The following is a 144179-nucleotide window of genomic DNA, read 5'->3' on the forward strand; positions in this document are numbered from 1 at the left end:
AAATCTCCTCTTAAAGGGTTGAATCCTTGAATTCAATGCAACACATAGCCTTGAAGGGATATTTGAGAATGCTCAATGCTGGGAAAGAATGCTTGAATACTTGAATACTCTTGAATGCTTGATCATTTTTACATACTCTGATCTTGTCCAACTTCCATCTATTGAACTTATGCAAATGAGAGAGTGAATGCCCCCTTAAATACATATTGGTGGTTTTAAATTTTGTCACAGGCTGACATCAAGGAAGTTTCCCACTCGAGGCACAACCAATAATGTAACCCTAGGAAGGGTCCTACCCCAAAATAGGGCAGGGACAGGGGCACCATGCCCCTGTCTTGCCCCTTTCTCCAGGGTAGAGTGCAGACGGGGTGATGTAGAGGCCAAGGAAGAAGTTGTTTCTGCAATCCGATCAATCTCCAGTCTTTGATTAGGCTAGAGGATTCAATCTCGCATGCGTGAGGACCCTAATGTAGTAGAAAATTTCTAGGGTCACAATTTTATGACACTACATTTAGCCCCACTTTAGCAAGAGTATAAGCATATGACAATACTATTGGTAAAGTTCAAGGAAACAAGATTGAAATACTTTTACCACATCAAGGAGACAAGATGCACCAAGCCCCTAGTTGACTTAGGATCTTACGATTTTGAGTGACAAAGTAAAAGGGAAGATTGAGAAGGGAAGAACCATGACTGCAATTAGAAAAGTTCCCTTCACTATGAGTCATGAAAGAAAGGATACTAAAGATTACAAAGCCAAACATAGTTCACTAAGTAATTATAAGTATCACAAGAAGGAAAGTATGAGCAGAGTGTATGCACCCACGTTAAAGTGATCATGCGTGCCTTATCAGGGGCACTGGATTTAAGGTAGGATACACCCAAGAGAGAGAGAAGAGAGGGAGAACGTTATCACAAGGATTTATTCCCTAATCAAGGTATAAACCCAAGGAAAATGAACACAAAACATGAGGTAGTGTCGCTTTCCTTGAGTTCAGTATGATGTATAATAACTCATGTATATCATGTATGTATATGCATAAAATAATCTTCATTCCCCAAAGAAGGATAGTACCTCAGAAGAAAGGGAAGAGAGGATGTCTTTTGAATCAACATGAAAGAGACCAAGAAAAGATCTCAATGTTTTGCATTGTCCCAAAGTAGACATTAAGGGAACAATAGAAGAATAGGGATACACATAGAAGAATGGTCACAAAAAAGAAAGAAAGAAGAGAGAGAAGATCTACAGTGCTAATATTACTAATCTAGCATGACATCCACCTCTTGATCTTGTTGATCACCATTTCAGGAAGGCGAGCAACATGCCAAAGGAGCGATATCAAGCACAACAAATGGAGCTATCAGAAGATCCAAACAAGGACTATGCTCATGTTGTAACTCACTTTGTTTGATTATAGGAGCTAAAGTTAGGGTTTGTGAAAACTCATCCGACAAATACTTGTCCTCATCAACATACTCATACTCACTATCAGAAGCATTAGGAGTTGTATTACCATTATGAATAACATTTTCACCCATTTCTTCATCAAAGTTTAAAGAAAGAGGAGCAAGCACATGAATAGAATTAAAACCATCATGTTTTATGCAACTTATGATCTGGAGATGTTGGTTGAACATCTTGCTTAGGAGAAAAGGGAATCATGTCAATTGTTGGAGTTTGAGGACATTAAGTATTTTGAGGGATAACTTCACGAGCTCAAACATGATGTCTTCATCAGTGTTCTCTCACACAATGACTCTGTCAAGTCTTAGTGGAAAGCTGAGAAGGATGAGGAACACTTGAAAAAGTAGAAATATTTCTCTCCTTGATAGTGGAAGGTTTAGGTTGAGGTCTTTTTCATTGAAAAATAGGAGAAGCAGGCCTCTTCTCTCAATAAGAGGAAGGAGGTGGAACTGCACCATAGAAAGGAGGAATATTAGGTGTAGGAAGGAGACTAGGTCCATCATGAGGAGGAGGTATAGGTCTAACCTTAGGAAGAATATTGGTGTTCTCCTTAAGAGAAAGTAAAGTCACATCCATGGGAGTAGGTGGACAATTTTCCTTAGGAGGGAGATTAGTTCTATCCGAGAGGGGAAGAACCTCATCTTGAAGAATAATAAGAATGTCAAGTGTTGGCGATCTAGGTTGACTTAAGGATAAGATCATATCATTCTTCCATTTTTTATAAGATTTAAAAAGAGCATCGCTCCTTGATGGAAGAAATTGAGATTGTTTTGGCCAAAAGAGATCAATAGGAACACCGGAGCTTCTTTCGAATGGACGAAATAAGCTATGGTTCATGGTTATGATTTATCCATTGTGGGGAAATTTAAGGCACTTGTGGATTGGATAAGAAATAGTCTTCATGGAAGATAGCCAAGGATAGCCCAACTTCACATGGAATTGCTTAGAAGAAGGTATGATAACAAAGTCAACATCCATCGATTTAGCATGAACCTCAACAGGAAGGGTGATAGAACCAATGCTAGGAAAAGAGCAGCCATCAAATAACTTCACAACCACATGAGAAGAATCATATAGTGGTTTATGTAATCGTAAATTGAAAAGATACTCTTCAGTTATGACATTAACCATGCAAGAGGGATCAATCATGGCACCACGGTAAGGGATATCCTTAACCTTCACAACTATTTATAAAGGGCCAACAAGTGCTCTAATGGTCTCGCTAGGATCAAATGTAATACAAGTATCTTTAGGCTTATCTTGTGTTTCTACCCTATTAACCAAGTTTGGAGCCTTAGAGTTGAATTCTTCAAAAGTGAGAGAATTAGGCACAATCTCAATAACGTTAAAGGTGTGAAATGGCAAGGGATCAGTGAAAATCTTAAGATTTTGATTAGGAGGAGAAACTAATTTATTCCCTTTATCATTCACACCTACCACATATATACTATTATTATCAATCAAGTCCTGAATCTTATTTTTCAATGCAAAACATTTCTCACTATCATGACCAGGTTGATGATGAAATTGGCAAAAGGAATTGTTATCAAAATAAGGAGATGCAAGTTTGGAAGGATCAATTTATTTTTTAGGAGGAAGTTTGATAACATTTATGTGCAACAACTAAGACATAATACTATGTAAATATTCATTCAAAGGAGTAAATTATCTTTCTCTTTGGAAAATTTTAGAAATAGAAGGCACACCTGTTGTAGCATTCACATGGTTGTTGTTGATTGGATCATTGAACTTGATGAAGCTTTTTGTTGGTTTAAACTTTGCAAATGGTTGTTGAACACTCTCCTCCTTATCACTTGGAACCATAGGAGTGGATTGCTCCATTTGACTCATAGCCAATTGATAATTGTGGAGTGTTGCGCACAACTATGGAAAGGAAGTAAACTCAAAAAAAGAAGTTTTTCCCTGATATCTTTTTGTAAATTAGAAATGAAGCCTTTGAATATCATTATCAGGCAAATGAAAAGAAATTTGAGCACACAAATGCTTATATCTACAAATGAAATTAGTCACTTTTTCTTTAACACCTTGTTTACAATGCATTAAATCAGTCAAAGTGATTTTAGGACCAATCTTGTTTTGAAATTGTTGGATGAAATCATTTGCCAATTGTTGAAAGGAAGTGATAGAATAAGAAGGCAGAGATCAATACCATTGTAAGGCCTTATCTATTAGTGTTCTTGTAAACAATTTTGCAAGCAATAGTTGATCATAAGCAAAATCAGTACACAAGGTTTGAAATGTTTTTACATGTGTAAGAGGATCACCTTTTTAATTATAGAGTTCCAATTGAGGGATCTCCACATGTTTAGGTGGCACGACTTTAACAATATCAAGAGAAAGTGGGCTCGTAACATCAAAGGTGGGCACACTAAAGTTGGATTGACTCATGGAAGCAATTTCTTGTTGTAAGGAAGACACAGTTTGAGCAAGATTGTTGATTGTGATTTCGGTGGAAGAATTGATGTTAGAAATAGGTGATTGAGAAGGTGGTGATATGTTGTTGAAAGAAGGCATGGACTAAGAATAAGGTGGTGGGACATTATGATAAGTAGACATTGGTGATGATTGGGTAGGAAAAGGGACACTTAAAGGAGGAATGAAGTTGTTGAAGGAATTGCCCCCTTGTGTTACACTGATTGGTTGAGGGATAATAGGAACACTCATGGAAGACATAGTTAAAGATGGAGGATTAAATGAAGAAGAGGGATTTCCCCCATGACCTATGGTTGTAGGAATGATATTTTATGTTGAAGTAGCCATGATGTTAGATGTGAAAGTAGGAATACTAGTCATAGGATTAGTTAAAGGGATAGAGGAATTGACTTGTGTTGAAGGTTGTGAATAACCTAGGGTTTCGGCACAACTCTTGATAGGCATGACATTAGAATCAATAATATGTGCAATTCCGCACAATATATCAATTCCATTATTATCACTTTGAAGCATGTGTTTAAGACATTGAATTAATGGAAGAGCGTCACTATTAGGGTATTCTTAGGACATCCATTGTTCAAAGCTATCAAATTGATTGTCTAATGTGGAAAGTTGATCTAAAGAAACTCTAGTTAAAGCTTCTTCTTCATCATGGGATCCATGAATGGGGTGAATAGGCACATGATTAGGATGGAAAGAATTAGCATGATCCTCATTAAAGAAGTTTCCCAAATTAGGCTCCATCTCCTCGATAATTAAACCTTGGGATGCCTTAATTCTAATGCTTTGTTAAATGGGGATAGGATAGGTAGGACTAATAGTTGTAAAACTCATGTACTAGAGGGAAATTTTGAATTTTGAATTGTGAAATAAAGCTTCCAAAATTGAGTAATGCAAAATGTAAGGAAATAATGATTACACAATTTGAACTTTGTTGGGGGAAGAGGATGACACAATTTCCAAAAATGAAAGGAAATTGGAATTTTAAAATTAGGGCCAAGGGAATACCACATAATTTTAAAATCAAAATTTTTTAAAATCAGGGCAGATTATAATTAACCTCTTAATTTTTAAAAAAATCTTGAAAGTTGAAATGTTGAATTTTAAAGGTATTTCCGATTCTAGAGAGATCAAAAATTGATAAAATCAGCCAATCTTCTAGATTTAGGCTATTAAATACAGTCATAACAGTCTCCCGAAATTTTGGGAAAAAAGTCGAGGATCGTGGTGGGAATGCACATGGTCCGACCAAATTTTTTTGAAATTTCCAGGGATGGATATTATGATGATTTTAAATCTAACCTCAAAAAATGGGCAAATTTAACGATCTCTATATGGGCAAAATGAAGGCGCAAATGTGAAAATAGGACCCTATTAGGGTTTTGAAGAAAAAGAGGAATTGAATTGCAATTTTGAAAAGGGTCAAACCTAATGGATAGGGACACCTTGGAAAATGATTAGGAATCTGAATGTAAATGAAATTGATTTAAAATTCACACAAAATCCAATTAATTTTTAAAATTAGGGTTTGATGACCTAACCACTTAATGTTGAAATATGAATTTTGGGAAGAAGAGGGGAAATTGAAAATTTGAATTATAGGATTGAAGACAAATCTGAGAACAATCTGAAATTTGAAAATTAAATGGAAATCCAATTTTTGCACAAGTTCAAGATGATTTGTGAAAATTAGGGTTTTAACAAGTAACCTCTTAATTTTGTAAATTTTAATTGCAAATTGAACAAGACAATGAGGAAATTTAATTTGAAAATCAAAACAATTCTCAGATCTAAGATTACCACAAGCAATTTTTTATAAATTACAAGTTCAATGTTAAATTTAAAAACTAGCGTTTTTAATGATTTAACCACTAAATTTGCAGAAAATTGAAACTTGTAAATGAAAAATATGCAATTTTTTTCAAAGGAAAGCATGCAAGACATTGGGTTCACCAAAATTTAATGGTGGGAAAATGGTGAATGATAAAACAAGAATAAAACTACCCTTTCCCTCAAAGAGAGATGAGAGTTTCTCTAGCGATTACCATTCAAGCACTTTCCCCTATTACATTAGAAAGAGGAGAGGATAATTCACTAGATTGAATCTCTCCACACAAAGATGGTACATTGAATTCTGAATGAATTGGGAATGCTAAGTTGATCCCCTCTTTCTTGTTTGAAATAGAAAGGAATTTGATTGAATTATGTAGTACAAAAGTGACAAAGAATTGATTATAACTTGAGATCAGAATATGGGATGAAGTTGTGCACCTAGATCTAGTAGTAAAATGTCAAGATGAAGTCACCCTGTGAATATGAGGAGAAGTTTCTCAGATTGTGGCGGGAATGTGCATGATCCTCTAAAAAATTTGCAAAATGAAAAGGGTTTTTTCGCCTCTACAAATGAAGCTCAAATTTGAAAGTACAGTTGCACACCTGCAACCTACACATAGAAAAGAGAGGAAAATGGGTTGGGATGGGGGTTTGCCTTTAGGTCAAACCCCAGTTTTGGAATTAACCAAGTAATGAAAGAGAGTACTCGCAAGTATATGTAAATGAAATACTGAATTGTAAATCACCTTAAGGGAGGTTGTAGTAGCAATATTGGTAGAAATGCTTATGTGGAATTAAATGTTGAAATCAATCTCCTCTTCAATGGTTGAATCTTTGACTTGAATGCAATACCTAGCCTTGAAGGGAGACTTGAGAATGCTCAATGCTAGAAAAGAATGCTTGAATGCTTGATCTCTTGTACATACTTCGATCTTGTCCAACTTCCACCTATTGAACTTATGAAAATGAGAGAGTGAATGCCCCCTTAAATACATGTTGGTGGTTTTTTATTTTGTCATGGGCTAACATTGGGGGAGTTTCCCGCCTGAGGCACAACCAATAATGCAACCCTAGGAAGGGTCCTGCCCCAAAATAGGGCAAGGAGAGGGGCACCATGCCCCTATCGTACCCCTTTCTCCAAGGAAAAGTGCGGATGGGGTGATGCCGAGGCCAAGGAAGAAGTTGTTTCTGCAAGCGAGCAATCTCCGATCTCCGATCAGGCTAGAGGATTTGAGCTCGCATGCATGAGGACCCTAATGCAGTCAAAAATTGCTAGGGTTATAATTTTATGACACTACAGAGAGATATAATGGCTTCCCAAAATTTATTACTCCTTAGTAAAATGCCTATTTTTTTAATTATTAATTAAGAATTTAATGTTTCAAATATTTTGAGATGACTTACAAAAAATCATGAAAGAGGGAGTTCAAATGTAAAAGTTGTGAGCGTTTGATGTTTTTAATATGAAAGATGAATTTAAATTAATAATTATTATTATTTTATTTATAACATATAAATACTACCTATTCCATTGTGTATATCTCTTAATCACCTTTCTAGTGCCTATAAAAAATTAAAATTTTGATAAGAAACGTAAACGTTATGCTCATTTTACTAAAATATGTTTTTCTAGGCTTTTCAAAATGGATATCCATTTTGAAAACATAAACTTAAAAAAACAAAAAAACCAACAACAACAACTTGAGGAAACAAATATCCATTTTTTACATTTAAAAATGGATATTTGTTACTAATAGATGCCCATTTTTTTTTACATAATTTATCTCCCTTAGGATTGATTTGGTATTTGGCTTGGATGTACCAAGCCTATAAAGTCAACACAAAAACGTGTTTAGAAGTTTTCCTTGGTTTTCCATATTTTGCCCATGTGGTTGAAGATTGTTTTTTAATCTGAATTCAATGAAATGAAAAAGGGTTTATTAGAGAATTCATCAGCTTTCTGCCAATATAAATTATTCCTTATTTTAAATTTAATAAATAATTATTATTGATTTTCTATATTCATTATGGTTGAAGTCCAAATTAATAGGTGTGAATGAAAAATTCACAAGTATATGTTTATGCCTTGAATACTTTTCCCTTTGTTTTGTTGAATTTTGGATTTTTTGGTTGTGTTACACAATGTGGCATTGTTGCGGGATTGTTTGGTGGACCCACATCTCTCTCTTGATGCAGCTCGGTCATGCCTCCACATGTTTGGCTCTCACTCCATGAAGAAGGCGTCTCAAGCTCTCGATGGTGCACTCTCTACATGGCATCCCCATGGAACTTATAAGGTTTTTGGTGATCGGGGGGTCCCTTTTCTCCACCATGTTGCCACATGCCTGAGGGATGACAACATAAATTTGTTATTTGGTTCGTAGTGCATATCAAGGATGAGATCATCGTCAACGTCAGATGATAAGGGGGAATTAATGTTGTTAACATTTCTACAAGAGAATAAGAGCATTGAGATCTACCAACGCACTTATCAAAAGATATGAATTAGGATTAGATTGAAAAAGAAGGTGGTTACAACTACCATCTTAATGATCATCTACCACCTTAGGGTGGCAAGGGTTAGGGTTTTCTTGATTTCTTAAGGTTGGGATCTCATAGTATAAGGGATATTTTCCAGATAGTTGAGGGACTTTTGCTTTTTACAATTTAGAGAAAAATACTTATAGACTATTTCATTTTGGCCTCTCTGGTTTTGCATCTTCGAATTTCTTTTAAAGTATTATGTCAAGACTATTGTTTAATGTTTCATGGCTCGTATGAATTTTGTTTGTCAAATGCAAGTGACTAAATCATGTTTTATTAAACTCTTTGATGACTTGTGAATGATATTATGTTATCATATCATGTCAATGTGATCTTGAATCATTATCTTAAGTAGTTTAAAAAAGGCACGCATGTTTTCATGAGCCTTGATGAATATCTCTGTTGAAGAGTTTGAGGATTTGGTTTTTATGTTTGTAAAATTTAAACCTCTTGTTCTCCTTCAAAAAAGTGATTCCATTTTGTGTTTATTCTGAAGATATCATGCATGTGAATTAATCGTCAAAGTTCTCAACATTACAATTTTGGCATATCACCTTAGTATTAGTTTTCTTTTCCGTTCTTCCTCCCTTTTTCACCCATTTACAATTATGAAGAGCTGACTTATAAAATCCATGAGGTTGTTTCACATAGAGAATTAATTCCCACCTCCGTGGAACTTCCCAACTGCCCAGCTTCAAGTCTTTGGACCCGATTGGGGATCAACAGTATTTTCTAGCATGCCTGGTGGGACCTAAACAATCACCTGATTAGAAGTCAAAAAAAGTTGTATGAGCCAAGGACCAGCAACTAGGTCAAGAACTACACAAAATCCTAGCCTAATACTCCACCCTTGGTGAATATTAGTAAGTCTTGGCAAACTATAGTCTAAACTTCCCAAATCAATACTCAAATTCAAATGGCCATCCCTGTACCACCCCAAAACTTTGTTAATTAAGATAGTGGAAGTCCTTTGGCCCCTCCCACTTCACCTGAGCAATGTGACCCTATTCCTTCTTTCGTATTAAAAGCCTTACCTAAGTTTAGTAAAGAAGAAGGTAAAATCTTGATTGAACACCTATAGGATGTTGCAGATGTATGTAAAGTCCATTTTGTCACCTAGCAAAATGTTGCCTTGAGATTGTTCACAACATCATTTAAGGGAAAAGCTTTAGATTGGTATAATTATTTAGCCCAAAACTCTATCTGAAATTGGGATGACCTTGGGAATGTCTTCTTTACGTTTTTTAGCGATAAAGGATATTGTTCTTCCTTGTTGCACCTATTGATCAATATCAAGAAAGCACCCTAGGAAGCTATCATTGACTTTAATATGAGGTTCCAGAAGAGATGGTAGTGAATTCCATTTGTAGACACCTAAAAATGTCTCATTGATCATGTACTAATTATTCCTCTTATTGATTAAATAATTATTTAATTATTTAATTAAATTCATTAATCTTATTCTTCTAATTTAATTATATTTCTTCATCTACATTATCAATTATTCTATTTTCATTCCTAATCAATTAATCATTCAAACCTTTTCAAATATTAATTAAATATTTATTATTTAATTAATTATGATTTAATTCCTTTCATTGAATAATCTTTATTATTTAATTAAATTCCATTTCTAAATAATTAAATAGCTTCTTTAAATTATTTAATTAACTAATTCATTCTTCAATTTCAATTCCAATTCCCCAAATCCTAATTTCGTTAAATTTTAATTAATTCTTCTAATTCAAATTCAAATTCATATTCTTCCAATTTCATCTAATTCATTACATGTGCATTTCAATTTCATGATTTCAAAGATTAAATTGAATTCCTAAATCAAGTTTGCATGAATTCAAAGATCAAGTTGAAACTAAATAAAATCAAATTCAATTAACATTCAAAAATCAAATTGAATTCCTAAGTTAAGTTCTAAATATATTCAAAGATAAAATTCAATTATGAGAATTCATTATCATGCAAAGATTAAATTGAAAATCTAAATCAAGTTCAAATGCATGCAAACAAGAAATTGAATTTGAATAAAAACCCAACATCACATCCTAAATTAATCAATTCAATCAATTGATTAATTAAATCAATTATCTCTCCAATCATTTATTTCTATTTTCTAATTTTCTTTTTTCCAAAAACAATTCAATCAGTCATCAATCGGTTAACAATTCAATTTATCAATTCAATTAATTTATTAATTACACCATTTCTTTTATTCTCCTCCAATCATTTTTTTTCTATCTTCCAATCATCTTTTTCTCAATTAGTTAACTAATTTATCATTTCAATCTATTTTGTTCTAGCTCCAAATTAGTAGCTTAACTATCAATTAGCATGTGAGCTCACTTGAGTTCCACCTCTTAATCAATCCTCTCCAAAAATCTATAAATTTAGCTTCAATTCTCCATTTTCAACAATTGCGAACTTTGAAATCTTGTGTCACTTGCAGGTTAGTAGCGCAATATTTGAGAGCCATCATACCACAAGAAGCAAAAGAATAATGGAAGCTACATGTGATCATGGAATAGGGAGTTTTGATTGAATATTATAAAACCCTATTGTCTTGTTTGCATTATTTCATTGATATTTGTTAGGATTCTTTAATAAGATAGGGATTCATGATTTCCCTTTAATTCTAGTTAAGCAATGATTAATTTAACTGAGTTACATCTGGTGAACTTGATGTGAACAATAGCTAATTTACCCTCTATGTTTCTTTTATGTTTTTGCAGGATCGTATGGTTTTTGGAAAATTTTGCAGATTTTGTACGAATTTCATAGGTGCTTCAAACAATTGTGCATTCGTTTAAACATCTCATCACATTCATATTGATATTTTCATGCATTCGTATCAATAGAATTGTATAATCATTCAGACATGATTGTGCATTCATTTAGATAGATTATCACATTCGTAGTTACACTACGTCGCATTCGTCTAGAATAATCCTACATTTAGTTTATTTTATTTTATCACATTTTTATCCTCTGTGTTGTCTAGGTTATCATTCAATTATGCAAATCTGAAAAATATTATCTTTGTATGCTACATATAATACATGACATTTCATGGCAGGCAAGGTAAAATTTAAGATTTTAGGTACTAGGTGGAAATCAAAGCAAAAGAAGTAGGAAAATTACTATCAGAGGTTATTGAGAGCAGAGAAATGAATCCAGGAAATAGAAGAACAAGTTGCCCTTTCTCAATACTACACACGAGTGCATAACTACACTTTGAAATACAACATGATGAATGGAGATGAGCTGATGGTGAATATGATTATGGGTTACCCATGTGTTTTGTAAATTTTTCTTTTTCTATCTTTTCATCTTTTTGTTTTAATTTTCATATCTGTCTGGCTTCTGTTGTGCAATCATCATGTCTAAATTGCACATTCCTTCTAATAGAATTGAGCAATCGTTATGTTACTATTGCACATTCGTTCAGACAAGGTTGCACATTAGTGGGTTTAGTGTGTCACATTTATTTTTTAGATAATTGGATTTATATTCTTGTAAAGCGGAAAAATCGAACCCTAGTCGTTCTCCCCTCCCCAACTCCGAGGAGAGAGAAGGGAGAGTCACTAGGGTTGATGGTTTTCACTTAGGAGGGACTTTACATTCAAAAGAGGGGTTGAAACCCACAAGATCCAATCCCACGCAATGCAAGATTGGATTCTATATGAGTTTCAAGGGTTGTGATAGCAAGGATACCCTCTTTTGTAAAGAATGTAGATAGAATGATTAAGCTAGGAATACATAGAAAGTGAGAAAGATTTGCTTATAAACTGAGATAGGGATATAGGATGAAGCTATGGACCTAGAATTAGCAGTAAAATGTCAAGACGGTGCTGTCCTGCAAATTTGAGCAAAAGTTGACGGGACGATGGTGCCCGGCGTGCACACGGTCCTCCGAAAAATCCGCGAAACGAAGGGGGATCTATTCGTCTCTGCACAAGGATTCCAGATCTTCAATTTCAGCCGCGTACCTGCAACCTACACATAGAAAAGCGAAGATGATTGGGGGGTTAGGGATTAGGGGTTTGCCCTTAGGTCAAACCCCAGTTTTGGAATTAACCAAGAAATGAGAAATGTTGTAAATGTAATGTAAAACAAGTACTAATACCTTGTTGTAAGGATGTTTGTATCCTTATATGCGAAGGTATAGATGTTGTTGTTTGTTGTATGTTGTATGTTGTATGTTGTAATATGTGATCTCCTCTTCAATGGTTGAATCCTTGTCTTGAATGCAACACCTAGTCTTGAATGGAGACTTAGAATGATCAATTGCTTGAAGGAATGCTTGAATGCTTGAATGCTTGAATGCTTGAATGTTTGAATATCGTTTCCATGCCTTTTTCCATCCTCCCAAATGAGAGAGGAAAATTTAGTTTATATACTTGCCAATTAGGGTTGATAGATTGATTTTCCCGACCTTAGGCCGACCAGGAAATGTTATTTTCCAAATTGCAAACAAAAAGACCCGAAGTCCCATAGGATACCGGGCCCAAAATAGGGCCAGGGACCAGGGCACTGGGCGCCATGGTTCTGGGGGACCAGGGCACCGGGTGCCCTAGTCCTGAAGGACCAGGGCGCTGGGCGCTCTGGTCCCACCTCCCGGGACAGTAGGGTGCAAGGAGGATCAGACCAGGGTGCTGGAAAAATGTAGTTTTTGATGTCATGAGAAAGTTTCGGGGTCTCCATTCAGGTTCAGTGTTGCGTCGCCATCGTGAAGACCCAAATGCAGTTGAAATTGCAAGTGTTGCAATTTTAGGACGCTACATTTAGCCCCCACTTTAGCGGGAGTATAAGCGTACGCTCATACTTCCGGTAAAGTACAAGGAAACAACATTGAAAAACTTTCACCACGTCAAGGAGGCAAGATACACCAAGCCCCCAGTGGACAAAGGATCTTACGACTTCAATTGACAAAGCAAAAGGGAAGATCATGAGGGAGAACCATGACTGTTAGTAGTAAGGTTCCCTCACTATGAGTCATGCAAGAAAGATATCAAAAATTTTCAAGGCAAAGCTAAATTTGTCAAGAAATTTTCAAGTATCTTGAAAAGATATGAACGGGATGTATGCCCCCCTACGTTAAAGTGATGGCACACGCCTCACCAGGGGTGATTGCTTTAAGGTAGTGATACATATAAGAATGAGAAAGGAGCACGTTATCACAAGGATTTAGCCCCCAAGTGTAAGGTAAGCCCAAGGATAATAGACACAAAACACAAAGCACAAGGTGACTTCGCTTTCCTCGGGGTCAGTATGCTGTATGATAATTCATGTATATCATATGTATGTATGCATAATCGTTCTTCATTCCCCAATCAAGGAAGGTCACCTAGAAGAAGGGAACACATGTGTCTTTTGAGTCAACATGAGAGAGACCAAGAGATCTCAATGTTTTGCATCGTCCTCAAGTAGAAAACACTAAGGACAACAAATAGAAGAATGAGAATAACATATAGAAGAAGTAACAAAAGAAATAGAGGAGGAGAGAATCTGCTATGCTAATGAAACTAGTCTAGCATGTCATCTACCCCCCGATCTTGCTGATCAATGTTTCGGGAAGGTAGGAAACATGTTAGAGGAGGAACATCCAACATAGCAGATGGAGCTATCACAAGATCCAAACAAGGGCTATGTTCATGTTCCGAGCCACATTGTTCTTGTCTAGGAGCTAGGATAAGTGCTTTAGAAAATTCATTAGATAAATGGTTATCAATATCAACAAGTTCATATTCACTATCAGAATGAACAAGAGTAACATTTGCATCATGAATAACATTTTCATCTATATCATCATCAAGATTTATAAAAATAGGATCTTTAACTCGCACAGGATCAAGACCATCATGCATCTTATGTTTAGGAGATTTCGGCTCAATCGTCGGCTGAGGAGAAAATGGAATAATGCTTGTTGAAGGTGTTTTTGGGGATTGCAAAGTTTGACCTCTAAGACGACGCTTTCACCGGCGTTCACGTGTAGAACGATTTCATCTAGTCTTAGTAGGAAGTTGAGAAGATTGAGGAGGAGGAATGTTCTCATCCTTATCACTTGGGTGTTTAGGTTGTGGTCTTTTAGGTTGAATAATGGGAGAAGAGGAAAGTCTCTTCTCTCCATAAGAGGAAGGAGGAGGAACTGCTCCATACAAAGGAGGAATACTTGGTTTAGGAAGGAGACCAAGTCCATCATGACGAGGAGGTATAGGTCTACTTTTAGGAAGTTTATTAGATATAGACATAGTCACATCCATAGGGATGGGTTGGGAATATTCTTGAGGAAAGACATTAGTTTTATCTTTCAAAGGAATAACTTCCTTCTCAAGAATGATAGGAATGTCAAGTTTGGGTGTTCTAGGTTCACTTAGAGATAGGATCATATCTTTTTTCCACTTTTGATAAGATTTGAAAAGATGATCACTTCGCGGAGGAAGAGATTGGAATTGTTTAGGCCAAAAATAATCAAGAGGAATGCTAGAAGTTCTTTCAGCTGGTTTAAAGAGACTATGATTGACAGTAACAACTTCACCATTATGGGGAAATTTCAGACACTTGTGAATAGGAGAAGCAATAGCTTTCATGGAAAATAGCCAAGGATAGCCTAGCTTCACACGAAATTGTTCAGATGATGGAATAATAGCAAAGTCCACATCAAGGGATTTGTTATGGACCTCAATAGGTAATGTAATAGAACCAATTGCAGGAGAAGAAAATGCATCAAATAGTTTCACAACCACATTTGTTTCATCATAGATCACTTGATTCAATTGCAAAGTAAAAAGAAATTCTTTAGTAATGACATTAACCATACAAGAAGGATCAATAAGCACTCCACAGCAAGCTGTGTTCTTGACTTTTGCAACTATATATAAAGGACCATCAGGTGCCCTGATAGTTTCCTTGGAATCAAATTTGATGGAAGGTTCTTTAGGGATTTCCTGCTGCTCCACAAAGTTAATCACATTAGGAGTCATAGACACAAGATCATCAGGTGAGACAGAGGAATCAGTAGTATCAATCGCATTAGAGGTATGAGAAGGCAATGGATCAGTAAAAATCTAAAGATTTTGGTTAGGAGGAGCTACAGATGTGTTGCCTTTATCATTCACACCAGAAACAGAGATAGTATTATTATCAATCAAATCTTGAATTTTCCCCTTTAAAGCAAAACATTTTTCAGTATCATGCCCAGGTTGACGATGAAATTGACAAAAAGATTTGTTATCAAAATAGGGTGAATTAATCTTTGCAGGATCAATTTGCCTTATAGGAGGAAGAGTAAGCACATTTTGTTCCAATAACTTATTCATAATACTATGCAATGATTCATTCAAAGGAGTAAACTTTCTTTCTTTCTTGAAAAACTTAGAAATAGGAGACACACCTGATGTTGCATTCACATTGTTGTTGATGATGTTTTCATTGAATTTAATGGACTCTCTGTTCGGTTTAAACTTCCCAAATGGTTGTTGACTACTATCACCCTTATCACTCGGAGCCATAGGATGTGATTATTCCATTTGACTCACAGTCAGTTGATAATTGTGAAGAGTTGCGCACAACTGTTGGAAAGAAGTAAACTCAGAAAACAGGAGTTTTTCTCTAATGTCTTTTGTAAATTAGAAATAAAGATTCTTTGAATATCATTGTCAGGCACTGGAAAAGAAATTTGAGCATACAAATGCTTATATCTACCAATGAAATCAGTCACTTTTTCTTTAACACCTTGTTTGCAATGCATTAAATGAATCAAAGTAACTTTAGGACTTATATTGTTTTGAAATAGTTGAATGAAAGCATTTTCAAGTTGTTCGAAAGAAGTAATAGAATAGGAAGGCAACGAGCAATACCATTGTAGGGCTTTATCTCTTAATGTTCTAGTAAACAGTTTTGCAAGCAACCTTTGGTCATAAGCAAAATCAGTACAAATTGTTTGAAAGGTCTTAACATGTGTTAGAGGATCACCCTTACCATTATAAAGCTCCAAATGTGGAATTTCAACATGTTTAGGGGGAATAGCTTGGACAATATCAAGAGAAAGTGGGCTCGCAACATCAAATGTGGGCACACTAAACTTAGATTGATTCATAGAGGCAATTTGTTGCTGTAAAGAAGAGACAATTTGTGCAAGATTGTTAATGGTCGCTTCAGTCGAAGAATTCATATTAGACGTGTTAGATTGTGATGGAGGTGTTATGTTATTGAAAGAAGGTAGAGAGTAAGGTGGTGGGACACTATGATAGTTAGTCATAGGAGATGATTGGACAGGAGGAACACTACAAGGAGGAATGGAAGGGTTAAATGAATTGCCCCCTTGTGTCATGTTCATTTGTGGAGATATAAGAGGAACACTCACTGAAGGAATGAATGAAGAAGTTGGATTGAATGAAGGAAGAGGGTTGATTGAAGAAGAGGGATTGCCCCCATGACTGGTGATCATAGGAGGAATGTCTTGTTGTGAAGTAGTCATTATGTTTGATGTAAAAATAGGTATACTAGCAATAGGAGTCGTCAAAGGAATAGAATGATTGTCTTGAGTAGGAGGTTGTGTATAACCTAAGGTTTCGGCACAACTTTTCATAGGCATCACATTTGAATCCACAATGTGTGCAATACCACGCAAAATATCAATTCCATTCTTATCACTTTGAAGCATACGTTTTAGACCCTCAATTAAAGGAAGAGCTTGACTATCAGGGTATTCTTGAGACATCCATTGTCGAAAATCGTCAAATTGGTTATCCAATTTTGAAAGTTGTTCTACAGAAACCTCATGGAGAGCTTCTTCATCATTAAGAGGATTAGAGGAATTACCCATGTCCTCGTTAAAAAGACCATTCAAATTAGGTTCCATCTCCTCAGTAATTAAACCTTGGAAAGACTTAATTCTAAGGCTTCGTCTAACGGGAATAGTGTATGTAGGGCTTATTGTTGTAAAACTCATGCACTAAAGAAAGAGAGAAGATTTTGAATTTTAGAGGTAGCAAATTTCAGTAAAATCAGCCAATCTTCTAGATTTAAGCTGTTAAATACAATCAGGACAATCTCCCGAAATTTCAGAAAAAATGTCCGGGACCGTGGTGCTCGGGGTGCACACGGTCCTCGCAACTTTTTTCGAAATTTGCAGGGATGAAAGTTATGATGATTTTACAGCTAACTTGAAAAAATTGAGTGATTTTACGATCTGTAGATAGGCCAAATTAAAGTTGCAATCTCAAAATTGAACCCTACCAAGATTGTCGAAAAATGCAAAATTTGAATTTTGAAAAAGAGAGGGAAACTGAAATTTTGAATTTTATGATTTTAGAGGGAATACCAAAAGCAATGCAAGTTCTAAAATTTGAAGGTTGACTCATTTTCACGCAAAATTCAATTTTGAAAGCGGAAATCAAAGTTGTTGTAATTAAGCACTTAATTTCAAAAGTCACAAATTGCAAAAATTTGAATAAATCACTGAAATTTTGAATGAATGATAACACACTTTTCAGATTTAGGACTGTAAGAAACACAATTTTGATACAGATTTCGATTTCAACAATTTTTGAATGATTAGAAGCCTCAATCCAAGCAATCGCTAGACCAACTTTGATTGTAATTTTGAAGGTGTTAAAATTGATAAAATCAGCCAAAATTCTGGATTTTAGCAGAAAAATACAGTAAGATCTAGCTCCCGAAATTTCGGAAAAAATGTCAGGGACGATGGCACTCGGGGTGCACACGGTCCTCGCAACTTTTTTCCAAATTTTCAGGGATGAAAGATATTGTGATTTTATTGCAGAATCCAAAGTTACAGCTGATTTGGAGATGTTTTGATTAGTGAAATTATCAGTCAAAGGTTGAATCAAGAAGGTTTTAAAAATTAGGGTTTTGACACTTAACCACTTAATTTTCAAAATTAAAGCACAAATATGAATTGATAATTTGTAATAGAAGGGCAGATCTGAAACAAGCATTAACAATTAAACATTTCACAAGTTTAATTACTTAAAAAGAAAATTTCGGGTTTTTATGCAATTAACCTCTAAAATTTTGCAAAAGATCAAACATGGAAATGTAATCAAGGAATCCAATTTTCAGATCTAATTATGAATAATCAGAAAGGATGTTCACGTCAGGTTCACCAAAATGTAAAGCAGAAAAATCGAACCCTAGTTGTTCTCCCCTCCCCAACTCCGAGGAGAGAGAAGGGAGAGTCACTAGGGTTGATGGTTTTCACTTAGGAGGGACTTTACATTCAAAAGAGGGGTTGAAACCCACAAGATCCAATCCCACGCAATGCAAGATTGGATTCTATATGAGTTTCAAGGGTTGTGATAGCAAGGATACCCTCTTTTGTAAAGAATGTAGATAGAATGATTAAGCTAGGAATACATAGAAAGTGAGAAAGATTTGCTTATAAACTAAGATAGGGATATAGGATGAAGCTGCGGACCTGGAATTAGCAGTAAAATGTCGAGACAGTGCTGTCCTGCAAATTTGAGCAAAAGTTGATGGGACGATGGCGCCCGGCGTGCACACGGTCCTCCGAAAAATCCGCGAAACGAAGGGGGATCTGTTCGTCTCTGCACAAGGATTCCAGATCTTCAATTTCAGCCGCGTACCTGCAACCTACACACAGAAAAGTGAAGACGATTGGGGGGTTAGGGATTAGGGGTTTGCCCTTAGGTCAAACCCCAGTTTTGGAATTAACCAAGAAATGAGAAATGCTATAAATGTAATGTAAAACAAGTACTAATACCTTGTTGTAAGGATGTTTGTATGCTTATATATGAAGGTATAGATGTTGTTTTTTGTTGTATGTTGTATGTTGTATGTTGTAATATGTGATCTCCTCTTCAATGGTTGAATCCTTGTCTTGAATGCAACACCTAGCCTTGAATGGAGACTTAGAATGATCAATTGCTTGAAGGAATGCTTGAATGCTTGAATGTTTGAATATCGTTTCCGTGCCTTTTTCCATCCTCCCAAATGAGAGAGGAAAATGTAGTTTATATACTTGCCAATTAGGGTTGATAGACTGATTTTCCCGACCTTAGGCCGACCAGGAAATGTTATTTTCCAAATTGCAAACAAAAAGACCCGAAGTCCCATAGGAGATCGGGCCCAAAATAGGGCCAGGGACCAGGGCACTGGGCGCCATGGTCCTGGGGGACCAGGGTGCTGGGCGCCCTAGTCCTGAAGGACCAGGGCGCTGGGCGCTCTGGTCCCACCTCCCGGGATAGCAGGGTGCAAGGAGGATCAGACTAGGGTGCTGGAAAAATGCAGTTTTTGATGTCATGAGCAAGTTTCGAGGTCTCCATTCAGGTTCAGTGTTGCGTCACCATCGTGAAGACCCAAATGCAGTCGAAATTGCAAGTGTCGCAATTTTAGGACGCTACAATTCTTTTGTTTTTTGTGTGGTTTTCTAGTTACTAATTCCCTGTTTGCAGCATGTGGTGAAATTACAGAGAAGGCTTGATCATTCCTGGTTATTTTAAGACTACTGATACTTTGATTGTAGGATCCTTTAGAGTTAACTCACTTTTGGATTTTGGGATTAAAATTGACATGCATGATATCACACTTCATATTCGTGCTAAAAATGAATATGGGATGCAATTAAAATTGACATGCATGATCTCACACTTCATTTTGGTGTTTAAAATGGACATGCACATGCATATTTCACACCTCATTTTGGGCTTTAAAATTGACGTGAATCTGGCTTATCAATAGATTAAATCATACATTGTTATATCTTAAGGGAAAAAACTTGAACACTTGCTCTCTATTTGGAGTCGTCCTACTATTAACACACACTATCCTCTCCTCTTGCTTTTGTGGAGCTGGATGCAAGAGAAAAGCGTTAACGACACTCATTTTTTTATTTTTTTTAGAAATAGGGCCCACCTTTTGGAACCCCCCCGGTTCTAGAAGGGAACAACCCAATGGATACTTTCTTTCGGTTCGCTATATAAATATTTGTGATTTTGGTAAAAACCATAAATCAACTGGTGCGTTGTGGTATATTGATGGTTTCTCTCAATATCAACATGCAAATACCTTTGTGGTCTTGATGAAAGTCAAAATCCCTTGGTGCTTGTTTGCTAGATGCATAAAAACCTATGTTCTACAAGATGGGATATCTCTTAAATGAGCTAGCTACCGCATGTATATCCACCTGGCTTACCCTGAAAGCTCCCCCACTATGAACCAAAATTAGTAACCCAAATCCAACATTTGATTATTCAAGGAGTGCAGATCGTACCTCATAGATACCCTTCATGCACCTTGCATTATGAGATAGAAATCCCTCGGTGATAAGATCTTTGGATCTTCGAGTCAAGAGAAACTGGCATGGCCGAGAAGTGTGTGCCATGGAGTGGAGCTAGTGCTGCCAGATTATCTATCTATCTATTTTTTTTTGGTATTTCGCAAGGGCCTCATCGGATGGTTTCCAATATCCAGCCTAAGAAGTGTATGCTATGTTTTTAGATGTATCATTGTGCTAGACTAGTATTGAGTTAGTCTTGATTATTGGGCTATTTTAGGCCCTTGTTTGCATGACTCTGGATTCTTAGAGTGTGTTGGTTAAAATTTCAATCAACCATACTTGTTTTCAAATAGTTAGAAAAACTAGTCACAAACAAAATTATCGAGACAAAGCTCATCTTGAAACATTAGCAATTCAACAAGGTTCGAAATTTCCATAGTAGAGACATCTTACATACTTGTGACCATAGGTTTTCCTGGAGTCCTTAAGTTTTTCATCGGTCCTCATTATAGTCCTCATCATCGTCCTCATTATAGTCCTCATTTATGTCATTTATTTGCATTAGTCCTTGCATAGTCCTCATTATCATCCTCATTATAGTCCTCATTTATGTCCTTACTTTGCATAAATCATTGCATAGTCCTCATTATTGTCCTTATTATAGTCTTCATTTATGTCCTTACTTTGCATAAGTCCTTGCATAGTCCTAATTATCATCCTCATTTATGTCTTCATTTACATCCTTACTTTGCATAAGTCCCTGCATAGTCTTCATTATCATCCTCATTATAGTCCTCATTTGCATTCTTTCTTTGCATAAGTCTTTGCATAGTCCTCATTATCATCCTCATTATAGTCCTCATTTGTGTCCTTACTTTGCATATGTTCTTGCATAGTCCTCATTATCGTCCTCATTATAGTCCTTATTTAAGTCCTTACTTTGCATAATTCCTTGCATAGTCCTCATTACCGTACTCATTATAGTCCTCATTTAAGTCCTTACTTTGCATAAATCCTTGCTTAGTCCTCATTATCGTCCTCATTATAGTCCTCATATACATCCTTAATTTTCATAAGTCCTTGCATAGTCCTTATTATCATCCTCATTTTACATTTAGCTTAATTTCCAAGGTTTATCAAGGTTAAACATCAAGTAGTGTCCTCATATCAGTTCTTGCATAGTCTATTATGTAGACCTCATATAGAATTCTTAAATGTCTGTCACAAGGTCACATAAAGCAAAAGAATAAGATGGATCCAAACAGTGACCCGTTGTATAATCCCACATGGAACATGGACATCTCAAATAGCCAAACCCAAAATCATAACCAAACTATGTCTATCCCTCAAAATAATTCACATTTTCCTCCAAAGAATGATCGCATAATAGATATTCTCACAAAGGCTTTCCAAAACATGCTTTCCAAGAAAATTAAAATCATATATTGGTGTCTAGCAATGGCTTATCCACTCATAAAATTGACTCTCAAGTAATCCTCATATCTCCCACCATTTTTTCCTCCCATGATCACTCCTTACCATCTTTCTCAAACAATGCATCCAATGATGAAACCTTTCAAGGGCTATCCAAAATAGAAATCCAAGCCAATCCATTCCATAATGCAAATCCCTTACACAATTTAGAAATCCTAGATCCAATGCTATCATATTCCCCATTTCCAATCAAACCTACTCCAAAGAGTCCCATTCAAAATCCATTCTTACCATGCCAAAATGTCAAATACTTCCAAGAATCCCCCATGCATATCCAAAAACATACCCCATGTCAAGAGGATAATCTAAAGTTAGAAGAAATGAGTCCTAGCATAAATCAAGATCAAGATACAATGAATCTTCAATATAATCCAATTTTTTATCAAGATCCCACCTGTCAAGAGTCTTATGATGATCCCCTAATCTTTTTGTATTCCATCCAAGAAGATCACCTTCCATCTCTAGAGAAAAGTGTCTTTCCTAGTCCTATTCAACATCCACCTCCTAGTAAATATCATGATATCCCTTCCATCTCCTCAAATGATCCAATTCAAAATCTAGAGGAAAACACAAACCCCTCTACTTCACAATATCATGATGTGATTGAAAACATTGGTAAAATAAAACTGTAGCGTCCTAAAATTGTGACACTTGCAATTTCGACTGCATTTGGGTCTTCATGATGGCGATGCAACGTTGAACCTGAATGGAGACCCCGAAACCTGTTTACGACATCAAAAACTGCATCTTTTTGTACCTTGGCCTGATCCTTCCTTGCACCCTGCTGTCCCGGGAGGTGGGACCATGGCACCTAGCGCTCTGGTCCTTCAGGACCATGACGCCTACCGCCCTGGTCCCCCAGGACCATGGTGCCCAGCACCCTGGTCCCTGGCCCTATTTTGGGCTCGGTCTCTTGTGGGCATCAGGTCTTTAAGTTTGCAATTCGGAAAATAATGTTCCTAGGTCGGCCTAAGGTCAGAAAAATCAGTCTCCTAACCCTAATTGACAAGTATATAAACTACTTTTCCTCTCCTAGAAAGGGAGGAAGGAAGTAAGCAAGAGCAAGACGTGGAAGCGATATTCAAACATTCAAACATTCAAGCATTCAAGCATTCCTTTGAGCAATTGAGTATTCTAAATCTCCATTCAAGGCTAGGTGTTGCATTCAAAGACAAGGATTCAACCATTGAAGAGGAGATCATTTACAACATACAACATACAACATCATTACACCTTCACATGTAAGAATACAAACATTCTTACAACAAGGTATCAGTACTTGTTTACATTACAAACATTTACATTTACAGCATTCTCATTTCTTGGTTAATTCCAAAACTGGGGTTTGACCTAAAGGCAAACCCCTAATCCCTAACCCCCCAATCATCCTCTCTTTTCTATGTGTAGGTTGCAGGTATGCAACTATAATTGAAGATCTGGAATCCTTGTGTAGAGACGAACAGATCCCCCTTCGTTTCACGGATTTTTCGGAGGACCGTGTGCACTCCGGGCGCCATCGTCCTGTCAACTTTTGCTCAAATTTGGCGGACAGCATCATCTTGACATTTTACTGCTAATTTCAGGTCTGCAGCTTCATCCCGTGTCCCTATCTCCATTTACAAGCGAATCTTTCTTACTTTACATGCATTCCTAGTTCAATCATTCTATCTATTCTTTACAAAAGAGGGTATCCTTGATGTCTTAACCCTTGAAACTCATTTAGAATCTAGTCTTGCATTGTGTGAGATTGGATCTTGTGGGTTTCAACCCCTCTTTTGAATGTAAAGTCTCTCCTAAGTGAAAACCGTCAACCCTAGTGACCCTCCTTTCTCTCTCCTTGGAGTGGGGGGGGGGAACACCTAGGGTTCGATTTTCTGCTACACATTTTGGTGAACCTGACATGAATCTTATTATTGCTTTCTCTTGCATTACATTTGTTAGATCTAAATCTAGATTTAGCATGTTTCATTTAAGTTTCATAAAAAAAAAGAAAAAAAAAAGAAGGAAAAGAAAGAGTGTGTTTTGTTTCTTTGCATTGTGTGTTTAAGTTTTATGCAATTTTTTTATTTTAAAATGTCAGATTTTTATTTGCAAGATGTTCATATTTGTGATGATGTATGCAATTATGTTGATTATGAGTTATATGAAGCTTTAGATGAGTTTTTGAACCCTAAAAATACCAAACCTTCATTTTACCAAAAACTCATAAACATTGTTACTATGCCATTTCGTTGTGATGAAAAAGATAAGTTGAATGATTCCTCTCAAGGGTACATTCCTATCAACTCTTCCACTAAATCTAGTAACATGGTTGTTTTCAATGATCCCCTCTATGAAGAGATATCTCCTTTTGAATCAAATGATAAACCTTTTAATAGATATGATCATGCTTTGTTGGATGATGCCCTTGATGACCTTGTGGCTCCTAAAAAACACTCCCTTCATGAGGATCCTTTTGTGAAAGAAGATGACATTATCCCTACATTTCCTAGTGATGGAATTTCCTTTTCCAACAAAATTCCCACTAGAGATGATGAATTAATGATAAATGCTTACCCTTCTCCTAAAGTTTGTCTTACCCATAAGCATCCCTTAGAGAAAGAAGATGAAATAATAAGTAATTTCCTTAATTCTCTCTCCCCTAAAGATCATATTGAACATATTTTGAGGAAAGAGGATGAGTTTAACACATCTATTGATACTCTCCCTCCTAAGGATGAGGAATTAATAAACAATGTTATCTCCTCTCCCGAAATTGACAATACTTCAAACACTCCTTTCAACAACCTCACTATTTGGGATGAACCATTAGAAGAAGGTGTAGATTATTCTCTTCCCCATGAATCTCAATCATTCTCCCTCTAAAAATAAAGCATCTCCCTCTCCTCAACTTGGTTCTACTCATAAGGAAACCCTAGTTCAAAACAAGATGGTTAACATCTCTTTCAAAGATCTCCATCTCAAAAGTGAGACTTTAGAGAGTAATGTTGATCCTTCTCCTAGAGAGTTTATTCCCCATGTAGATCCTTTGATGATAGAGGATGATATGACCTTTCCTAGTATTACTCTTCCTACTGGAACATCAATGCCTACCCCTTGTCTCTCTCCTAAAATTGATTTAATCCGTGATAAGATTTTAGTGCAAGAGAAGACTATCAATAATTCTTCCAACACTTTTGTTCATTCCTCTAAACCATCCTCAATTAATTTGATACGTGTGAATGAAACACCTAACAAACCTCTCTTCACTGTCCAAGGTGCCTGTCCTTCTCAAAATTCTCAACCTTTAAATAAGCCTATCTTAGTGGTCCAAGGTGGTTATGCTAATGATTCTTTTTGCACTCCTAAGAAACCTATTATTACTATGTAGAGAGGTTATTCTACTAAGAGCCCTTATGAGTATGCTAAGCAACTAACCAGAGAGAGTTATAATGCGGTTGCTCATACCTATAACACAAGAAATAATAGGCAACCTAATCCTCCTCCAGTTATCCCAACTTCACTTCCTCCTTCCCAACCTATTCTTCATCAAGCTCCTCATATTTCACAAATGCTTAGTAAGGACTATGATCTCATAGAACAACTTAAAGCTACCCCTGCTAAGATATCCCTTTGGGATTTGATCCAAACTTCTTCGGCTCATCATGGAATGTTACACGATGCCTTGAAAGATTTGAATGTTCCTCCACCTAATACATATGGTAATATAGTGTCTTTGGTTAACTCTGTGATGAATCCTAAAGCTCAAATTGTGTTTACTCAAGATGAGTTGCCTACTAGCGAAATTCAACATCAATATGATCCCTTGATGATTGTGGTTATCATAAATGACACTGCTATAAGATGAACACTGGTAGATAATGGTTCTGGCCTTAATGTGTGTAGCATTAATCTATTGCATAAGATGAATGTGGATACATCCCTTATTGAGCCTGACTCTCGTCCCATTCAAGGCTTTGATAATGTGGCTAAGTCTTCATTAGGTATTATCACCTTACCCATCACAGTGGGACCTGTTACTTTGCCTACTCCTATCCATGTTATGTCAGGAAATCTAACATACAACTTGTTATTAGGGAGACCTTGGATTCATAGTATGCAAGTTGTCCCCTCTACATTGCATAGACAAGTTAAATTCATTTATAATAATAAGACATATACCTTGATAGGTGATACTAATTTTCAAGCTTGTTTGCAAACATCTACTTCCAAAGGGAGTTCTTCTAAGCTTTCCTCTTCTAGTGATGACTCATTAAACAAGATACCTATGGATGAATCATCACCCTCTGATAATCAAAATTCTTTGGGTGAGTCTGAAGTTCCTGAAGAAGATTCTTCTCAACTTGAATCTACACATGAAAAGGCTTTTGATCCTGAGAATGTTCTCGCAGAAGATGATTGGGGATCTCTTGATTTCAATCCCACCTTTGTAGGTGAGTATAGGGTTCCTCCTAGAGAGCTTAAAGTTAAAAAGAAGGAAGAAACTAGAGATCAATTAGTCTTACCTGAACCTATGAGCAATAATTTTGTGGCTGCTTCTCAAACTTCTTCTCCTCACACCTCTAATTCTGAAGAATTTGATTCTTTGTCTTATGAAAAACCACCTTTTCTTTCTGAAATGGCTAATCGTTATGGTCGTGGTTTTCATATTTTGGCTAAGAGTGGCTATAGTGGAAATGGTTGTGGTGCAAATGAACAAGGAATTAAAGTTCCTTTAGAACATAACATGCATGAATATTCATTTGGACTTGGATATAATTTTTCTAAGCCCACCAAAGCATCTAAAAAACCATCTCTCAATGTGAATGCTATATTTAGTAGTGATGATGATCTCACTTCAACTAAATCATCTTCTACTTCTATCAACTCTCATTCCCCTCATAAGGAAATCTTGGCAATGAACAAATCTCTTTATGACTCCCCTCAAATTTCTAAATCCACTTATGAATCTTTATCTCCTATTCATCATAAAGTCCTTTCCTCCAGGGATAAGGCTCTAATAAATTACACTCATCCCTCTTCTAAGATTTCTTGTGACTTTTCTTCTTCAATTTTTGTCACTTTATACATGTTTTTGATCTCACTTATAGTTGAGCATTTACCATGTCATATTCAAATACCTCATTTAGTCTATCATGTCTTTAAATAACATTAATGGCTATTATGTTGCTTATCATTATGTGACATTGGTAGCTCATTTACTGGGGGCTCATTTTCATTCATGATGGTACAATTTCAAGTGCAATCATATTTTTGAAGCAACATAATAGCCTAATTTTTCTATGTTATCTCTTGTTCCTATGGGGTAATAATTCTTTAGAATCCTCTTTTCCTAGATATGTGAGAAGATGTATATTCTCTTTCTTACCTTACCCACTTCTTGTGAGGAGCATTTTACATACACTAATGTCTTTCTTGCATGAACTCATGTGAGTATGTAGTACATTTTGCTTATGTCTAAATCTCTCCCTAGAAGATTGTGTAAGTCCTTCTCATTGTCCTTATCCTCGGGAGGCAATGATCTTTCCTTATTTTTATCTAAGGATCCACTTTTTCCTATTTCGTGGATGGTGTGAACTTTATTACTTGATGTTATTCCTTGTATGCATTTGTTGTTGTTTGTTCAAGGATTCTCTCTTACAAGAGGTGTAAGTCCTTGACTACAACCTCTTTTGCACTTGGTAAAATACATCCATAATGAATTCACTCTCCCAATTGGAATCACTTTCACCTCGCAAAAGAAGGAAGTATTGCATTCTTATTCTCTTCTTTGTCTTATTCTAGAAGATGTTATATTTGTCTAAGATAATTCCTCTTGGGGATAGGTGTCTTTTGTACAAATATTTCTTCTCCTCTAAGGATCTCCTTTACACATACTACAAGATATCCCTTTTCAACTATCTTATCTTTTCTTCTTTTTGCATTTTGTTTCCATTTACATCCTTCATCTTGTGTTAGAGAACTCTCAAATCCTCACACTCTTTGTTGTGTTGGAATTGAGATTTAGTCCTCTTTCTTACCAAATGATTCTCCATTAGTTTTTGATCTCATATCGAATCTTCTTGTGAGCATTTGTCATCAATATTCTTTAACAATTCGAAGTGGTAAACATGATACCCTGTTTCAACTCACTAAAATTAGCAAGCCGAAATAGGGGGGGGCATATAGCTACCCTCAAATTTTCATCACCTTCCTTAGTAAGCATTAGGTGATTTTGTGATCTAATGTGTGTTTTGTAGGGTGTGGTTCCTAACTGTGTACTGCAGATACTGCTAGGGGCTTCATTCGACAGACTTATGGATATATCATTTTTCAAATAATGTTTACTTTTCTGTACTTTAGCTTGCATATGCACGTAGTGTTCATATGATGGCTAAAGTGGGGGCTAAATGTAGCATCATAAATTGTACGCACTTGCTAGGGTGGTACAATTTCACACCTAGTTTAGCACCCGCCTTGGCGCATTTTGCATTTTGCATTGCATTTCCCCTTTAGCACTTAATTAATCAAATTAATTGGGTCTAAGGTTCTATTTTATCATCTTCCACATCATAAAGTTGGGCCCTTTCATTAAAGTGTGCCCCTTTCATTTTATTCCTCCAATACATCATTTAATCAAAAACCCTAATTAGGTCCTATTTTGAACTTGGGGGCTTGATTTTGGGGGTCAAAACATCTTGAAATCACCTGTAACTTTGGGATTCTCTCTAAAATCATCATATCCAACGGCCCTAAAAATTTGGTGAAAAGTTGTCGGGACCATGGCGCCCGGAGTGCACACGGTCTCGGACATTTTTCTTAAAATTTTAGGAGCGCAATCCAATCATAAAATAAAGCTTAACCCCAAGAAATTGGCAAGAGATTCAATCTCTAGGTCGGCCAAAAGTTGAAATTAAGACCTAGGGTTTCATATATAAGAACTCTCTTTCTTCATTTGAAAGGATCCAATTTTTGGGTTTCAAGGACCTTCTATGCAGCGAAAGAGCAGATCTTTGAAGACTTCAACAACATTCAAACATCCATCCATTAAGCATTTATCAATTTCATTCATCCATTTAGGGCTTTGAAGGCATTGAAGAACAATAAGGGATCACCGACTGAAGATTGGCTTGTACCCCTCCCTTGGGGTTGGGTATGATTTCATGTTGTTTTCATGTCTTTGCATAAGCTTCATTATATCATTTGTATTCATGCTTTAGATCACTTTGCATCTTGATTTGGAGCATTTACATTATCATGTACAAGCAATTAGGGTTTACTTTCTAGGTTGCTCTAGTTTGCTTACTTGCATTTTAGGATCTTGCACACACACAAGGTCTACACACACTACTTTTACAATACAACTTGGCTATTCATGGAGGTGGAAATCACCAAAGAGGGGGTTTGACTAAGGCAAAACCCTATATAGCCGCCCACCATGCCTTTTCAGATATAAGTGCAGGTTTCAAGATTCGGACGACGCCACAAGTTGTAGATCCGACGGAAGCGGACCGAGACAGAACAACACACCAAATTTCAGGACAAAAGACCAGGACAGGGGCGCTGGGCGCCTTGGTCCCTGGGACAGGGGCGCTTGGCACCCTGGTCCTTCTGTCAAACAACAAGTTTCAGACAACTTTTCAGGTTACCAAACAGCAGTCTCAAGAGCAGTTTCAGGAGCAGAATCAGGATAGTGGCGCCTGTGCCCCCGTCCCAAACATTTCCACTCAGATTTTAACCCCAGGTACACATCTGCATCCTCCTTTTATCTTTGTGTTTACAACTTTTCATCACTTAATCTCAATCTTGCAATCTTGTTACTAGTTCATACTTGCACTCTAGGGCTAGTAGTTGAACTTGCATCATTTTATCTATCATTTGCAACAAAGGAATAGAAATCCTAATAGGTAGCCCATGGCTCTCTCTTCTACAAAAAGAAGTAGCCAATTGTGTGATACCTCTAGGCTCTTTCGTATTCCACAAGTGTGTGATTGAAAGTGAGATTAGGGCATGTTTGCTTAGTGTCACTTTTTCCCCTACACAAAAACTAGATGATCTTCCTATTGAGCAAGAAGAGCCATCACATCTGGATTGGTTTGAAATCAATGAAGCTATAGCAAAATTCCTAGGTATCAGAGAGGGATTTCCATATGATGATTATAAAGTAGGTTTTACAATAGACCTTGACAGGACAACATACTTAGGAGAGGCAAGCTCAACTACCTCACAAGATCATGATGAGATTGAAAACATTAGTAAAGGCAAACTAGATGATCTTCCTATTGAGAGAGAAAGTTCTGCATTGCTTGTGGAAAAGACAAAAGTTAACATAGGAGAAGTTGAATTTGTACATAACCTACACTTGGTGAAATCATTGAATCTCAAAGAGAAAACAACTTCATCCCATTCTTCAAACAATGACCATATGTTGCTATGCCAAAACTGGATCCAAAATTAGTGCTCCATCATCTACCATTATTGCCAGGGATCAAGCCATACATGAAAAATTGCTATAAGATGTATCCAAATATCACTTCAAAAGTTGATTTACAGAAGCTGTGGGATGTGGGATTCATAAGACCCATTTATTATGGTAAGATTAGATTTAATTTGTATTTTATTTTCTTAAAAGCACTACATTGGATATAGTTTCTTTTCAAGCACATCATATTCACAATTTTCATAGCATATAGTTTATGCATTCACATATAGTTGCATCAATAAAACAAGGAAATTATCTTAATTAATCACTTCTATGCACATGAAAGAAGCAATGGTTATCTCATTTCTTAGATACTCGGACATGAAGTTTTCAAAACCTAAGGTCAAACATTTTCAACATCATGTTGTGGTTAGGATATGTCTATGGTTGAAATTTCATTGTTGTGCCTTATCTCCCAAGTCTATCAATTTCTATATCTAACACATTAAACGGTTGCTCTAAACCATTGTAGAAACCTGGATGATCATATGACTAGTGAAAAATCCAAAATTTTGCTTCAGCACTACTGTAATTGTCACACCCATGTAGGTTTCATTACTTACAAGCCAATGCAAGAGAATAAAAGAGAAAATATAGCTATGTTTACATATCTATCAAAAGAAAAAGAAAAAAAGATATATAACTGATATCATGCATAAAAAATGCAATAAAAGCTTGGCTAGGGGAACATGCAGGTAACTCCATTAGGGCTATAGACACCTGCATGCAATGGAGCAATATTTGAGAGATTATAGTGAATAACCTCATCGGGGCTATAAATGTTTGACTGGCAGCAAGGCTCTATCCAAGATGCTTTTGAAGTCATAATAAACTATGTAGCTAGTCACATAAGATGCTAAGGGTCTTTGTGTTAGTTAAATGAGAGGGGGGGGTGAATCAGATAAACTCACAATTCAATGTTCTAATCAGATTCAACCTCGGTAGAACTTACTTGTGTAGACACCTAAAAATGGTCAACGCTTGCGGAGTCATACTTTAACATTTGCGCATTGCCTGATTTTAGGTTTTTGCATCGCATTACCATTTCTCCTATGTCACGCACTTGGTTTTTATCATTTGCGAGCATCGAGTCCTTCTTCTTCATCTGTCTCGCTTTTGAATTTGGTCTTGTCGACAACAATCTTCAGTCATGATTTTGGTCGATCTTTGTCCTTGTCAATCTTGTCATATTGCGATCGATTCGGCATCGATCCTTGTCCTTTTCAATCATGTCAATTTGGATCAATTAGTCATTGTTCCTCGTCAATTGGTGCATTTATCAATCAAATCACTTATCAGTATGAATCATTTATCAATCCAAAATCATGATCGAATTGATATCAATTATCCTTTGTCAAGACCTAATTGTCATTCTCGCATTGCTAATTCGTCTTCTAGGGTTTCATGATTTCATCATTTAACCTGGTTTGTCATTTCCTCCTTTAGGATTAATAAATTATTTATTTATCCTAAGTTTTCTTGTCACAATTAAATGTTCATTTAATTGGCTAATTATTCCTCTTTGTGAATTAATTAATAAATGACAAATTATTAATTAATTTACCTAATTTCTAATTTCCATCAATTTCCTAATTTCCTATTTTCCCAATTTTCTAATTTCCTAATTTCAATTTCCTCCTATTTCTCTCCTAAATTCATGGAAATGACATAGAAATTTGTCATAATTTGTCATAATTGACAATCAATCAATCCTTGCATAGAAATATGTCATAAATTGTCATAAATTCTTGACATAGAATTTGTCATAAATTGTCATAAATCCTCGCATAGCAATTTGTCATAGACATGTCATAATTTTGCTATTCTTGATTTGAATTTCCATTCGAATCACTATCATGCTAATCTTGTCATCTATCCAATTCTTCTATAAATTGGATGAATTTCTTCAATCTTGGCTAATAATAATGAGAATAATCCTTAATCAGACTATCGAATCTAAGCTTCTAGTACTCTTGATCAAAAATCCTGTCTACTTGCTTTCAATTGTGTGTGCACTTGCAGGTGAGATCCACAACTATTTGGAGAGGAAAGAAGAACAATGGAGCCGCATGAAGGAGCATTCAAATCGTGTCTTTGGTTTGCTTAATTTCTTTGCTTTTGAATGCTTTTGTTTCATGTCTCTATTGAGTGTGTCTTAGGATAGATTCATTGCAATAGATGCATTTGTGATTGAGCTAGTATGTTTATCTTGTCTTGTGATGATTTTCCTATTTCCTAACGTACATTAATTGGTGAACCCGACGTGAACACTAACCTTCTAATCCCTTTATTGTGTTTTTGAGTGCTTTTGAGTTGATTTGCAGGCCAAAAACCCCAAAACAGGGTCGTGCAGGGTTTTCTGGAGACTTCTGCGCCTGTGTAAGACAACTTGCGCCTGTGTTATGCATTCTGCGCCTGTGTAAATGCATTTTGCGCTTGTGTAAAAAAAAAAAAAAAATTTTTTTTTTTTTTTTTTTTGTGGTTTTCATTTTGTTTTTTTTGCATTCTGGTTTTTGGTACTGATTCTCTATGCAGCACCATGGCATATGCATGATAAAGACAACAAATCAAACTACTAACATGTTGTATGCAAAATCGATAGTCAAAGACAACAAATCAAACTTGTAACTTGGGTTTTTGCAGGTTGCCTTGGAGAAACAACTAAACTTGGTGTTTGTCTTTAATGTTTTAGGCACCTAGTGATTTTTAAATAGGTTGGAATGAACATGTTTTTTCTTTGATTGTTGAGTGTGACATTGGAGTAGGAGAGTATGCTCTCATCCTTCTTAGGGTGATCAGAAATCCAGGTCTTCGATACCATGCTCGTGTCTTTGATTGTGTGTCTCCTTTAGAGGGCCTGCCTTCCCGACCACTTTTCTTTTCAAGCAAGTGATAATCGTGAGAAGGGAACGACCCAAAGTGAGTACGGCTAGAATTCCTTGGCATTCTAACTCACTATAAAAAAATACCTGATGAGCGAAAGCTTTGAAGGAAGTGTTACGTGGGAATTGCAGTTACTTGGGAAGTGATGACCCTTGGACTCTTTCTCATATCAACATCTAAGTAGGGCCTCTTGGTCTAAATCATGCTTGCGCAACTACATTTGTTTGGTATCTTGATGGGCTTAATGTCTTAATCACGCTTGCGTGACATCAAGGAGTAACGCTTAACAGAAATCCTTACTAAACACCTTGTTTTTAGAGGCCAAAAACCCTTCTAGTTGCTTGAGAAGGACAAATTTGGATACTTGGAAGAGATACTAAGCTCGCCATGGGGAGATTTCCATGGGGACTGATGCTTGGCTACCCTGAGAAGTGAGTTCCGTGGAGGGGAGCCCGTGGGGTCAAGCATCTATATATTCTCCTTGAATCCCATAATGAGTCTACCTCTCAAGTACCTAATGTCTTTGCCTACCATAAGAAATGTGGAAATGAGCATGATTGTCTTGAGTCTATGTTAAAACATCTTGTCTTCTTTGCTTGTCAAAAGTTGAATTGTATCTCATTTCAAGAGCAAAACAAATTGATCCAACATAAGATTAAACACAAAAGATATTCATCCAACAAAAAGTTCAACAAGGTTCAAAACTCATCTTCCAATATGATGATCAAACATTGTTTCAAATCTTGTCTTAACATTCATGTTACTTACATTTAGGTTCATCCTAGGTTGCATTTTGCAAAAGTCATTGTCAAGTACCAAGGTTAGGTTTTCACCTAAGTCATACTCCTTTCGCATATCAATAAGGGTCATCCATTTGCATATGTCCTCTTGCATTAAAGTCATACAATTGTCATACATTCATATTTGCATACCCTAAGTCTCTTCATTAAGCTTAGGTCATTACCATATCATATTAGGGTCACTTGCATGGTAATTGTCCCTTTGCATATAGTATCAAAACTAGGTTTTGTCACACTTGAGTAATCCAAATCTTTGATAAACCCTAAGTCATCGTTAGGAGGTCTAGACCTTATCAAGCCTTTTCTCTTTATGTCATTATTGTCATTTGGTCAAACCTAGCTTAGTATCCAAGCATATAGGGGAGACTTTGTCATTTGTCCTTTTGTCACTTGGTCCTTTTGTCCTTTGAGGTCTAGACATCATTTCAATTTCTTAAGGGTCTCATTTCTTAGATTTGCATTCCAAAAAGTTTGTCAAAATATTGAAAAACAACCAAAAACATAGATTGCATTTTCATCTATTTAGTTTGCATTAGTTGCATATCATACATTATCCTTGAAAAATTCCAAAAATATTGCATTGCATAGTGACATGTCTATTGAAACAAGGTTCCAAGCACCAATGATGCAACAAAGTTTGACATATCAACCGACAATGCAATCACAATTATATCCAACCCAACAACAAAGCAACATTGATCAAACTTTTTATGATGAAACAAGTCTCCAAATACAAAAACTAGAGGAGAAACTAGCTCAAGAAGAAGAGATATTGGAACAAAGAGTGAAAAACATTGAGAAAAATAGATCACAAATGTCCAAAGTGTTTCGAAAATTTCCAGGTCGAAATCCAAAGGTTGACCCAATTGATGTAAGATATCTTATTGAACAATCAGACATACCAGCTCTCCTCTCACAAATAGAGATGATGAAACAATTTCAAGAAAAGAGACAACAACATTATGTGCCTCCACAACAAGAACAAGAAGGTGTTTACTATCAATCAGATTTTCAACCATCACAACCAATTGTCCAACATATGCAACCAACACAATCAATGGTCCAATTTCAACAATATGTGCAACCAACTATACAATGTCAACAAGTGGTTCAACCAATAGTGGAATATCAATGTCAACAACAACAACCAAACATTCAAAATCAAAAGTTGCAGCACACACCAAGCCAAATTTTGAACATGTCAAATCAATTTGATCAACATCTAGTTCAAAATCAAAACATGACATCAAACCAAATTCTTTCCAAACAAGTTCAAATTCCAGATACAACTATGTCAAAACCTCGAAAGAAAGGTGGCTTTATTGCAATGCTCTTAAGGAAATTACCAAGTGAGTTCTTTGAGGAAGATCAAGATAATACAACCATGTCTAGCAATGCCTCATCCCCTCGCAAACAAATGGACTCTCCAATGGCATCTATCCCTACACCTCTAGAAGTTTCACAAGAACCTTCCATATTGTCCTCATCAAACAATACACCCAAGGATGCAATTACCCAGGGGCTATCCATAATTGATCGCCATGATAATCCAATTCATGATGCACATCCTTGTTATGTTTCAAAAATACAAGACCCAATGCCACCATGCACTTTATTGCCATTACCTGTTTTAGAGGACCCCATTCGAAGTCCTTCTTCCTCATGTTCAAGCATTGATTCCTTGCTAGAATCCATCATAAATGTTCAAAGTGCATCTCCTTCATGCCAAAACATTGATACCTCACCAAAATCCCCCATGCATATCCAAAGTCCAACCCCATGTCAAGAGGATAATTTAGAGCACGAAGAAATGAGTCCTCAAGAAAATCAAGATCAAGATCCTGAAACCTTATCATCCCATCCAATTGTTGACCAGGACCCCATCTTCCCAGACACTCATGACAATTCCCCTATTCTTGTCCATCCTATCCAAAGTCCTATTGACACTCCATTCCTTGAGCAAGATCAAGATATCCCAGTCCATCCAATCCCAAACGATCCCCTTCCATTTCATGAAAAAAATGTCCTTTCAAATCCCATTGACATTCCACTTCCTGAGAAAGATCAAGATATCCTTTCCATCCTTTCCGATGATCCCATTGAAAGTCAAGAGAAAAACACCTTTAAAGAGGATTCCAATGATCTTCCTCCTTGTCAAGATCAAATTATTCCTTCAGATCCTCCACAAGATCCTTTTTTTCCTCCATCTCCTTGTCTTAATACTCCATATACACTCCAAGATCATATTTCTTTTGATGATCCCATTATTTCTCCCATTCCATCTCTTGAAGAGCCTATCATTGAACTATGTCCACTACATGATCCTAATCGCCCTCATGATCCTAATCCCCTTCATGATTCTAACGTGTCAGTGCAAGATGTTCATGAACCCTCGACATGCACAATGGGTTCTTCCACTTTGGTCCAATCCGATCCACTTCAAGATCTCATTATTTCTGTCATATCATATCCACCTCATAATGGACTCACGTCTTCTTCCCAAAGAGAAGAGTATCCTACAAGTCAAGATATTCATAAAGGCAAAGGAGTAGACCTTCATGAGAAAGAACCCCTCAATATGAAAGAAGATCTTACGGGTCATGGCTATAGAGCTCACACTCAAGGCGTTGGTATCCCTTCAAAGTCAAAATCCAAATGTCCACCTTCCCCATCATCACTTCCATCCATTCTAGGTCCTTATATCCCTTTGTCCTCTATGCAAGGTCAGCAAAGGCACACATCCTTGATTAAATTTCATCCATCCAAAAGAAATCCATTTCATTCATCTCCATCCATGCATTCCTTTTCCCCTCCTAGCAATTTGGATGCCAAGTATAAGCATCATAAGTCTAGCAATCCATATGTATTCAAGGATCAACATGTCCAATATAATCGACATGTCAAAGCAAAGAACAATATGATCTATAAAGAAAAAGAATTATCCAAAAGGCCACAAAGGCCCACTGAGAAAAATAAAGCAAAGTCAAAATATATATGGGTTCCTAAATCCCTTGTGCAAGCAATGCACTCCAAGGAACCACAAAAGAATGAAAAATCAAAAACCATGTGGATCCCTAAGCGGCTCCTTGAAGCACAAAAGCCTAAAGAAACATCCAACTTGGCATCCAAAATTGCTCTTCCTCCATCCAAACCTCTCAAATCTATTCCTCCATCACCTTCTTCATCCATTTTGGGCCCTTATATCCCAAAATCCATAGCCTTTCCTTCCTCAAAATCTCAATATCCAAAATACGTCTTTCCTCCATCAGTCCATCACCCGTCAAGGTGTGTGCCGATGTCGATCTTGCCTTCATTTCCATCCACTGAAGCCCAATTCTTCCAATACCCTATCTATTATCCAATGCATATTTTCCATCCTTCGATCCCTTTGATTCAATCCTTTGCATAAATCCTCGCCTTAGTTTCATCTTATTTTCCATGTCCTTATCCTACCAGCATCTTTGAGCATACTTTTAAAGGTCATGGTCCATTTTTTTTTTTCAAGGTTATTATCCAAACAAAAATATGCTTGAGTCCTTCTTCCATCCCCTATCATGTGTCCATCTTCTATCAAAAAAGTCAAAATACAAAAAAAAAAAAAAAGTGAGAAAAAAAAAATTGAAAAAAAAAGTAAAGAAAAATAATTCATCCACTGGTGAAAACCTGGCAAACAGGCGCCTTGGGCAAGTACCGTGATGAAAACCTGGCAAATAGGCATCATGCGTAATCCATGAACTTCTTGCACACCACACTTGGGGGCAGGTTTCCTCCTTCATATCCTTTTGTCCTTCATTGTTCCACTATCCTATCGAACCCCTGTCATTACCCTTCATATCCTATTGTCCCTCATGTCCAGTTCCCCTTTTCCACCTTTGATCTTGACAAGGCTGACGGTCGTCATGAGCATCATGCATCTTATTTGCAGCTTTTAGTCCATCATAGCTTTTGGTCTTTATCCATTTGCTTATTACAACCTTTCATTCATATTCCCTAGCTTATTGCAACTTTCTACCACTATCCTGTATCCTATCCCAACCTTCAGTCCATGTCCCTTATCCATTCTTGGTCTTGCTTATCCTATCCATATCTTATCACTATCCATACACTATTTTTCATCCCTTGATCTTGATCTGACATAAGGACGCGAAATGAAAAGCATAGTTTCAAAATCCTCTTGACATGTCCCTCATGCCATGTCATTGCTTTACATTGTGATATCCAGTCTTTTGTCCCATCACGCCATAGCCCTTGGAAATTGCATCCGCATTGTCTCCATGATAAAAGGCCTTTGTCTTCCCTCTATCCACCATCATTTTAGCACGCCTATTTATTCACCTGTCATATTCCTTGCCTTGCTAGACACTGGGGGCAAAATCATACAGTTTAAAAATGTCTTGAAAAAATTTCTTAAAAAAATTGAAAAATGTCCTAAAAAAATCTCAAAAACATTTAAAAATGTCCTGAAAAAATCTCAAAAAAATCGAATAATGTCCTGAAAAAAGTATCTAAAAATTGAAAAATGTCTTGAAAAAATCCCTAAAAATCATAAAAAGTCCTAAAAAAATGAACACAAAAACATTGCAAAAACATTAAAATCCAAAAACAAGCATTTTTTTGTCAATAAATGATCCCTCTATGCATAGACAGATCACTGAATATGCATCCAACAACAACACTGTGCTTTAATGGAAAATATGCTTAAACAGATGAACTTTTTCATTCAAACCAGACATTCAAACTGATCAACATTGTCATATCAATCAACCTCAAAATCATTTGTCCTTGTCACTAATATCATGGGTCTTATACAGGGTGTGGTATACTCGAAACTAGACTGTGTCCTGTCTTAGACGAGGTACCACATTCCCTGAAACCAGACAGCATGATCGTCCTATCAGCACGTTCAACTTTTGACAATGAAGATCAAGATGTTTGTTTGATTTGTTGGAATTTGTACATCTTATCTTTTTACTGATTTATCTTTGGCTTCGATCATGTTCCTATGTTGCTCGATGATGTCACTGAGTGATTTAGAGTGACCGGGATGGTTCATGGTCCTTTTTTTTTTTTTGTGATTGTTTTTTGTCTGTGATGTGTCTGTCTTTTGCAAAAAGGGTTGCATTTCAGCTTTGGCCTTCAATGCCATGATGCTATGCATCCATTTTGCTACATTAAATAAAGGTTCTCACCTACTTATGTGCATTTGTGAAAGCAAGTTTTTCTTCGTCTCTAACAATCCTCTGTCTAATTTCTTCTTACTAACATTTCTTCCATCAGTCTTGGTAGTTCGTTTGATCTGTTCGAACCTGTCATCTTCTATCATTCTTATCGATCAATTGGCCTCTTTTCTAGATCTTTCCGGCCAATTCCTCAAGGGGGCATGCATATGTCATTGTCATTGTCTGGGGCATTTTCATTATTGTTCTTTGAAACAATGCTTAAAATCGCATTGTCTCAAAGAGGGGCAAAATGTAGACACCTAAAAATGGTCAACGCTTGTGGAGTCATACTTTAACATTTGCGCATTGCCTCATTTTAGGTTTTTGCGTCGCATTACCATTTCTCCTATGTCATGCACTTGGTTTTTATCATTTGCGAGCATCGAGTCCTTCTTCTTCATCTGTCTCGCTTTTGAATTTGGTCTTGTCGACAACAATCTTCAGTCATGATTTTGGTCGATCTTTGTCCTTGTCAATCTTGTCATATTGCGATCGATTCAGCATCGATCCTTGTCCTTTTCAATCATGTCAATTTGGATCAATTAGTCATTGTTCCTCATCAATTGGCACATTTATCAATCAAATCACTTATCAATATGAATCATTTATCAATCCAAAATCATGATCGAATTGATATCAATTATCCTTTGTTAAGACCTAATTGTCATTCTCACATTGCTAATTCGTCTTCTAGGGTTTCATGATTTCATCATTTAACCTGGTTTGTCATTTCCTCCTTTAGGATTAATAAATTATTTATTTATCCTAAGTTTTCTTGTCACAATTAAATGTTCATTTAATTGGCTAATTATTCCTCTTTGTGAATTAATTAATAAATGACAAATTATTAATTAATTTACCTAATTTCTAATTTCCATCAATTTCCTAATTTCCTATTTTCCCAATTTTCTAATTTCCTAATTTCAATTTCCTCCTATTTCTCTCCTAAATTCATGGAAATGACATAAAAATTTGTCATAATTTGTCATAATTGACAATCAATCAATCCTTGCATAGAAATATGTCATAAATTGTCCTAAATTCTTGACATAGAATTTGTCATAAATTATCATAAATCCTTGCATAGCAATTTGTCATAGACATGTCATAATTTTGCTATTCTTGATTTGAATTTCCATTTGAATCACTATCATGCTAATCTTGTCATCTCTCCAATTCTTCTATAAATTGGATGAATTTCTTCAATCTTGGCTAATAATAATGAGAATAATCCTTAATCAGACTATCGAATCTAAGCTTCTAGTACTCTTGATCAAAAATCCCGTCTACTTGCTTTCAATTGTGTGTGCACTTGCAGGTGAGATCCACAACTATTTGGAGAGGAAAGAAGAACAATGGAGCCGCATGAAGGAGCATTCAAATCATGTCTTTGGTTTGCTTAATTTCTTTGCTTTTGAATGCTTTTGTTTCATGTCTCTATTGAGTGTGTCTTAGGATAGATTCATTGCAATAGATGCATTTGTGATTGAGCTAGTATGTTTATCTTGTCTTGTGATGATTTTCCTATTTCCTAACGTACAACTTGATATGCAACTATGACTATAAATCATTCAAACTCATAAACTGATAAACTTGAAACATCAAAACACATTTAACACCATATTTAATGTGGAAACCCTAATAGGGAAAAACCACTATGGGATTTCAGACCCACAAAGAAAATATACTCTTCTAGAGTATTCTCGGTTAAAATCCAATCCTATTAAAGATTACATAAACACATTACTAGATGTGACCTGATCAAGGTATTTCTGATGGTATAGGGTTTGGGATAGACTAGCCTAGTCTATGCTCTTGGAACCCTTCCTTGGATCACCAGGTGTTCTAACCACACCCTAGGCTCTCTAGGACTTCCTCTGCTTATGGAATCCCCTAACCTTGCCCAATCCACCCACCAAAAATTTGAATTCTCACTCCTAAGGTCTCACCTACTCATGAGACTCAAAGAATCCTTACTTAGGCTAATAAGGGTTTTGCTTGTTCCACACCTTCCTAGGTCTTAGCAAGGATAGGTCAGGTCTAATACATGGTTTTTCCACCCATTCATGTGCCCCCAAGAGGTTTCATGCTTCCTACCCCTTACCGATTTCACAATTTTATCTTTTGCCTACAAAATAGGGCTACAAGGATTGTGACCAATTAGGCCTCCTACCCGGTCCTTTAGGGATCCCTCTTGAAAATGATGCATTTTCTTGTGAAACCTCCCAAAAGACCTGCTATTCATTTGGAAAGGACTCAATGATTTTTCAGGTTTTAGGCCTCTAAGTGTCCGTACACTACCCTAAGTGGATTTTAAGGTTTTTAAGGGTTTTTAAGAGGGTTTCTAGGCCTACCAAGGTCACATTGTAGGTTTGGTGCTCTTTCCACATTGTTTGGATTGGCAGAAGCTCCTCCTTCACACCAATAGTGCTTCACTCACCCCTCTACAAATCCTCCAAAGGGTACCTCCTCCTCTGACCTTCCTTACTCTCCAAGACCTTTGCAACTTAACCCTTCCTAGCCGAGCATTGTCCAATCTCGCCTAGGAGTGGGTCTTTAAGTGGCCTCCTTGCATTTTCAAGGGCCCTTATTGCTTTGGATTATAGTATAGGGTCTATACTCTCATTCCCCATGGTTTCATGGTGATTCCACAATGGGGAATGGAGTTATGAGCCCATTGACACAAACCAATCCAAAATTGGACAGAGAGAAGGCAATTTACAAAATATTTACAAACACACACAACCTGCAAAACAAAACCTAATCTAATTTCTCACAATGGAAGTAAATACACCATATAGGACAATCCACATATTTTTACTCAAAAATCAATCCATTAACAATCTTCCTTTACTCCATTTGTGCCGACTGGCAACAAAATTGCAGTCATAGTCAAGTCACTTTGCTTGGGCCGTACAACATCTGACATCTAACCCATTATCTTAGGGTTTGTAACTACTTATACTACCCTCTCCTTGGTCTATGTTCCCATATTAGGGTTTTCCATGCTAACCTAAAGATTTTGACCTCTAGGTGGAAAAGTTGCTTGACACCTTTTTAAAGTTGTCATGCAACTTTTGCAACTTTTGAGCAACTTTCTCAATGTTGCTTTTCTTGACTCCTAGGCCCACATTGGGATAACTTAAGGACACCATCATTCTATGAAGGACCCCTAAAAACCTCAAAGACACACATACCCTCTATTTTCAAGAAAATCTCAATCTTGACTCATGACCCTAAGACCTCAACTAAGACCAAGAAGCAAGAACACAATCAAAAGAAAATGGTGGGAGCCCTTTGAAGGGTGCTCCTACACCATACTCCTCCCTCTGCAACAAACTAAGAAATTAGGGGAGTGAGAAGAGTCGGATCAATGCCAAGCTTCTTGAACTTGCTCTCCTCCACCCAATTAGCTTAAGACACAGGTTGACCTACCCATTTCACCAAGTGCTCCATGTAGACTTGGTGTCTAGTAGACTTCTTACCCTTGACTCCAAAATTTCCTCTGCTATAGGCTGCTTCACTTGAGGTAAGGCATTCACATCCAAGTCTTGTAGCACCTTGGCTTGGTTCTCAGTCTGCCCTTCTATCTCACCCTTGTACATGATCAGATCAGCAACATTGAAGACTGGTGAAATGGCTAATTCTAAAGGAAGTTCAACCTTATAGGCATTCTCACCATATTTTTCTAGAATTCTACAAGGTCCTACCCTCTTCATTTGTAGTTTAGTAGGCTTGCCACTTTGCATTCTAGCTTTGCTCAAATGGACCATCACATAGTCACCCACCTTGAACTAAACCTCTCTCCTTTTCTCATCCATTTTGGCCTTCAGTGTTTGAGTGGATTCAAGGATGGCTTCCTTAACCTACTCTTGGGCTTCCTTTATGGTTTGAGTGAAGTCCTCTGCTTGCCCACTCTTCATCTCCATGGAACCAAGTTCCCTGAGTTCACACACTCCTCTTAGATGTCTACCATAGACAACCTCAAAAGGACTTCTCCTAGTGGTCCTATTTACACTGTCATTATATACATACTCTACTTGAGGAATGATTAGGTCCCATGTCTATCCATACTCCTTGGTTAGATACCTCAACAAATTGCCTAACACCCTATTGATGACTTCAGTTTGACCATCAGTTTGTGGATGGTAAGTTGAGCTAAATGATAGGTTAGTTCCAATTCTCCTCCATAATGTTTTCCAAAAATGGCCCATGAACTTGTTGTCCCTATCTGAAATAATGCTTAAAGGGAGTCCATGAATCCTCACAATCTCCTTAAAGAAGAGATGTGCAACATAGCTAGCATCATGTGTAGTTCTACATGGAATGAAATGGCTCATCTTGGAAAATCTATCTACTACCACATAGATGTTTTTCATACCTGTCTTTGTCTTGGGAAGTCCTACTACAAAGTCCATACTTACACATTCCCAAGGCCTATTTGGGACCGGCAATGGTTGATAGAGACCAGCATTGCTTGATCCTCCTTTTACTCTTTGGCACACACCACATTGTTCTACATACCTTTTCACATCTCCTGACAACTTAGGCCAATAGTACTACCTATGTACTAAATCCAAGGTTTTGTTGACTCCAAAGTGTCCACTTAAACTACCATTGTGTTTTTCTTGGATGAGGTTTTCCCTCATGGATCCTCTAGGCACACACAACTGATTACCTTTGAACAAGAGACCATTTTGGAGAGTGTAATCTACATACTCACCATGTAAATGGTTCTCAAACTTGTAAGCTGATGAGAAGTCTTCATCTCCTTCATAAAGGTCCTTGAAACCTTCTATTCTTGTGCTCTACAACTGTAACTCTTGAACTGTCAACAACTTCTTGCTTAACACATCTACCACCTTGTTGAGTTGCCCCTTCTTATGCTTGATGGTGAATGTGAAGGATTGGAGGTATTTCATCCATTTCAAATTTCTATTGCTAAGCTTCTCTTGAGTGTTAATATAACTCAAAGCCTGGTTGTCTGTGAACACCACAAATTCCTTAGGAAGTAAGTAATGCCTCCATTTTTTAAGAGACTGCACTAATGCATACAACTCTAGGTCATAGGCTGAGTACTTCTTCTTTGCTTCATTAAGCTTCTCACTGAAAAATGCCACAAGTCTTCCCTCTTGACTCAATACACCCCCTACTACAATTCCACTTTCATCACACTCCAATGTGAATAGCTTGTCAAAAGTAGGTAAGAGTAGGATAGGTTTTGTGGCTACTTCTTACTTCAATAATTGAAATGCTTTGTCAGCCTGCTCAATCCATTTAAACTTAGTTTTAAGGCCTCCTTTTATGGTGTCAAGGACAAGTGCACATATGCCACAGAAGTTCCTCACAAACTTTCTATACAATTGAGCTGAACCATGGAAACTCCTAACTTCAGTCCCTGTTCTAGGTGCAGGCCAATTCAAGATTGCCTCCACTTTGCTTGGATCCATCTTTGAGGTTCCCTTAGACACCACAAATCCTAAGTAGACCAGCTCTTGCTTCAAGAAGTCACACTTCTCTAGGTTGATTGACAACTTCTCTTCATGCAACCTCTCTAAGACTAACCTCAAATGCTCAAGGTGCTCCTCTTTGGTTCTGCTATAGATGAGAATGTCATCTAGGTACACCACCACAAACCTGCATGTGAAGTCTTTCAACACCTCATTCATCAACCTCATGAAGGTGCTTGGGGCATTGGTGAGTCCAAATGGCATCACAAGCCATTCATACAATCCCTCTATGGTCTTGAAAGTAGTCTTCCACTCATCTCCCTCCTTAATTCTAATCTGGTGATAACCACTTTTAAGGTCCAACTTAGTAAAATACATAACATCTCCTAAATAGTCCATCAAATCCTCTATTCTAGGAATAGGAAACGTATACCTTATGGTGATCCTATTGATTTCCCTTGAGTCAGTGCAAAGTCTCCACTTGCCTCCCTTTTTTGATGATAGCACTACTGGGACTGCACATGGGCTAATGCTCTTCTTGATTAGTCCTTGTTCCAATAACTCTTGCACTTGCCTTGCTACCTCCTTGTTTTGGTCAGGTGTGAGCTTATATGTAGCTTTGTTAGGTAGGGATGCACTGGGAACAAAGTCTATTTGATGGCTTATAGACCTTCTTGGTGGGAGTGTTGCAAGTGCTCCATCACTCACTATGTCGTTATACTCTTGCAACATTTGCTTCACCTCCTTGGGTACCTTTTCCTGCAACTTGTCTTCCTCCTTTGGCTTCACAAAGATGGCACACTTCACTATCTCCTCCTCATGTAGCAAGTGTAAGAACTCTTTACCAGTAGCCAATAAGACACTAGGTGTTCTTGAAGTCCCCTCCTCATTCTCTGTCAAAGACTGAATCTTGAAGGTCTTGTTATCCTTCTTAAAGGAAATGGAGTTCTCCTCTCCATAATAGATCACCTTCCTATCAAATTGCCAGGGTCTACCTAGTAATAAGTGATAGGCATCCATGGGTAACACATCACAAAGGATCTTATCCTTGTACCCTCCAATAGAAAACTCTACCCAAGTTTGTTCATTGACAAGCACACTCTGCTCTTGATTCAACCATGTCACCTTATATGGGTTAGTGTGGGCTATCCTTGTGAGTTTCAACTTCTTGGTTGCCTCCTCTGATATTATGTTATCAGTTGACCCTGAATCAACTATCACCTTGTAAACTTTATCAAGGATCTTGCATCTCACCCTAAACAATGCTCTGCTATGCTTAGGTTCATTCTTAACTGGTTGTCTTATCAAGACCCTATTGAACATTAGATTTTCTCTAGTCTCTAATTCAATATGGTCCACCTCAGGTGTCTTGCTACTTGAAGAGTCTTCATGTGCATAAGAAACCCTCTTTCCACTATTTGATGAGGTAGGCGTGTAAGGGCATCTATAGGTCGGGTGTCCCAATAGTCCACAGTTGTAACATTTCATAGTTGCAAAGTAGGAGTTACCCCTGTTGGTACCTCTACCCCTACTTGGGCCACTTGTGCACCTCTTCCTCTAGAATGGCCCCCTCTAAGATTGGCTTCACTGCTATGCTTAGTCAACTTGGCTTCTCCTTGGTTCCTCTACTCATTTGCCTTGCTTTGGTAACCACCTCAGTGACTCATTTGTTCTCTACCTCTGCCTCTACCCTTGTTATTGGAGTCTCCTTTCCTTTTGTTCCTCTCTTCCAGCTTGGCAGCAAGCTGATGACACTTTTGAATAGTACTAGGAGTCCATAGGCTTATCTCCTCTTGAATGTTCCACTTAAGGCCACTTAAATACCTAGCCACCTTAATAGATTCATCTTCTTGGACTTTGGATCTAAGACAAAGCTTTTGAAATTCTTCAGTGTATGAGGTCACATCAAGGTCTTTTTTCTTCAATCCCTATCTCTTCTTATGAAGTTAGACTTCATAATCCTCTGGTAAGTAGTTCTTCTTGATCTTACTCACCATGGCCTTCCAATTGGCAATAGGTAGCTTCCCCATGCTAACCCTCTCTTCCTACAGATACTTCCACCATGTTAAAGCTACTCCCCTTAATCTTGATTTGGCAACCTTAACCTTTTGAGCCTCTATCACTCCCTCACACTCAAAGTGGTTTTCCATACCCTCAATCCATTCCATGACAGTGTCTATGTCCATCCTTCCACTAAAATGTGGTAATCCTTCAAAAGATTTGGTGTTCAAGGCCTTAATAGCCTTTACAAATGGTTCTTCATTGAACAAGGGATCTGGTTCAGGTATAATTTCATCTATGTCTATAGTTTTCTTGCCTTTATCCTTGGTGTCTTCACCCCAAGGTCCTTGTGTCCTCTGATCCACCACTTCCTGCAGCTTATCCCTTATCTCACTCATAGCTTCTTCAAGGAGTCTATTCTTCTCCTTCTGCTCTTATACCTCAGTAGCCAGCTCTGTATTACTGACCATTGTGCTCTCCCCTACTAAATCAACAATATATAGAGACATACATAGTCCACCAAATCTTTAACTTGCTCTGATACCAATCTGATGGGATGGGGTTTGGGATAGACTAGACTAGTATATGCTCTTGGATCCCTTCCTTGGATCACTGGGTGTTCTAACCACACCCTACGCTCTCTAGGACTTCCTCTTCTTGTGGAATCCCCTGACCTTGCCCAATCCACCCACCAACAATTTGAATTCTCACTCCTAAGGTCTCACCTACTCATGAGACTCAAAGAATCCTTACTTAGGCTAATAAGGGTTTGGCTTGTTCCACACCTTCCTAGGTCTTAGCAAGGATAGGTCAGGTCTAATACATGGTTTTTCCACCCATTCATGTTCCCCCAAGAGGTTTCAAGCTTCCTACCCCTTACCGATTTCACAATTTTGTCTTTTGCCTACAAAATAGGGCTACAAGGATTGTGACCAATTAGGCCTCCTGGCCGGTCCTTTAGGGCTCCCTCTTGCAAACAATGCATTTCTTGTGAAAACTCCTAAAATACCTGCTATTCATTTGGCAAGGAATAAAGGATTTTTTAGGTTTTAGGCCTCCAAGTGTCCGTACACTACCCTAAGTGGATTTTAAGGTTTGTAAGGGTTTTTAAGAGGGTTTCTAGGCCTGCCAGGGTCACAGTGTAGTTTTGGTGCTCTTTCCACCTTCTCTAGATTGGTGGAAGCTCGTCCTTCACACCAGTGGTGCTTCACTCACCCCTCTAAAACTCCTCCAAAGGGTGCCTCCTCCTTTGATCTTCCTTGCTCTCCAAGACCTCTGCAACTTAACCCTTCCTAGTCGGGCGCTGTCCAGTCTCACCTAGGAGTGGGTCTTGAAGTGGCCTCCTTGCATTTTCAGGGGCCCTTCTTGCTTTGGATTATAGTACAAGGTCTATTCTCTCATTCCCCATGGTTTCATGGTGATTCCATAATGGGGAATGGAGTTATGAGCCCATTGACACAAACCAGTCCAAAATTGGACAAAGAGAAGGCAATTTACAAAATATTTACAAACACACACAACCTGCAAAACAAAACCTAATCTAATTGCTCACAATGGAAGTAAATACACCATACAAGACACTCCACATATTTTTTCTCAAAAATCAATCCATTAACAATCTTCCTTTACTCCATTTGTGCTGACTGGCAACAAAATTGCAGTCATAGTCAAGTCACTTTGCTTGGGCCGTACAACATTTGACATCCAACCCATTATCTTAGGGTTTGTAACTACTTATACTACCCTCTCCTTAGTCTGTGTGCCCATATTAGGGTTTTCCATGCTAACCTAAATATTTTGACCTCTAGGTGGAAAAGTTGCTTGACAACTTTTAAAAGTTGTCATGCAACTTTTGAGTAACTTTCTCAATGTTGCTTTTCTTGACTCCTAGGCCCACATTGGGCTAACCTAAGGACACCATCATGCTATGAAGGACTCCTAAACACCTCAAAGACACACATACCCTCTATTTTCAAGAAAATCTCAATCTTGACTCATGACCCTAAGACCTCAACTAGGACCCTAACTAGGACCAATGAGCACATGGCTCTTTATTTTATATACAATGGATTCATAAAGAAGAAAGAACACAATCAAAAGCAAATGGTGGGATCCCTTTAAAGGGTGCTCCTGCACCAATTTCCCTCAGATCTATCAGAATCTTGCACTTTGTTAGAAGTGACCTTGTCAAAGGATTTCAAACATTCAATTAGAATGTTACCTTGCCAGAGGATTTACAAATAAGACTATTAGGTCCACTTGGTTAAGAGATTTCCTATCACTTATAAAAATAAATAACAGTAATAAAATATATTTGCAACTTCACATCTGAAATGTTATAGCAGACTCTATGTGCTCAAAATAATCTTGTCATAAGACTTATCTTCCTCCTTGCTGGGATCCTCACTATGTTCTTCAATTAGATCTTCAATCTTTTGTACTCGGTAATCACCTCTGTAACATCACTACTCTTCTATTTGCCCACATACTTTGTTCATCAACTTTTCTTTATTTATAAGCAATACCTAACCGCTTAATCTCCTTAATCATATTTCCCATGATTAATCTTAGCCATCAGATCTTCAAACTTGACTAGGTTCATTGAATCCTTCGAACTAAAAAATGTTTTATCTTGCCTTGAAACTTGTATTCCTTCCTTGGTACTTGTGCTCGGTTATGACCATTCAATCTGTGCTATAGATCTAACTCTTGAATTTTTATTTCCATTGATCCTTAACAAACTTCTTGCATTACATTCCAATCTTCTATAAATCTCCAGCTCATTGGCATCCTTCATTTAATAATGTATTTATTCATCCAATGCATTTTGTTACTGCTCGGTTGATACTCGGTTAATTCTGAACTTTACTCGGTAGACATTCTGTATTTGTCTTAGTTACTTTCTCGGTAGCTTTGCTTGCTGATGACGCTTGGTGACTTCTTTCTTCTTTAACCGACACCGATAACCTTGGAGTATACAGACTGGCTCCCTGCTTGGTAAAATAGAATAGTTTCAAACCTTTACTCATTCTATTGCATGAAATCTTTTCTCCTTCTTATTCAGTCTTCGAATACACATATATAGGATATGAAAACAATCAAAATATCATAATCTCATCACTGTCTAACTTGGTAATAGTTGCCCATTGAATAACTTGTTACTCCCCTTCATTTTCACATTCTTTCTGTGTCACTTACCAACATCTTTATACTCATCAAAACATACTCTTTAAGATATGGTGACATCATACTAAATCAGAAAATCAATTGCTTGACATCAATGACAAAATAATATTATTAAGACAGTAATCATCCTTTATCAATTATACCATCAATCTTCAACAACCTTCTCAATATCATCATACCAACAAACTTATTGTAATACCAACACTTTGATAATCATAAGAGCTTAAATAAATTCAATTGCATACACATAGGCAAAAGAAGAACAAAAGTTCAAGAATCAATGGGGAATTTTTTCACGTCTCCATTTGCAAATCTTAGTCATTTAGTGTTTTCAAGTGAGTGATCCAAGGGTTCTTGATAATAAAATGAATGTCTATCTACCTTCAAAACAATTAGTGTATAATGTACAGAGATAAACACAGACAATTATCCTTGTCCAAATAGGAAACATATTTTTTTATCTTGCACATCATGTTGCATAGCATAGTTTCATGTCAAAAAATTTATTTTATCCACATGCATTTTGTTGATCATCATATCATGACATGTCTGCATATTGGGTGCATAGTTGAAAAATCCCTAAAAAGTAGAAAAAAGTCTTGAAAAAATCTAAAAACATTGAGAAAACACAAAAATCAACCAAAAACATTCAAATATGATCCTGAAAAAATCAACCAAAAAAATTCAAATATGATCCTAAAAATCATAAAAAGTCCTTAAAAGGTATAAAAACATCAAAAAAGCTCTTGAAAAAGCACTAAAAATCAAAAAACAATCTAAATCAATCAAAAAACTTGCAATAAAATGTCTCACAAGAATCAAACACCCTAGTAGATATTCAACAAACACTTTGCACAAAATTAACAAAGGATACAACTATCTAATCAACATATGCAATGAAACTCGTCAAGCTATCTAATCAATCGTATCAAATATCTATATTAAATGATCATTATCTTGTCTTAAACAGAAGAGGATACACTCAAAATCAAATAGGTCAGTCTTAAACGGGGTCCAAACTTTTCGAGATCGGACATTATGAACCATCACATCAAACAATCAAAGCAAAGGCACGAATTTGTATGGCTGCTGAATTTTGTCCTAGTTAGGCTTTATCTTTTATCATTTGGTGATAGGTCATGTTTCTATGCTACTCAAGGATGTTCACAAGTTATGAGAGGACCCGTGATGGACATGATCCTTTTCTTTGTTTGTTGTTTGTGGTGTGGACCAATGAAGTTTTGGGGCAATAGTACCTTAGGTGTCTGTGTTGGTACATTCATTTGAAAAATATCTCATGCAAAATATCATCAATAGTTATGCTTGAGACTATCAAACATACCTCAACCCTTGGCATTATTCCTAGAATGGAGGGTTCGCTCCTTGTCTGTTATGTGTTTGTTTCTTCAATGAGATATCTTTACATCTTGGTTCCTTATACCCTGATGTGCAAAGCTCCATTATTACATAATAAGGCTTAGTGATGAATATGTATTGCTCTATGAATAAAGGCACAGAAGTTCATGTATCCATCATCAATCTTTCCATTTTATTTTCTTATCTCATCATGTCGATTTTGTCTCAATATCATTCTCTCATCAAACATCTTTTTTCAAATCAATTCCGTCATTCATTCATCTAACATGTTCTTTCATCAATTATCTCTAATCTTTCATTCTCATATTTACTAACATTTCTTAAACTTACTAACATTATCGTTAAATTGCTCTTGGTTCCATAATTTTTCGACCACTTTTCTGAGGGGGCATATTTACACCCTAAGCATCACCAAGACATACTGGGGCAAAAAAAATTTGTTTTCTTTGAAACAACGTCATTTAGACATTGTCTCAAAGAGGTGTAAATGTAGACACCTAAAAATGTCTCATTGATCATGTACTAATTATTCCTCTCATTGATTAAATAATTCTTTAATTATTTAATTAAATTCATTAATCTTATTCTTCTAATTTAATCACATTTCTTCATCTACATTATCAATTATTCCATTTTCATTCCTAATCAATTAATCATTCAAACCTTTTCAAATATTAATTAAATATTTATTATTTAATTAATTATGATTTAATTCCTTTCATTGAATAATCTTTATTATTTAATTAAATTCCATTTCTAAATAATTAAATAGCTTCTTTAAATTATTTAATTAACTAATTCATTCTTCAATTTCAATTCCAATTCCCTGAATCCTAATTTCGTTTAATTTAATTAATTCTTCTAATTCAAATTCAAATTCATATTCTTCCAATTTCATCTAATTCATTACATGTGCATTTCAATTTCATGATTTCAAAGATTAAATTGAATTCCTAAATCAAGTTTGCATGAATTCAAAGATCAAGTTGAAACTAAATAAAATCAAATTCAATTAACATTCAAAAATCAAATTGAATTCCTAAGTCAAGTTCTAAATATATTCAAAGATCAAATTCAATTATGAGAATTCATTATCATGCAAAGATTAAATTGAAAATCTAAATCAAGTTCAAATGCATGCAAACAAGAAATTGAATTTCAATAAAAATCCTACATCACATCTTAAATTAATCAATTCAATCAATTGATTAATTAAATCAATTATCTCTCCAATCATTTATTTCTATTTTCTAATTTTCTTTTTTCCAAAAACAATTCAATCAGTCATCAATCAGTTAACAATTCAATTTATTAATTCAATTAATTGATTAATTACATCATTTATTTTATTCTCCTCCAATCATTCTTTTTTCTATCTTCCAGTCAACTTTTTCTCAATCACTTAACTCATTTATCTATTCAATCTATTATGTTCCACCTCCAAATCAGCAGTTTAACTATCAATTAGCATGTGAGCTCACTTGAGTTCCACCTCTTAATCAATCATCTCCAAAAATCTATAAATTCAGCTTCAATTCTCCATTTTCAACAATCATGAACTTTGAAATCTTGTGTCACTTGCAGGTTAGTAGCGCAATATCTGAGAGCCATCATACCACAAGAAGCAAAACAAAAATGGAAGCTACATGCGATCATGGAATAGGGAATTTTGATTGAAAATTATAAAGTCCTATTGTCTTGTGTGCATTATTTCATTGATATTTATTAGGAACCTTTAATTAGACAGGGATTTGTGATTTCCCTTTAATTTTAGTTAAGAAATGACGAATTTAACTGAGTTACACCATTCACCACTCGCCCACCATTTGATATGGCTTTTGTATTTTACCTCAAGGATTTTAACTCAAATATTGTAATGATGATGCAGTCGCTCAAAGGAAATTCTCTACCATAAGCATATGAGGTGGTTATCCAAGCCAAAAATAATTTAATTGATATGGGGAAGCTCCTTCCAAGACCACCAATGCTTGTATTCCCGAAACCTTCCCCCACCATGTCAAGTGATCCCTAGCCAAGCACATCTTTGCAACTGCAATCCATGTATGTGTACCCAACTACATCATCCCATGTAGCTATTGCTTCCACTCTAGTCGCAGAAATGAACAACATGAAAAATCTCTTGTAGACCTTCTCAAACAAGATAATTAATATCAAGCATTAGTAGGCTACCTCAGCTAGAACACACTTCCAAAATTATGAAAATGTAAATCCCCCATAACAACCAAACCAGTACCAAGGATAAAATTGAGGAGCAAGCCAAGGGCAACCTTCGAACCAGATCGTGGTTGTGCCAACCCCATATAGGTTGTTCCATCGAACATTGACAAAGAGCTAGTTTGAAGAAAAAATAATTTTGTGGATGACTCAAACTCATGTTGTTTCCACTGTAATGATGCACACGCTCATTGGAACTGCACATGGGGAAACCTACAACAGAAGATAGTGGAGCAGCCAACCTAGGGTATTTCTCCAGACCTCGAGAACTACTCTAATTCATCATTAGGAGTAGATAATGCATTGTTAACTACACAAATACAAGGCATGTCTTTAGAAAAAGAGTCATAGATTGTTCCAGCTCATGCACATTTCTCTTGGATGGAGGAGGAAGATGCAATCTTTTCCAATGATGCCTAGACATCCAAGCCATACGTTCAATCAGATTACAATACTCGATCAAAAAGGAGATTTATTGGGGAACCCATCCCTTATGATTATAAATCACACATGACCTTAAAAAATGCTCGCAAAATGTTGCAGAGGTACCTAAGCACACAAGCATACCAGGAGGTCCAAAGTCATAATATGAGCAATTTTATTGTATTTGAGTCATTCATAATGTATTAAGGTTATTTGAGTCCATTGAATCATAATATGTATGGCTAAATGAGCCATTTTGTCCAAATATATCATATTTGGTCCATCTTGAAGTGTTAAAAGTGTCCATGTAAGGGTTAGAGTCATTTATTTCAAAAATGCAAAAATTGTAAAAATTGCAAAGTTGCAACATTGCCAAAAAGTGCAACAAAAGTGTAAGAATGAAATTCATTGGTCATGAGGTGGTTAGAGTAGTTAGGAAGGAGTTGGAAATGGTTTATAAAACCATGTTTGGTGGAAACCAATGGGGTGGAGAAATTTGGAGGGGATTTGACAAAGATTATCCATCAAACTCTCAAACTGTCATAAGGTTTTAAGGAATTTGTGATTGTCATAGATCCATGGAGGATCACATTTGGTGTAATTTTTATATGTATATTTTATTTAATGATAGATTAGTGAAATAAATTTCAGATTAATCCTTTCTTATTCATTTTTGTGGAGTATTGGGCAAGATATGTTTGTTTTTACAAAAATTGTCAAAACCCTGTCAAGGGTTACCCGTTTTGGAAAAATCCTCATAACTTTTTATTTAACCATTGGATCAGGCTACAAATTTGAGAGATTAACTTAGTAATATAAATTCTGACCGGAGATATTTTCTTTATGATAAATATGTTAAAATTTATGGATGATTATTTTTTACAGTTCATGGTGCAAAGTAGATTGGTGAAGGCAGCAACAGTCCGGTTGTAGCGTTAGATATGGTCAGATGAGGAATCATAATGAAGAAAGGCTATATGTGTTAGAAAGGTCTCTGAATCCTCTTTCCAATTATTTTTGTTTGGCTTAATTTGGTTAAGAATTGAATAATTTGTGATTATTTTGGTGAAAATAGTTTTTAAATGATGAAACCCTAAACTAGGGTATTCCATGGCAATAAAGAATTTGTTCCCTCATGTTATGGTGAATGTTATGATCTTAAATATTGAATGAAGATCTGTAGGGATGGAATATAACCTTGAAATTCGTTTGGAGTTCAGAATAGTGGTTGATCTTTTTATATGCTTCTTGATTCAAGTTTAAGGTCTTGTATTAGTTTTGGGTCAGTAATACCCTTGATTGAAGGTTTTAGGGTTTGTGACAGATGTTTTGCATCACACCCTTTTCATAGAAGACACTAGAGATGTTCCCATACAAACCAAAAGGTTCCAAAGTTCTCATAGCTAGCAATGAACATGGTGGAACAATTGAAGAAGGCCCCTACATATGTATCTCTATGGGACATATTGTCCTTTCCTGAAAAAAGGCTATTATTAAAAGATGCCTTGGAGAACCAAGAAAAACTAGCTCCAGCTGAAGATCTCACAATATAAAAAAGAGGAAAGGAACCAAACCTCCCAGGACAACATCTATCACCTACTTCCTTTGTCAACACCAATGAAGATCAAAATAAAGAACAAATTGGTAAGTCAAAACCTATGCCTTTCTTTTTGACATTGTTAGTAGGGGATAAGCTGTTACATAATTCCATGGTAGACTCGAGAGATAGTACCACTATTATGCCCAAGAAAATTGCCTAAACCTTCCAAATTAAATATGAGCTGCTAGAAATGAGAATAATGTAATTAGATGGTAAGAAAGTGCAAGCATTGGGAATTATCTAAGATCTCCCTAACCCTATATTCTTGCCCCAACATCAATGTCCCTCAAGAGGTGGTCATAATCAATATTCCTAAAATCTTTGGCCTTTTCCTATCTCGAGATTTCATGACCAAGATGGGTGGATATATGTCCCTTGATTGGTCTCACTTGATTCTCTGAACTGAATATGGTTCAAAGATGAAAGTATTGTCGGAACCCCTACATGCCAAGCATATAGCATAAGATGCTATGATGAGCTTCAAGCCCACTCATACCACCATTACTAAGGAAGAGATGTATTGTGTGGAAATTGTTGGCATTTTTTATGTTTATGTTGTGATTGTCATTGATGGACACACACTTGCATTGAGATCCCCTTTATATGTATGAGCTAGAGCTCAACTGGTATCTGTTCCAACCGATATGTTGTATTCTAGTCTTTAGACTATTAGTGATTTTGCAGAAAGTGTTTCTCAGTCTGAAGCGGCATGTTGACCCCAAGTGGTTCATATATCTCAAGCGGTACGAGGGAGAAAAGTGGCATAACACATTCTTACCAGTCTTCATTTTTGTCAAACCGGCAACCAGTATTTTGTATGAACCGGTAATACTCTGTGTTGAGTTACCAACCAACATTTTGTGATGAGTTACCAATCCACCGATTGTCTGATGGTGCCAACACACTGACGGTGCTTTTTGTATCATGTTACTGAGTATGTCTAGATTCATTGAACCTAGGAAATTGAAATGTAATCCTATTGGACCGACATGAAATCAGATTCCTTCATAAGGACATCATGTCTAGGGTTCTAGGTTGTTGTTGAAAGTTTTTGTTTGTGCTAGGGTTTAAGGTGGTTGATGAGTTGTTGTAAGAGCGATCTTATCTAAGAAGATCAAGTTGTAACTGAGTGAGAGATAGAGAAGACTGAAGTAATGCTGCAATGCATTAGTTGTGAGCTATACTGGATCTAACCAAGCAATCTGTGCTATCTGATAGATCACACACTTGTTGATTACTCACCTCTTTGACAATTCTATAGCCCTTAACTGGGTAGGCTCAGAGTAGCCTTTGTAAAATCCTCTAACAAGGTGGTTCACCTCTGTGAATCTAAAATCCTCTAGCAAGGTAGGCCTTGATTAGACTTATCTCCTAACAGAGATTGAGATTCCTAACAGGATCTATTCTGGTGAAGAACATTATAAGACCTTAACCAATCTGGTTTCTATTCTGTAGATAGTGACTTATGAGTTCCATCTCATCGTGGTTTTTCCCATTTGGGTTTCCATGTCAAATATCTTATGTTATGGTTGTATTGCTTTTGTGGGTGAATTCTTTATTTGCATTTTGGTTTGCTTGTGTGATAACCGGTCTATCTATTAAGTTGTCTTACTGGTTTATCTTTAGACTATTTAAGTGTTTAAGTGCAGTGTTTTTTGGTATACTAATTCACCCCCCCCCCTCTTAGTATTCATCAATTAGTATTAGAGCTTGCCTTTCTATAAGTTTAACCACTTGGAAAGAGCTGATTCAAATTGCAAACAGTCAAGTGGAGAACACAAAGCGGTGATTCAGCAATCGACAAAGTGTGGAGTGAAGGAGAATTAGAAAGCCCTAAATTCACATTTTAAAGGTATTTCTTGAGTTCTTAAAATATTCTACAATGGCTTCCGCATCTCATACCAATTCTAGTGCATCCATTGAGTTTGAAAGTTTCATTCAAAGGAAGTCAAAGTATAATACCCTATCACAAGTTCCGACTGGTGTGATAGTAGAAGAGGGAATTTTTGACTATATTGATTGCAAGATTGAAGACCTAGGGTCTCTAGCCATCCACTCCCAACTAGGTCTGTTTTGGGGAAAGGATAAGAAAATCAAACCGGAATATAGTATCTTAGAGAAGAAGAAACTCCATAATGTTGTATACTTTCTAGAAGACTTTACAAAGGATCATATTAGGATCATTTTGAATAGAGTCCATGGTGACAAGATGTACCTGGAGAGGATGCATGATATCACACCACAGGAAATTTCATGCAGTCACCGGTTTCTGCAACACAGGGGAAGTGCCAGCCCTAAGGACAATAAGCAAAATGGAAATGTCAAGGCTCACTGGTTAAGTGAGTGATTCATGAGGCATGACAGTCAACTCCATCAAGGATGATCTGGTTAAGTATTCCTACATGGTGATAGGATACCAAACATTCTCTACCAGTAGAATTAACTCTGTATCTGCTGTAGCAGTAAATGCCACTTACCGAATGATTAAAGAGGATGCATCATTTTTGTTGGATTTTGCCAAGATCAAGAAGTCATTGAAATGTACAAGATAGAGACATAATATGGGACAAGAATAAACTGTATTCTCATCAATAGAAAATGATCAACAACTTAATTATCATTGTTACATACAATGTAGATGAGCCTGCTTATATAGGCAAGGCTAGGGATATGTATGAGCACACAAACATGACATGTGGCTCAATAAGAAACAAGGGTAGGTAGGAAATAGGTGTGGGTAGGTAGGAGAAATAATACAATATTCCACATGAGGTGGATCACCCACCGAAGGTGGAATTATCACTCCACAATAAGTGGATATGATAGTGTAATAACAAGATCAACACCATAAGAGGTGGAATTTCTCCTGCACACACTATCCCAATGTGGCACAAACACCCAAGTGTCTCATATCCAAACTACTATGAAATGCATTATCCTAAGTAAACTTAAGTAAGTGTAATAATATCCATGATGAATAATTATTTACACCAACACCCCCCCTTAAGTGCAACTTAGGGGAATGCACTTAAGTCTACAATGCAACTAAGCAATGTAAGATGGGTCCCGGCTATGAGGCCATGTTAGGTACCCATGCACAAATGCAAATGCATGCAAACCAATGCAATGAAACCTCTCACAAAGTGGGGAAAGAGAGAAAAACCCAATGGGAAAAAACCCTCCCCCAAAAAGAGAGATGAAAGCTATACAAGAGAACTCTCAAAGAAGTATGTGAGGAACAAAACCCCATGTGAGGAAAAAGTCCCCCCCATATGAGAGAAGAAGAGAAGTCAAACTGTGATCATCCCTCAATGAAGAATCTGCACCAATGATAGAAGCTCGATGTATGAAGAAACTGCTCCACGAACGTCGAACAACATTCCTTCCCTTAGGAAGAAACAAAACCAAAGGTGTATCCATGAAGTCTCCCCAATCATGAAGGGAAGATGTATGAAGAAAACTCATGATGAAAGGAATCTCTGAAAACTGCTCACGTGTCCCCATGTCGATGCTGAAAGATACCCCTTCCAAAGGTGGTGAACTGCTCCAGACTACTGAAAAAGGAACTCCAACATCTAGTGAAGATGAATGTAGAGCAATATCCAAAGACTCATGTGTCTCCTCAAAGAATAAAGAGACCTCCTCCAACTGCTGTACATAAGTATCCACAATCATGTCAACCTCGAAAGAATGATCATGTAGAGAATGAACAAGAGGGTCAGAGTGTGCCCTCGCAACAATCGAAGAAGGATCATCTTCATCAAAGAGAAGATGTATGTCATCAATGATGTCTCCCAAATCTGCAATGTAGGATTCCACAAACAAACCTGCAATATCTGTCATGTAATCATCCCATGAATCTGAAGCTGGAAGACAATGAATATCCTGCTGCACTGAATCACATGAAGGCAAAACTGTCGCACTATCTGCATCATCAGGTGCAATAGGTGATGTGATATCAATATGAGAAGATGAAATACAAGACTCAAGAATGGGGTTACATGTGAGAATCCCCATGTTCAAGTGTCCAAAGTTCTCCTCAAAATCTGAATCATCATAATAAGTGTGATCATCATGTGTGAAATCATCAAATGTGAAATCATCATCATCAACAAAATCTGAAAAGGAGTATAACCGAGATGCATGATCAACCACCCCATTTGCAATGATAGCTCTAGTCTCCATGTCTCTAATGAAAACTGAGTCAGGTGTGAACTCCACAACTCTCTTAGTTGCGCCATGTGTGATTTGATAGATAGAAAGGAGATTGTTTGTCAAGTGGGGTACACACAACACATCATTGAAGGAGTTATCCCCAATGTCAATAGATCATTTCCCAATCACATCCATGTATGTATGATTGCCCATCAAAATCTGTGGCATGGTGCAAGGCTCAAATGTAGAGAACATAGACTGTGAAGATGCCATATGATGAGAAGCCCCTGAATCTAGAAGCCATCTCTCTGAAGTATGATTTGTTGTAGCACATAGAGCTTTTCCTTTTCTTGTTCCAAAAGAGTGAGTTTTTTCACTTGTAGAAGCCATGAATGCTTGCCCTTTTCCTTTTGAATGTGAGGAAGTGGAAGTTGATGAATCATCCTTCTTGTAGACTTTAGGCAAATCAATGTTATGCTTTTTGATGATATGTGTGAGCTCATCAATCTTCTTAGTATGGCAACGATGTTCCTCATGACCAATCTTTTTACAATAAGCACAAGTAGGTCTCTCTCTCTTTGGTGAATTATCTCTCTTGGAAGAGGATGAATCTCCTTGTTGTGGAGAAGATGATGCTTTTTCCTTAGGTTTTGATTGCCATTTCTTCTTGTTTGAGTTGTCCTTTCCTTGATTTCCTTTGTTTCCTTGATTTGCCACTAATGCTTGAGACTTAGAAGAAGCCTTAAGAATGCCCATGCTTATCAACTTAGTTTGTTCCATCATCAACATTTCATTGAAAGCATCAAATGTAGGCATTTTGTAGCTTGAACCCATTGTCATCCTATGAGTTTGGAAACTAGAAACAAATGCTGCATATTCTTGTGGAAGTTTTCCTATCAAGTTGAATATCAATTGAGTATCCTTTTTATCAATGCCACAATCTTTGAGTTGTGCCCTCAACTCATTTGCCTTAGTGACATAATCTTGTATAGTATCAAAGTTCTTGGGATCTAACATGGTGAGATCACTATCAATTTGATATCCCCTAATCTCATCAACTTGACCATACAAGTCTTGAAACTTTTGCCAAGCATCCTTGATTAGAGTACATTTCTCAATATGAAAAATGAGGTCCTTTGATACATACTTTCTTAAGGTACCAATTGCCATGATATTTTTAGTGAGCCAATCTAAGTGACCAACTGGATCAGCCTTAGGATCAGCTGGAGCAACAATAGTTCCATAATGAGTGAGTCCTTTTTCCATAAGTTTACTCCATGCATCAATTTTCCAAGTAGCATAATTATGTGGAGTTAAGAGAGGAAACTTAGAAGAACCCATAGCAGCAAAAAGGAAGGAACACAAGAGCACAAAAGCACAAGAGACACCCCCCAAATTCAATCAATCAAAGTACCCCCCCAAAAGTGATGATTTTGGCACTTTATACTTAGTGCGATTACAATGAGCCACTTGCAAAACAAGGCAAAGTGGGCTTATGATGCAAATTTTACAACTTTCCAAATGAGATACAAGAGACTTCAATCAATAGTGCAATGAATCTAACTGAGATTCAAGCAAATATACAAGTACCAAAAGAGCCAAAAATGGCCTAGATCTGAAAGTACAATTTCTACTTACAATGACATCAATCTGATAGCATCATGTGAAAGTAGATGAAAAAATACGCACTTTCAAAAAAAAACGGCACCTAAAAGGGAGGTCGGATGACCCCAAATGAAGCCTCTGAAGTTGCAAAAACTGGGATTACTCAGGGATAGTCACCAAAAACTGCATTTTCTGAAAAATCCATGCATCAAAATTAAAAAATTCTTTCACCACTGTGGAGAGCACGAAATTCTAGCCCATTTCAAAAAAAATTGCACCTAAAAAGGAGCAAAAATGAGCAAGTTACGGCCATTTGAAGTTGAACTGCAAAATCAAAAATGCAAATGAGAGGGGGTCCAAAAAATTTCAAACCCTGCTGATGTGGCGCTGACGTCAGCAAAACACTGTGTTAAATTTGACGGCTGTATGGCCATCGCCAAAACTTCGCTGCCTGGCTGACTGGGCGTCCGTACCATACGGACGGATTACGTGGCAAGCTGACTGGATATTTCGTACTGTACGGAATTGCTGACTGTTCAAGGCTGATGTGTCGTCTGTACGGTTGACGTGTCGTACGGAAGTTGCTGACAGGGCTGTATGGTTTACGCGTGGCTATGTGTTGTTGGCGTACGGAAATCCGCGTGCCTCGCTGACGTGGCAGTCCGCGTGGCGGAGTGGTGGAGCGGCGGATGAGCTGTGCTCGGGCAGTGTCTTCGGCGGAGCGTGGAGGACACAGCGGAGGCCGCTCGCGGGAGGTGGCGGTGGAGACGCGGTGCCGGGAGCAGAGCCCGAAGCAAAGGCCGAGGCGGAATGGAGAGCGGGGCGGAGGGCGCCTGGAAGCGGCGGCGCAGGTGCGGGATCCGGGAGGCTCTGCGGCGGCGCGTTTGGCGAGGATACGGCGTCCGACAGCGATGGAGTACGGTGTCAGCTGCGGGTACCTGCACGAAACTGCAGACAGGTACGAAGGGTACGGGGGTCTGTGGACCCCCAAACCAAAAAATCCTTTTTTTTTTTATTTCTCTTTTCAATTTTTTTTTATTTTTTTCGAATTTCAATTTTTTTGATTTTTTTGATTTTCCAAAACATTTGCAGAAAAATGAAAATATTTTTCAAAATAAGGAAAATTTTTTTTTTTTTTTTTTTGAAAAAATAATGAATATTCAAAAAATCCGTACGATAAGCAAAATTGGGGAAAAAAAATTTCCTCACCGAAATAGGCCAACTTTATAACCAAAATTCATGGAAATGGCCTTCCGGACGCAATGGCGAGGTCGGATCTGGTCTAGGACGCCTCCAAATGACGATGCTCCTCAGATCTGCCTCTTAACGTCACAATAATGCCTCTTCAAGACGAATCAATGAGACTCCAATAGCTCTGATACCATGTTGGATTTTGCCAAGATCAAGAAGTCATTGAAATGTACAAGATAGAGACATAATATGGGACAAGAATAAACTGTATTCTCATCAATAGAAAATGATCAACAACTTAATTATCATTGTTACATAAAATGTAGATGAGCCTGCTTATATAGGCAAGGCTAGGGATATGTATGAGCACACAAACATGACATGTGGCTCAATAAGAAACAAGGGTAGGTAGGAAATAGGTGTGGGTAGGTAGGAGAAATAATACAATATTCCACATGAGGTGGATCACCCACCGAAGGTGGAATTATCACTCCACAATAAGTGGATATGATAGTGTAATAACAAGATCAACACCATAAGAGGTGGAATTTCTCCTGCACACACTATCCCAATGTGGCACAAACACCCAAGTGTCTCATATCCAAACTACTATGAAATGCATTATCCTAAGTAAACTTAAGTAAGTGTAATAATATCCATGATGAATAATTATTTACACCAACAATTTGACCTATGCACTGGTATGTAGAGGCAACTCCTGTCTAATCTGAAGTCGATCAAATAGGATAATGCACTGAGATTCAAGTTCAGACAACTATTGGTTGGGTTTTTCTTCTATTTCCAAGGCTACTTTCCTGGAGTAGGAGATGTCCAGTGGTCTCCTGACCAACCAGTAAGCAAGTAGATCAAGGAAAGGATTCAAGCAATCGGAACCGGTTACCCTAATGTGCTAAACAAGTATTTTGATGAGTTCAGATGGAAAATGAGTCAAAGGATGAGGATCTCAGGTGACATCATCAAGAAATATGAAGATGACATCTGTTTCACCATCCAGGTGGACAAATGCTTAATGGAGGTTGTTGAGCCTAGAATGGAAGAAGTGGAGCCAATGGGCTATGAGGTGATGTACGATATGCTGGAAGGGTATGCCTCAACCCTTATTGCCTCACCTCTTGATCCTAAGGCAAAGAGGATCAGAACCTATCTGGAAAGGATTGCACTGGTCGAGGAACCCTCTGTTAAGAAAGGAAAAGAACTGGTAGCAAAGAAGGCAAAGGCAGTGCCTGCAGCATCGGCATCGGCTACTACTGCAACTCCAAGAGTGACCAAGCGGTCACCTGCAAAGAAGAAACTATAAGTGGCACCGGCAAAAGTCTTTGAAAGAAAAAGGAAGACTAAGTCAAATGAATCGGACTCTGAAGAGACTAAGTCTAAGGAGATGCCAAAGAAGGCCAGACAGACGAAGAAGATGAAGAAGAATGAACCGGCAGCATCTACATCGATAAATATTGATATCTCAACTCATATAAACCTTTGACACATTGTCAAAGAACAATAAAGAATATTAGGAGAAAATTACTTCATGACTTAGTAGATTATTATGATGATTTTAGTGATGAGGAGAAAGAAGAAGTACTATAGGAGATTATTATTTATTTATGTAAGAATGACTGGTCACCATCAGAGATTAAATCTCAGACACTGGATTCCATATATAAGGCATTAGATAATAAATGGTGCATTGCCATAGAAAAAAGAACAGGAGATTAGGGAGAAAGTCTTTGCACAGTACTTTCCTGACCTCTCTAGCTTAGAATTATTTGATGTTTTGGACCAAAATAAAGGACTCTTCTTCACAAGGAGAAGAAGACTCTGGCTGTTAGAGGGAAGAGTTGATGATGTTGAAAAAGGCACTCATCAGTATATGGATCATGCTATCCATGCTCACAAAGCATGTATGGCCAACCTGCAAGTGGAAAAAGAACTAGTTATATCCAAACCAGATGAAGTTTTTGATGAAGAAGGAAACCCGGTTGAAGAACCAATCAACACTATTGATGTCGATGCCTTCGACGTAGAAGATGTCACTCACGACATACCTTCTAAGGGAACAAGACAGGTGTAATAGGTCAAACAGGGCAGTGAGCAAGCCAAGGATAGACAGGAAGCGGCTAAGGAATAGGCAGAGAAGAAGAAGAGGGATGAAGATGAGAAAAAAGTGGAAAGAGGAAGAGAAGAGAAAAAAGGAAGAGGAGAAAATAAAAGATGAAGAGAAAAAGAAGCAAGAAGATGAGAGGAAAAAGAAAGAAGAAGAGGATAAGGAAGAAAAGAAGAAGGAAGAGGAAAATAAGAAGAAGGAAGAGGAAGATAAAGAAAAGGAAAAGCAGAAGGAAGAAGAAAAGAAGAAGAAGCAAGAGGAAGAGAAAGAAGAGGAGAAGAGGAAGGAAGCTGAGAGGAAAAAGAAAGAAGAGGAAGACAAGGAACAAAAAAAGAAGAAGGAAGCAGAGAAAAAGAAGAAGGAAGCAGAAGACAAGGCAGCAAAGAAAAGCAAAGCGGAGAAAAAGAAAGCGGAAGAGGACAAGGCAGCAGAAGCGGTGAAGAGCACACAGATAGAGACTTCGAAGGCAACTGGGAGTCAAGCCAAACCGGCTGATATCACCAGTCCTATCAATCTCTAGTCTACAAGTGAATTGGAGCTAATGTAGAGCATCAAGGTTGCTCAAGAGCGCCTTGAAATGATTCAAAGGAAAAAGGAGCAAGATATAATTCAAGCGGCTGTAGACACCCTTACCGGTTTAATCCCCAATACCAATCTTCCCAACACTGAATCATCACTAGCAAAGCTTAAGCTACTATGTACAATAGTGGATGATCAGGTGCAGAGCCTGGAAGAAGCAGCTAAGGCAAATGTCAAGAAAGAGCATCAAAAGGCTCTTAACATTGCTCTGGTGAAGAAGTTGAATGAACTCTGATCTGAACTACTGAAAGACCAAAAGGATATAAGGGATGCTTTGGATGAGGGAAATCTACTACTAAGCAAAATCTATCAACCCCATCTATTCTACGATGATGTGCTAGATCAGAAGCAAAAGCTTCAAATGGACTTACAGTCTTACTTGAGCACATTTAAGCCACCTTACGATTCCTTTGCAACTTATGGGAAAACCATTCACCAGTTTCACATCCAGTCAGCCAAAATGGAGCAAGAGATCGGCACCCGGTCTAGAGATTTGCAGGAGCTTCAACTGGTTCTACTCCCATGTTTGCAAATTCTTCAGAAGTGTTACCTGAACTTGGATGCCTTGACAGTTTCACAGGAAATGAGCATAGTTGATGCCATGGAAGAACAGGTCTCCCAGATGCAAACAAAGAAAGAAGTGGCCACCTCCCTACTTGAGTCCTAGTCTCTATTAATGAAACAATTTTTGCAGGACTATAAATCAATTTTTGACAAGTATTATTCCTTGTTGTCATAAACTTTTACTATTTTAATATCAAATGGAAACAGGGTTGTTCAACGGTACTTTGTCATTGTTGGCAAAGGGGGAGAAGTACTCTATCTATTTTGGAGAAGTATAGGGGAGAAGTATCTAGCTTTAAAAAATTTCTATATGCTTTGATATATGCTATATGCTCTGATATCTCAATGTTTATGCTCTATATGCAAAATTTCTATACATTGTATTGATTAAGGGATGGTGTATATGCTTAGGGGGAGCAATTTTGTTAATGGCATGTTTTTGTTGTAAAACACACTTAGATGTCAAAATTTTGTTTTCCTAAGTGTTGCCATCAATGCCAAAGGGGGAGATTGTTGGCATTTTTGATGTTTATGTTGTGATTGTCATTGATGGACACACACTTGCATTGAGATCCCCTTTATATGTATGAGCTAGAGCTCAACCGGTACCTGTTCCAACCGGTATGTTGTATTCTAGTCTTTAGACTATCGGTGATTTTGCAGAAACTATTTCCCAATCTGAAGTGGCATGTTGACCCCAAGCGGTTCATAGATCTCAAGTGGTATGAGGGAGCAAAGTGGCATAACACATTCTTACTAGTCTTCATTTTTGTCAAACCGGCAACCAGTATTTTGTATGAACCGGTAATACTCTGTGTTGAGTTACCAACCAAAATTTTGTGATGAGTTACCAATCCACCGATTGTCTGACGATGCCGACACACTAACAGTGCTTTTTGTGTCATGTTACTGAGTATGTCTAGATTCATTGAACCTAGGAAATTGAAATGTAATCCTATTGGACCAACATGAAATCAAATTCCTTCATAAGGACATCATGTCTAGGGTTCTAGGTTGTTGTTGAAAGTTTTTGTTTGTGCTAGGGTTTAAGGTGGTTGATGAGTTGTTGTAAGAGTGATCTTATTTGAGAAGATCAAGTTGTAACTGAGTGAGAGATAGAGAAGATTGAAGTAATGCTGGAATGCATTAGCTGTGAGCTATACTAGATCTAACCAAGCAATCTGTGCTATTTGATAGATCACACACTTATTGATTACTCACCTCTTTGACAAGTCTGTAGCCCTTAACTGGGTAGGCTCAGAGTAGCCTTTGTAAAATCCTCTAACAAGGTGGTTCACCTCTATGAATCTAAAATCCTCTAGCAAGGTAGTCCTTCATCGGACTTATCTCCTAACAGAGATTGAGATTCCTAATAGGATCTGTTCTGGTGAAGAACATTGTAAGACCTTAACCGGTCTGACCTTAACCGGTCTAGTTTCTATTATGTAGATAGTGACTTGTGAGTTCCATCTCACCATATTTTTTCCCATTTGGGTTTCCACGTCAAATATCTTGTGTTATGGTTGTATTGCTTTTGTGGGTGAATGCTTTATTTGCATTTTGGTTTGCTTGTGTTATAACTGGTCTGTCTGTTAAGTTGTCTTACCAGTTTATCTTTAGACTGTTTAAGTGTTTAAGTGCAGTGTTTTTTGGTATACTAATTCACCCCCCCCTCTTAGTATTCATCAAAAATGCTAGAAGAAGAGGTTATAGGTGAAAGAAATGAACAGAAAGAAATCCTTCTAAAGAAGTTCATTGAAAATGACCCTTTCTGCAATTTTCATGCCACGGTCTTGGGAACATATGTTATCTTTGATGAATATCAACCTATCCCCAAGATTGCTCGAGATGAGGAAAAATTATTCTCAAAAAGTAAGGTGGCCCCGAGTCTGAACTATGGACCTTGCTCTTCCATGGTGCTAGATGTAAAATCGGATCAAGAGCAAGAATATGCCTAACATCTCTAAAATGTAAAGAAACATTGAGATCTTTCTGTTTCCAGTTTCCCTATACCAATAATGAGGTTGTAACACTAATTAGGCTGAAAATTGTCAACATGGTTGAAGAAATAGGAATTAAACAATTGAAGGTCTTCAGAGACTCCAAACTAGTGGTCAAAAAGGTGTGTGGTATGCTAGGAGTGGCTAAATTTTGCCCCATTTTATAATTTCATCTCCCTAGGGTTAGGTTTTATCAAAAGGGTTGGAAAGGTTTAAGCTTTGTATGACTTAGTGGAAAAACCCTCTTCATTTTTCTAATTTTCAATTGACTGGTTATAGCGGGTTACCTTCTTTTTAGTCATCATCAAGAAGGGTTCTTATCGTATTTTGACTGGTCATTTTTTTGGGTTGATTGCATTTTATATGAGGGGAGGCTTACAAAATTTCCCTATCCTAAGTGATCCCCTTGTGCATCTAAGTCTGACGACCTCATTACCCTCAAAAATCTACCACATGCAAATTTCATCACTTAAGTGTTGGCCCGGCTCGATCCTAGTCCAATGAGATGGCAGGGTCTTGGTTTTATGTCTTTTCTTCTCACCCCATGGGAACCATCTCACACTTACCAAAGTATCACGAGGTGGTGGTGTGTGCATTGGTGAGAAGGATTTTTACCCCATGCTTCCCCTTTGTTATGAAATTTTATCCCGCAAGCTAGCAAGATGCATGCTAGGCGAAGAAAAGAATTATCCCACATGGCCTATCTAGTAAGTAGTTTTATCCTACGAGCTAGCGAGATGAAGGCATGATGCAGCTTAAAGGTTAGAATAAATTAATTGTTGCGGGCTGGCAGGATATGTGACAACAAGTAGGGAGCCTTACCCCACATGGATTTTTCTTGAAGCAATTTGTGTTGTGGGATAGCGGGGTATACTGGAAGGTTAATAGTGTTGGATGTATGGAAAGATTGTTTGGATAATGTGTAAATATGTGTTTGGATTGACAGAGTGATGTGTTGTCATTAATGTCAATTTATTCCTCTATGTGTTCCAGTGTTGCAGTCAGATTAAGTGAGTTGGTTTGGCCAATGTGTTGCAGATGAGTTGTTGCAGATTAAAGGATTTTGAGATATGTATCTCTAGTCGATTCAGCTCAAGTTTCAAAGGTTCACATGGAGATTTGATCAAGCTATGAGATCTAGTATTGTGGTTGGTTTTTCAGTTGTTCGATGTTGATCAGTGTTCTAGATTTTGCTCTGAATTGCTCCGTGTTGCAATATCTTGGTTTGTAGATTTGGCAAAGTGTTTGGGATGTTTTGGAATGTCATCAATTCAAATGGTTCATGATTTGGAAGTCTACAATTGATTCTTCTAAGTGGTGTTCTTAAAGTTTGGTATAATGATGATGAAGATTATAGTAAGTGGTATTAGTGTGGTTGTTTCTATGGTAATTAATGATGCTTGTGGATGGTTTTATATCACGTGTTATCCATGTTAATGGTCTGCATTGATCATTGTGCTTGTTATTGATGATTTTCCTTAATCTGGTGGTGTTCTTCATGCTCTTGGCCAACATGATGATTGTAGCCTATTGCAGATGTTCGAGGCATAATTCCTGGAGGTTTTTCATGTTTGAGGTGGTGATTTAGGTCCATACTATGTCTTAGCCAACATCATTTTGGTCTGCATATAATATTGTAGTGTGTATGGTTATATCTTTGTAATTTGTGATGTGTGTTGAGCTGAACTTGAAAGATAGGTTAATGATATGTATAAATAAATGTAATACTCATGTGATAGAGGTGTCTGTGTGTGCGAATAATGTATTAATCATTCTGTAGCAAAGAAGAAGTGTGAAGAAGTGCGAAAGAGAATATTATGTGTTATGTGCCTAACCAGAACTGTAACCAGACATAAGGAGATGTTATTCTATAAGTTCATGATCTTCCAGATGTAATCCAAATATGTTTGTAAGATAGTGAGTCTTCCCTAGGGTTGTAGCCCTTGTTGTTCTTTGTGTTTTGAGTAGTGAGCTCTAAGCAGTGTTCCTGAATGCATGTGCATTCCCCATTGTAATTTTTTATATACTTCTAATAGGGTATCATCATATTGTGGGTAGTTTCCCACCGTGGTTTTTCCCTTGACCAAATTTTCCACATCAAAAATATTGGTGTTATGTGTGTTATTGATGTGGTGTTGATTTATGCTTTCACTATTAATTATCAGATCTAAAATTGTGTTTGAGTTAAGTAATTTTTTTGAGAAAAATGATTCACCCCCCCCCCTTTCTTAGTTTTATGCCTTGTTGCCAACAAATGGTATCAAAGCTAGAATCTCTAAAAGAAGCTTGACCGCATGAGGTGATCCGGAATGGGAACTTATGCTTACAAGAAGGATAGCCCAAGATTTGATGGAACAAATTACTCTCTTTGGAAAAATGAGATGGAGTGTCACTTGAGATCCATTGGTGAAGATTACTAGAAGATTACTAAGAATGTGTATAATGTTCCTCTGAATGTTGCTACAACTCCATATGAGATAAAGGAAGTTCAATACAATATTAGAGCTAAGGAAGCATTGTTGAGTGCCCTAGCTAATTCTGAGATGACTAATGTTATGGATTTGCAGATTGCTTATGAGATCTGGAAGAAGTTGGAGACTTTTTATGAAGGTGACAGCCATGTGAAAGTTGCTAAGTTGCATAGCTTAAAGGGAAAGTATGAGATTTTGAGAATGGGTGAAAATGAGAATATTACCTCCTTTATGTAGAAAGTGAATGAGCTTGTGTTGAATATCAGATGTGTCGATGGAGTTTTGGAATAATCAAAGATTGTAGCTAAAGTGTTGAGATCATTGCCTCCTTATAAACACAAAGTTGTTTCTATCAAGAGGAGATCCATATGGTGAAAAATGTGACTAGAGACATGTTGATTAGCAATCTTTCTGCCTTTGAGTTGAGAAAATTTGGTGAATCTCTTCCTAAGTCAGAACCTACATTCAAAGCTACTATTTTTGGGAAGCAAAAATATGATCCAGGAAAAAGTTCTACAAGCATGTCCACATATGAGAAGGAGATGAGGGAACTTGAAGAAGAAGAAGGTGATATTGAGGAACTTCAAGCCCTTATTTATAGGAGATTGCCTAAAGGAGTCTATAAGTATGAAGGGAAATTGCCTCTTAAATGTTTTTCTTGCAATAAGATAGGTCATTTTGCTTCAAGGTGTCTGGAAAGTTCCCAAGAAGCAATACAAGCCTAAATATAAGAAGAAATGTTATTATGTTGTTGATGAAGGTGTGATAGATAATGAATCTAATAAGGGAAATTCAAGAGATGAATGGGTGTTTATTGCTATCAAGGAAGATGATCTAGTGCCTACTGATTCTACTAGCTACATTAATGAGGAGAAAGATTTGGCTGCTAAAGTTGAAGAGAAAAATGAATGGGTTATTGATAGTGGCCACTCTCATCATATGACAGGTGATAAGAGTAAGTTTGTGAGTATGTAAAATTATTATGGTATGTAGTCAGATTTGGTGATGATAAAGCTAGTATAATTTGTGGTAGAGGTTCCATTTCTCTTGACCGTAAACACAATTGTCAAGAGAGATTTTTGGATTCGATTGTGTGAAAGATTTTAGCATCAATATTTTGGATCACACTCTGTGATCCATCATCAGGATGAAGAGAGGATGGATCATAGAGTGTGATCCAAAACGTTGATGCTAAAATCTTTCACATAATTGAATCCATAAATCTCTCTTGATAATTATATGATGGATTGTGGAAATCTCTTAGAATTGGTAAACACAATACTGATGATTCCTTGTATGTAGAAGGTCTAAAGCATAATCTTTTGAGTGTTGGACAAATGGTTGATAAGGGATATGATTTACAATTCAAGAATGAAAAATGTAAAATCTTAAGTGGTTCCGGAATTGAGATTGCATTAGGGACAAAGACTAAAAGTAATATATTTCACTTGAGTGTTGGTGGTCAAAGTTGTTTGATTGCTCAGATTGATGAAAGTTGGTTATGGCATAGAAGGATGTGTCATGTAAATTTTGATTGCATGGTTAGGATAAGTTCTACTAAAGAAATAAGAGATCTTCCTAAGTTGGTAAAGCCTACTAATCTGGTATGCAAGGAATGTCAATTAGGGAATCAGACAAGAGTTACTTTTAAAAGAAAACACCATTGTTGTAATGGATTATTGGATCTTGTGCATACTGATTTGTGTGGTCCTTCTAGAGTGAGAAGGTTGCAGGGAGATAGGTATTTCATGTTGTTGATTGATGACTATTCAAGGATGATGTGGGTAACTTTCTCAAGGTAGAAATATGAAGCATTGGAGAAGTTCAAGATTTTCAAAGCCACGGTTGAGACTGAGACTCGACTGAAGCTTAAGTGTCTAAGATCTGACAGAGGTGGTGAATTCATTTCCATTGAGTTCAATGCATTTTTTGAAGAGTATGGAGTGAAGAGATAGTTGTAGTATCATAAAATTGCAACCCTAGCAATTTTCAACTGCATTAGGGTCCTCATACATACGAGTTTGAATCCTCTAGCCTGATCGGAGACCGGAGTTGGCTTAGCTTTTAGAAATAGCTTCTTCCTTAGCCTCTACATCACCCCATATGCACTGTGCTCTAGAGAAAGGGGTAGGACAAGGGCATGGTGTCACTATACCCCCTTGGATAGGGGCATGGCACCCTTGTCCTCCCAGGATAGGGCCATGTCGCCCCTGACCCTGCCCTATTTTGGGGTAGGACCCTCCCTAGGGTTGCATTTCTAGTTGTGCATCGGGTGGGAAACTCCCCCAATTTTGGCCCATGATGAAAATAAAATCCACTAACATGTATTTAAGGGGCATTCATCCTCTCATTTGCATAAGTTGGATAAGTAAAAGTTGAAGTTGGATAAGATTGGAGTGTGCACAAGCGATCAAGCATTCAAGCATTCTTTTCCAACATTGAGCATTCTCAAGTCTCCCTTCAAGGCTAGGTGTTGCATTCAAGTCAAGGATTCAACCATTGAAGAGGAGATTGATTTCAACATTCAATTCCACACAAGTATTTCTACCAACATTGCTGCTACAACCTCCCTTGAGATGATTTACAATTCAATCTTTCATTTACATCTACTTGCAAGTACTCTCTTTCATTACTTGGTTAATTCCAAAACTAGGGTTTGACCTAAAGGTAAACCCCCATCCCAACCCATTTTCCTCTCTTTTTTGTGTGTAGGTTGTAGGTGTACAACTGCACTTTCAAATTTGGGCTTCATTTGTAGAGGCAGAAAAACCCTTTTCATTTCACGGATTTTTTGGAGGACCGTGCACTTTCCCACCATGGTCCAGGCAAATTTTCCTCTTATTCATGGGGTGACCTTGTCTCAATATTTTACTACCAGATCCAGGTCCACAGCTTCATTGCATAATCCGATCTCAAGTTATAATCAATTCTTTGTCACTTTTTCACTACATAAGTCAATCAAATTCCTTTCTATTTCAAACAAGAAAGAGGGGATCAACTTAGCATTCCCAATTCATTCAGAATTCAATCTACCATATTTGTGTGGAGAGATTGAATCTAGTGAATTGTCCTCTCCTCTTCTTAATGTAACATGGTGAAAAGTGTTTGAAGGGTAATCAATAGAGAAACTCTAATCTCTCTCTGAGGGAAAGGGTAGTTTCCTTCTTGATCTACCATTCACCATTTTCTCACCATTACATTTTGGTGAACCCGACGTCTCGCATGCTTTCCTTGGAACAACATTGCATATTCTTCATTTACAAGTTTCAAATTTATGCAAACTTAGTGGTTAAATCATCAAAAACCCTAGTTTTTAATTAAAATTGAACTTGTAATTTGTAAAAATTGCTTGTGGTTATCTTAGATCTGAAAATTGTTTTGTTTGTCAAATTCAATTTCCTCCTTGTCTTGTTCAATTTGCAAATAAAATTTACAAAATTAAGAGGTTACTTGTTAAACCCTAATTTTAAAAAATCATATTGAACTTGTGCAAAAATTGGATTTCCATTTAATTTTCAGATTTCTGATTGTTCTCATATTTGTCTTCAATCCTACAATTCAAAATTTTAATTTCCCCCCTTCTTCCCAAAATTCAAATTTCAAAATTAAGTGGTTAGGTCATCAAAATCACACTCAAAATCTTAAGATTTTCACTAATCCCTTTCCATCTCATACCTCTAACGTTATTAAGATTGTGCCTAATTCTCTCTCTTTTGAATAATTCACCTCTATGGCTCCAAACTTGGTTAATATGGTAGAAACACAGGATTTGCCTAGGATCCTTGTATTAGATTTGACCCTAGCAATACCATTAGAGCACCCGATGGTCCTTTATACATAGTTGTGAAGGTTAAGGATATCCCTTGTCATGGTGCCCTGATTGATCCCTCTTGCATGGTTAATATCATAACTGAAGATTATCTTTTCACTTTACAATTGCATAAACCAATGTATGATGCTTCTAATGTGGTTGTGAATTTATTTGATGGCTTCTCTTGTCCTACCATTGGCTCTATTACCCTTCTTATTGAAGTTCATACTAAATCCATGGATGTTGACTTTGTTATCATACCTTCTTCTGAGCAATTTTGTGTGAAGTTGTGCTATCCCAAGCTATCTTCCATGAAGGCTATTGCTTCTCCAATACACAAGTGTTTGAAATTTCCTCACAATGTAGAAATCATAACCGTGAACCATAGACTATTTTGTCCATCCGAAAGAAGCCCTAGTGTTCCTATTGATCTCTTTTGGCCTAAACAATTTCAATCTCTTGTTGGCTTTATGATGATTGTAATGAATAACTTCATCATATGTTGTCATTGATGAAACACATACACACACATATGTTCATATTGTCTACCAGTGTGACTTCAAAGTTGTTTATATTACAACCGATATACTAGAGGTTTATATCTTACCGGTACATGCTAACAACCGGTATATACATGGAGATAATCAGTGGATATACATAACTTGGCATCAACCTGAAGATCCAGTGGAGATTATCAAAGGAGCATCAAAGGATAAATGATTTATATGTTTAACTCCAACTGGTATTCATTGATTATTGTTGAACACAGAATATCACTAAGAGGGGGGTGAATTAGTGGTTCCTAATACTTTTCATTTACCGATCTAATTTAAGACAATCAACTATTTAATTAACCACTAAATAGTCATATCGGTAATGCAAGAGATAAAAGCAAAGATATCATTCATAGACAAGAGATTCACAACACCATATTTACGAGGAAAACCCAATATGGGAAAAACCTCGGTGAGAAGAGCTGCTGGAGACATTTGCGCCCATCCAGCCTCATAGGTAAAACACCAACTTACAAAGGTTTTGGGCACCAACCCAAGGAGCACCAACCCCTACACTTTTAAAGGGCACCAACCCATGGAGCACCAACCCCTGCACCAAGCTTCAACTTGGCGATGTATATTGAAATACTATCTGAATACAATTAAGGCTTCTTGTTGCAAATGAATTTTGCAACTCTTGAATAAAATAACTCTCTATTATCTTTCTCTCCCTCTCACGCGCAGTCTCTCAACACACTATATCACACTAGGATGCTCCTTACTCTACCACACCTTGTCGGTTAGGTTCAACTGCTTGACTATGATACTGCCAATAGAATCCTCTCACCGGTTTGCTCGCTCACTCACACTGCAACTTGCCCAGAACACCTTCTCCAGTTTTCTCCTTCCTCACTCTCCCTTCTCTCCTCTCCTCAATCTTCACAAAATCAACAACATGTTCTATTTAGAGCTCTCATTACTTATACCTATTTTCCCGCCAGAATGCCATTCAAAAATCTGAGTGGTTAAGGTTTTCTCTTTATGACACCATTTTTGAGATCCAATCACACCTTTCTTGGATCAATCACCTATCCTTGAAAACTACATCTGCACACGATTTTTTTTATCCAATGCATGTTTTTCTCAGAGTGGCAATCACGTATTAGATCCTTTGTCATGAAGTCAAATAACACATAAAGTGTTCCAAAAGTTTCCTTTATGAGAACATCCTTAATCAGATTTCCTTTTCCTTGATTCAAGCACCAACTATTTCCTGATCTTCCTCTATCATTTCTTCTTCCTCGAGATGCAATCAGTCAGATGCAATCCCTTGATTTGTGGCTCCTTCATTAATGGTGATTATCTAGAAAACACATCGGTAAGACCCTTGGCCGGTAGAGTGTTCTCCTTTTGTTAACCGGTAGAGAATCCAGTACCGATTGCACATCTTCACCTTTGGTGGTGTGAGATAACTTTTAACATTCTGCCTCTTCATCATAAACAAGCAACCATCCTTTAGACCCATTTGTACTTTTATCCTTTATGCTCAATCTCCACTGGTTGACATCAATGACAACTTAGTGCCATAATGCCAACAATCTCCCCCTTTGGCATTGATGTCAAATTCTCATAGTCTACTCCATATTGGTACATTTCTCCCCCTTTGACACAATGACAAAGGGTACTTGCACACTCCCCCTTTGACCCATACCAAACTCCCCCTAAGTCACATAAAATCTTCCTAGGAAGATGACATAACTCCCAGCTTGTGTCGGAGGTATTCAAACGTGCTTACCAGTAGCGGTTTGGTGAAAATTTTTGCTACTTGCTCACCAATAGGAACATAGTCCATCCTTACCTCCTACCCTTCAACCTTCTCTCAAAGAAAGTGATATTTGATAGCAATATGTTTTGTTCTGGAGTGCATGACTGGATTCTTTGCTATGTTGATTGCACTCCAATTGTCACATTAGATAAGAATAGGTTTAGTGATGTCCACCTGTATATCTTTGAGAATCTTCTTTATCCAAAGCACCTAAGAGCAGCATGTAGCAACAACAATGTACTTAGCTTCAGTTTTAGATAAGGAGACTGAGTCCTACTTCTTACTATGCCAAGAGACCAACAGGTCACCTAGAAAGAATGCACCACCGCTTGTGCTCTTTCTATCATTAATGCATCCTACCCAATCAACATCAGTGTATGCTTCCAAGATAAAATCTCCCTATTTAGGATACCACAAACCACAGCTGAGTGTTCCTTGTAGGTACCTAAAATTTTTGCTAACAGCATTCATGTGTGATTGCTTTGGTGTAGCTTGGAATCTAGCTACCATGCATATTGCCTGAACTATATCCGATCTTGAATCAATTAGATATAGTAGAGTGCCTATCATGGATCTGTACAGAGTCTGATCCACTACCAGTGATTCATTATTCTTACTCAATTTGTTGTCGAACACCATGGGAGTAATTACCGGTTTGCAATCTTCTAGTTGGAATTTCTTCAGCGTCTCCTTTGCATACTTGACCTATGAGATAAAGATTCCTTTATCTTTCTATGGTATCTACAAGCCAAGGAATTAAGTCAATTCATCAAGCACTGACATCTTGAATTCTGACTGTATCTGATCAGCAAACTCTTTGCAGAGAATATCCTTATTGCCGCCAAAGATGATGTCATCTACATACACAACCACAATAATCATGTGATTCCCATCTTTCCTTATGTACAAATTGTTGTCAGCACTTCCCTTTTTGAATCCTTGCTCCTTCACATACTAATCTAATCTTGAGTACCATGCTCTAGGAGATTTCTTCAAACCATACAGAGCCTTCTTTAACTAACACACAAATGTCTCATCATCATGCAGCACAAATCCTTCCGGTTGCTCCATATATACTTATTCTTCTAAATTTCCATTTAGAAAAGTAGATTTTACATCCATTTGGTATAATTTATAGCCCTTATAGGCAGAGTAAGCTAGAAACATCCTAATTGCTTCTAATCTAGCCACTGGTGCAAATGTTTCTTCAAAGTCAATCCCCTCTACATGAGAGTATCCTTTGCACTCTAGTCTAGCTTTATTCCTTACAATCTTACATTCTTCATTCATTTTGTTCCGGTGGACCCACTTTGTGCCAATTATATTCTTGTCTTCTGGTCTAGGGACTAATTCCCAAGTCTTGTTCTTCTCAATCTAGTGCAGTTTTTCTTCCATGGCATCCATCCATTCTTGTCTCTTGCTAGCCTCAATGAAATTTTTGGGTTCAACTTTAGTTATGAGGCATAGGTTGACTTGTTCATCATTTCGGGAAAGTCTTCTTCTAGTCTGTACACCATCATTCTTGTTTCCCATAATTTTCTCTTCTGGGTGATTCAACTGTGCATACCGGTTGGGAACCTTCTAGGATGCTACCTCTAGTTCATTTTTTGTTTGAGCTTCATAATATTTGTCACCAGAGTTATCATACCAGTTTATATGTGGTTGAGATTCTCTATGCATATCTTCATCAACTCTTACATGCACACTTTCAACAATTCTTCTTAGTCTTTTATTGTAACATTTGTAGGCTTTGTTGTTAGATGAGTAACCAAGGAAGATCCCTTCATCACTCCTAGAGTCAAAACTTCCCAAACCATCCACATCTTTCTTAATGAAACACTTGCTTATAAATACTTTGAAATATTTGACTAATGGCTTCCGGTCATACCATAGCTCATAAGGTGTCATCTTGCTGTTTGTTCTTAATTGAACCCAGTTCAAAGTGTATGCAGTAGTATACACAGCTTCTTTCCAATAAGTATCTGGCAGACTGGCCTCATTCAACATGGTTTTGGCCATCTCCTTGACTTTCTTGTTCTTTCTTTCTACCACAACATTTTGCTGTGGTGTTCTAGGAGCAAAGTATTGCCTTCTAATTCCATGTTTTTCACAATAATCTTCAAATTCATTTGAACTCTCCACCCCTGTCTGATCTTAGGCATTTTAATTTGTACCCACTTTCCTTTTCCACCATCTTCTAAAAGATCTTGAATCTTTCAAATTGCTTGTGATTTATCTTGCAAAAAGGTGACCCATGTCATCCTTGAGTAGTCATCAATGAAGAGCATGAAGTATCTTTCACTGGTAAGTGCTCTTGTTCTAGTTGGACCACACAGATCTGTATGCACAATTTCAAGTGGCTTTGAGGTGTTGTGCTCCTTTGTCCTGAAACTCGCTTTTGTTTGCTTACCTTTTACACATTCATCACAAAATGTGTTTATCGGTTTGATGATGAGTGGAATATTCCTCACACACCCCCTTTTGCTTACTGCAACTAAGTTATCAAAATTTATGTGGCCTAGTCTTCTGTGCCACAACCAACTTTCATCTACTTGTCCTAACATACATTGGGCCTCATAGCATTCCTTCAAATTATAAACATTTCCATCAGTTCTCTTTCCTTCTGCCACAACTTTACCGGTACTGTCTTTCTTTATCTGGCAACCAGTTGAGTCAAAGGCGAATTTGTAACCTTTGTCACACATCTGACTCACACTCAGCAGATTATGTTTGAGGCCTTCCACATAATATACATCATGTGCCTTTAGTTTTCCATCAATGCTTAGTGTTCCTTTTCCCTTTATTTTGATGGAGGAATTGTCTCCAAACCTTACCGATCCACCATTCCAATCTTCAAGTTTATTGAATTTCCTTTTGTCACTAGTCATATGGTTTGAGAAACCACTATCTACCACCCATAGATTTTTCCTTTCAGCATGCAAGGCAGTCTGCACTATGAGACTCAATTCTGCCTTTTTCTTTTCTTTCTCAACCCAAACTGGTTTGATTTCCTTCTTCTTGTCAGCTGCTATATTCAACTCAGGTTTAGTTACTAGTTCATGATCTGGATTTTTATTCATTTGCTTGATCTTCTTGTTTTTGCATAACTTTTCTATGTGTCCAAATTCTTGACAGTTATAGCATTTTATATTTTCATTAGAGGGAACATCCTTAAAATTATTGTAGGGTACCGATTTGTTCTTCCTACAATCAAAACTCTTATGTCCATATCCATTGCACTGATATCAAACAACATTCATATCCTGGAGTGCATTAAATAAATTTCTACTTTCATAATCCATAAAAGGCTTATTGTTTAACCTACAGACAGCTATTATGTGCCCAAATTTATTACACCGGTAACAATAACCATGAAAGTCTGATACATACTGGCTGGGCTATCTTGGTCCTGAATGGAACTGCCTCATTGGGTGTCTTCTATTCATGTTGTTGAATCTGGTGAATGCTTCTTGGTCAATTCTAGCATTCCTCCTTGGGTATGCATATTTATGCATGAAATGTGGCCTCCGGTTCATATTTGCATACCAATTTGGATGTTGATTTCCAACAACATTTGCATATGTCTTTTTGTTAGTATCCTTGCCTACAGTGAATGTCTTATTTTCTTCACCTTCAATTGAAGAGGTGAACATTATCTCTTTGTCGAATTTACCTTTGTGGGTTGAACCTTGACCAGCTTCAAATCCTAAACCTCCAATGTCTTTGGATTGCTTTTGTTTTCTCAACATCTTATCCAAAGCCTCAGTGTTGCCTTCGTACTTACTTTTTATTTTTATTTCTTCCTTGCTTTCTTCAAGCTCCTTTCTGGCCTTTATTATTTTTGCTTCCAGCTCTTGATGCTCCTTTTCTTTCTTTGTCAAATCAAGGGTTGTAGCTTCACCAATCCTCTTAGTTTCTTCTAGCTATAGCTTTAAGTCAGATATGATTTGACCAGACTCTTCCAGAGACTGCTTCAAGAGATCTTGTTAATCTGCCGCAACAAGCTTAACCCTCTTGAGTTCTTTTCTTGTTTTACTCAATTCTTCAAGTGCACTAATAAGTTCACTTTCCAAATCCACTTCAGCCTCAATATCCTCTTCTTCCTCATCTTCATCAGTAGGTCTGTCGAGTGCAATGAAAAGATTTACTTTTCTGTCATTCTCATGGTCATCATCTTCTGATGGATCTTCATCATCTATTGTGTCATCCTCAATGGTATATAGGCTATTTTGGTTTTGGTAGCCTCTTCTTCCCTACCAGTAGTCATTCCTATCTCTGTCTTTGTCGGCAGATCTTCTGAATTCTCTTCACTCATATCCATCGGCTTCTTTGTGAGGACAACTTGCAGCGAAGTGTCCTACTTTCCCATAGTTGAAGCATTTAAGTGGTAGCTTTCCTTTGTACCATTCAGATCCTCTTTTGAGATTCCTGGCAAAGTTTTCTACTTCAGCATCAGTCTTCACTGGATTCTTTATGACTAATAGCTTCTTTGCCCTTTTTGGTGATGTTGAATGCTTCTTCTTTCCTTGTGGAAGTCTCACCAGTTGTTCTCATCTCATAGGCTATCAGGGAGCCAAATAGCTCATCCATTGTAAAAGTATTCAGATCCTTGGCTTCTTATATGGCTGACACCTTACTATCATATTTGGGAGTGAGAGATCTAAGTATCTTTTTGACAAGAATCTCATCTGTGATCTCTTCCCCAACTCCTCTAATAGTATTCATAGTTTCATCAAATATGTGAAGATAGTCTGCAATATTTTCATCATCTTTCATTTTGATGCTTTCAAGTTGGTTCCTTAGTGTTTGCAGCTTGGCTTCTTTGACCTTTGCATCTCCCTCAAACAACCTCTGCAATTTTTCCCATGTCTCCTTTGCTGTAACATAGTGCACGACTTTGACAAATTCATTATTGGATAGTCCACTCAAGATGGCATGTTTTGCCTTTGCATTATTCTCATACTCCCTTTTTGCATCTGGATCAGTGGGAGGAGTATTGGGAACAACATACCCTCTTGACCTACATCCACACATCAAAACCAAGAGACAAAATATAGGTCTCCATTATTCTACTCCAGAAGGCATAGTTGGATCCATCAAACATTGGGGCTTTTGAGGAAGCAGACTCACTTCTTGCCATTGTGCTCAAAGTCTAGAATCTACCCAAGGTTTAAAGATAACTGGGAACTTGGCTCTGATACCAATTGTTGAACATAGAATACCACTAAGAGGGGGGTGAATCAGTGCTTCCTAACTCTTTTCATTTACCAATCTAATTTTAGACAATCAACTATTTACTTAACCACTAAATAGTCAGATCGGTAATGCAAGAGAGAAAAGCAAAAAGATCATTCACAGATAAGAGATTCACAACACCAGATTTATGAGGAAAAACCAATATGGGAAAAACCTCGATGAGAAGGGTTGTTGGATACTACTACTCCAATCTAGCCTCATAGGTAAAACACCAACTTACAAAGATTTTGGGCACCAACCCAAGGAGAACCAACCCCTGAACTTTTTAGGGCACCAGCCCAAGGAGCACCAACCCTTGCACCAAGCTTCAACTTGGAGATGTATATTGAAATACTATTTGAATACAATTAATGCTTCTTGTTGAAAATGAATTTTTCAACTCTTGAATCAAATAACTCTCTATTATCTTTCTCTCCCTCTCACACACAGTCTCTCAACACATTATATCAAACTAGAATGTTTCCTGCTCTGCCACACCTTGTCGGTTAGGTACAAGTGCCTGACTATGATACTGCCAGTAGAATCCTCTCACCGATTTGCTCGCTCACTCACACTACAAGTTGCCTAGAACACCTTCTCTAGTTTTCTCCTTGCTCGCTCTCCCTTCTCTCCTCTCCTCAATCTTCATAGAATCAACAACATATTTTGTTTAGAGCTCTCATTACTTATACCTGTTTTCCTGTCAGAATGCCATTCAAAAATCTAAGTGGTTAGGGTTTTCTCTTTATGACACAATCTTTTGAGATTCAATCACACCTTTCTTGGATCAATCACCTATCCTTGAAGACTGCATCTACACACATTTTTTGTTATCTAATGCATGTTTTTTCTTGGAGTGGCAATCACGTATCAGATCTTTTGTCATGAAGTCAAACAGCACATAAAGTGTTCCAGAAGTTTCCTTTATGAGAACATCCTGAATCAGATTTACTTTACCTTGATTTAGGCGCTAACTACTCCTTGATCTTCCTCTGTCATTTCTTCTTCCTTGAGCTGCAATCAGTCAAATGCTGATGAATAATGATGAACAGTAAGTACCAAACTAGTACTACGAGGGGGGGTGAATCAGTACAGACAAAAACTTTCCCTCAACCAGTTTGACTGCAAAGACTGCACTTAACTGGTAAATAGTAACACCAGTCTAAATCAGGGCACTACCAGTTACACACAGTGAGAGTATGAATAGGATAAACTGTTAAACACTTAGATCTCTACAAAATCTAATATCTCATTTCCACTTCACCTGTATGCATAAACAAGTAATATATCATCATAAATATAATAACTGCCGGTTCAACATGCTTTACCACTTGGCAGAAAATATTAAAGCATCACATGAAAAGCATCACACATGACACACTGATTTTTCACGTGGAAACCCAACTTGGAAGAACCACAGTGGGGATGAATACCCACAAGCTATTCTTTGAACTCCTTTGAAGTCCACTCTGTTAGGAACCTAGTTTGATTAAAGACTTTTACAATAGGTTCTGCTAGGAACCGATCCTGCTAGGGATCACCCGGTTAAGGGATGGCTAAATACCTGGTTAAAGGTTAGAATCCTATTAAAGGTTACCTCGCAAGAGGATTTGAAGAACTCATTGAATTGAGTCACATTGCTAAAGGATTTACACAAAATCCTGTTAAAGCTACCAAGTTAAGGGATTTTCCAACTGCTAAAATGGTTAGAAGTCAACAGGTAATACACTGATCTGATAACAACACTCAATGCCAAGGTAGATCCACTTTAGCTCCTTTGCTTATGCAATCATACTCTACAGGTATCAATACACTTCTCTAGTTTGGCAAGAATTAAGTATCTCTTCACTTGGATACACACATAGCATTTGCCAACAACTTCAAATTGAAAAACATCATCGACCTTATAGGAAATAGATAGGTCAGTAGCATAAACCCTAAACCCTAAATATTTAGGTTTAACAAATCAATCGGTTCAATCCTAATCATTAATCATATTGCATTCAATACAATAGTCTTGAACATATCTCAAGATGTTCTCCAACGTGCATTCTTTGTCGCTTCAAGAAGTTGAAAACCCATCACGTGCTTTCCACCGTTTACAAAGACTTTGCACATTCCTGGGGTAGATAGGATCAATCTCCATGCAAGATCCTCAAGGAAATCCTTCATGCGCACAAGGCTGACATGGCAACACTATCTGGTCTTCATTACTCTTCTAACTCATCACAAGATGTCATTAGTTGAATCACATAAGCTTGGAATGCATCAACCAAAAACCCTGAGGTTGAGACTACCAACCGTTAGTCATGCCAAATGAAACCTTGATACAAAACTTCCCATATATCAGCTCTCATTCCAACATACTGCTTCACTTTTTCACATATACTGGTTCACATTATCATACCGGTTCTCACATATACCGGTTCACAATATCATACCAATTCTCTTGCTAGTTTGCTTACTTCAATATACCAGTTTATACTTCAACATATTGACATCAATGACAACATACAATATCATCATGTCACCAAGTTCTGCACATATGCCAACAATCTCTCCCTTCGGCATTGATGGCAATATACAAAGATATCTTTCTGCTTCACATCTTCTCCCCAATACTGTAGATATCTTATTCGCTTCACATCTTCTCCCCCTTTGACAACAATGCCAAAGTGGAGGCACAAACAACTATGTTCCACTATGTTGCTCCCCCTAAGGAGTAGCATCCTTCAACACACCAATCCTGAAAAAGATTTATCAATTGCAATACCTGACTGATGTGGAGCACACACCTTTAGTTCACCTCTTGAAGGGAAAGCACCCCTAATTCACCTCTTAAATAGGTAATTGTAGCCTTCGGTAGAGGCTTGGTGAATATGTCTGCTAACTACTCCTTACTAGAAACATGTTCCAGTACAACCTCTTTGTTCTGAACCTTCTCCCTCAAGAAATGATACTTGAGCTTGAAGTGCTTGGTTCTTGCATGTAAAACTGGATTCTTGGAAATGTTATTTGCACTTGTGTTGTCACAAAATATACTTACCAGTTCAGATATAGGAACTTTGAAGCCACTTAATACATGCTTCATCCAGATTGTTTGGGTGCAATTCATAAAAGCTGCAACATATTTTGCTTCTACTGTAGACTAAGAGATACAAATCTACTTCTTACTCATCCATGAGACCAGTCTACCACCAAGAAAGAATGCACCATCGGTTGTGCTTTTCTGGTCATCCACATTACCAGCCCAATCAACATCTATAAAAACTTTTAGGTTGAAATCATTACTGTATGGATACCATAATCCATAGTCAATAGTTTCCTTCAGATATCTAAGAATTCGCTTGACTGCTACCAAGTGGGATTCTCTTGGACTTTTCTAGAACCATGCAGTAATGCCTACTGCATGTGCAATGTCTGATCTGCTATGTATCACATAGTGCAACTTACCAACCATTGATCAGTATTCCTTCTCATTCACCAATATTGAGTCATCCTCTTTTGATAATTTACAACCGGTCACCATCAGTGTACCAACCAGTTTGTTGTCTTCCATGCCAAAGGTCTTCAACACCTCCTTGACATACCTAGACTAAGTGATAAAGATACCATCTTTCATCTGTTGAATCTATAGTCCAATGAAGAACTTAATCTCCCCCAAAAGTGACATCTCAAATTCCTTCTTCATCTCATCTGCAAAATCATGACTCATCTTGTCATCTCCACCAAAAATTATGTCATAAACAAATACCTCACAAATCAAAATTTGATCTCCTTCTGACTTCAGAGAGATATTTCTATCTTCACTTGTTCTTTCAAATCCAATCTTCACAATATGGGAGTGTAAGTGTTCATACCATGCTCTAGGTGCCTACTTCAATCCATACAGGGCTTTATGTAGCCTACACACCATGTCACTGTCTTCTGATAGGCCAAACCCATCTGCTTGCTCTATATACACCTCCTCTTCAAGTATTCCATTTAGAAATGTAGAGTTTACATCCATTTGATATACTTTGAATCCCTTGAAGGCTGCATATGCAAGAAGCATACGAACTCCTTCCAATCTAGCTACTGGAGCAAAGGTTTCTCCATAGTCTTCTCCTTCTTCTTGAGAATATCCCTTACACACCAGTCTGGCTTTGTTTCTTACCACTATGCCATCTTCATTCAGCTTATTTATGAAAAACCATTTGGTTCCAATGACATTTTTATGCTCAAGTATGGGTACCAAAGACCATGTACCATTATTTTCTATCTGGTCAAGTTCCTCTTCCATTGCCTTGATCCAATCTTCATTTTTATGTGCCTCTTTAGATGTTTTAGGCTCAAATTCAGAGATCATGCAAGAATTTTCTCTGACCTTTCTTCTTGTAAGAATTCTTGCATCCTTGTCTCCTACGATCTATTTTGGATGATGATTCAGCTTTACATACCTAGGAATGATCTTAGCTATTTCTTCTTGCTTTTCTTCTTCATCCTCATCTTCATCAGCATCAGCATCTACCGGTGTAGGAGCACTATTACTAGTGCTAGGCTATTTTGCAACTGGTTCCCAGAAGGTTACAACCAGTTCATCTACCACTCACTCACAGTCGGTTTCCTCAGATTTCTCAGAGTTTTCATCAACTCTGACATTAATAATTTCAACAATTTTATGAGTCCTATTGTTGAAACACTTAAGAGCTTTACTCTTGGTGGAATATCCTAGCAATATTCCTTCATCACATTTTGCATCAAACTTGCTCTAATGTTCACTCCTCTTGATATAACATTTTCTACCAAACACTCTAAAGTAACTTACTACAGGAGTCTTACCAGTCCAATACTCATAAGGTGTTTTATCCTTACCTTTCTTGATGAGTACCCAATTCATAGTGTAGACTGTAGTGCTCACCGCTTGTCTCCAGAAGGTGTGAGCAACCTTCCCTTGAATCAACATCGTTCTTGCTACTTCAACTACAGTTCAATTGTTCCACTCTACTAGGCCATTCTATTGTGGAGTCTGGGGGGTAGACAGTTGCCTCTTGATGTTGTTCTTTTCATAGTACTTGTTGAATTCATCGGAAGTGAATTTTCCTCCTTGATCATTTCTTAGGCACTTAATCCTCTTACCACTTTCCTTTGCGACTAGTGTTCTGAAAGCTTTGAACTTTCCAAAAGCTTCAAACTTATCTTTCAAGAATGTGACCCACATCATTCTTGAGCAGTCATCAGTGAGAATCATAAAGTACCTATCTCCCTGCACACTCCTAGTTTTCATAAGACCACACAAATCAGTATGCACAAGATTAACCAAATTGTCTGCAATGAAAGGTTTACCTTTAAAGGTTAAGGAAGACATTTTCCCTAGTTGACACTCTCTATGACAAAGGATTCTCTGGTTTGCTCAGCACAAGCAATCCTCTGACTGCCTTGATCTTACTGGCCTTCATAATATTATCAAAGTTTACATAGCAGAGTCTCCTATGCCATATCTAGCTATCATCAAACTTAGCCATTAGACATGTATTGATATTTGCATTCAGCTAAAATAAGTTACCTTTGGTCTGCATACTGATGGCCATTAGTTCACCACTCTTTCCTTTTATTTTGCACACTCCATCCTTGAATTCTAAAGTGAGTCCATTATCATTCAACCGAGCAACACTCAAAAGGTTGTGCCTGAGACCTTCTACCCAATACACATTATCAACACTACTTTTTCCATTTAGAGAGATGGACCATCTACCTTTTACCATACATGGTGCATCATTACCAAATCAAACCACACCACCATCATACTCTTCTAGAGACAAAAACTTACTCCGGTCACCAGTCATGTGGTGAGAACAACCACTATCAATAATCCACTCATTGGAATTATCAAAGTAGGAGACAAGAGCCTTCTTGTCTGACACATCTTCCTTAACTGCTACAAACACAATGTCTTCACTTTCTTCATCTTTTGATTCTTCATCAGTGGCACCTTCATCAACTGCTACAAAATAGTTTCTCATGTCTCCTCCTTTGAACTTTTTGAACTTATCTGATTTGTCCTTATTATCACCATTAGGATAGTTTACAACAATGTGTCCTATCCTATTGCAAGAAAAGCATTTCAAAGGGAGCTTACCTCTATATTTACCAGTTCCCTTAGGAAGTCTCTTGGCAAGAAGAGCTTAAAATTCCATCAGGATCTCTTCATCATCCATTTCTTTACTTTGTCTTGGTTTAGAACTAGTACTAGCTTCTTTTCCCTTTCTAGATGGTGATGTAGATGCTCTAAAGGCTAATTTAGCTTTCTGAATACTACCATCATAATTGTTTAGCTCATATGTGGTCAACTTAGCAATGATGGAGTCTAGGGATACCTTTATCTTGTCTATAGACCTCAACTCTTGAATAGCAGCAACCCTTATTGCATAGACCAGTAATAAGGATCTCAAGACTTTGCTAACAATAGTGGAATCATCTATTTTACCTCCTGCACTCTTGATGTCTCCAACAAAAGTTTTGATTCTTATTCCATATTGTTGAATGGTCTCTCCTTCAACCATCTACATGTCTTCAAACTTTCCCCTAAGGCTCTCTTCCTTAGCTTGTTTCACATGCTCATCATCGTCATAGATATTCTCCGGAGCATCTCATACTTCTTTAGGATTATCTTTATCTTGAACATCAATAAACTCAATGTCAGATAGACTGCTAATTAGGGCTTCCATGACTTGCCCATTCTCCTGAATCTCTCTTTTTTGGTAATCAATGAGAGTACCAATAGGAATAACATAAGCATTCTTAACATAGCTCTAGTGTTGAGCACCCATGCTTCTGATGTATATTTTCATTATGTCCTTCCATATCTTAAAGTTATCTTTGTTGAACTTTGGACCGTCCCTCTTCGTCATTAGAGTCAGATCTTTTCCTCAAGCGGTTAAGCTTACAACATAGAGGACCTGGAAGACTCTTTGATACCAATTGATGAATAATGACGAACAATAAGTACCAAACCAGTACTAAGAGGGGGGGTGAATCAGTACAGACAAAAACTTTCCCTCAACTAGATTGACTGCCAAGACTACACTTAACTGGTAAACAGTAACACCGGTCTAAATCAGAGCACTACAGGTTACACACAGTGAGAGTATGAATAGCATAAACTATTAAACACTTAGATCTCTACAAAATCTAATATCTCATTTCCACTTCACCCGTATGCATAAACAAGTAATATATCATTAGAAATATAATGACTATTGGTTCAACATGCTTTACCACGACAAAAAATATTAAAGCGTCACATGAAAAGCATCACACATGACACATTGATTTTCACGTGGAAACCCAACTGGGAAAAACCACAGTGGGGATGAATACCCACAAGCTATTCTTTGAACTCTTTTGAAGTCCACTCTGTTAGGAGCCTAGTTCGGTTAAAGACTTTTACAATAGGTTCTGCTAGGAACCAATCCTGCTAGGGATCACCTGGTTAAGGGATGGCTAAATACCCGATTAAAGATTAGAACCCTGTTAAAGGTTACCTCGTAAGAGGATTTGAAGAACTCATTGAATTGAGTCACCCTGTTAAAGGATTTACACAAAATCCTGTTAAAGCTACCCGGTTAAGGGATTTTCCAATTGCTGAAATGGTTAGAGGTCAATAGGTAATACACTGATCTGATAACAACACTCAATGCCAAGGCAGATCCACTTTAGCTCCTTTTCTTCTGCAATCACACTCTACAAGTATCAATACACTTCTCCAATGTGGCAAGAATCAAGTATCTCTTCACTTGGATACACACATAGCATTTGCCAACAACTTCAAATTGAAAAACATCATCGACTTTTTAGGAAATAGATAGGTTGGGAGCATAAACCCTAAACCCTAAAAACATTTAGGTTTAACAAATCAATCGGTTCAATCCTGACCGTTAATCAGATTGCATTGAATACAATAGTCTTGAACATATCTCAAGACACTCTCCAACGTTCATTCTTTGCCACTTCAGTAAGTTGAAAACCCATCACATGCTCTCCACCATTTATAGAGACTTCGCACATTCCCGAGGTAGATAGGATCAATCTCCATGCAAGATCCTCAAGGAAATCCTTCACATGCACAAGGCTGATGTGGAAACACTATCTGGTCTTCATTACAATGCTAACTCATCACAAGATGTCATCCATTGAATCACACAAGCTTGGAATGCATCAACCAGAAACCCTGAGGTTGAGACTACCAACCGGTAGTCATGCCAAATAAAACCCCATTACAAAACTTCCCATATACCGGTTCTCATTCCAACATACCACTTCACTTTTTCACATATACCGGTTCACATTATCATACCGGTTCTCACATATACTGGTTCACAATATCATACCAGTTCTCTTGCCAGTTTGCTTACTTCAATATACCAGTTCATACTTCAGCATATTGACATCAATGACAACATACAATATCATCATGTCACCAAGTTCTGCATATATGCCAACAAATGCAATCCTTTGATTTGTGGTTCCTTCATTAATGGTGATTATCTGTTTCATCTACCCTGTTGATGAAGCTTCACCAACCACAACACACTTGCCACCTCATCTCCACATGGCATCACACTGATCAAGACATGGCCTACCAACATGCAGTTGGTCTAACAAACACATATCGGTAAGACCCTTAGCCAATAGAGTGTTCTCCTTCTGTTAACCGGTAGAGAATCCGGTACCGGTTGCACATCTTCACCTCTGGTGGTGTGAGACAAATTTTAACATTCTACCTCTTCATCATAAACAAGCAACAATTTTTCAGACCTGTTTGTTCTTTTATCCTTTATGATCAATCTCCATCAGTTGACATCAATGACAACTTAGTACCATAATGCCAACAATTATGTGATGGGTTATCACTAGTTGTGATGAGTTATCCTCACCGACAATTTTTGGCAATATTTTTAGTTAGGTCCCGAAGACATCTAAGAGGGGGGGTGAATCAATTGTCTAATAAATTCAAACCAAAAACAACTTAACCAAATTAATGCTTAATACCTATGAACCAGTCTTTTATACTGGTAGACAGTTTTATCAGATAATTGCAAAACCAGTAAAGATTAATGCATGAAACAAAAAGACAAATTCATCTACAACACAACACCAATATATGTACATGGAAACCCCGTAAGGGGAAAAACCATAGTGGGAAACCTTACCCACAATTAGATGATACTACTGCAGATAGTAAGTGTATACAAATGGGGTTTGCACATGCAGAAAGGCCAAGCGTCTAGAGCTCACTGCTCAAACACAAAATAGGAGTCGCACTGACTACAATTGGATGGTTAAATCCAATAAGAATGTACTGCTCAAAATAGCATCTTCATATGCTGGATTCAGTACCAGTGTAGTTCTGATATGCTTTCACAAAAACCTTGCTTCACCTTCAAATGATGTTTGCTTGTATATCTTTGCTTATTCTCGCATATACCTTCACACAATCCTTTTTCACATTCCACATCCGATCTTACAAATAAGATCTTACATTTATATCATAACCTAGGACCAATTTTAGTAGGTCGGCTCTAAAGGGTATTACAATAAAATCAATTTATAATTAAAACAATATCTGATGCAATAGTCGATTCAACATGTCAGCTTGATGCATTTACAACAATAATAAAACATCTCCATAGCGTGTCGTGCTGATCTGGAAAAGATAAACCTACCAATGTATAACCTGGACCTATTTGCCAGTAAGAACAAATATGCAATCACAAATATGCCAACGAACAAGTCACCAAGACAAAGTGCCCAAACAATGTCTTCGACATAACCAAGTGTTCTTCATGTCATTCCAAGTGCTGGTGAACATTATATCCTGCTGGTGTACTAGATACCGATGACTGTGCATGAGTCATTTTCTTGCCAGTGAATGTTGCTAGAGTTGATAGGTGATAGGTGTTGACATGATTTCTAAATGTTATGGGGGTGAATCTAAATGTCTATATATTGACATCACAATGAATTATTTTGTATGAGTGAAGGAGATATGTTATGTGATGATTTGATGCGAAGGCAGAAGTGTTAAGTTGCAGAGTATGTTGGTAATGAAGAGTTGAGTGCACAGAAGAGGATCTATACAAGCAAGTTGTGCTACTACTAGATCACACCACCTATTGTTTTCTAATCACTGCAATAGTCAATTCCCCTAACCAGGTAAGCTCTAACAATATTCATTATACAAATCCTCTAGCCAGGTGATCCATTAGCTTGGATTCAAAAATCCTCTACTGAGTTTACTCCTTACAGGGTACTACCTTTTATAGGGTATAGCTTTTAACTAAGCTTTGGGATCTTTAACAGGATTTGCTCCCAGCAGAACAACCTTTTGTAGACCTTAACCGGTTAGTTATCTATTACTATAGATAGTTAACTTGTGAGTCCCATCTCACCGTGGTTTTTACCTATTTGGATTTTCCACATATAAACACTTGTGTTATGGTGGATGTTTTACTTATTGTGGATGTTGTTATATCATTTTGGATTATATGCATATTGTTTAATAAACTTGTTAAGTATATCTATTGGCCAGTGTTTAAAGTAGTATTATTTTTTGTGTCACTAATTCACCCCCCCTCCCAATGCTTTACAATTCAATCATCTCTTCCATCAAGAAGCGATGCTCTTTTTCAATCTTATCAAAAATGGAAGAATGATATGATTTTATCCTTAAGTCAACCTAAATCTCCAACACTTGGCATTCCTATTATTCTTCAAGATGAGGTTCTTCCCCTCACGGATAGAAATAATATCCCTCCTAAGAAAAATCGTCCATCTATACCTATGGATATGACTTTACCTTCTCTTAAGGAGAACAAAAATATTCTTCCTAAGGTTATACCTATACCTCCTCCTCATGATGGAGCTGATCTCCTTCCTACACTTAATATTTCTCCTTTCTATGGCGCAGTTCCACCTCCTTCCTCTTATTGAGAGAACAGGCCTGCTTCTCCTATTGTTCAACCAAAAAGACCTCAACCTAAACCTTCCACTATCAAGGAGAGAAACATTCCTACTTATTCAAGTGTTTCTCCTTCTTCTCAGTCTTCCATTAAGACTCTACGGAATTGTTGTGCAAGAGAATGTCGATGAAGACATCGTGTTCAAGCTAGTGAAGTTATCCCTCAAAATATTCAATTTCCTCAAACTCCGACAGTTGACATGATTCCATTTTCTCCTAAGCAAGATGTTCAACCTACATCTTCGAATCACAATTTGCATAAAACATGTGATGGTTTTACTTCTATTCGTGTTCTTGGTCCTCTTTCTCTAAACTTTGATGAAGAAATGGGTGAAAATGTTATTCATAATGGCAATATAACTCCTAATGCTTGTCATAGTGAGTATGAATATGTTGACATAGACAAGCATTTATCAGATGAGTTTTCACAAACCCTACTCCTAGCTCCTAGAATCTAACAAAGTGACTTACAACATGAGAACGGTCCCTATTTGGATCTTATGATAACTCCATTTGATATACTTGATGTTGCTCCTCTGACATGTTGCTCGCCTTCCCAAAATAGTGATCAGCAAGATCGAGAGGTGGATGTCGTGCTAGATTAGAAATATTAGCACTACAAATCTTCTCTCTCTCCTTTCTTTCTCTTTTGTTACCATTCTTCTATGTGTAGCCTTGTTCATCTATTGTTTCCTTAATGTCTACTTGCAGATGATGCAAAACATTGAGATCTTTTCTTAGTCTCTTTCATTTTGACTCAAAAGACATCCTATTTTCCCTTTCTTCTAAGGTAGTGTCCTTCTTTGGTGAATGAAGATTATTATATTCATATACATACATGATATACATGCGTTATCATACAACATACTGACCCCAAGGAAAGCGACACTACCTCGTATTTTGTGTTCATTATCCTTGGGTTTATTCCTTGATTGGGGGCTAAATCCTTTTGATAAGGTTCTCCCTCCTCTTTCTCTTGGGTGTATCATACCTTAAATCAATCGCTCCCGATAAGGTGCGTGTGATCGCTTTAACGTGGGGGCATACACTCTGCTCATATTTTCCTTTTTGTGACACTTAGAATTACTTAGTAAACTTTATTTTGCTCTGTAATCTTTAGTATCCTTTCTTTCATGACTCATAGTGAAGGGAACTTTGCTACTTGCAGTCATGGTTCTCCCCTTCTCAATCCTCCCTTTTACTTTTTCAATCAAAGTCGTAACATCCTAAGTCCACTGGGGGTTTGGCACATCTTGCCTCCTTGATGTGGTAAAAGTCTTCCAATCTTGTTTCCTTGTACTTTATCGACAGTATTGGTGTATGCTTATACTCCTACTAAAGTGGGGGCTAATGTAGTGTCATAAAATTGTGACCCTAGCAATTTTTGACTATATTAGTGTCCTCACGCATGCGAGTTCGAATACTCTAGCCTGATCGAAGACCAGAGATTGCTCATCTTTCAGAAATAGGTTCTTCCTTAGCCTCTACATCACCCTATCCACACTCTACCCTGGAGAAAGGGGTAGGATAGGGGCGTTGAACCCTTTTCCTCCCAAGATAGGGGTGTGGTACCCATGTCCCTGCCCTATTTTTGGGGCAGGACCCTTCCTAGGGTTGTATTGTTGGTTGTGCATTAGGAGGGAAACTCCCCCGATGTCGGTCCGTGACAAAAATCAAATCCACTAACATATATTTATGGGGATTTTGTCCTCTCATTTGCATAAGTTGGATAAGTAAAAGTTGAAGTTGGATAAGATTGGAGTGTGAAAAAGCGATCAAGCATTCTAGAGCATTCAAGTCTTCAAGCATTCTTTTCCAGCATTGAGAATTCTCAAGTCTCCCTTCAAGGCTAGGTCTTGTATTCAAGTCAAGGATTCAACTATTGAAGAGGAGATTGATTTCAACATTCAATTCCACACAATAATTTCTATCAACATTGCTACTACAACCTCCCTTGAGGTGATTTACAAATCATTCTTTCATTTATAGCTACTTGCAAGTACTTTCTTTCATTACTTGGTTAATTCCAAAACTGGGATTTAACCTAAAGGCAAACCCCCAACCCATTTTCCTCTCTTTTTCATGTGTAGGTTGTAGGTGCGTAGTTATACTTTCAAATTCGGGCTTCATTTGCAGAGGAAAAAAAAACCCTTTTCATTTTGCAGATTTTTCAAAGGACCGTGTGCATTCCCGCCACGGTTCGCGCAATTTTTCCTCAAATTCATAGGGAGACTTTGTCTCAACATATTACTGCCAAATGTAAGTGCACAACTTCATCCCATATTCTAATCTCAAGTTATAATCAGTTCTTTGTTACTTTTGCACTACATAATTCAATCAATTCCTTTCCATTTCAAACAAGGAAGAGGGGATCAACTTATCATTCCCATTTCAATCAAAATTCAATCATCCATCTTTGTGTGGAGAGATTGAATCTAGTGAATTATCCTCTCCTCTTCCTAATTTAACATGGTGAAAAGTGTTTGAAGGGTAATCAATGGTGAAACTCTCATCTCTCTCTAATGGAAAGGGTAGTTTCCTTCTTGATCTATCACTCACCATTTTTCCACCATTAAAATAGTTGTCTTCTCCTCGGACCCCTTAGCAGAACGATGTTGTGGAGAGAAAGAACGAGACAATTCAGGAAGCTGCTAGAACCATGATGTTGGAAGGAAACATTTGATATATCTATTGGAGAGAATATGTGAGTACTATTGTATACATTCTTAACTAGGAGCATATCAAAGGTGACATCGGTAAGACTCCTTATGAGTTATGGTTTGGTCATGTTCCTATAGTTAGACTTTTTCAGAATTTTTGGAAGTAAATGCTTTATCAAAAGAGATGAAGATTTAGGAAATTTTGATGCTAGATGTGATGAACGAATCTTTCTTGGTTATTCTACTAAGAGAAAGGCCTACTGGTATTATAACAAGAGATTGAGAAAGATAGTTGAGATTGCAAATTTGAAAGTTGATGAAAGCAATGTGAGACAAATCAGATCTTGTGGATATGATTTAGCTAATCAGGATGACAGTTCAAATAAAGGATAGCAAGTGCAGACCCAAAATCAATTTCAGATTGTTCTGGAAAATCCTGAGAATGAAAGAGAAGGTACAAGTGCTAGTGCATAAGAAAGAGCTCAAGAGTCTAAAAATCAAGAAAATACTAAGACTTCCAAGTATGTAAGATTGAATCATTCAGAAAATCAGAGCATAGGTGATAAGAATAAAGGTGTGAAAACTAGAATAAAAATTTTTGAAGAGTATTGCTTGATTTCTAAAATGGAACCTAATGATGTTAATGAAGCATGTAAAGATGAAAATTGGGTTAAAGCAATGGAAGAAGAATTAAACTAGATTGAGAAGAATAATATATGGATTCTTGTTCCTAGACCTACAGATAAGAGTGTGATTGGAACTAAACGGTTCTTTCGAAACAAATTGAATGAGGAAGGTGAAGTGGTTAGGAACAAAGCTAGACTTGTTTGTAAGGGATATTCTCAGATGGAAGGAATTGAATTTGAGTAGACTTTTGCTCCAATGGAAAGAATAGAAGTTGTTATATTATTTCTTTCTTATGCTACTTACAAAGATTTCAAAGTCTATTAGATGGATGTCAAGTCAGCCTTTCTTAATGGTGAGTTGGAAGAGGAATCTTATATTGAGAAAACAAATGGATTCTAGTTGGCAGATCAAGATGATATGGTTTGCAGATTGAAGAAAGCACTATATGGACTAAAGAAAGCCCCGAGATCTTGGTATGCCAGATTGGATAAGTATTTGCTAAAGCTTGGATTCAATAAAGGTATTACTGATAGTAATATGTAATTCAAGATTGATCATGATAACATTTAAATTGTTGAGGTATTTTTTGATGATATTATTTTTAATGGAGATGACAGTTTGTGCAAGAAGTTTGTTGATGACATGCAGAATGAGTTTGAAATGTCCATGATTGGTGAGATGAAATTATTTTTGGGATTACAAATTACTCAATTAGATAAATGAAGATTTATATCTCAGTCCAAGTATGTGAAAGAATTGTTGAAAAAGTTTGGTTTGAATGACTCTGTGTGGGGGAAAAAGTGACACTAAGCAAACATGCCCTAATCTCACTTTCAACCACACACTTGTGGAATACGAAAGAGCCTAGAGGTATCACACAATTGGCTACTTCTTTTTGTGGAAGAGAGAGCCACGGGCTACCTATTAGGATTTCTATTCCTTTGTTGTAATTGAAAGATGAAATGATGCAAGTTCAATCCCTAACCCCAAAGTGCAAGTATGAACTAATAACAAGATTACAGAATTGAACTTAAATGATGGAAAGATGTAAACACAAGGACAAGACAAGAATGAAAATTTGTACCCGGAGTTAAAATCTGAGTGAAAATGTTCGGGACGGGGGCGCGGGCGCCACTGTCCTAATTCTGCCCCTGAAACTGCTCCGGAAACTACTGTTTTGCACTCTAGAAAAGCTGTCAAAAATGCTAAAAATGTTGTCTGTCGGGAGGACCAGGGCGCCCAGCGCCCCTGTCCCAGGGACCAGGGCACCCAGCGCCCCTGTCCAGGCAGGACCAGGGCACCCCACGCCCCTGTCCTGGTCTTTTGCTCTGAGATTTGGTGTGAAGTTCGGTCTCCGCCTACTTCTTCCGGATCTATAACTTGTGGCGTCGTCCGAGTCCCGAAACCTGCACTTATATCTGAAAAGGTGTTTGGGTGGCTATATAGGGTTTTGCCTTAGTCAAACCCCCACTTCAATGATTTCCACCTCCACGAATAGCCAAGTTGTATTGTAAAATGTATTGTGTGTGCAGACCTAGTGTGTGTGCAAGGTCCTAAAATGCAAGAAAGCAAACTAGAGCAACCTAGAAAGTAAACCCTAATTGCTTGTAAATGATAATGTAAATGCTCTAAATCAAGATGCAAAGTGATCTAAAGCATGAATAAAGGATATTTGAAGCTTATGCAAAGACATGAAAACAACATGAAATCATACCCAACCCTCAAGGGAGGAGTACAAGCCAATCTTCAGTCGGTAATCTCCTATTGTTCTTCAATGTCTTCCAAGCCCTAAATAGATGAATGAAATTGATAAATGCTTGATAGAAGGATGTTGAATGTTGTTGAAGTCTTCAAAGATCTTCTCTTTTGCTGCATAGAAGGTCCTTCAAAGCCCAAAAATCGGATCCTTTCAAATGAAGAAAGAGAGCTCTTATGTATGAAACCCTAGGTCTTAATTTCAACTTTAGGCCGACTTAGAGATTGAATCTCCCACCAATTTCTTGGGGTTAAGCTTTATTTTATGATTGGATCGCACTCCTAAAATTTCAGGAAAAATGTCCGGGACCATGTTGCACTTCGGGCGCCACGGTCCCGACAACTTTTCACCAAATTTTCAGGGCCGTCGGATATGATGATTTTAGAGAGAATCCCGAAGTTACAGGTGATTTCGAGATGTTTTGACCCCTGAAATCAAGCCCCCAAGTTCAAAATAGGACCTAATTAGGGTTTTTGATTAAATGATGTATTGGAGGAATAAAATGAAAGGGGCACACTTTAATGAAAGGGCCCAACTTTATGATGTAGGAAATGATAAAATAGGACCTTAGACCTAATTAATTTAATTAATTAAGTGCTAAAGGGGAAATGCAATGCAAAATACAAAATGCGCCAAGGCGGGTGCTAAACTAGGTGTGAAATTGTACCACCCTAGCAAGTGCATACAATTTATGACGCTACATTTAGCCCCCACTTTAGCGGTCATATGAACACTACGTGCATATGCAAGCTAAAGTACAGAAAAGTAAACATTATTTGAAAAAAGGATATATCCATAAGTCTGTCGAACGAAGCCCCCAGCGGTATCTGCAGTACACAGTTAGGAACCGCACCCTACAAAACACACGTTAGATCACAAAATCACCTAATGCTTACTAAGGAAGGTGATGAAAATTCGAGGGTAGCTATATGCCCCCCCCTATTTTGGCTTGCTAATTTTAGTGAGTTGAAATAGGGTATCATGTTTACCACTTCGAATTGTTAAAGAAAATTGCTGACAAATGCTCACAAGAAGATTTGATATGAGATCAAAAACTAATGGAGAATCATTTGGTAAGAAAGAGGACTAAATCTCAATTCCAACACAACAAAGAGTGTGAGGATTTGAGAGTTCTCTAACACAAGATGAAGGATGTAAATGGAAACAAAATGCAAAGAGAAGAAAAGAAAGGAAAAAAGCATGAATACACACATTGGTGATCCATGAGAAGAATAGTGAGAGAGAAAAACACGGACTTCTCGCCCCTAGATCTTGTCTAGGTGATCCATGGGAAAAGGACATGGAAAACTAGCCCCTAGAGTCTGTCTAGGTGATCCATGTAAGGGAGGAGAGTGAGAAAGTCTAGCCTTATGCCGCTATTTCCACTCAACCTCGTGCATGTGTGTGTAAGTGAGGTTAGAAGCACCTCATAGGATTCTATGCCCGAGTATGCTACAACCTGTATATGTATAGTAAAAAAATGTGACATCTCACTCTAAGAGTCTGTGCTCTGGTTCCGAGAATAATCACCTTGCATAAAAGAAAAATGGAGACATCTCGCTCTAAGAGTCTGTGCTCTGGTTCCGAGAATGACCCATTGCTCAAAAAGTGTAATGTTTATGTTATAAGAAAAGTAGAACAAGGATACCTACCTTCATCACAAAAGAAGATACCCCAAAAATGCAACAATGTCATAGATCCAAGCAAGAGAGTTTTGCACTCTTTAAGAAAGGATAAGATAGTTGAAAAATGGATATCTTGTAGTATGTGTAAAGGAGATCCTTAGAGGAGAAGAGATCTTTGTACAAAAGACACCTATCCCTGAGAGGAATTGTCTTAGACAAATATAACATCTTCTAGAATAAGACAAAGAAGAGAATAAGAATGCAATACTTCCTTCTTTTGCGAGGTGAAAGTGATTCTTAATGAAGGATGATGCTCTTTTTAACCCAATTAGGAGAGTGAATTCGTTATGGATGTAGTTTACCAAGTGCAAAAGAGGTTGTAGTCAAGGACTTACACCTCTTGTAAGAGAGAATCCTTGAACAAACAACAACAAATGCATACAAGGAATAACATCAAGTAATAAATTTCACACCATCCACGAAATAGGAAAAAGTGGATCCTTAGATAAAAATAAGGAAAGATCATTGCCTCAATGAGGACTTACACAATCTTCTAGGAAGAGATTTGGACATAAGAAAAAGAAGATATGTATGAAATCACTCTTGTCCCCATAGGAACAAGAGATAACATAGAAAATTAGGCTATTATGTTGCTTCAAAAATATGTTTGCACTTGAAATTGTACCATCATGAATGACAATGAGCCCCCAGTAAATGAGCTACCAATGTCACATAATGATGAGCAACATAATAGCCATTAATGTTATTTAAAGACATGATGGATTGAATGAGGTATTTGAATATGACATGCTAAATGCTCAACTATAAGTGAGATCAAAAACATGTGTAAAATGATAAAAATTGAACAAGAAAAGTCACAAGAAATCTTAGGAGAGGGATGATTGTAATTTATTAGAGCCTTATCCTTGGAGGAAAGGACTTTATGATGAATAGGAAATAAAGATTCATAAGTGGATTTAGAAATTTGAGGGGAGTCATAAAGAGATTTATTCATCGCCAAGATTTCCTTATGAGGGGAATGAGAGTTGATAGAAGTAGAAGATGATTTAGTTGAAGTGAGATCATCATCACTACTAAATATAGCATTCACATTAAGAGATGGTCTTTTAGATGCTTTAGTGCATTTGCAGGGATTGTAGCCAAGTCCAAAGGCATAATTGTGAAAATTAGTCTCTAGAGAAACCTTCATCCCTTGTTCATGAGCGCCACAACCATTTCCATGATACCCATGCTTAGCAAAAATGCGAAAACCACGACCATAACGATTAGCCATTTCAGGAAGAGAAGGTGGTTTTTCATAAGACAAAGAATCAAACTCTTCAGAATTAGAAGTGTGAGGAGAAGAAGTTTGAGAAGCGGCCACAAAATTATTGCTCATAGGTTCAAGTAAGACTGATTGATCTCTAGTTTCTTCCTTCTTTTTACCTTTAAGATCTCTAGGAGGAACCCTATACTCACCTACAAAGGTGGGATTAAAATCAAGAGATCCCCAATCGTCTTCTGCGAGAACCTTCTCAGGATCAAAAGGCTTTTCATGTGTAGATTCAAGTCGAGAAGAATCTTCTTCAGGAGCTCCAGACTCATCCAAAGAATTTTGATTATCATAGGGTAATGATTTGTTCATAGGTATCTTGTTTAAAGAGTCATCATTAGAAGAGGAAGATTTAGAAGAACTCCCTTTGGAAGTAGATGTTTGCAAACGAGCCTGAAGATTAGTATCACCTATCAAGGTATATGTCTTATTGTTATAAATAAATTTAACTTGTCTATGCAATGTAGAGGGGACAGCTTGCATACTGTGAATCCAAGGTCTCCCTAATAATAAGTTGTATGTTAGATTCCCGACATAACATGGATAGGAGTAGGCAAAGTAACAGGTCCCACTGTGATGGGTAAGGTGATAATACCTAATGAAGACTTAGCCACATTATCAAAGCCTCGAATGGGACGAGAGTCAAGCTCAATAAGGGATGTATCCACATTCATCTTATGCAATAGATTAATGCTACACACATTAAGGCCAGAGCCATTATCTACCAGTGTTCATCTTATAGCAGTGTCATTTATGATAACCACAATCATCAAGGGATCACATTGATGTTGAATTTCACTAGTAGGCAACTCATCTTGGGTAAACACAATTTGAGCTTTAGGATTCGTCACAGAGTTAACCAAAGATGCTATATTACTAGATGTATTAGGTGGAGGAACATTCAAATCTTTCAAGGCATCTTGTAACATTCCATGATGAGTGGAAGAAGTTTGGATCAAATCCCAAAGGGATATCTTAGCAGGGGTAGCTTTAAGTTGTTCTATGAGATCATATTCCTTACCAAGAACTTGTGAAATCCGAGGAGCTTGAGGAAGAATAGGTTGGGAAGGAAGAAGTGAAGTTGGGATAACTAGAGGAGGATTAGGTTGCCTATTGTTTCTTGTGTTATAGGTATGAGCAACCGCATGATAACTCTCTCTAGTTAGTTGCTTAGCATACTCATAAGGGCTCTTAGAAGAATAACCTCCTTGCACAGTAATAATAGGTTTCTTAGGAGTGCAAAAAGAATCATTAGCATAACCACCTTGAACCACTAAGATAGGCTTATTTAAAGGTTGAGAATTTTGAGAAGGACAAGCACCTTGGACAGTGAAGAGAGGTTTGTTAGGTGTTTCATTCACATGTATCAAATTGATTGAGGATGGTTTAGAGGAATGAAAAAAAATGTTGGAAGGATTATTGATAGTCTTCTCTTGCACTAAAATTTTATCAATTTTAGGAGAGAGACAAGGGATAGGCATTGATGTTCTAGTAGGAAGAGGAAAGGTCATATCATCCTCTATCATCAAATGACCTACACGGGGAATAAACTCTCTAGGAGAAGGATCAACTTTACTCTCTAAAGTCTCACTTTTGAGAGGGAGATCTTTGAAAGAGATGTTAACCATCTTGCTTTGAACTAGGGTATCCTTATGAGTAGAACCAAGTTGAGGAGAGGGAGATGCTTTATTTTTAGAGGGAGAATAATTGAGATTCAAGGAAGGTGAGAAATTATCAAGGGAGAGAGAATAATCTGCACCTTCTTCTAATGGTTCATCCCAAATAGTGAAGTTGTTGAAAGGAATGTTTGAAGTATTGTCAATTTCTGGAGAGGAGATAACATTGTTTATTAATTCCTCATCCTTAGGAGGGAGAGCATCAATAGATGTGTTAAACTCATCCTCTTTCCTCAAAATATGTTCAATATGATCTTTAGGGGAGAGAGAATTAAGGAAATTGCTTATTATTTCATCTTCTTTCTCCAAGGGATGCTTATGGGTAAGACAAACTTTAGGAGAAGGATAAGCATTTATCATTAATTCACCATCTCTAGTGAGAATTTTGTTGGAAAAGGAAATGCCATCACTAGGAAATGTAGGGATAATGTCATCTTCTTGCACAAAAGGATCCTCATGAAGGGAGTGTTTTTTAGGAGGAACATGAACATATTTCTCCAAAGATTCATGCTTAGGAAGGAGATCTTTGAAAGAAGTGTTCATAACCTCTTGTTGCACTAACATGCCCCCATTGGAAGGACCAACTTTAGGAGAAAATAAGTCAATGTCCATCAATACCCTTTCACTTAGAGAGGCATCATAGAGGGAAGGTGAAGTAACATTAAGAAAGGTGTTTATGATATCATTCTCTTCCTCTAGGATAGCTAAATAGGAAGGGCACATTTTAGGAGAGTTGTTAAGATCACTCTTAAAATCTTCATCCTTAGAGCATGGGAGAGTCTCAAAGGGATTGTTAGCAACTCTTTTAGGCACTAAAATGTTGTTATAGATGGAGGGAGGTTCTTTAGGAGAAGGAAAAATTGAAACAAGGGAAGCTAACCCATTATCACATCTATGAAATGAATGCATCATGACAACAATTTTCCTCTTTCAAATGATAACACATGCAAAATAGAAGGAAATGTTTAATTTTAACCAATGCAAGCACTTAGAATGTAGATTTAGAAAATGAAATTTATGATTCAAATGAGTTCCTAAATCAGATTTGAAATTATTGATCTCAATTAAGCTATCCACAAGTTCAACTTTGAATTGAAAAATTAGGGTTTTAGCAAAAATTTCCTCTAAATTTTTGAATCTTGCAAGAAATTAAGACTTGTAAATACAAATTTGAATTTGAAATAGCATAAACACTCAAATTTGAAATCATAAATCAGAATTAGAGAAGATTGGAATTCACGTCGGGTTCACCAAAATGTGTGGGGGAAAAAGTGACACTAAGCAAACATGCCCTAATCTCACTTTCAACCACACACTTGTGGAATACGAAAGAGCCTAGAGGTATCACACAATTGGCTACTTCTTTTTGTGGAAGAGAGAGCCACGGGCTACCTATTAGGATTTCTATTCCTTTGTTGTAATTGAAGATGAAATGATGCAAGTTCAATCCCTAACCCCAAAGTGCAAGTATGAACTAATAACAAGATTACAGAATTGAACTTAAATGATGGAAAGCTGTAAACACAAGGACAAGACAAGAATGCAAATGCGTACCCGGAGTTAAAATCTAAGTGAAAATGTTCGGGATGGGGGCGTGGGTGCCACTGTCCTGATTCTGCCCCTGAAACTGCTCCGGAAACTACTGTTTTGCACTCTAGAAAAGCTGTCAAAAATGCTGAAAATGCTGTCTGTCAGGAGGACCAGGGCGCCCAGCGCCCCTATCCTAGCAGGACCAGGGTGCCCCACGCCCCTATCCTAGTCTTTTGCTTTGAGATTTGGTGTGAAGTTCGGTCTCCGCCTGCTTCTTCCGGATCTGTAACTTGCGGCGTCGTCCGAGTCCCGAAACCTGCACTTATATCTGAAAAGGTGTTTGGGCGGCTATATAGGGTTTTGCCTTAGTCAAACCCCCACTTCAATTATTTCCACCTCCATGAATAGCCAATTTGTATTGTAAAATGTATTGTGTGTGCAGACCTAGTGTGTGTGCAAGGTCCTAAAATGCAAGAAAGCAAACTAGAGCAACCTAGAAAGTAAACCCTAATTGCTTGTAAATGATAATGTAAATGCTCTAAATCAAGATGCAAAGTGATCTAAAGCATGAATAAAGGATATTTGAAGCTTATGCAAAGACATGAAAACAACATGAAATCATACCCAACCCTCAAGGGAGGAGTACAAGCCAATCTTCAGTCGGTAATCTCCTATTGTTCTTCAATGTCTTCCAAGCCCTAAATAGATGAATGAAAATGATAAATGCTTGATAGAAGGATGTTGAATTTTGTTGAAGTCTTCAAAGATCTGCTCTTTTGCTACATAGAAGGTCCTTCAAAGCCCAAAAATCGGATCCTTTCAAATGAAGAAAGAGAGCTCTTATGTATGAAACCCTAGGTCTTAATTTCAACTTTAGGCCGACTTAGAGATTGAATCTCCCACCAATTTCTTGGGGTTAAGCTTTATTTTATGATTGGATCGTGCTCCTAAAATTTCAGGAAAAATGTCCGGGACCATGTTGCACTCCGGGCGCCACGGTCCCGACAACTTTTCACCAAATTTTCAGGGCCGTCGGATATGATGATTTTAGAGAGAATCCCGAAGTTACAGGTGATTTCGAGATGTTTTGACCCCCGAAATCAAGCCCCCAAGTTCAAAATAGGACCTAATTAGGGTTTTTGATTAAATGATGTATTGGAGGAATAAAATGAAAGGGGCACACTTTAATGAAAGGGCCCAACTTTATGATGTAGGAAATGATAAAATAGGACCTTAGACCTAATTAATTTAATTAATTAAGTGCTAAAGGGGAAATGCAATGCAAAATACAAAATACGCCAAGGCGGGTGCTAAACTAGGTGTGAAATTATACCACCCTAGCAAGTGCGTACAATTTACGACGCTACAGACTCAAAGCCAGTTGGTACTCCTATGGTGACCAAATGTAAGTTAACAAGGGATGATGATTCTCCGAAAGAAAATAGACCAAATATAGATCATGATTGGTGGATTTATTTATTTGACTTAGACAAAACCGGATATTATGAATGTTATGTATCTTGTTGCTAGATTCCAAGTTGATCCTAAGGAATCTCATGTCACTGTAGTTAAGAATTTTCAGATATTTGAAAGGGACAGTTGATTTTGGCTTATGGTACCCTAAAGATGATGACTTTACCTTGAATGCTTTTACTAACACTGATTGGGCCAGAGATGTGGATGATAGAAAAACTACTAGTGGTGGTGCATTTTTATTGGGTAAGAGATTGGTTTCTTGGATGAGTAAGAAGTAGAATGCAATTTCTTTATCTACTATAGAGGTTGAGTATATTGTTATTGCTAGCAAGTTTACTCAGGTGGTATGGATGAAGTAGATGATAAAAGATATCAAATTTGTTTATGATGAGCCTGCTATTATATGATGTGATAATTCAAGTGCTACCAATATTTCTAAGAATTTGGTGTTGCATTAAAAGACTAAGCATATATCAATCAAGTTTCATTTCTTGAGAGAAAAGGTGAATGAGAAGGAAGTCGGATTGGAGTATGTATCTACAAAGGAACAAATTGCAAATATCTTCATTAAGCCTTTTCCTAAAGATACTTTTGAGTATCTTAGAGAGAAGTTAGGGGTAACTCTCCTTCCTATTCAGAACTAAGATGCATTGAGTTGCATCAGTCTGGTAAATTTCACAGAGATATCTTGTGATCCAAATTGATGTGTGGTGGTTTCTACTCAGGGGGAGTAGTAAATGTTGTGGTTCAGATGTTCAAATTTGAGGAGAGATTTAGTTTAGTGAGTTTTGAGGTTTGCAAATATGTGCCTTTTCCATTGATGTCAAAGGGGGAGAGATTCATGTGAAAAATGTATAATGATTTTAGGGGGAGATAATATTTGTAGTGGGAAAGAGTTATCTAAGAGAGTTGTTGATTTCATTCACATTGATTATTTTTCACATCATATGTTGTCATCGATACCAAAGGGGGAGATTGTTGGATGTATGGAGAGATTGTTTGGACAAGTGAAAATATGTATTTGGATTGAATGAGTTATGTGTTCTCATTAATGTCAACATATTCCTTTGTGTGTTCCAGAGTTGCAGTTAGATTGAGTGAGTTGGTTTGGCCAATGTGTTGCAGCTGAGTTGTTGTGGATTAAGGGTTTTATGTCTTCTCTTCTTACCCCATGGGAACCATCTTACACTTTCCAAAGTGTCATGAGGTGGCGGTGTGTGCATTGGTGAGAAGGATTTTTACCCTGCGCTTCCCCTTTGTTGTGAAATTTTATCCCACGGGTTAGCGAGATGCATGCTAGGCAAAAATAATTATCCTGCATGGCTTATCTAGTAAGAAGTTTTATCTCATGAGCTAGAGGGATGAAGGTTTGATGCAGCTTAAAGGTAGCCTTGCCACTCCGTATTGATAGGTTTGAAGAAAATTATTGTTGCGAGTTGTCGGGCTATGTGCCAACATGAAGGGAGCCTTACCCCACGTGGCTTTTTCTTGAAGAAATTTGTGTTGCGGGATAGTAGGGTATATTGGAAGGTTAATAGTGTTGGATGCATGGAGATTGTTTGGATAAGTGAAAATATGTTTTTGGATTGACTGAGTGATGTGTTGTCATTGATGTCAACATATTCCTCTCTCTGTTCTAGTGTTGCAGTAAGATTAAGTGAGTTGGTTTGGCCAATGTGTTGCAGATGAGTTATTATGGATTAAAGGGTTTTTAGATAAGTATCTCTAGTTGATTCAGCTCAAGTCTCAGAGGTTCACATGGAGATTTGATCAAATTATGAGATCTTGTATTGTGGTTGGTTTTTCAGTTGTTCGGTGTTGATCAATGTTCTGGATTTTGCTTCGAATTGCTCCATGTTTCAATATCTTGGTTTATGGATTTTGTAGAGTGTTTGGGACATTCTAACGTGTCCTTAATTCAGATGGTTTGTGATTTGGAGGTCCAAAAATGATTCATCTAAGTTGATAGTCATTGCAGTCAGTGTTCTTGAAATTCGATATAATGATGATGAAAATTCTAGTAAGTGGTGTTGGTGCGGTTATTTCTGTGGTAATTCATGATGCTTGCAGATGTTTTTAGATCATGTGCTATCCATGTTGATGGTTTGCATTGATCTTTGTGCTTTTTATTGATGATTTTCCTTGATGTGGTGGTGTTCTTCATGTTCTTGGCCAACATGCTAATTGTAGCAAGTTGTGGGTGTTCGAGGCATAATTCTTGGAGGTGCTTCATGTTTGAGGTGGTGATTTAGGTCCATATTGTTGGAAACCAATAACATCGAGAGGGGGGGTGAATCGGTTTTATACTAGAATGATAAGTTTAGCCTTATTAAAATATGCATACACCAACTGGTATACTGGTACATACATAATTGAAAGAAGTAAAGAAACCAATAAGCCAATCACATAAATATGATTCATAACACATAGATTTATACATGGAAAACCTCAAAGAGGAAAAACCGCAGTGGGATTTGTGACCCACAATATCAATCCACTAGCCATATGAAGAGATACTACAAAATATGAGGGGCCTGCACTTGCAGGAAGGCTTATAGCCTAGAGCACACTACTCAATCACAAAAGGAGCCTCACTGACTACATAAAATTCTAGACTATAATCTGGAGAAGTGTGAACTACTAAGATAGCATCTTCTATGCTAGAATACAATTTTGGTTTAATCTCTGTCTATTTCGGTTTGAAACCCTAAACCCTTTACCAGAATAACCCTTACATGAATTTCCTCACATACATGATCTCTCTAATATCATATTACATTCACATATCCATAATCTCATATCTCATGTCTCTATATAAAAATGATCTATCAAATTGACTTATATACCCTATACAAATTTACATGCCTTATGTCAGCTTACAAAGATATATACAATATCAAATTACATGTCGGCCAAATAACATAAATGCATAAACATTAAAATCCATTGTTGATACCAGATCCAAGATATGTCCACCTCCAATACCGATAACCTTTACTAAACCAAGTTGGTCTGCATTGTCAGTGACCAAAAAAATCCTTTTGTCCTATCGGTGCCGGTGTCGATGTAGTATCTATGAACTGCCTACCGGTACACCATAGATCCAAAACATGAAGTTAAAACACAATACCATGTTGCCATCAATGACAACATAGTGAAATCAATCAATTAAGTGTCAATTGCCAACACATACTATGTCTTAGCTGGCATCATTTTGGTCTACATATAATATTGTAGTGTGTATGGTTATATCTTTATAATTTGTGATGTGTGTTGAGCTGACCATGAAAGATAGGTTGATGATATGTATAAATAAATGCAATACTCATGTGAGAGAGGTGTCTGTGTGTGCAAATAATGTATTAATCATTTGGTAGTAGATAAGAAGTATGAAGAAGTGCGAAAGAGAAGATTATGTGGTATGTGCCTACTCGGAACTATAACTAGGCATGAGGAGATGCTATTATATCAGTTCATGATCTTCTAGATGTAATCCGAATGTGTTTGTGTTCTTCTCAAAATCTGATTCGCTTTAAAATCCTTATAGTGGTATTATAAACTTTATATGCAGAAGAGAGATTAAAGAGAAATAAACTTTCAAGACAACATATGACAAGGTTTGATTAACCTTCTACACTTCGAACTTATCCAAAGTTCAGGCGGGTATACCTTTGTGAACTGAATTCACACTTTTAAAAGATAAATCCATAGCAAACCAGTCTGAAAACCAGTGGATCTTATCACCTTAAAACCAACTGAAACAAAGAAATGAAACTTGTACTCATGTTCAGTATTGACCTACAAGATATGTAATAGACAACCTTGATCTACACTAGTGCCTTATCCAAGGTCACAAAGTCATCTAAGTTCAAACAATACTTCCATAATCAAATATCTCCACATATCGCATCAGTTTGGCTTCTACAAATCCTTATACATGCCTAACACACATAAGAATTTATTCATACCAAACTAAACCATGTTCATCAAAATTCAAAGTATCTCACAAAGAATTTACTGGTAGAAATGATTCCTATGTATTTAATTCCCCTCTTGAAGAGAAAAGATAAGAAGCATATCTACTGAAAGTTGCCTTACAACCCATATTCAAAAGGAATAACCCTAGATTACTCAGAATGAAACAGTAAACATTTGCAAACATACTTGAAGACAACACAAAGTTTAAACTCAAAACCAAAGGTCTGTGTATTGATATTACTTTTGGAAGTATTACAAAAACATTTGAATATTCTCCATCAAAACTTGAAAAAGGCTTAGATAAATTTCTGCAGCATTTTCTTACAATTCCTTGAGATCCCTTTTTTACTAGTCCTGGTATCCATTTATAACAATCCTAGGAGAGTTGGTTACAATCATTACTTCTTAAGAAGAAGTTACAAAATATTTTCCAAATGCGGTTACAAGTCTCTTTCAACATCCGCGGCTTCTTCCACTTGTTGTTCTGTTGCAACATTTTCTAACTACTCCACATCAAGCACTGCATATTTTCTTGTCCATTCCTGATACACCTCATTAGTAGGCCATGAGAAGTTAATCACTTTTGCTTTTGTCTTGGCTAATCTATTCCAAGAATTCCTCATTTTATTGACCTCTGAATTCAGAAAACCATAATGAGATTTGATTTTCTCAATCTCCTCAATTGTTTTGATAAATATGGAGGTATCCTCTAATTTAACAATTCCTTTTATTCTTAGTGACAATTTGGCTTCTAATTCCTTAAGCCATATTTTTTTATCCTTTAATTGGGTTGGGCTAACAAAACCTCCTGGGAGTAATTCAAAAACTTGATCAGTGTACTCTTTCTTGTACAAGTTGATCTTTCTATCTGCATTATCCACTCCTTCTACCAACTTTACTAAATCCTTTGTCATATCATTGGTAGATTTAATAATGGGGTCAGCCCCTGCCTCATCATAGGATACACAAATAAGTTCTATATCCTACTCTCTGGGTCTCCATTTATCAAAAATAGGCATTAAAACAGCCTTGTCCCCATTTAACTCATTCCACATTTCCAAAATCTTACTCATGTTGTTATACATTAGTGAAGACCCTATAGTGTCAGCAAAACTTAAAATTGTAGCCCTTTCTCTTCATATTTCTTTGCATATAGGGCATGAGCCTGTTTTAAATTCTCCAACTCATGGGGAGTGATCTCAATCAACTGAGAACTAGAAGGTGCTAGAGATGGTGGGAATTCAATAATGGGGCTGGTAGGTGGAAGTCTTGCAGGAGAAGAGGAGATCATCAATGTTGAGGACTCACCTTGATGGTATTGTCCTACCAACTAGCTTTGTAGCTTACTGATGATGCTATCTTTACCCCTTACCTCTTCCTTGGCACTGTTGTAAGCTTTTAAAATTGTCTCCAACCTAACTTGGAGATCTGCCTTTTCCTTAGCCTCTCTTTCTGCTACTGCAACACTAAACTTTGTAGTCTCTAGCACAGTGCTAGTAGCTTCCACTACCCCAGTGCTCTACACTCTTTTCACTATCATTCCTCCAAGGTAACTTGACCCTGGGGTGTCCTTATTCCTTTTATTTTCATCTCTTTTAAGAGACCACATGACCAGTGCAGCATTATCCTTGCTGAAAGTGACTCACTCCATAGGTTTGGTCTCCTTTCTTACTGCCTCTAAAACCAAGGCATCTGCTATGTCCCATTCAAGGAGAATGAGTACCCCAGTATGTGCTACCATGTCTCTTCCTTGCTCAAGAGTGATGGTCTTAAACTCATCAACCATTTTTTGCTTTATCTCTTCCTCCACTACAGTTGGATCCTTGTGGGGCTACTCACCTTTCCTCTTTTCACACCTAGCATTAAATTTATCAATATTCTACTTCCACACAAATTGCATGAAAGCTCCTGATGTGACAAAGTTATTATCTGCCAAGAAATCCTCACTGGCTTTCTTAATCTCAGGACCCCACTCCTGGCCTTTGAACTCATTAGTAGTAATGTTCATCTCAACAATAAGGGGCTCTTCTGGCATTCCCTCTTCCACTTCATAATATGTGTATGCTATCTATCCAAGACTACCTAATTGTAACAGTTGCTCAGCTACTACCTGTCCATCTCCTATATGAATAGGGGATTGAGATGGGGAATACAAGGGTTCATCAGATTGTACTTCCTTTCCCACTCTTTGTTTCTTTGGGTTATCCTGAATGTCAATGACATCTTGTATCTTCCTCTTCCCTTTTGAGGTAGAAGGCTCCCCTATTGTTGGCATCAACACACTGTAGTTGGACTTCTTATGTAACATGTAATCACCAGGAGGGATTTCTCTGGCAAATGTAGACCTATTTAGAACTATTCTTTATTTCTCAGGGTTGTTCTTAATTACAACCTCCCTCTTTTCTTTCAATGTCTACATCACATCCTCAAAACAAAGAATTAAGAATTTTACCTTCTCTTCAAAGGGGTGAAAGCTAGACAAAGAGTCATAGCTAGTGTCAAATTGGTGCACAAAGTCTAAAGCCTTCTTGTAGGCCACCCACTTTTATTTCCTCAACTCTTGCTCATCTAAATCAAACTCATTCCTAATGAGGTCTTCAGGAAACTGGAATTGGTGGGGTCTACCTCTGCATATTGCCCTCTTTCAAAACATGTCATTGAAGAAATCTTCAAGGTCAGCACACCAGGATACTGCAGTTGATAAATGGTACGATTGAAAGAAATCTTCAAAATACTTCCAACCTCCTTTAATTATTAAAATTGATGTGCTATGGTAACTGTAGGGAAAATGGACCCTTTACCTCTACCTATTAGCTCTGCCTCTTGCACACTACCAATCTTCCTGAGGATTTCTGCAATTCCCACTTTAAGAGGGACCTGATAGGGCAACAAAAATGGAGTGCCTTTGAAACCATATACTCTGAAAACTATGGAGACAGGGTATAAGTAGATATCACCCCAATTGTGGACAATTTTAATATTCTCAACAAACTCTTTTGGCCTAATGAATTCCAAAAGAACCTTAGGGACTCTTGGATTCTCTGAACAGATAAGAGTCCTAATCTTAGATGCAAAACACTTATCAAACTTTAAGTAGCTAGCATCTTCTATGTCCCATGACAGCACTGTACTCCATAACTGCACTGGCATCTTCTCTCCATCTTTCTCTTTCACAATATCCATTCCACTTGCAAAATAGTCACCACCCTTGAATAAAAATAAATGCATGAGGAGGGAGTACCATCCAAAAGGCCTATCCATTTTCCCATTCTTTATTCCTAGAAAGCCTTCATGGATGGCATCAGTGATATAAGAAGCATAATCAAAGGTCACTTCCAAAGAAGGATTCAAAATTTGAGCAATCATTAACATGTAATGAGCTGGCATATTTGCCTCAGCATCTTCTCCTAAAATTTGGCAAAGTGACCAGTATAATCCTTTGGCCCTTAGGGTGAATAGATTTAAAGAGAAGGGCTCCTCAGTATTGGGTCCTACAACTGTTAATCCGCCTATCTTCACAAAGAATTCTTTAAGAGGCCCATTTCTAAGGTGGTTCCTCTGCACATTGTAAACCTGAGCTAGTGATTTAAAATTAATAGGTTCTAAAAAATTGGTAAATTCAATAAGCCCAAAAGCATTTATGAACTCCTCATTATTGATTTCAATGAGGGTTTTCCCATTTATATCCCTGACACTCCTTGTGATTGGGTCATAGTTGTGTGCAATCTGAGTTAAGAGATCCACATCCATGAATACTCCAGGGACCACCAATTTTCCTACATCTAACTCCCAAACGCTGTTCATTGGGGCTGGGGAATGCCTCATACCAAATCTGACCTTGAATAAGCCCAACCCAGACAACCCAATCTGAGGGTCCCTTAGCCAATTGCCCTTCTCATACAATCCTTCTCCTATTTTTAGGCAAGGAGCTCTTGGCACTAATTCCTCTACCTTTGCTGCCACATTAGTTGACATTGTCAACTGTTCTAGGAAATCATCACAGATAGCCCTCTCCTGGTAATTAACCTTTCCTGAGATTTCTCTTTTAGGTGCCATCTTAAAAAACTATGCAAGAAATTTAATTACTAGCCCCAATTGTTCTGTAACAAATCAAAACCCCAATTAAAACACATTGTCAAGTAATTGCCAAGCAAGAGTACAAGAGAACCTATTTTTGGCTTGAAGAAATCCGCTCTGCAACTGAAGAAATTTTCTCTGCAACCACTTCTCTGCAACAACTTTTCAAAATGATGCCCTCATTCAATTGATGTGAAATCATATACGGTAGTCAGGCTCTTAACTACGACATTGATATGGCATGCTTCAGTCATCCTTTTAGAATTGAATTCATAGAAGAATTCAAAAAAATTTCTGCAATGGGTCATAACATGTTGTATATTTTCTTTTGCTCTTTCACCATTTCATAGAGCATAACATCCTTGCAATTTTGCCTAACAAAATCACACCAGCCGTCCGATCAGATGAGACTTGATCGGTCTCTACACTATCTTAACCTCTTTGCCTTAGCGTCTAGGCCCTACCTCCTTTTCACCATTTTGCAAGCTTTATCCCCCGAGCATTTTCCTTTCTTGAAGCTACGGCAAGCGTTAGATGGAACTCTAAACACCTGGCCTTTAACTCCTACCGGGACCGTCAACTTTTTCACTAATCATGCCTCATCTTGATGGCTAACAGTTTTTTGCTATTTCGTAGGGGTTAATCAGCTTCCATCTTCAAGCCACGAAACAACGAGAAGCGTTGGATCAATCTTGAGATGAACATATATTAAGTGAGACCTTTATCCAGACATTGCTTACCCCACTTATTCACCAGTTAACAAATGCCACGTGGCACTCGGCCATTAGCCCTGGAAAACTATTCGGGTTTAGTTTAGAGTCAACCACGTGTCTTACTTCCTACATAACCACCAATTACACCTTGGTGGGCCCTTAATCACCTTTTGAAACCACGTGGCAATCAACACATCACCATCAAGCATTACAAGAAGTAGCAACTGTCATTCCACGTTATGCTGGAAAGAACCTCTCTTTCTCTTTTGCCATTTCGTGGGCCTTAATCCTCAGTTGATTTGCAGCCACGAAGCAACAAGAACCCTTGGATCAAAATAGAGTTGATCATCTTTTACCTTTATGCCTTATCTGTTCTTCGGGCCCACTAGCTCTTTCACCATTTTCCAAACCTTAAAACAATAGCATCTTACCTTCATGAATTCACGCGAACCATTAGATCGTATCAAAATTGCTTGATGCTTAACAACCTACCTGAAACTGGTAGACGCGGGTCTTCTGACTCAACTTTACCCACCTAGAACTTGGTCATTCCTAAACTAATGTGTCACCTTCTTATTCGTTGAAATAAATCAGCGGGATCCACTTCATCCTTGCCACTTGTATCTGCCAGGTCACTTCTTATCCCGCAGTATGACTCATCTTCTTGGACCCACCCATTAGTCCTTAAATCCAATTTGCTGACCACTTTGATTTTTTGCCACATGTCATTGTCTTACTTGCCATCTCAACTAGCTAGACTACTTACTTGGAACGCCATGGCATTTCGATGTTTCGTGAAAGCTATCTTTCAAGCATCTTTCTCCTACGAAATTGCACTAGCCGTTAGATCTCAAGGACCTACGCATCTGTTATGCCTCTTATGAACCTCTTTTTCCTGGGCCCAAAAACCTTTTGCTATTCATAGAGCATAACATGTGAGCATCTCAACCGCAAAACAACGCGGGCCGTCAATTTCTTTTAAACTTGATCATCTTTTAGCCGTGGAAAAGTCTTCACCGATGGGTCCCACCAAACCTTTTCGACATTTCACGAAAGGAAATTTACTTGCTCATTTTGGCTGTGAATCAATGCCAACCATTAGATTCAAAGTGAGATGGAGTCTCATTAAACTAGATGCAATGCACACAGTCGAACATGATTTTTCCTTTCGCTATTTCGCAGAGCATAACACACCCGCAACTTTGCCTAATGAAATAGCGAAAGTCGTAGATTCATCTGAAAGTTGCGCGACACTTACTGGACCCGACAACATTAGAAGGAAAAGGCATAAGGCGTAGATTTTTACAATTATTTAATGACCGCCTAGGCAAATAACAAGGGGGGACATTTCACACGACCCCAAGACCCATTACTTAAGTGAATAAAGTAACGTAGGAATAGAAGCTAGAGGGTTTTGATCGGACATTTGAGAGATTAAAAACTAAAAACCCTTAACCCCTAAAAACCTAAAATAGATTTGAAGCAATTAATAGCATACCTGACTCAAAATTTCAAAAACTTAGCCAATAATGGGAAAAGAAAACCCATTTCTTAAATAGTGATAACAACTTGTAAGACAGTGAGTCTTTCCCAGGGTTGTAGCCCTTATTGTTCTTTGTTTTTGAGCAGTGAGCTCTAGGCAGTGTGCCTGAATACATGTGCATTCCCCATTGTAATATTTCATATAATTCTTATAGGATATCATCATATTGTTGGTAGGTTCCCATCATGGTTTTTCCCTTTACCGGGTTTTCCATATCTAAAATCTTGTTGTTATGTGTGTTATTGATGTGGTGTTGATTTATGCTTTCACTGTTAATTATTAGGTCTGAAATTGTGTTTGAGTTAAGTAAAGTTTTTGAGAAAACTGATTCACCCCCTCCTCTCAGTTTTTTTGCCTTGTTGCCAACAAATAGTAAATTAACCCTACAAGGGAAATAGGACAGTGAAGAAAATTGTTGCGGGCTAATGAAGACATGAAGAAGGAGTTATCTTACGGGATAGCGGGTTACATCAAGTAACTCAAATAGCTTTATCCTGTAGGGGTCAAGAAGTGTAATGGAATGAGATGTGGGTTGGCAGGGAATGCTCAAGGCCAAGGGAAATTTCACCCCACAAGGGTAAAACAACATAGAAATAAGTGAAGCGGTATAGTGGGGTGGATGCAATGGGGTTTCCCCGCCATCCCATGAGCCAAAAACAAAGAAGACAATGATTTTGGGGGTAAGGAAGGGTATCAAAGGAAAATTCATCCCGCTATCCCATGGGAAGAAAGATAGCATGCAGTTATCCAATAGGCTAGCTGGAAGAAAGAACATGAAGAGAATAAGGGCCCTGCTACCTCGCAAGAGTGAAAGTAAGGGCGGCATAAAGAAACAAACAGAGAAGCTGCCCCCACTACCCCACAAATTGGATACAAGGGAGATGATGGTGCCACAAGGTAGTGGGATGAGGAAGGTGATGAATAATATTGTGGCCCCAGTGCCCCGCGATATGGAAAGAAATAGAAAGATGACCCTACGGGGTAGCCAAATGACAGGAAAAGTGTGGCCCCACTATCCCATGAGGGGGAAATATTGCATAAAGGTGGTGAGAACTAATTGAAGACATAAATTTAGAGCTGTTACTCCCCCCTACAATTTTTCCTTTTGAATGTTCATACTCATGGGTTGCCTTTTGTGCCTTTTCTTTTTGTCGTTTCGTTTGTTTTCCTTCATACTTGAACTGTTGAACTCTTTCTAAAAAGTTCAACAGGTTTTAGGTTCAAAGCGCGTTTATGAAGAAATTCATTTGTGGTCTTTGTTGTCGTGTGAGCAAGTGTGTTTTGTTTTACATCTTGAAGTTTTGAACCCGTGAAATTTTGTCAAATGGTTCAAAGTTCAAAATGCCTTTTGTGAGTTGCGGCAATGTATCGTTGTTTAACGAGCCTGGGTCCATATGTTTTAAGTTGATTTGTGGTCTTGAATCTTGAACCAAATCTCAAGCGGTTCAAAGGGTTCAATGTTCTTGTTTAATAGTCCTTGTTGTCGCTCATTCCTGGTATTGTTGTGTGTGTCGCTCACTCACTATTATATTTCTTAAATGAACTTGAACCGTTGAACTTTTTTTCAAATGGTTCAAGGTTCATGAGTTTATTTCAAAACTAACTATAAGGCTTTTTGGATGAAAATGAAAGCGGTGCGACAAGAAGGAATATTCCCTTTTCAGTAGTTTAAAATTTTAAATATGGAAAGTAATCATGAGTGCATCGAACTACTTGTGCGGAAGTGATGGATAATTAAGAAGGTGTTAGATTTTGGTCATTTCACGGTTACTTCGCACGCTCGAGTAAATCATGATGAAGTGTGTGTGGCTTTATAGATATTTTCCCATCTAATTGAAGGAAATGTATGAATTTATTTCCATAGTTGAGAAGGTTGCAGTTGCCATATTTGAGCAAATTGGAGGTGCTGAAGGTAAAACCAACTTTGATTTCCTAAGGAATTTCCAATTTTCATGGTGGTAACGAGCAAGTTCAGATTATTCTTCCTAAGATGTGTTTCTTTAAGTTCTGAAGATCTATCGGTATAAAAAGAAAAAATCTCTAAATTGTTGGAGTATGATTCTACCTTGTTTTAGAATTTCTTGGTTAAGAGTATAGATAGGTAGTATGAGGCCAATGTTGTCGAAGCTTGGTCAAACCTCGTGTCTAGTGAGTATTTTACCAGAATTAGAAGACACCTCCTTGGTTCATGTAGATTTAGGGGATTTCCTAAAAAGAACCAAGAACCCTCTAACTGGTTCATTGATGGAGAAAATAGTTAAAAGTGGTCTTGTGGAAGTTGTTGCATTCCCGCTTGTCACACCATATCTAGATTTAGTGATGGCTTGCATGAACAGAGATGACACAGAGAATAGATGCATCAAAACTAGTAATGGTGAGTTGCTAGTCAGTATCAATAGAGAAACGGTAATGGCAGCAATGGGTATTCCACACAAGGATGAATATGAGGACTGGACCATTGGGAATTTGTATGCCTATTTCTCAGAAAAGAAGAGCAAGTACAAGAGCATAATTGCTAGGAATTGGCTCCTAAAAAATTCAAAAAGGAGGGTCACGATTACCAAAGCCCCTGACTAGAGAGAACTTCATCATAGAAGTGTGGGATATTGTGATACTTTTAAACAAAGTGAAGGGAAACTCACATTCCTTCTACTAGGAGGATTGGATGTACTTTTTCATTCAAGTGGTTTTATTCGGTGACAAGTATCTATATTGGTCTCAGGTAATTGCAAAGAGACTTCATGAAGGATTGAGCAATTTTGTGGGGATGTCAGGGTTTTATATGTCTTCTTATCTTTTCTACATTTTAGCTTGCACAAGGGATTGGCCTGGTCTACCTAACGAACCTTGGATAGATGGGATGAGCATGTATAGTTATTATTCCCTATTACAACAACAGAGACATGTCAACAAAATTGATAGGTGGAATGGAGTCTTCATGGGAAGACTTGCCTTTGAGTTCTAGGGTGATGCAAACAGGAGAATGTATGTTGAAGCAATGGAATTCATGAGCATATATGGTAGCTTCTTTATTCAATTTCCCAGGTTTACTTACCTTTGGGTAGGTGGTTTTGAGGGCCAACCATTCAAGCTATCTAGGTATGCTTTTGACAGTTATGTGCTTATAGAGGTAAGCAGCCAGCCAACCTACATTGATAAAAGATTGGGAACAAAGGGCGAGTTTGGAGTTGTATTCCCTGTTGAACAAGGATACTATAGCTGCAAATCTGTATCAGACGCACTAAACCTGGAACTAGAATTAAAAAGGATGAACCTGCAACCATATGTGGCAAGGCAAAAGTTTGACAATAGGGGTTATGCAATGGAAAACCTTAATGTAGATAGTCATTTTTCTCATGAACCTCAGTTGGAGGATTAATGGGAGAACTGTAGTGATGAGTATGAGGTAAGGAAGAGGTTGTGGTCCAGATTCACTTTGCAACAAATAACTACCATGAGGCTTCCAATTAATATATCTGAAGTATCAGAAGATATAGGGGAGGATGTTTTAGATCTTGAATTTGACACAGAGGTTCAAGGAAAACTGATTCTAGAAATTGATTGGAACAAAAGGGAGGATGATGATATCCAAACTAGAACATTCAACGTTGTGAGTAGAATAGAAAGATGGTTGAGAAACCAAAAGTTTAAGGAGGGACCTCACATGTCCTCACATGAACTAAGAATTGATTCACACATTGTGACTCAATCTCCCATTTCTTTCACTAATTAAATTGCTAATGTTGTGGGTGTTCCAAGACCTATTGTTGAGAAAATTCAACCTAGGAGATCAAAGAGGTCACCATCTGATCTCATGATTGCTCGAGTAAATTGGTCCAGGAGTAAAAAGAAGAGTAGGGAGCCCATTCTAAAATAGGTTGTTGTAGACCTAGACCCTAGTGAGGAGCTTGAACAAACAATGGATCCATAGGATCAAGATGAGCCTGAGGTGCAGGAAATGGACATGAGTAAGGAAGAGGAAATCTGATAAGATCCCATGAACACCTTGGTCATTGTCACTTCACCAAACATATAGACAACTCCACCACATAAGGAACCTACAAATGCACCAAGATGGTTGGAAGTTATTGTTGGAAAGAAATGGAGTGTGGTGCCGGTTACAATCCCAATGGAGGACATGGTTAACAGATGTTTGGGAAAGGCATCACAGTGAAAGAAACTCAAAACATAGGAAATGCTTGATGCAGATGAAGCAACAGGTCACTGGATGGCCGAAATAGCCAAACCAATCCCAGGAAAGGATGTAGACAAAGCTACTAAGGAGGATTTTACAGTTGAGAAGATAGATTTGGGAGTTGCTTCACGTGTTGTGGATGTTAGGCAATTGGAATCATCCACGAAGAGGATAATTTCAAGAATGTGGAAGGATGAAAAAGACAAAAGAGAACTGAAGCAACTTGTTACCCAGATGGTTGAATATATCAATGCCATCCACAATCCAAACCCCCAACCATTGTCATAGATACCAGTATCATTCGACCATAAATCTCCGGCCAACCAAAAAATGCTATACTAAGTTCAAAGGAATAGGGTGGCTATAGAAATGTTCAATAAATGGTTGGACCTGATAATACAATAGGGATCAGATTATATCGTTAATCTGGTGAAAGTTTATAAAGACACAAAAACTATGAGCAAGGAGCTAGAACTGGAAACAGTAGCTTGGGAAAAGGAAAGGATCAAATGGGTAGCAGTCCTTGCACAAATGAATGATATACAGAAATATGGGGCGATGAAATTCTTGGCTGAAAAACCAGTAGAGAACCTGGATGACAATGTATTGTATGTGTCAAGGAAGAATGTGGAGTGGCGCAACTCAATCATCAAGCAAGGTCATGAAGAATCCACCAAATTGCTCAGAGGATTGATAGACTTGATTGATATGATGCAGAAGGATCTCAAATGCATTGACATCCATCTCATAAAGGATGGTGCCAAGGCAATTGAGGAAGCTATGAACATGACCAAGGTCTTTTAGGAGAGGATTCAATTCATTTAGATGATGAAATCTTTGACCATAGATGACTTCTCAAAGATGGCAAGAATTAAATCAATGCTCATAGTTTGTTCTGACCATTTGGAGGTTCACAAGGAAAAATTAGCACAGGTAAACATGGACAAAGAGGTGTGGAAGCAGAGAATCCAACACATCAGTCTTCCTTATTTTCAAGTCATCCTGAACTTCTCGGCAGCACACCTAGAATGGCGTGGTTCTGCAAAAAAGTAGGACAGATCTGTAACCTCCTCTGCCACAGTGGAACACGTCTTATATAGGATGAATCCTTCTTGAAACCAGACGATCTGATTCTTATTCATGTCTTATACCGGATGTATCCTTCCTGAAACCAGATGTGATCATCAATGTCTTATACAGGATGAATCCTTCCTGAAACCAGATGTTATGATCATCCATGTCTTATACAGGATGAATCCTTCCTGAAACCAGACTAAATCAAATCAATCAAGATTTTTCAATCTTATCGATCTAGGCAATCAAGCTAATCAAAGAACTCGCACTTTCATCAAACAACAGTCGCAGAAATCAAATCAAATCTATCGAGATATCAATCTCACAAAAACTCCAAAGATCAATTATCTCAATTGATCTCTCGAGGGGGCATCATTATACCAGAATTTAGCAATCAAGAGTTGGAGCATCCTATCAAATCAATATCAACATCAAAATGAGATTATTCTTTGAATCAACGTGTCATCACACCACGCTTCAAAGAGGGGCAAAATGTATACACCTGAAAATGGTCTAAAGATAATTAATTAAATAAGCAACTATTTAATTAATCCCTCCTCCCCGATTTAATTGAATTCACTAAGCAATTTGATTAAATCTCTCATTCATCTACTTATTAATAAATCTAAGGATTTTACTAAATAGGTTCATTTCATTTCACCCCTTTAATTAATTAATTCCCCCCATGCAAATTAATTTCTTCTAAATCTCCTAATTAATTAAAACAAATCATTTATGAGTTGTTGAGATTAATTAATCATTTTCCTAATATTTGAATTTCTAAATTCAAATTCTCCTAACTTCTACCAACCTAACCATTCCTAAACCTAACCCATTCTACCTACCACCATGTCCCCTTTCATCCAACATCTTCTAGAACCTTTGTGACACTTGTCACTAAGTGTTCCCTTTAATCCAACTCCCTTTGCCAACCTCCTCCAATTTAACCATTGATATCTTCAGATCAATCTCAACCGTTGATTCATGCCAACTCACCCCTAGCCTTGGAAAATCCTATAAATAGACCCTATTTTGGAGAACAAATGGCCAATTCATGAATTCAGCCACCTTACTAATTCATGCTCAATTTTAGCTCATTTGCATTGTTACTATAGGCATCTAGCTTATAGTTTATCAATTTTAGCAATGTTATCATGCTCATTTCAGCTTAACTCTTAGCTTAATCATGCTAGGATAATCATGAATTCATATAGCTTAATCATGCTATCATGCTAGATCATGCATCTTAATCATTCAAATCCTCCATCTAAGTGTAGTCAAGTCACTGGAATTTGCACACTAAGATCTGAGAGCAAAATCCACACTTGCATTTACTAGGAGGCAATAAGTTGATTAGCTATGGTTTTGTGTTTCATTGATTATATCTTCTAACCATTGCTTGTAATGATTTATTGAGTGCATTGTGTTTGTAGGTACAGGTACAATTCACAAGCATGACATAATGATTTATTATCAATGAAGGGCTATGTTATGCAATCTTTGAATCTGTGTGTTTGAAGATTAATAATTTTTCTTGAGAAAATTGTTATGGGCATGATATAATTCTGTGATTGGTTATCTATGTATTTTTCCCAATTCATGATTATAATTTATTGTTAGAAGACTCATATGTATTGATTTGCTTGATCCCCCTTGCCTTGTGAGGAACGCGAGAGTATCGATCAACCTTCAGTATTGTTTTGCCTTTTCTATGCTTTGGATTTATACCGTGGACATGTTTGTAAATCATAGTCTGTGAACTCTCTTTAAAATATTATTTCTAAAAATTTTCTATGTTTACAGTTCTGAAGGCATTTATTTGTGTTGATGAATGAATGTTGAAGCCTTTCAATGCTTTCTGGTAAAAAGTATTAGCATATCATTTGTGTAGTAAATTCATTGCAAATCATATGAGGAGCTGCCCTCTAATGCAGAGGTTGAATTTTATTAATTCATCCAACTGTTGGTAGTTTGTCTCCTTTTATAAAGGGCGAAATAGAGTTATATTTTTTCTTAAAGAAGATAATTGTTAAGATTTCAAAAAGGGGCAAATTTGTTTCCCAACAAGAGCATAATGAAAAATCAAAGGTGGTGGAAAAAGAATTGCAGCGTGCCATGTCAGCGGTGTGATCTCAGTTGTCCATGCTCAAATTAATGACAAAATTTGAATTTTGACACAACCAGCTTGTCAAGCTCGCATGTAGGCATTAATGACGCCCTCTCTGTGATTGATAAAATAAAATTTTGAAGCTTAATTGAACACCCTACATTCAAAGAGCAACAAAAGAGTAACTAAAGAGAAAGTAAAGGTGACTATTAGAGCTACAAATTGCATCCAAGAGTTTTTCAAAATTCAAGTAGTATTTGAGCCCTCTTTCTCTACATGTTATGTAAAAACTAAGAGTATTGTAGGGACTATTTTTGAAGTAAAAGCATAATTTCAGCCCTAGAATTATAGCGATGACCTCCCTAATGAAGGAAACCCCCTCCTACTGCTAATAAAACTCCTAAGAGGGGAGGAGATTTTTTGGTGCCTAAAATCACCCATGCCACCCCGCTTGCTTTTGTCCACCTAGCCCCTGCAATTTTGAATGAGTCAGCCATCAAACCAAACCCTCCTATTATTGCACAAACCCCTCCTAGTGCTAAGTTGAGCCAACCATCCTAGGAGGAACTTTCTAAGCCTAAGAGGAAAAAGGCACCAAGAAAGGTTGCCACCATGGTTTCTAATGACGAACCAGCTACTAGTGAGCCCAATCCTTCCCCTCAAACTAAAACTATGGCACCCAAAAGAAGGAGGGCTCCCACCAAGAAGGTTGCTACCTCAACTTTTGCACAAGCTCTACCTGTTGTTGAATTGGATCCTCAAGAAGAGGCCCCAAAGCCAAAGAAAAGATGAGTTCCTGCTAAGAAGGTTGCCTCCTCATTTGTTGAGAAAACCCCAACTATGGAGGAAAACCCTCCTACCACCAAAAACCCTCCACTAGCTCAAAAAGAGCAACTCTTATAGGCCCTTACTATAGCAGTTCTAGCTAAAATTGTTGATAAAGTAGCAGAAGAAGTAGAGAAGAAATTGGAGGAAGAAAAAGAAGAAGAGATATACACAGGGTTTGCACTGGGATCTTATGGAATTATTTAAAGGGTCTACTATGCAGGGAACCTTCAAAAGTGCATTCAATAATAGGAGTTCCAACTACAAAGATGACATAACCATAGATAGGGGGTGGGATATTTTCTATTATTTCTAAGGAAATAGGGATAAAGAAGCACCATTTTCTAACCCATGGAACCTTAATCTAGCCAAGTTGGTGGTCCCAAATGTGTTTGTTGAACCTTTGTTGATAAGGGAGCTTGGCAAGTACTACCATTCTGAAAGCATGACAATGAGGATGGAAGATGGTCATGTAGTCACATAAATCTGTCCACTTAATTAAATGAATATTTAATATTTATTTGATTATTTAACCATCAATTAATAATTAATTAAATTAATATATTTAATTAATTCATCTTAACCCTCTTCTCCTATTAATTAAATAAATTATTCAATTTATTTGATTTAATTCACTTAACCAAATTCAGACCATTAATTAAATAAATAAATCATATTTATTTAATTAAAATATTCTCTCACATTTAAATAAATTAATATTTATTTAAATCCCCCAAAATCCCACCTCTCACATTTAAATAAATTAACATTTATTTAAATCACCTTTATCCTCTACCCACTTGTATTTTCCTACAAAAGCAAGTTGCACAATTATTTTAAATAAATAATTTATTTAAAACACCTTTATCCTCCACCCACTTGTATTTTCCTACAAAAGCAAGTTGCACAACTATTTTAAATAAATTATTTATTTAAAATCCTATTTATCCTCACCCACTTGAAACCTTTAATGGTTTCCCTTAAAGTATTCAAACTTGATGGTTTTAAAGTCTTCAAACTTGATGGCTTCCTTCTATAGTCTTCTTAAGACTTTAATGGTTTTCCTTAAAGTCTTCAAGCCTTTAATGGTTTCCCTCAAAGTCTTCAAGCATTTTAAATGCTTTATCTTCTTTTTCTCATTTAAATAAATTAATATTTATTTAAATATTTATCCAAATTCAACTTACACCATTTAATTGAAATAAATGATTTTATTTTAATTGAAAATACCAAAATTTCTCCCACTTGCATTTTCCTACAAAATCCACTTGTATGCCTAAACCCCTTCTAGATTCTTCTAAACCCTTCCTAATTAGCCTAATCCATCCCCTAAATATTGTCACATTCCTAAGCAAATTGGAGTCACTTCTTAAAGACTCCAAAGTCTTTGAAAAGCAATTAATGCTTTGTGTGTTCAACAAATTAACCCTCAAAGTCTTGGATAACCTTTGAAAGCTTTCAACCTTCAACCACTTAATCCCCAAAGTCTCCAATAACCATTAATGGTTAATTCAACCCTCCCACATGGTTAAAACATTTGTTTTGACTCAACCTCTACCCAACCCAAGGGTCTCATCAAGCCTTTAATGCTTTGACCATGATTATCTCTTAATCATTTGCACAAAGGTTTATCCTTGCATTAACTCCTAATCCAGTGGGTAATCCTAATTTAGACTTGACCCTTACCTTCTAGATAACCATGAGGTCTTCTCAGGCCTTTAATGCCTCCAACCTCTTCTCTCAACCCAATCCTATGTTGACACTTGTCACCATTTTATTGGTGCCAATTGTGCACATGGATCCCCAACTTTCAAACTTGGCCCTTGATTAAACCATTCAATCTTAACCCTTCATTTCCCCATTTCTTCTATAAATAGAACCCTTCTCCTCAAGCAAAAGGAAGCATTTTAGAGTATTGTTGTTATACTGGCATTAGCATAGAGCTTTTTCATAGCATCACTATCTACTCTTGCATAGTATTTGCTTATCATATTCAACCATCTTGAATCTCCATATGGCATCCATGGCTAGTGCTAAAAGCTGAGAGCTACACTCATTTGGGACTTGGAGAGGAGAGAAACAAGGGAGAAGCATCAAAAGGCATCATGGAAGCATCTTAGGGAGGCTCTTCTCCTTTCTTTTATTTTGTTAAACTTCTTTCATGCTTTTTGAAATCTCTCTTGATATGTTTGGAATGGTTTTTAGTTCTTTGTTTTGTTTTTATGGTTGAAACTAACTTATTAACATTGAACTTTGTTGTTGCCTTGTCCCCATTTCCATGACATCAGGTCATATTTTGGTTGATGTAGCAAAGGAGGCTATAATTCAATGTTTTGATTTGGATAGAATTTCCTTGAAGACCACTGACATGAAGAGGTTGGGGATGGTGTATACCGTGAAAAGGACCTTTATAGAAAAAGAGAGATCCCCCACTATAGAAAACAGATGTATCAATAAGGGAGGAATTACATTCTAAGAATTGAAGAGGAGCCTTTTGACTTAGTATCATTTGAACATTATTTTGTGAATATCTATTATGCCCTATGCCAAGTTTTGGGAGAAGATTGTGGGAGAACACACATGCCAATAGATTTTATGATGATGGCAATAAAGATTCAACACCCTCAGTTTAATGATTTATATGATTTTTCTACATACATACATGACAAGATACATGAGGGGTTAATAAAAGAAAAATATGAGAAATTTAAATTAGACTTTAAATACTATCTTTATTGTGTCATTTGATTCTTTTTCAAAACAAGACAAATTAGAATGAGGCACTAAAGGTGACAAAGTTTGATCTGTAGATAGGAAACAGGTGGTCAGTCTAAAGATGGACCCAAGTATGGGAGAAGGAGTCCAAACATTGAAACTATGGAGCATTCTTTGATCATTTTATGATTAAGGTCTTGGGAATGTGTGGAATTCAACTTCAAAGGCTCCCAAAAAATATCATAAAGGTCCTAAGAGTGAGAAATGCTAGGCCCAAAGATGTCGAATTCCTAGAGGGTGCATTTGCTCATAATTTTGGTATTTTTTCTTCTATTCAGACTCCACAATAATCAAGGTATATGGGTGCCCTCAACCACCCCACATTTTTCCAATCATTGTCTTTCCAAGACTCGCTTTCATGGAATTCATGTGGTAACTTATGTGGATGGAGAAGAATTCAGTTCAAAATGAGAAGACACAAACACATCTTCCTCAGCTCACAATATATGAGGATTTCAGTGTGGGAAGTGAAACACTTGAGAAGGTACAAGACTTCATGGTGAGAACCTATCACCTCCAGGTAGGAAAAGCTTGATATTTTGATCCAAAGGAATACTTTAATGAGCTAAGAACAAAAAATATGAAGGTAAAGGGCTTCTCCCACCAGCATGATGAATATGAAGATTTGATAAGAAATTATGGCCCATGTGATGCTATTAAAAGGAGGAAGAAATGGGAGTACCTAAAGAAGCTGGAAAGGTAAAGGAGAGAATAGGACCCTGAATTTGAGGGATTTTGTTCAAATATAAAGAATGATTTTGCAAGAATGTTAAATAGGATGAGGAATTTTGAAGCCATTGTCACCAATGAATTGGCAAGGGCTGAGGTAGAGCAACTAGTAGAAAGAGTTGAGGAGAGGCCTATAGATGACTCACCAATAGTCTATAAAATAAAGAGAAAGGCAATTTTGGTGGAGGGATCTTCCCAAGCTTCACAACAAATTCCACAGGCTCAACCAACTATAGGGTCAATTAGAAAAGTGGACAAGGAGAAGGTTACCATCACAGATTTTGTCGAGGTTGTAGATGAAGAAATAGATGCAAATGTCCCACCGCCATCTCCTCCAAGGGAGAAATTTAAAGATGATGAAGTTGTAGAGGTATTAATGGACTTGGATAGATCAATTATTCCAAGTTTTATCCTAGAGGATGAGGCCCAAAATGAGAGAATTATTGTGGATGCATAATTTTTGTTTGATGATGATTTCATTAAAACAGCAAAATTCAAAGCCTTTTGGTTGCAAGAAAAAATAAAATGCATGTCAGATGAGGAGCTTGCCAATTTTGACAAAGAAAATGTTGATTACACACCACAAGAGATCAGAGATATGATAAATTCCAGTGGTATGATGATAATACCTAACTGTGACATGGAGAAAATATTTATTTTAGACCAGGTAATGAGGCAAAAGGACCTAATTTATGCCCAAGAATTTGGCAAGCATGGCTCAAGGTTCAATCCAAGCATAAAGGATTTTGCACATTAGGTGAGGGCTCCCAACATAGACAAACCAATTTTTCTGCAAGATGTAGAGCAAAGAGTAGGGGACGCAATTATTAGAACCTTAGCTAACACCACTTCCTTAGAGGCAGCCACATTGTCATTTCATGTTGCTCATTTTGAAAAGGTAGTTGTCGAAGAAGAAGAAAAGAGGCATGTGGAACTAAAGAAGAAAATTGTTTCTCTCCAATCAGACCACAATGTTTTATATATTGAGAATGTTAGGTTGAAAAAGGAATTAGCAAAGAGGGATTCAACATCCCTGACAAGTCCTAAACCTAGGGAGTTGTAGAAAATGAAGGAAGATCTACAAAAGATGAAAGAAGAAGAAGAAAATAAATATTGGGAAATTAGAAAATCAATAATGTTGCATATTAAAAATAAAATGATCAACAAATTGGATGCAGTGCACACTTCTTATTCTTTTGTATTCTAGTTTTGCAATCAGCTAGATGATATTCAATTTTTTTCAACCTCTAAGGACCACATGGTTCTCTAAGGCCACAATGTTAAAGGAAATTCTTTTGGAAGTAAAAAATATGCGCAATGCACCCCAAATTGTGGGGATGACATGGAAAAACTACAATCTTCTATAAAGGAGCTCCCACATGTGGAAGAGGAAAGGAAGGTTTTAAGAGAAAACATGGAATCATTTAGAGGTCTTTAGAAGTGGGATATGCATACTATGATTAAATAATTTCATTTAAATTATTTAATTAATTAATTTAATTCTTCCAAATCCCCAAATTATAATTCCAAATAATTCCATCTAATTTCATTTCATTTCCCCAAATTTGAATTTCACTTCATTTCAATTAATTTCATTTCTTCCAAATTCATATTTCATCAAATTTGAATTTCAGTTAATTTCATGTGCAATTCAGCATTCGAAAGACCAAATTCAAATCCAAATTGAAAATGAAAATTAAATTCAATTTCAAAATCCTACAGCACATGCTAAGATCAAAACTGATTGATCAGTTCGGTTATCTAATCAGTTAACTCATCAATCTCCCATTTTCACTCAAAATCAGCTTTTTATGACTAATCAATCATTTCAGTCTTCTAATCCATCTATTCAGTCTACTGATCAATCAATCCACTTATCTCTCCAATCAATTCAGTCATCTGATTCATCAACTTAGTCAACTGACTAGTCTATTCAGTTCACTAGTCAATCTATCTAGTTGACTCCTCAATCAACCCTGTTAACAGATCAATCAAAATGAGTTAATAGATCAATCAATTTCAGTTGTTTATCAGTCAGCACTTGAGTTCAAATTATCACCCCTTTTGTGTTGAAGGTCTATATAAACAATATCATTTTCTCAATTCAATCTAGAATCATATTCTTTAAAATTGTTGTCCATCTTATGCAGGAAATCAAATGCAATACCTGAGAGCCACCTACACCAACAACAATGGAGAAGAGAGATGGAAGCTTCAATCACATCAATTGAGGGAGTTTAAATTAGATTTAATTTCATTATGAAATTGATTTGATATTATTTCATTGTAATTGAGGAGTAATTTGATTAGATTAGAGTAGGTGATTCACTCTAATAATCTAATTATGTTATTTATGCTTAATTTACCCCTAGATACAATTGGTGAACCTAACGTGAAATCTTGTCTAACCTTCACTTGTTGTTTTGTTTGATTTCATAGATCCATGCAAACCTAGAAAAAGTAGTTCACAATTGCCCTTATAGAAATTTGCAATTGTTATTAAAATACACCGCAATTGCTCTTGCAGTGCTACGCAATTGCTAAAAACTCATGCAATTGCTTAAAAGGGGTGCAATTTTCTTTTTCATTTCTTCATTAATTGGCCTTGCACACCTAACCTATAAAAATCTTTCAATTCTGGAAATTTTCATTGTTTGCATAAAATATGTCTAATCCAATGGCAGAAAGGTAACCTTCAAAATCTCAGGTGCAAGGGGGGCAAGACATCATAGGAGAGAACAGAGATCATATCAAAGACTCCTAAAAGTAGAAAGAGAGCTTCATGAAATTAAAGAAAGAGAAGAAATTGCCCAATACCATAGAAGCATCCATCAATTCATTGCCAAATACAAATTCTATGACGACATTGATGTGATGGCTCGTGTGATTTGGGATAACATCATTGCAGAATAAATCCCTATCTTTTGTCTTTTCCTTCTGTCTAAATTTAAAAATAAATATATAAATATATAAAATTTCTTTTTTGCATTTAACTAATGATCAATTGACCTAATAATGCTACACAATTGCTCAGACATCAATTCATAATTGCTATCACAGTAATTCACAATTGATAGCATATCAGTTCCCAATTGATCAAACATCAGTTCATAATTGCTTAGTAGGTAGTTTGCAATTGCTAGTTTAGGTATTTCACATTCTAGCTTTATTTATTTCTAGTTTTTATCATTATTTCTCTCTGTTTGTGAAAATATAGAGCTCTGTAACTGAGAAAATTAGGTTGGATAGCCCACCATGTGTCTACTAACGTTATTTTCTCTGCAGGGTTAGAGTAGAGAACTTATTTTGGTTCTTTTAAAAAGAACAAAATCAAATTCTTTTCTGTTCTTTCACAAATTGCTATGAAGGTTAAAAAATGAACACCATGCATGTGTGGAGCAACATCTCCACTTAGAATAAAAAATCATTGCAATGGAAGGATAAAAAGAACTTTGTTTTTTGTGTCTTCGAAGGGTTAAGTATTATGCTCTCCCCTTCAATGGGTGATCAAAAACCAAACTCTCTTATTTTATGCTTTCAGTAAATTTTGGTACTTACATCCTTTAGAAGGCCTGCCCTCTCGAGTTGCCCTTAGGGTGCCATTAAGGCCAGTGAGAGGGGAGCAACCTAAGTGGCAATGACTAAAGCCAAGTAATCCAAGCCACTATAAATAAATGTGTATTTGATGAAAATCATAAGTGATGAGTGTTGCATGTTGTCACAACAACGTTATGCCTCCCTCAGTACCTATACAGTACATTAAAATCTATAGAGCGTAACCTCTATAGACTGGGAGACCTCCCTCAATGAAGTGTAAAACACTGCTGATTGTGACCACTCGAACGAAACCCTTTCTAAACACCTTAGAAATTAGAAGCCAAATCGAGTTAGTAACCAGACACTTGAATTATCACAGTACAAGGGCAGGGAAGAATCTGCCCCCAAGACACTCACCATATATCTCCCAGGATAACAGGCCAATTGAGGAGCGATCTTCTTTGGTCTAATTTTTGGAAAAAGGCAAAAAAACGGGTGCATCCTAGGGTGTGATAGGGCTATTTGAGCTGATAGAGTATCAAGATGTGGGTTGTGGTAATACTTGTGACCTTTTGACCATTAGGAGAGTCTGCTTGATGTGCTATCAATTGACCAATTATAGCGAAAACAAAATGGGGTCTTGAAAAAGACTCCATTCATGGGAATTTGAAAAAGTTCCTTAAACAAGTATCCTTTTCATGGTATTATTATTTTTGATGTGTCTGTTGTGTCCTTTTCTACATTTCACCAAATTCAAACATTTTAGAAAACACCAAAAACAAAGTGGAACCTCAACCAAAGTTTTGTCAAAGAACACAACAAGATCAAATCCCTCAAAGTCAAACATCAACATCAAACCAAAACTTTTGCAAAATTCAAAGATGAAAAACATAACATTCTCAAGTGATCTTAAGTCCTAGACATATCGTTCATGCATAAGTCCTTTAGTGTCATCATACTGCACAAAGTTTTTGTGTAAGTCCTCACATCACAAAAAGAGTAGTCTTCAACCAAGTTGCATCCACTCATATAGAATTTAGTATTGCATTAGAGTCTAAGAAACATACCTCAGTACACGGGTCTGAAAGGAGATGGTGATTTTCCATTTGAGCAACCCAATCTTGGGCCAAAAAATGACCAATTAGCAATAATTAATAGTTTGGACAACCTTGCTTGGAAACTAAAAGTTGATCATGCTCAGTACAATATAATTGAAATTGTCATAGATAATGAGATCTGGAAATCTATCTGTCTTGATGAAAAATTGAGGAAAAAGTTAAAAAAAGGCAGCTCAAAAAGAAGCCATTTGACAATTGGTTGAAAAGACCATATCAGAGTTTTAAAATCCTTGTTAGAGTCCTTAAGCAAAGTATCAATTATTCCTAGGTTCCATATAGTCTACATTATAATCCTTAGCATATGGGTCTGAAAGGAAACGAAAAATTCCCATTTGAGCAACCCAATCTTGGGTCAAACACTATTCAATTAGAAATATTTGATGGGTTAAACATACTTGCTAAGGAATCGATAGTTGATCAGGACCAATTCGACATAGTCCAAGCTGTCATAGATGATGAAGTTTGGAAGTTAGTACAAATTGACATAGACCTCAAAAATCAAATCAAAGAAGAGGTGGAATTTGAAGCATTTCAGCAATACGTTGAAGATCTTGTGTTTGAATTCTGAAATCCTTGATAGCAAGTCTTCACTCATAGATTGCATTATCTACATTTTAGTCTTTAGAAAGTCTTAGAAGCATACCTAGGTGTATTTAGTTGAGTCTTGTATTTGCATTTTAGAGAGTCTTAAAGATTCAAGATCAAGTTGGAATAACATTCATGTCATTAACAAGTGTTCAAAAGGCTAAACATTAGATGGAACCTAACAATGATCCTTCACTTAACCCAACACGGAATATGAACTTATCCACAAATCAATAGACATCAGGTAGGAGACTCACAACCTTATCAACAAACACAAACATGATGCCTTCCATTGCTGAAATACAACATAATTTGACAAAAGAAGAATTGGAAGTAGCAAAACAAGATCCTGCAATGCTTATGATTCTCAACACTCTCATCAATAATGATAGAGATAGATATCTCACACTATTAGTCCAAAATGGGGCCAAATTACCTCCAGGGGTGGATATTTTGACTATATTGCCACCAGGTGTGACATTGAATCAAAATGTTCCTCAAGTACCTACTGAAGCAACACTTGCTACATCAACCTAGGGTGTATCTCAAAATACTCAAGTGGCTACAACTTCAGCACCGTCAATAGTTGCATCAACAAGTACTAATGTTATATCTCAGACAATGCCCAGTATAACAACACAAGCTACAATAGCTCAAAACCCTACTTTGACAAGTATAACTCAACCTTCAGTTTCAGGTGGATCCACCTATAGTGGCCAAAATGTGAATGAGGGAATAACTAGCTCATCTTAGCCGAATTCCAATGCACAATTTGCATACTTTACACAACCTAATGGGACTTATGGTACACAACTACATGGTCATTCTACATTTCAATAAGCTCAAAGGTACTCCAATACTAACCCTTTTGTGGGAAGCACTCATCAAGTCATACACCATTGACACAAATAGAGATTCTGACTCAACAAATGGATAATCTTCAGAAACATATGACCAATATGCAAATAGTCAATGATAAAAAGAGCTATACAATGGAGGACCTCCATCCATATCCTTTTGACAAAAAAATATACATGCCACCTTTTCCCATGCATTTTGAAACTCCAAGGTTTGACAAATATAGAGGGAAAGGTGATCATCGAGATCATGTTAGAGAATTCTTCATGGCATGTATCGAGGTAGCTCACAATGATACATACTTAATGAGGCTATTTTCTAAAAGTCTTGGAGGGACAACATTAGAATTTTTTTTCACACCTCCCACCTAAGATTGCTTCGTGGGGTGAACTGGCTGAGTTATTCATATTAAACTTTGCATTCAATATAGATAATCTAGTTACCTTGATGGATTTATGTGCAACAAAGCAAAAGGAAGGAGAAACCTTTACTACATTCTTGCAAAGATGGAGATGTTTATACCGCAGATGTCTTAGTCAAATCCCTAAGGCTGAGCAAGTAGATATTTTTAATGAAAATCTTGTACCTCCAATTAAGTATCCATTACAAATGCAATGCCTAAACAATTTTAAAGATATCACGGAAATGCATCAAATGTGAAAGAGGCCTATTAGAACAAGGGATAGTGAAACACCACAAAGATAATGGGCCAAGCACAAGTACAAACAATGAAAGGCCAAAATTTTGGCCTAGGAATAAGAATGTCACAAATGATGGAGTTGTTGATGGCCGTGTTGTAAACAGAGCTGAACCAGCGGTATCTCTACAAGGACCAGCTGATTTTGCCAATAACAATCAAACTCAGATAAACAACACCAATGCACTGTAGTCAAGCAATCCAAAAACACCAAGGGCAAGCATACCCAAAATAAGCTTTACACCCTTTGGTGAACTTATTGAATCAGCACTCAAAAAAATGATACAGAGCAATGCCATAACTTTACCAGAAGCTAGGCCATATGAACTAGGTCCATTCATGATGAATAATGATGAACAACAAATACCCTAATCGATACTGAGAGGGGGGTGAATTAGTAGATACAAAAACTTCTCAACAACTTATCAAGTTAAAATAATGCTAACCAGTTGTCTTCATCACTGAACTTAACCATGGCAATATCGGTTAAACACAGTAAGACTTCAGACAGCTAAACCAGTAAAACTGAATACTTCAAATAACATTCAACACTTGATAACTACTTCACCAATATACTCATGCATGTGTTGTATCAGTAATACCATAACCATTAGCTTTGCATGCATAATCACTTAAACAAAGACTACACAATCATCACATAAAAAATGCACAACTCATGACACAGATTTTTCACGTGGAAACCCAAATGGGAAAAACCACGATGGGGATGAATACCCACAAGCTTTTTTTTGAACTCTTTTGAAGCTCACTTTGTTAGGAGCCTATTCCGGTTAAAGACTTTACAATAAGGTTACATTAGGAACCGATCCTGTTAAAGATCAACCGGTTGAGGGATGCCTTGAAACCCTGTTAAAGGTTACCTTGCTAGAGGATTTGAAGAGCTCAATGATCTTGAGTCACATGGTTAGAGGATTTATAATAAGCCTATTAAAGCTACCCAATAAAGGTATTTTCCTACTGTTGAAATGGTTAGAAGACAACAGGTAAAGCTCTGATATGATAACAAAACTACATGCTAAGTCAGATCCTTTTCAGCTCCTCTACTCTGCAATCACACTGCAGTTTTCCACTCACTGGTCTGGAAAGTATCTCATCACTCAAATACAGACACAACATTTGCTAACACAAACAATAACAATAATCATTGACCTTATAGACAAAAATTAGGTCAGTAGCATAAAACCTAAACCCTAAACATTTTAGGTTTACAATTACAAGCAGTCCAATCCTAACTGTTCAAACACTTTTGCATAGAATAAAACAATCTCAAACAGATCACAAGTCATTCTGCATCATCCATTCTTCACCGCATATGGAAATCAATAACCCATCATGCTCTCTTCACATACCGCTAAGAAGAATGTTCATTCCTGAGGTAGACATTTAATGCAATCGATCTTCACATGCAAGATGCTCAAGGAAATCCTTCATGTGCACAAAACTATTGTGGCATCTTGATCTCATCCTTATCTCTTAGCTAACTCATCATAGAATGTCACCGATTGCATCACACAAGCTAGATTGCCAAACTAGAAACCCTAGAGCTGAGACTACCAACTAGCAGTCACACTTAGTGAAGCCTTGACACCGGTCCACTTCATCTCTTCATACCGATTCTCCTACTTGAACATCAATAACAACTTCTTCCAATATTCATATTGGTTCGCCTGCACTTACTGACATCAATGACAACATACATTATCATCATATGCCAACAATTCAAGCCTGCTTGGTGGAATAACAATGATTTATGTGAGTACCACCACAATAAAGATCACAAGACAACAAGTTGTTACAAACTGAAGAACCTCATACAAGATCTCATTGATCAAGGCGACATTACTATGGATACCAATAAGGCACCAAACATAGATCATACCATCTTCAAGGATCCTTTTGTAAAGCATGAAAAAGGAAAGGCTTCTAGTTCCAATCCACAAAATAATACTGCCAATTATACTAATGTCACATTTGATTATGCCATAAATGCCCTTAGTATAGCAGATGACATAGTGGCTACAATTACAATAAATCCCACAAACAAAGATTGTGTTGTCATCACTAGAAGATCAAAGGTCACATTACAAGGGTTACCTTCAAATCCCCCTTCAACAACTAGCAACTATAATATGGTGGATTACTTGAAGCGAACTCCAACCCAAATTGCATTATTTGAGTTACTGTGCATCTCGCCAACTCATAAGTTAGTCCTTGACAAAGCATTACAAGATTCAGTTATTGCCAGAGATATTGATGAGAACACACTCCAGTCCATGGTTGGAAACTTGGCAGCTTCAAAGGCCGCATTCACTGAGCAGGATGTACCTACAGACTGACCCATGCATAATGATCCCTTACACTTGGAAGCTTTGATTGACCGAAAGAAAGTTCGATGAGTACTTATAGATGGCGCAGCCAACCTTGACATATGTACATTACATTTGATCAAAGCTTTGGGATATTCTAAACATTATATTGATTCTACCAAGAGAATCAATATAAAAGCTTATGATGATGAGGAATTCCCTTCTAAGGGTGTAGTGATTTTGCCAGTACAAATAGGACCAGTTACAACAAACATCACCTTTCAAGTCCTAGACAGATAATTGGGGTACAATATGCAATTAGGCCACCCATGGATACATACCATGCAAGCAGTACCATCAAATTTTCACCAATGCCTGAAGGTCTCATACAATGGCATTGAGATCACCATCCATGGTGACCCAAACCCTTTTCAACACTATAATTATTTAAGGGCAAGCACAAGTAATCAAGTACCAAAAAATTAGGCAGCTCCACTTCACTTACAAATGAAATCATTATCAATCACAAAAACATAAAAAAATGCACCCACCACATCTTCTTTACAAACTAAGGAAGTTGGTTGTGGGGAATATTCCATTTTGAGTACCCCAACTGGAAAATAAGCATCTCTTTCTCCCAAGTCTTTTGGGAAGCCTCGATACACAGTAATGAAGCAAGATAAAGGAAAGGAGATAGTGAAGTTTTTCAGATTCATGCTCTTTTATTAGATGGGGAGACTTACAAGAAGAATCTCTACATGGATATGTCAATCACTGGATATATAGAGAAGAAGATGACATGACAATACCTAGGTTACCTCTAGACCACTATAGCAATGACTTCAAGATGCTACAAAAATATGGGTGTGATGGTACCATGAGATTGGGATTGCAGAAGCAAGACAGATTAGAACCTGTTCTACCACATGAAAACCCAAAGAATCAAGGCTTAGGATATAAACATGTACCAAAGATAACCAAGGCAAGGCAACGTACACTAGATATACTAAACAAGCCTAGGTTAATCTCAGAGTACATACCTCAGAGTTAGTTGTCAACACAAGAATTTCCCTCTTCATCTCATAGAAGCAAGAGAGAACCAACATCTCCTAGTATGGAATCAGATGGTTAAGATATGAGGCAACTTCTACAAGAAACTAACACAAAATAATCTAGCAATACAGTACCAGAAACATCTCAACAAGAAAATATGGTATTAGATACAAGCTTAGCACCAACAAATGAGACTAATCCTTGGTTATTGTCAATAATTTTGCCAAGAGAAACAACTCCAACTCCTCCATTTGAGTCAGATGAAGAAAGACTACAACGAATAATACCAAGATTAAGAAGGGTATCCACAATACAAAGGAGGTCCACTATTCAAACTCAGCTACAAGAACAAGAGGAGATGAGTGACACAATCTCAAAAAGTGAAATATACATAGAAAGTGTGACAGATTCTCATGAATATGAATTCCCATCTAATAATGATGATAGACCACAAGAAATTTATGATGAGGACATATTCTAGGTCATTCAAATAACCAAGTATGCATGTTATTAGGATCTTTTATGACAGAAGGGAACAATGACCTACCCCTTATGCATCCATATGTGATTGACTGGGGGAAAAAGAAAATCCACAATTTGATTGGTTCTAGAATGATAAAGTCATAGTTGAATTCTTGGGTGCAAGGGACAAACTCCCTCATGATGATCACGACTGGATTTGCATTAGATCTAGACAGAAAGACATATTTTAGAGAAGCAAGCTCCTCTTCTAGTCAAGACAATAGTAATGAAGTGGAACACATATCTCATAACAGAATGGATATTTTTCCTCTTGATAATGAACAATCAACATTATTGTTACAAGAAATTGAAGAAATCAACATCAGTAATGCTGAAAAAGTTCGTAATATACACCTAGCAAAGTCCCTGAATCCAACAAAAAAAGAGAAGTTTATCAAATTCTTTAAGCAAAGACCCATCAATTTCTCATGGTCTTATGAAGATATAGCAGGGTTAGATCCTGAACTAGTCTTACATCATTTTCCATTACTTCCAGGATTAAAACCGTATAAGCAAAAACTCAAGAAGATGCACCCTCACATAACTTTGTTAGTCAAAATTGATCTACAAAAATTGTTAGATGTGGGTTTAATTAGGCCAATAGACTATGCTGAATGGATTTCAAATCTAGTCCCAATATCCAAGCATAATGGAGGTATCAAGATCTGTACTAACTTCAGAGATCTCAACAAATATTGCCCAAAGGATGATTTTTCACTCCCTAACATAGACATGATAGTGGACTTGACAGCTGGAAATGAAATGCTATCACTCATGGACGGTTTTTCTAGTTATAATCAAATCATAATTGCACAAGAAGACCAACCTAAGACAACATTCACTTGTCCATGGGGAACATATTGTTGGAATGTGATGCCATTCAGCCTTAAAAATGTAGGGGCTACTTATCAAAGGGAAATGACCACCTTATTCCATGACATGATACACACAATCATGGAAGACTATGTAGATGATTTTCTAGAAAATTACAACACAAGAGATGATCATCTAAACATATTGGCTAAAAATTTTGATAGACTTGAGCAATACAATGTATGGCTCAATCCAAAAAAATGTGTTTTCAGAGTAACATCCAGAAAAATCTTGGGATTCATTGTATCCAATCGTGGCATTGAAATAGATCTAGAAAAATTAAAAGCCATTTTAGAAATGCCATCACCCACTACACTCAAGAAACTCAGAAGTCTGAAAGGCAGATTATAATCTATAAGGCGTTTCATTGCCCAATTGGCAGAAAAGTGTCAGCCATTTCAACACCTTTTAAAGAAAGGTGTCACATTCAAATGCACACAACAATGCCAGGAGGTATTCTAGAAACTAAAAGATTATCTTTTGTCCACACCAGTCTTGGTTCCACCCATGAACGAGAAATCATTACTCCTGTATATAGCTGCAACAAATTCCTCCTTAGGTGCTCTTCTAGCACAACATGCTGAACAAGGAAAAGAGAGAGTTGTCTATTACATTAGTAGAACACTCATTGGATACAAACTCAATTACACACCAATAGAAAGAGAATGTCTTGCAGTAGTTTTTACATCACAAAAACTGAGACATTGTATGTTGATTCATAAAGTCCAGCTCATCACACACTTCGATCCACTCAAATACTTGATGAACAAAGCAACTTTAACTGGAAGGCTTCCCAAGTGGGTCATGATACTTAGTGAATTCTACATTGAATATGTCGACAAAAAAGCCATTTAAGAAAAAATCATAGCGAATCAACTTGCAGAAGCACCCCTACAAGATAGTCATCCAATGGTGGTAGATTTTCCAGATGAATTAGTATTTACACTCTCAACACAAACAAACTGGAAACTATTCTTTGATGGGTCTAACACAAATCATGGAGCAAGAGAAGGAATTCTAATCATAACTCCTCAAGGAGATTCAATTCCCAAATCCTTCAGGATCAGCTTCCCTTGCACCAATAACATCATTGAATATGAAGCCCTAGTGGTAGGACTTTGTACTGCACTACAGTGGAAAATCATGGAATTTCAAGTCTTCGAAGACTCACAACTTATTATTAATCAAATCAATGATGATTACAATACAAAAGATGATAAGATAACACCCTACAAACAATTGGTTGAATAATACAAACAACACTTCACCAATGTAACATTTGAACAAATACCAAGAGCATAGAACAAGGCAGTCGATGCAATGGCAACAATATGCTCTCTCTTGGATTTGCCACATGATAGAACTCACTTTGCATTTTAAGTGGAACAACTCATTGTGTCATCTCATGAAATACCAACCACTGAATATATATGTATGATAACAGGACCTGAGTCCCCATGGTATAGAGATATATATGCATACCTGCATGATCAATATATACCTTCTAATCTTTCATGGAATCAAAGGAAGGCACTCATCTGACAATTATCAAGACATTCAATCATTGTTGACACTGTGTAGATAAAAAGTGTAGATGGCACCTTACTCAGATGCCTCAATGTTGAGGAGGTGCAAATTACCTTGAAAGAAGTTCATGATGGAATATGTGGGGCACATTATTCTAGACCAGCCCTAGAAAAAACACTGTTACGAATAGGTTATTATTGGCCTACAATGGAAAAGGAAGCTTACAAGTATGTCTAAAGATGCAAGCAATGCCAAATGCATGGAAACCTGATTCATGCACCTGCTTAAGATCTTCAGCCAATAACATCACCATGGCCATTTTCATAATGGGGATTAGATCTTGTAGGGAAAATAAACCCTGCCTCCTCCAATGAACATAAGTTTATTCTCACAGCTACTGAGTACTTCACAATATGGTTTGAGGCAATCCTAATGACCTTCACAATAGGGAAGAAAATAGCTAAATTCTTTTTGAATTATATCATTTGTAGATATGGAGTTCCCATGTGCATTATAACTAACAACAGATGACCCTTCAAAAATGAAGAAGTAAGTGAACTTTGCAACCAATTTCATAGCCAACAACATTTTGCGACACCCTACTATCCCAAAAGAAATGGTCAAGCTGAGGCAACAAACAAGACTATTTTGAATTTTTTTAAAGAAAGTTGTTAATGATCCTGGATGAGATTGGCATCTCTAGCCGAATCTAGCTCTCTGGGCCTATCTAACTAGTGTTTGCACAGCCACTGGTACCACACCTTACTCTTTAGTTTATGGTTCAGAGGCCATTTTACCTATCAAGGTAGAATTGCCATCACTAAGAGTCTCTCTAAAAAACATTATCTTAGAAGAAGACTACAGAGTAGCACGCTTACAAGAACTAGAATTCCTAGATGAAAAATGGTAAAACGCTCTAAATCATATACAAGGATATCAAAATAGAATGAGAAGAAGCTACAATAAAAGAGTGAACCCATGTTGCTTCGAGGTAGTCGACATCATTCTTAAAGAAAATCAAAGGAATCTCATTGAATGCAAAAAAACCAGGAAAGTTTGAGCCTAACCAATTAGGTCCTTTTGTTATAACCAAAGTAGTTGGAAACGACGCTTATCATTTGCAAACGATGGAGGTAGATCCACTCCCTGATCCCATTAACAACATGCACCTAAAAATATATTACATCTAAGGGTGGGTTCACTTCAATTTTCAATACTACATTTGCATATTTCTTTATTGCATTGCATATCTTCATTTAAGAATACATCATAGTTGTTTGCACAACCTATAGCTGCATACCATTATTGCTTTCTCATTTAGTTTCATTAATAACACAAGATAATTGTTTGAGTTGTTCACCTATCTTCAATGAAAGGAAAGAAGGTGGACTCATTTCCTAGATACTTGATCATGAAGTCTTTAGGAGGCCTTTAGTCATTTAGTTTCAAACATCGCCTTGTCATTGAGCTTTATCTATGGTTGAGTAGAGGTTTCACTATTGAACCTTGTTACCTAAAATCTATCATTTTCTATAACTCACACATTAATGAATTCTCCAAGTCATTACAAATACCTAGTTGGTCATGTGGCTAGTGAAAAATCCAAAAATCTACTTTAGCACCATTGTAATTATCATACCCATGTAGGTTTCATTACTTACAAGTCAAGGCAAGAAAATGAAGAAAAAGAAAAGAAAAATGCTATGCCAATTTCCATCTCAAGGCAAAATAAAAAAATAATATATTACTAAAATATCACGCATACAAGTGCGATAATAAAAGGCTTGACTATGGGAACATACAAATAACTGCATCAGAGCTATGGACACCTGCTAGCAATGGAGAAATATTTGAGAGATTACAGTGCATAACCTCATCGGAGCCCTAAAAGCTTGCTGGCAACGAGGCTCTATCTAGGATGCTTTTAAAGTTAGAATAAATTACGTAGCTAGCCACATAGGATTCTAAGGGTCTTTGATGGCTATAAGTTAGAATGAATTCAAATGCACACACATTGGTAAAAGAAGATCAAAGTTTCAATAATTGATAGATAAGTTTTCCATGCCTCTATTCATAAATCTTGGTTGCACAGTGTGTTAGATTGGATGATCTAAATCCTTTTGAGAATGGATTGAACTCCTATCTCTGAAACGTTTCACACCTTCAATTCAATCAGTGCATTTCAGAATGAGGGGCACATGCATTCATCCTTGTTTAGGAATTGCTTCTTCATATCACATGCTGCATTAGCATAATTTGCATTTGAAAAATTCATTGTCTCCACCACATCCTGCAGATCATCATGTCATCACAGGTTTGCATACTTGGGGGCATAACTGAAAAAAACTTAAACATTAAAATAAAGTCCTGAAAAAATCTTAAACATTGAGATAAAGTACTAAAAAAAATTTAAACATTCAGATAAAGTCCTTAAAAAGTCAAAACATTAAGATAAAGTCCAAAAAAATTAAAAAATCTTAAACATTCAGATAAAGTCCTGAAAAAATCCAAAACATTCAGATAAAGTACTAAAAAAATCTTAAACATTCAAACAAAGTCCTGAAAAAAATCAAAACATTCAGATAAAGTCATGAAAAAATCAATCCAAAAACAATCAAATATAGTTCCACAAAATCCAAAAACATTCAAATATCAATTTAAAAACTAACAATAAATTGTCTCGCAAAAATCAAACACCCTAGCAAATATCCAATAAACACTTCGCATGAAGTTAAACAGGGAATACAACTATCTTGTCAAAACATCTGCAATCAAGCTGATCAACTGTCTAATCTATCGAATCACTATCAAACTATCAACATGATCACCATCTTGTCTTAAATAGATCCGGTACACTTGAAACTAGACAAGTCAATCTTAAATAGTGTCCAAAACTTCTGAAACTAGACATTATCAAAATCATATCAAATATATCAAAGCAAAGACATAGTCAATCCAATTGCTGAGTTTTGTCTATTTTGGTTGACTCTTTTATCAAATTGGCGAAGATCATTGCTTTTAGCTACTCAAGGATGTCAAAAAAAGTGACTAGAGGAGTCGTGATGGGCATGATCCTTGTTCTTTGTTTGTTGTTTGTGGTTTGAACCAATGAAGTTCTGGGGAAATTTCTCTAGTGGGTGTCTGTGATAGGAGCATTTAGCTTGTGAATTCCACACATACCTCGACCCATAGTGCGATTCCTAGAATGAAGGGTTCAATCCTTGTTTGCTACTTGTTTGTTTCTTGCAATGAGATATCTATACATATTGGTTCCTCATACCCTGGTGTAATAAGCTTCATTGTTACATAATAAGGCTCAATGATGATAATGTATTGTACTACAAATAAAACAATGAAGACTTTTTCATCAAAATATTATCAATCAGATTGTTTCCATCATATCTACTTCTGGAATAAATAAAGGTTGGTTCAATTGATTTATCATCTCACGTCATTTCTTCTAATCTATTCTCCATCTAACAACTAACAATTCTTCCAATTTCACCTATTTTGACACAACAACAAAAAATTTCACTTTGCATTATGTTGCATTAGTCCATTGCATTATCACAAGCATGCCATTAATCATCACATAAAGATTCATCCATCACAAAATAAAGGCACATCACATCACTG

Source organism: Cryptomeria japonica, chromosome 11 (genome assembly GCF_030272615.1).
Source record: "Cryptomeria japonica chromosome 11, Sugi_1.0, whole genome shotgun sequence".
NCBI classification, from domain to species: Eukaryota; Viridiplantae; Streptophyta; class Pinopsida; order Cupressales; family Cupressaceae; genus Cryptomeria; species Cryptomeria japonica.